The sequence below is a fragment of the Danio aesculapii genome, chromosome 3 (genome assembly GCF_903798145.1).
Source record: "Danio aesculapii chromosome 3, fDanAes4.1, whole genome shotgun sequence".
NCBI lineage: Eukaryota > Metazoa > Chordata > Actinopteri > Cypriniformes > Danionidae > Danio > Danio aesculapii.
Genome location: NC_079437.1, coordinates 29163638 through 29307816, shown reverse-complemented (window position 1 = coordinate 29307816; position 144179 = coordinate 29163638). Strand labels below are relative to the sequence as shown.

General features: G+C 35.5%; 4 protein-coding genes across 6 annotated transcripts; 3 read left to right on the top strand and 1 right to left on the bottom strand.

Annotated features, from left to right (window-relative positions):
• The first annotated feature begins 4793 nt into the window (after positions 1 to 4793).
• ccndx (cyclin Dx) lies at positions 4794 to 9485 on the top strand. The gene is made up of 4 exons (XM_056451174.1): positions 4794 to 5078; positions 7164 to 7379; positions 7551 to 7871; positions 9164 to 9485. The coding sequence occupies exons 1-4, from the start codon at positions 4866 to 4868 to the stop codon at positions 9305 to 9307; spliced, it is 894 nt and encodes a 297-aa protein (XP_056307149.1). The 5' UTR covers positions 4794 to 4865; the 3' UTR covers positions 9308 to 9485.
• A 965-nt stretch (positions 9486 to 10450) lies between these two features.
• On the top strand, positions 10451 to 21174 carry nucb1 (nucleobindin 1). 2 transcript variants are annotated; one of them, XM_056453586.1, is made up of 13 exons: positions 10451 to 10535; positions 10841 to 10964; positions 11045 to 11152; positions 12411 to 12543; positions 12637 to 12740; positions 14498 to 14683; positions 14764 to 14854; positions 14937 to 14995; positions 15479 to 15571; positions 17613 to 17702; positions 17791 to 17964; positions 19907 to 20033; positions 20126 to 21174. In XM_056453586.1, the coding sequence occupies exons 2-13, from the start codon at positions 10851 to 10853 to the stop codon at positions 20209 to 20211; spliced, it is 1365 nt and encodes a 454-aa protein (XP_056309561.1). In that variant the 5' UTR covers positions 10451 to 10535; positions 10841 to 10850; the 3' UTR covers positions 20212 to 21174. The 2 variants fall into 2 exon arrangements, with proteins under 2 accessions (XP_056309561.1, XP_056309560.1); XM_056453585.1 differs by having other exon boundaries at positions 20123 to 21174.
• Positions 21175 to 36918: 15744 nt separating this feature from the next.
• Positions 36919 to 119789, top strand: ppfia3 (PTPRF interacting protein alpha 3). Of its 2 annotated transcripts, XM_056453583.1 has the most exons (32): positions 36919 to 37081; positions 40535 to 41539; positions 55847 to 55948; positions 58801 to 58965; positions 61313 to 61387; positions 61475 to 61534; positions 61614 to 61742; positions 66349 to 66441; positions 67546 to 67598; positions 69965 to 70058; positions 75962 to 76096; positions 76186 to 76269; positions 78365 to 78496; positions 81373 to 81435; positions 81550 to 81629; positions 83123 to 83288; positions 85178 to 85371; positions 87486 to 87726; positions 87823 to 87956; positions 90091 to 90242; positions 91008 to 91101; positions 91179 to 91260; positions 92003 to 92203; positions 94908 to 94970; positions 98283 to 98309; positions 100412 to 100587; positions 100849 to 100946; positions 106360 to 106535; positions 109597 to 109665; positions 112502 to 112664; positions 115045 to 115103; positions 118956 to 119789. In XM_056453583.1, the coding sequence occupies exons 2-31, from the start codon at positions 41207 to 41209 to the stop codon at positions 115089 to 115091; spliced, it is 3681 nt and encodes a 1226-aa protein (XP_056309558.1). In that variant the 5' UTR covers positions 36919 to 37081; positions 40535 to 41206; the 3' UTR covers positions 115092 to 115103; positions 118956 to 119789. The 2 variants fall into 2 exon arrangements, with proteins under 2 accessions (XP_056309558.1, XP_056309559.1); XM_056453584.1 differs by lacking the exon at positions 61475 to 61534.
• A 608-nt stretch (positions 119790 to 120397) lies between these two features.
• On the bottom strand, positions 120398 to 140708 carry LOC130221215 (neurotrophin-3). The gene is made up of 2 exons (XM_056453582.1): positions 140172 to 140708; positions 120398 to 125179 (listed from the first exon to the last, which is right to left on the bottom strand). The coding sequence occupies exon 2, from the start codon at positions 125158 to 125160 to the stop codon at positions 123895 to 123897; it is 1266 nt and encodes a 421-aa protein (XP_056309557.1). The 5' UTR covers positions 125161 to 125179; positions 140172 to 140708; the 3' UTR covers positions 120398 to 123894.
• Positions 140709 to 144179: the final 3471 nt, after the last annotated feature.

Below are 144179 nucleotides of genomic sequence, written 5' to 3'. Positions count from 1 at the left end.
AAGAAGCAGGGTCTTCTCATAGGATAAGAAAACTCCGCTATGAGAAACCAACACATCATCACCTGACAGGCAGATCGGAGCTACATCACCGATTTTGATCCCACCCCAAAAATTATTTTAAACCCGGAGAATGAAATTAGCTGACAAAAGCTCAAGTTTTCCCCACAATTAAAGCTGACTGGTGCTAATGTTGTCTTAACTGATGCTCAACACACACACAAATCTGTGAAAATCTCAAAAAAAGTACTGGAGGGCTTCTTAACCTTTAACCTAATAATCCTAGACAGGCTATTAAATTAAAATTGAACTTATATTAGCTGAATACTACTAATATCTTTATGGCAAAGACAAAATAAATGAGTTGTTAAATCTGTTATGTTGAAAATATGTTGGAATGAAATGTAAATAAAAGATAAGAAATATTTATATATTTATTTTTGGTACATCATCTTTTGGGAGAAATCTGTGTCATATTCAATAAAAGAAATAAATGTAAAAATCATTAAAAAAATCTACTTTAAGTCAGAATTTGCCAGGGGTATGAATAATTTTAGGTTTGACTATGAAATGCAATATGATTTCACAAAATTGCTAAATTCCACAGGAGGGCTAATAATTTTGGCTTGTTAAAAGGAACTTTGTATGACCCTATTTTTTTATAAAACTTCAACTTGTACACCTGTAGACATGCTGACAAACCCAGTCGTGTGTTCTCCACTTAATCTTGCCCTGTTGTGACAGTAAGGGCCATCCAGGAGTCGAGTGTGAGCGTGTGAAGTGTGTGTGTGTGAAGTGTGTGTGTGTGAGTGAGTGGGAGCAGAAGGCCAGGCACTGGTGTCTGACAGTGATTTGTAAAGAGAGACAATACGCCTCATTGACCTGCCGGCTCCACTGTCTGTTGCACATACCTCACCCAGCCCTCCCATGAGTCCCAGCGCTCTTTAAACAGGACACCAGATTGCCATGGGCACAGGGAGGGGCTCGGTGCTGGACGGCCAGAATGGGACACTAGTTGCTTTGACAATGAGATTCCACAGAAGACACAGGAGGGGGTCGATTAGGTGGCACGTGAGTAAGTGTGACTTCAGAGCCACTTAAACAAAAGGGGCGCACTCTCCACGTCTGCACATCGGCCACAGTCTCTGTCCTGCACTGCTATATCATGTTTCAAAACTGCTTCTCCATCTGCTCTCAACCTCATGTCATTTCAGACCCGGAAAATCAGGTGTTCAGGTGGTCAGGTTCATCCTCATTACATATTCTAGACAAGACAAAATAACGTTTTTTTTTCTTTGACATGAAAAGAGCACTCGTTTTTCACTTACATCTATGGCTAAAACAGAATATTGTTTGTTTTTTAATCTCAGTCTATATGTTTTATTTGCTGTACTTTTCATAAATAAGTAACTAAATTGAACCTTTTAAGACCCTAGGGGTTTTGTGAATTGGTGAAAAGCCAAAAAATATTTAAATCACATGGTTTTGTGTATAATTTTGATTAAATCAACCACTTTTCTAAAAACCTTTTGACGTGTGTCTTTAACTGAGATTTGAGAACCATGAAAACATGCATGTGCTGTTAAATTATTAAAATATTGACAGAAAATCTCAGAGTATACAGTAAGGCCAGACGAATTTACTAAATGTTTTGGAATGTTTAATAAATGCTGAGTAAAAGCAAGTGCTTAACTTTTTAAATGTTGATCTTATTATTAAAATATTTTATTATATTAATTACATTTTGACAATAACCAAAAATACATTTTGTGGGTCAAAATTAGTTTTCTTTTTATGACAAAAATCATTAGAATATTAAGTAGATCTATTAAGATGTTTGGTCATTTTCCTATACTGTAAATATATAAAAACTGAAATTTTATGTAAAACATTCAACTTTTCTCAGTATTTTTATACTGTTCTTATTTATTCAGCTTTTAAGTGATTTATAAATCTCAATGTCAAATAACTGACACTTATGACTGTCTTATTTCTTATAAAACTTATGAATTATGTTTTTCCACAACTACAGTTTTATCAAAGGAAAAAAAGGTAATTTGCCATTTTATACAGTCTCAGGAATAAAGTTACAAGACCTGTCACTGGGTAACTTTTAAAAAGCTGTTGTTATTGTTGTAATTTTATTTGTATTGTTTGTAAAAGGTTCCACGTCGACCTAAAGCATAGGTCTTAAACTGGATTCCTGGAGGGCCGCAGCTCTGCACAGTTTTGCTCCAACCCTAATCAAACACAGCTGATCCAACTAATCAAGGTGTTCAAGATTACTAGGGATTATTAAGCAGGTGAGAGTTGGAGGTGGTTGAAGCTAAACTACGCAGAGCTGCGGCCCTCCAGGAGTTGAGTTTGAGACCATTGACCTAAAGAGTACATATTGGTACCTATAAAATTCAAGAGATAAATTTTTGTAGTTTCAGGTTCGAATTTTCACCTTTAAGGTATTCATATGGACCTTGTATTGACTTTTTTCTTCAATACGAAAGTGCGCTCACTGTTGCACTCATTTTAGATCTTCCGATTCAGCTCCCTATATGGGAGATATGACTGCGGTCAAACTACTTGCTCTACAAACAAATGTTTGCATGACTGTACAACCAAAGCAGAATCATATAATAAGAAAATGTCTGTTTGCAACAACAAGCAGCAAAGCAAGCTGTTTTTAACGTCTAATTATGAATGGAAGTGAATGAGATTAGAAGTCTCGAGCCAAAAAGATTCCAATGGTTGTGCCCGCTCGGACAGGAGGGGTCTGGATGCAGACCTGGTGCAGTGCAATCTGAGCTGCATCCAATGCTTTTTAATGAGCTCACCTAACCCCACCCCTAACCCTACCCCTCACAGTGACGTCACTCTCTCCATTGGGTGCATAGTGTCTGACATTGCATCGCTGAGTGATGCAATCTCAGCTTGCATCATAAAGGCTGCATCCAGATACTATTGGCTTGGACAGAGCTTAATGTGCTGCTGTTTAAGAAAAAACATACAATTACAAAAAACACCAGCAAATTAAGAAAAGATCTTCATCCGTTTGATAGCACATGAGCTGCAAATCCTCATAACACATACACATTAAAAAAACATGCTACATTTTCTCACAGTGCAAACAATTAATAATAAGCATTTTCTGACAGCACTTGCAAAATCATTGGAACACGAAATGTTTCAAGTGGACCCAAAAACGTGACGGACGCCGCAGTGAAGTTGCTTGAAAGGTGAGTTTATCGTTTGTTTATTTTAACATCCTGATTTTTGTCTTTAGTATTTCATAGTCTAAATAACCATAACTTAAATAGCCGGGTCCATCACGTTTTACAGTCCTCTTGAAACATTTCCATTGTAATCCATGCTATTTGAAGGTGTTGTGAGAAAATGCAGCACGTTTTTTAAAATGTGTTAGCATTGTGAGGATTTGCAGCACATGAGCTGTCAAACAAATTAAGATCTATTCTCAATTTGCAGCCGTTTCTTGTAAATGCATATGATTTCTTAAATTGCAGCACGTTATTCTCTCTCGACCACCATAATTGAAATTGTGTACCTTTTTTAAGGGTACCGCCCAGTGCAGCTTTCCTTTACTTATGAGAGTGTATATAAAATGATTAAAGAAAATGATCTTTTTCATAAATGTACTAAAAATGTGTTTAACTTATATTTCTTATAACCTGACTAAAAGGGTTAGATGCTAAGCTTTTAATTCATCATTTAAAAAAGAGGGTTAAATTATATATCTAATGAGGGATGTAATGAAATATTTGGAGAAAATCTGAATCTCCCTTAAAAAGAAAGAAGACAGATTCTATAAAATCTGGCAACCTTTCATGGATTATTTTAAAAACATTAATTCTACAAGAAATAGTTAAATTGAGGAGGATCAGACTAATTTAGATTAAAATAGGTGTTCTTTTAATTGTTATTATTATTATTTGTATTTATTTTATCATGATTTGTTTCCTTTTGTATGTTTTTTCTTATTGTATTAATCTGTTATCAATATACTTCTGTATGTATTGTTTGTATATTGCATGTTTTATTGTCAATTGTTGTGAAAATGTTTGTTGGACAAAATTTTTAAATCATTGTGTTTAAATGTCTAAAAAACAATAAAGTAAAAAAAAAAGAGGGTTGAATATCATTTAAGTATGCTGTCAACATCGTCTTATGAGACAAAATCACAGTTCTCAAGCGATACAGACATGTTTCAAATTCACACTTTCACCCATTGACTTCCATAGATTTTTTTTCTCACTGTGGATGTCAATGGCTTTTAGATAGCAAATATTTTTCAAAATATCTTCTACAACATTTAAAAAAACTCAAACGTTTCTGGAACCAGGTTGAGCAAATATTAGGCCTAAGTATTTTATTTTTTAATTTTTGCCGAACTATCACTTTAAAACCTCACTTGACACATAGAGGCATAAATACAGCATCTTTATCTGATACCCTTCACAGTCAACAAGCAGCCATATATTATTATTATTCATTCCCATTGTCAGAGCGCAGTGATGACCTCTTTCTCTCTGTTTTCTTGGCTCTCTGACGGTGACAAGCTGTTGTTGTGTCCCTCTGGGCATCTCCCTCTCTCTCTCTCTCTTTCTCTCTCTCCACCTGTTGATGCTATTGTTAATCCGTCAGCATTGTGGCCTTTTCTTTTTAAACTCCGCTCATTTTACACACCCCTCTTTTATTCTTCACTTTCTCACTTTATTGGCCACCAGTCACCCTTTCAGCCAGGGCACATATATAAGCCATAGCAAAGGGAGAAGAGGAAAGAACAACACAAGACGCACGCACAAGAGGACACATTGAAACTTGAGCACTTTAGGACAGACTTGAGTATTGGAGCAGTGATGTCTGTGTCTCTGTGGTGCGAGGAGGACTCGGGTCGGGACAGGACGCACCAGGCTTCAGTGCGAGCCCCCTGGGACCCCAGCGCTTCGGGACAGAGGGTCATTCAGAGGCTCTTGCAGTCAGAGGAGAGGTACCTGCCGTCCCCGCTCTACATCTCACTGGTCCAGAGAGAGCCGCAGCGCAGAGAGGAGCTGGCCAAGTGGACAATGGAGGTAGTGTTTAGATATCATAAACCAAAACCTGAAGCAATGCCAAAAACATGCTGGATACACTGAAAAACCTGTTCCACACAATCGATGTGTGTTAAGACAACATGAAGGAATTAAATTAACTTATTAGTTTTTTACACATTTAAGTGGATTGAACATAAAACAATTCTGTGTTACAAGTTGTTGCAACAAAAAAAATCAATAATTTTGTTTTTTCAGGTAGTTTGAACAAACAGCAAAGATCCTTTTTTGGGGGGGGGGGGGGCACAACTTAATTGTTTTATTTTCAATCAACTTTGAATTTGCAGAAAGTATTATTCATTCATTCATTTTCTTTTCAGCTTAGTCCCTTTTAGAAAGTATCAAGTTAACTTTATCAAGTTGGGACAACATGAAAGAATTGTGTGAAGCATTTTTTGTGTGTGTGTCAATATGTTTATGTAAAAAAAGTTGTTTATGTGTTGAATATACAGTGCTGTGTTTGAAGTATAGGGTCTGAATGTTTTTACAAAATGTGGTTTAGGGCAGGGTTACTGTTATTAATGTAGCTACACTGTTAAAATGCAGAGTTCTAACTGATTCATTGATGTTGTCCCAACATAAATTTAGTTAACTAGTATTGTATAACTAATATGATAAAGCTAAAATAATATTTGTTTTTTGAAACAACTAAATTTTGTCTGAATGGAAAAAAAAACATGTTAATTTAAACTCAGATATTAAAATTTATTTTATACAAAATTAGACATTAAAATAGTCAATTTTTTTGTTTAAAAAACAAAACAAAAAAACTCTACACATAATAAAACCAAGTTTCACAAACTTATGTAAAACGATTTTTAAAACAATTATGAAGTTTAAATTTCATAATTGTAAATAACAACACTGGTTCAGGGTTCACATATTGAAAAATTTTTTTTAAAGATGATTCCTTGGATTTACTCATTTTTTTTTACGTTAAGTGGTTGTAAACAATTTATTTGGGCTAAATTTAAACAAAAAAAATTAAGTTGAACATTTTTAAATTTAATTTGTTTGTTTAAATTCAACACAAATAAATTGTTTGCAACAGTTTTGCTTGCAACACTTTTTTCAGTGTAGGTTTATAGACACCTTGTAAAATTATTTTTATCATTGCAATATGAGAATTTATGAATCTTAGTTCAAACGAATCTCAACCATAACCAGTTTAGATTTTAATAATTTATCAGTAGATATTATTTAATGGAATTGAGGGAAACTAACAATAAAAAGCTGAAGTGACAAATAATAATGAACACATAGCAAAGAATCAAGGATAAGCAAATACTTGTAAGATTAACAAATACAACAAGGATTAACAGCATTTTAGCTAATCTTAGTTCACTATAAAACATTAATTATTTAAATTCAAAACTTGTTTTTTTTTTAAATGTTAATATATTTTTTTATTTTCAAATGTTATTTGTAAAATAATAATACTCATTGTTTACATTGGTTATTTAATTTTTAATGATTAACGAGATAAAAATAGCTAAAATTGATTTTTAATAGTTTCAAATGTTTTGTCTATATTCATTCATAAAATCATTAATGCATTAATTCAAACAATTAACAATTTAAATGTGTTCAAAACCAGGAACTTGGCTTTCATAATATGGATTTAAAAAGACATTTTCATATTTGGGTAATTTTCTGGCAACTTTAGGACTTAACTTAGTCCCTTTATTAGTCACCACAGCGGAATGAACCGCCAACATATCCAGCCCATGTTTTATGCAATGGATGCCGTTCCAGCCACAACACAGCATTGGGGAACACTTACACATTCTTACACACACACACACTTACATACACTACGGTCAATTTAGCTTATCCAATACACCTGTACCGCATATCTTTGGAACACGGGAGAACATGCAAACTCCACACAGAAATGCCAACTGACCCAGCCAGGGCTTGAACCAGCGACCTTCTTTCTGTGAGGCGATTGTGCTACCCAGTGCGCCACTGTGCTGCCTGACCACTTTATATCAGGGATATTAAGCATTTGGGAATGTTTTTGTATGTTTGTAAATGTTGCTGAAATGTTGCTCTGGTGTGTTTTAGGTGTGCTGTGAATGTGACTGTGACGAGTCTGTGTTTCCTCTGGCTGTCTCTCTGCTGGACCGCTACCTGTCAGCCACTCTATCTCTGCCCGTCTCTCCATCATGTCTTGCTGCTGCCTGTATCCTGCTGGCCTCTAAAGTGACAGAGAGCGACACAGTCAGTGCTGTTACTCTCTGTGCAGCAGCCGAGTACGACTTTCTGTCAGCAAATCTGAGGGTGAGGCCTTTACCCCTGAACAGCAAAGCTCACTAAATCAGGCTCAATATTATGGACAATGGTCTCCAAAAGGACAACAAATAATTAATAATAAAATAAATTATTAAAACTAAATTAATATTATAGTAAAATAAATAAATAAATCAAATTTGGTGCATCCTCCTCCTTTAGGAAATGGAGCGTGTGGTTCTGGCGACTCTGCGCTGGGATGTATTGGCGGTGACCCCGCAGGACTTCATCCCACTCTTCCTGCAGACTCTCGGCGAGCTCCGGGACGGGGACGGGCACACTGGGGACTTTTTGACGACTCTGCGACGCCACGGGGACACTCTGGTCGCCATGTGCGTGTGCGACTCGCGCTTTCTGGGGACTCCGCCGTCACTGGTGGCCGCGGCCGCACTCAACTCCGCCTTGCGGGGATTAAGAGCCCGGAGCGCGGGAGAGATGAGCCTCATGACCGCTGCACTCGCCACACTCTGCCAAACCGATTTGGTAAGCGCTGCTTCGTTTATGGAACACGGCGAGCCGTTTTACTTATCTATAAAACACAGCAGAATCTATTTTCATAGAAGCCAATTTAATAGTGCTTGTAGATAAAGCCCTATATTATTTTCCATAAATTGTAGGCTTAGAGATTAAAAGGGATAGTTCACCCCCCAAAAAACAAAAAACTGTCATTATTTACTCACCATTTACTTGTTCCAGACATGTTTAAGTTTCTTTCCTCTGTTGAACACAAGATAAGATATTTTAAAGAAAACTAAACCTGTAACCATTAGGCCTAACTTTCATAATGTTTGTTTCTCCTATGGAAGTCAGTGGTGCAGGTTTCCAGCATTCTTCAAAATATCTTCTTTTGTGTTTCGCAGAAATAAATTCACAAAGGTTTAAAACCACTTGAGAGTGAGTAAATAATGCATCAATATTTATTTTTGGGTAAACTATGCCTTTAAGTATATAGTGCTTGCTTATTCTTTTGGTAGAACTTTTTCAAAAGAAACTAGGCCTTGCCTATTCATGGCTACTAGTGCTTATTCTTAATTAAATATAGCATACAGTGTCTTTTACATAGGCCTATTATGTAGGTTACTAGGCTATTTATTTGTCTGATACTTGTACTTATTAGAAATTATACCAGTTATTGGATACTAGCTCTTCAACAGTAGCTACTAATTGTGACTAGTATTCTTCAATTAGTTACAAGTTTCAGTGCGGATGGGTCTTTATATCATAGTTACGAGTCATCAGCAAAATCAGTAGTGTCTAATGAATAACTAGTGTCTATTTAACAAGTACTAGTAAATACTTTTGTCAGTGTCAGTGTCAGCATCTTTTAAGTAACTAAATATTAGCCAAAGTAGTTCACACAAAACTGAAAAATTTCTCCTTCTACTTGTGTAAAACCTGATTGAGTTTCTTGCTTCTGTTGAACACAAAAAGGAGTTATTTTGAAAAATGTTGGAAACCCAAACCGGTTTCTAACTTCCTTTGTTCCTTCTTCAACTTCTACTTCTATCTAACTTTTTAATTATCTTCTTTTTAGTTCAACAGAAAAAAAAATCCTTGGAACCAATGGATAGTGAGTAAATAATGAGTACATTTTTATTTTGGGTGAACTATCCCTTTAATATATAGAAGAGGTATTAGTGGCATGAACACATCCCAGTAGGGTCTGTATAGATTGTTAAAACAGCTTGCCATAATAATCTAAGAGAGTATATCTACTTGTGAGTCTGAGAAAGTGAATGTTGTGAATGCTGAAATGTTGCTGATTCTGCCTACAGGCGCTGCTGCAGTGCTGCACTGAGCTGATAGACGGCGCTCTCAGAGAGAGACTGAGAACTGGAGCACAGGAGCAGAAAGATGGAGACATTGAAGAAGAAGAAAGAGCCAGCACTCCCATAGACCTGAGAGAAATAGACTTTTAAAACAGGGTTCATTCATCACTCATATATTTATTGCCTTTTATTAATCAGTGAAACTGATTTAAGCATATTTGTTTCGTAACTTCTGAAGTGATCTAATTTATAACACATTTTATTTATTTGTTTGTGGGTTACTATTTACTTGTGCCATATTTATTGCTTTTGTTGCCATAACTGTTATTGTGACTTTTTATGTAATTCAGGTTTATCCTTTTCACTTTATGTATTACATTTCTATGTGTTATAGTTTATTTATTTTCATGTTATTTATTGTGTGGTGCATTTTTATACTTAATTTATTTTGTTTGTCAGTGTTTCAGCCTGTCTGTAATCAAAGTGTTGGGTAAAAAACAAATGAAGATCTATTTTTTGATGTAATTAAAATAAAGTGTATATGTTTGCCACTATTGTGGGGCATGTGTCAGTGTCCATTAGTTATAGGACTATTTACTCATAAAAGAACAAATGAAAGAAGCAAAATGACTTCTTAATCAGTGTTTCTCAACCACGTTCCTGGAGGGCCACCAACGCTGCATGTTTTGGATGTCTCATTTTTCTGTCACACCCATTACAGGTCTTTCAGCCTCTGCTAAGTAGCTTCTGAATCAGGTGTGTTTGGTTAAGGAGACATGGTAAATGTGCAGAGCTGGTGGTCAAACATGGTTGAGAAACACTGTTCTAAATGAGTCAACATTAGAGGCATATTTAATAAATGAAAAATAAATTTAATTTGAATACCATTTATGATAATACTCAATATACAGTTGCTTATTGTGCAGAACTTGCATTAACATTTGTCTTTCAGTAAACAGATCTATGAAAATAGAAAGCAACATAATACTGGGAATATAAATAACATGATTGTGTAATTATTATCCTGGTGGACACGTATTTTACTTAGGTGCAGTTTAAACTGAATACTTAATGACAACTTCATTATATTTTCAAATTGTTCAAATTCAAAATGTTTTATATTACATTATATATTACTACTATTATTATATTATCACAAATTATTTTATTTACCTGCACGTATAGTACAATTATAAGAGATGCGTTTTTACTTTTAACGTTACTTGGTTACAAATATACATTTGCGGACGTGTACACTTTTAAATTGCGAAATCGTCGCGTTTGGATTGCGTCATAATCGACGGCCGCACTTGTTTTCGAGGCAGGAGCGCTGAGTAATCTGTAGTCACTCAACGCACCAACCGGATCTGACCCTGTGGTAAGAGAACTCGCAGTTTATTTGACTCGAAATGAAGAGATTCACACCAGATGACATTGTATATATTTGAGGCCGTTTTTTCACTTGAAGTTGAAGCTGTTGTGAAAGATGTTTGGATGTTTTCTCGAGCTGTCCTACAGACTTCCTTTCTTCGACTGCTTCCTCTTTAATTTCTCTTGTCCTAATCGATGTTTCTCATTAACCTGTCTACTTAAAGAGGCCGTTCTAAACATTTAATGTAAAGGTATACCTTCAGGGTGACACTGACGGCTGTCATATCAATGTCCATCTGCTTTTTTGTCAAGGTGTGTAAGGATGACAGGAGGTTTTAAAGCTCTGGTGCTTCTGTCTCTGTGTCTGCTGGTTTGGGCAGTGCCAATAGATCGCAACCCAGACCCTCCTCAGGAGGAGAAAGCAGAGGAGAATGGGGTAAGACGGGTCTCATATCGTGTTGTCAGAAAAGAGCATCTTGTGCTCTTAGCAATTTGTTTTGTTTCTGTGTGTCCCAGGACACTGGTCTGTACTATGATCGTTACCTCAGAGAGGTGATTGAGGTGCTAGAAACAGATCCTCACTTCAGAGAAAAACTGCAGACTGCCAACACAGAGGACATCAAGGTAAATCAAAACTCTGTCAGGCACAACATCATGGCTTCAAATGTATATATAAAATATTGTTTGTCTTTACCATAAAGAAAGAAATGTTTGCCTTATCATCATTCAAAACCAACGTACCATGACCTGAGAGACTAATCAGTTTTAGAAGAAAGGGTTTCCATGGGGTCTTAAAGTCTTAAAATGTCTTAAATTTCAAAAACAGCCTTAAAAAGTCTTAAATTCACAGAAATAATGTGTTGTAGTTCTTAAATAAATTTAAACGGGTCTTAATTTCCCTCTGTCCAAGTAAAGCTACCCAATCTGGCTGACATCCAATCACTTATAAGCCATATCAAAACATTTATTTTTAATATTTAAGTTTTTTTATTGCAAAGAGATACAATTCACAACAGCTGTTAGACATTTTCACAGCAAATTCTCCAAATTAAATTCCCTAATCAGTGAAAGAAAACTAAAGCAACACATCCCCTTATATGATCTTCCATTATTACACAAACTATTTACAGAAGTAACTGGGCCATTACAAAAAATCCTTAGTGATTAGCCCTGTGTAAGTCTAAAATATCATTCATAATGGTCTTAAAAGGGTCTTAAAAATCTTAAATTTTATTTGAAAAAAACCTGCAGAAACCCTGTAAAGGTTTTGTAGACTTCATTAGGGGTTCAAGAGCTTTAGCGCTGAAACCCTATTGTATCTGTTAGTTGGTTGTTTTGTAATGAATTGTTACCCAAGTTACAATTGTAAAAAGTAAAATAGTAAAAACTGTATAATCTGAAATAATTTGAAAACCATGGTCCTTGGTAATTTATTTGATATGAAGAAGGCATAAGAAATGAACACAAATAACTAAAATATGGCACACTTATGAAGCAAAACCATTTATCTATATATGTATTTCAATAAATAGGAATTTGTATTTGTACACACGCACGCACATATATTTAAATTATTTGAAAAATATAAAAAAGAAAACATTTCACAAACATAGTGAATGCAGTATTTGTATATTGTGTTGCTATGGTTTTAATATCATTTGAAATGTGTAGGTCATTAAATAATAAAAGACATTTATAAGAGCTTTATATTTTCACGCCTTTTCATTTGAGTTCAAGTTTGAAGTGTTAGTCATTACAAAGATGTTTAGTTAATGATTCAAGGACTCTTTGGGGCATTTACCAGTTCTATTGGTAAAATGTGCAGAATACAGAATAACCTTTTCTCCACTTCGTGCTCTAATAGAAAGATTCTGTGTTTCAGAATGGACGCCTCAGTAAGGAGTTGGATTTGGTGGGTCATCATGTGAGGACTCGGCTGGATGAGCTGAAGAGGCAGGAGGTCTCACGCCTCAGGATGCTGCTGAAGGCCAAACTGGACAGCACCAATGCCCAGAGTCAGTGTGTTACACTCAATTGTGCTGATGAATGAGGAAATTTTCGATGTGACTGTTTTGAATGTGAATGTGAATGTTTGATTGTGACTGCAGGTGTTCAGATGGATCACGCCTCCTTGTTAAAACAGTTTGAACATCTGGATCCTCATAATCAGAACACTTTTGAGGCCAAAGACCTGGAGCTGCTTATCGCCACGGTAAAATCTGTTCCTAGCATGCCAGAATGGTAAACTGGACAAGATGATATCTCAAAACTATAAATTGTTTGCATACATGTGGTTAACGTTAGTTAATGTATTTACTAACATGAACAAACAATGATCGATACATTTTATTACAGAATTTATCATCTTTGTTAATGTAAGCTAATGAAAATACAGTTGCTCATTGAATTTAACTAATGTTAACCAGCACAGCTTATAATTGTAAACACTTGTTTTTACAATTATAAATTTAAATTTTCTAATGCAAAATTAAGATTTTTGTTGATATAAATTGGTGATTTATAAATATTCCTGGTATCCATTTTATTCTGTCATATTATATATAGTTTTTTTTCAGCATGTGTTATACTTTTTTTAACTAGTATGCATAACAGACCCATTTGCCACAAAGTTTAAATGAAGTATTAGTCCTAAAAATAATATACAATAAAATGCAGGCAATAAAATAGAAAAGTATAACATAAAAACACATACATCATTTAAAAATAAACACAAATAAAAAGCCATATGAATGTGTTTAGTTTACATGTAAATACAGAATTGGATTAATTAAATGTATTAAAAAAAACAAAAATGCTAAAACAAAACAGACATGATCAGGTTGTTTATACAAGATGTAGAATTGGACACAAGACTAACATACTCATATTTATTAAAAGGGGAAGAAAAACCTATTTGTGACTTGTGTAAGAATATTTTGAAGATAAAACACATTCTAAAAGAATGTGTATTGTTTGATTATTAAGCCAATTCCATGCGTGTTCAATAAAAAAAGGTCAGGAGAGAGTTGTCTTCAATGTCAAAAATATTAGTAATTTATTAGATACAAATGAATAATTTGAGGACAGAGCTCTGGGTTACGTTACCCCAATGCAATACAAGAATTACATTCAGGAGGTTCACAACTCACTTAAATTTCCCTGACCCCAGCATATATACACAACTGATATTAACAGGTGCAGCTTCGGTGTAATGTCACTTATCAGTCATTCTGCAGTCCTTTGGCTATTGTACCTAAACAAACTTCCCCTTTCTGCAACCCTTCTCTGCACACCATAACTGAACAGTTAAGTGTATCTTTAATATATTTCACAACTACTACAAGCATCCAGCTCCTTGTGACATGTCTAGACTTCTTATTAGACTGCAGTCTGGAGCAAAGGCCCCGCACTATATTTATTCTTACTCTGCTATTTCCCTCTTGTCAGCAGTTCCTTATAAAAGTATGCAACACAGTAAGAAAGAAGAAGTATGCTTGGTTAATAAATGGTATCATACAAAAGAAAAAGATTGATTAATCTGTTGTTAGTTTAAACATTTTTCTAATAAAAAAATAAAGACTCAAAAGTAATAAAAATAAATTCCTTTTTCCCCACAGTATTTCTATGTAATATTTGAGAACCGTTTTTTATTCAGGAAATATCTAAGGAGAAATGTTTGAAAAGGTGTCTTCTGGAGGAATTTTAGAATATTTATCTTCAATCAAACTAAAAGGATGTATATAACTCTTTTCAGTGTTGTTGCAATTTGTATGTTTTGTTTTGTTTTGTTTTTGTACAATGAATGGTTGTTAAGAAACTGATACTATTGTATGTTATACATTGTATATTTAGTATAGTTTTGGCCATGAATATGCTGATATGGCATTAAAACATAAATAAATAAAACGCTAAATCACAAAATCTGTCCATTTTATAGTCACACACATTTGTTTTGTGCTCGTTTGTCAGGCCACTAAAGATCTTGAGAATTACGATGCGGAGCGCCATGAGGAGTTTAAGCGCTACGAGATGCTGAAGGAGCATGAAAGGAGGGAGTACCTGAAGAGTTTGGACCAGGAGAAGAGGGAGAAGGAGGAGAAGAGGATGGAGGAGCTGAAAGAAAAACACCGGCAACATCCTAAAGTTAACTCTCCGGTGAGTGACATGACAAGAAAGAGATGATTTATGGATTAAAATAATTGATTGAATCAAATTTCTTTTAATTCCTCTTTTAGGGTAGTGTGGATCAGTTGCGGGAGGTCTGGGAGGAGACGGATGGGCTGGATCCACAAGAGTTCAATCCCAAGACTTTTTTTAAATTACACGGTGAGTCTTTATTTAGTCTTCATTTAGTCCATAAACAGCCGTTTTATGGGTTAAATCAATTGTATTGCTTTTTCTCTTGTAGATACAAACAGTGACGGTGTGTTGGATGTGCAAGAGCTAGAGGCTCTCTTCACTAAAGAGGTCAATTTTTCACCTTTTGCATTTAATTGTCAGTATTGGAAGCTGTTATTATTGATTGAGCATTTAAAGAAAAAGTTCACCTAAAAATGAAAATTGTCATCAATTAATGACCCTCTGCTTATTAAAATCTACAGATATTATGAAGAAAGGTGGAAATCTGTAGCCATTGTCCTTCTTTTAGAATTTTGTTTATTACTTTTGATGTCAATGTCTACCAGTTTCCAACATTCTTCAAAATATAATATTATTTGTTAACAGTAAAAACAAAAAGTAATAAATATTTGAAGCCACTTGAGGGTGAGTAAATCAGTTTTTGGGTATCCTATTAAGACTTTACTGGACTCTTCAAAAGTTTGTATACCTGTATGTACAGTTTGATGGAGGATATAAAAAACTGCTCCTGGTTTGCAATGAACAGAATAATATATTTGAAAAGACTTGTCCTAAGGGTTCACCTTTTCTATAATTGTTTTAATATCTCAGCTGGAGAAGGTGTATGATCCCAAGAATGAAGAAGATGACATGGTGGAGATGGAGGAGGAGAGGCTGAGGATGCGAGAACATGTCATGCAAAACGTAAGCATTCACTTTCTTTCTTCAATCACTCTTATTGAGAATGTTTACATCTGGGTGAGAAATGAACAGGGGATTGACCGATGTCATGATTTAAAGCGAATTGTAAAAATGTTCATTTGTGCCATTTACATTTGCAAAAAAGCAAACTGCAGAATTCATTTGCAAAAACTGATAACCACTGCTTTATAATTCTTCAGAAATTTAGTTTTTCGCAGTTGTACTTTTCGGTGCACAATATAAAAACATCAAATGTGACATTATCTGCTTTTGCAAATAAACTTTTCATTTATAAATTTGTTTAACACAATGCTCCACCCGCTGTTATGTTTTTAAAAAATTTTCTCCCGGAAGAATGTTAGGCTATTTATCATGTATCTAAGTAAAAAATTATCTTTTTTTTTTATACTGCAATTTGAAGTGTGGTATCGTCTCCTCATGTGTGAAGTTGTTGTTCTTGTTATCATTATGTAATATGTTCATATCTATATTGATCATGCCATGAAAGAGCCCTAAGTTGCCAATGTGGCAATAAGCAAGCAAGCAAACAAACAAACATAAAAGGCAACACAGAAACGAGCACTGTAAATAAATCTTGCTCCTTTATTTATTTATTATTATTTTTTGCTTCCTGAATTAAACTTTTCTAGTCATCTCAAATTGCATCAATCAAACTAACAAAAATGATTAAGATAAACTTTAGCTAAATAAAGAATCAATTAATAATTGTATTAATAATAAATAATAGCTAGAAATGTCGAAACCTGATTGACTTCTATTGACCATTTCTAAGAACATCTATTGTCATGGCTTTGTCATATATATATATTTATTTATTTATTTATTTATTTATTTATTTTTTATTTTTACTTTGATATAATTAAATTGCCCATTTGAACATGTAAACGCTCCTTAAAATTTCTTCTAGAAAGCAAACATTGCCCCTTAAAGCAAAAGGTAACTAAAATACTCAAAAGCAGGTCATAAGAAAGATGAATTCTGTGTTGTGATTTTGAATTATTAGTTTAAATGTTATTTTATTTTGTCATTAAAATGAAAATGTGAATATTAAATGAGCCATTCAAATGTCATAGTAATGACTTTAATCTTAAAAAAGAAACCCTGCTTAGACAGACATTAAAATGGACTGTTTATTAAGCAAGCTGGTGCAAGAGTGTGTATGTAAACGCATTCAGCTTCTTTTTCTCTCTTGCTTTTTATCTGTCGTTCTCCTTCAGCTTTTTAACACTTTCACAATGTGTGGAGCAGCAGTGACTCCATCTGTTCTGTTCCTTCAGGGTGCTGGAGACCAACAAATACTCGTTCCTCTATCTAGTTTCATGTATTCACTTTACCAGTGCCTTGTTTTTTTATAAGTTCCTTTTAAAGGAACAGACTCATTTTACAAATAAAATAGAGTTATACAGTTGAGTTTTGCCATTTATTTTTAATCTAATCAGTCAAGGTCGGGCAGGAGCACTTTTAGCTTAGCTTAGCATAAATCATTCAATTGGATTAGACCATTAGCAACTCGCACACAAAAAATAAATAAAAATGAAAAAGATAATTTTGATCATTTTCACTCTTCTGTGGTTAAATCGCATACTTGGATGCAAAATAAATAGTTTTCATTTCCTATGCTGATATGGCTAGGAACTATACTCCCATTCTGGCGGAATAATCAAGTAGCTTTGCTGTCGTACTATGGCTGCAGCAGGTGCAATTATATTATGCAGCAAAATAGCCCCTAGCTAGGTAGTAGCTCTGCGTAATAACCTCAAAAGAGTCAAGTTTTAAATGGTAAAATTAAGATGAACTTCACATCAAGATGCTAATGGTCTAATGCGTTTCAATGACTTGCGCTAAGCTAAGCTAAAAGTGCACCCAGAGATCAGCTGAATGGATTAAAGAATGGTAAAACTCAATCGTTTAACTGTAGTAGACTTGTAAAATAAGCCTATTTCCAAAAAAAGTTCAATGTTCCTTTAAATAATTAACATATCTGCTAAAACTGACCCTTTTCCCCCTCTCTCTCACACTGTAGGTGGATGTCAATCATGATCGTCTGGTCAGCCTGGAAGAGTTTCTCAAATCCACAGAGAAAAGAGAGCTTAACAACCAAAAGGAATGGGAGGTCAGAGTCCGATTTAGATGCATGCTTTGCTTTTATTATATTGTGTTTTCAATATGACAGGCTTTTAATTCATTACTGGTTTATGTAGACGCTGGATGACACAAAGCCGGTGTACACAGAAGAAGAGCTGCAGCGCTTCGAGACAGAACTTCGGGATAAAGAGCTGGAGCTCGGCAGAAGAGCAGAGAAATTAAGACAGGAGCAGGAACTTCTGAAAGAGAGAAGCAAAGCTCTTGAAGCACAGAAACGAGAATATCAGCAGGTAAATGGTATCAAATGTAACAGAGTTGTTGCTCCACCTCCAGGGCACTTTGTTCTGTCATTTAACAGCGGTTTCAAATTGGTTTCAAAATTTTTTATTGTCTTAATTTTATAAAGAGAATGTTTAAAAGCATAATCATATTTGTAATTAGTCACATTTCTTATGTAACTGTTTATTACATAAAAATACAATTTATTAAATTATTTAGGGCAACATGTACAGTTGAAGTCAGAATTATTAGCTCCCCCTTTGAATTTATTATTTTTTTAAATAATTCCCAAATAATGTTTAACAGTGCAAGGAAATGTTCACAGTATGTCTGATAATATTTTTTCTTCTAGAGTAAGTCTTATTTATTTTATTTCAGCTAGGAAAAAAACTGTTTTTAATTTTTTAAAAAATAAATTATTTTTTATTTTAAGGTCAAAATTATTAGCCCCTTTAAGCTATATATTTTTTGATAGTCTACAGAACAAACCATCACTATACAATAACTTGCCTAGTTAACCTAATTAACCTAGTTAAGCCTTTAAATGTCACTTTAAGCTGTATAGAAGTGTCTGGAAAAATATCTAGTCAAATTTTATTTACTGTCATGGCAAAGATAAAATAAATGATTTATTAAAACTATTATGTTTGAAAATCTGTTGAAAATTTTTCTCTCCATTAAACAAAAAATGGGTGGGAGGGGGGATAGACAGGGGAGCTAATGATTCTGGGGGTTTAATAATTTTTACTTGTAAATAAAATGGACAATTTAAAATCTTAATTGTTTATTTGTTTTATTGGAGGGACATAAGCTGATAAAAAAACCCCTCTCCTTTTAGCCCTGCTGTACCGTATGGTCAAATTGAATTATTTTATTGAATTCATAACATTAGCGCTGCATTCATTGTGTTTTGGGACATGTCATGTTACGTCTACGACTTTGCACATTCAGTTTAAAGATGTTTTATCAAATATTTTACAGGTGTTTATTAAACAAAATGGTGAATTTAAATTCAGTATGTTTAATACTAATCTAAAAAACTTAAGTCCTTTCTATAATGTTTTAAAATCTTATTTATTTTAACCAGTTTACAACATCATTACATATTGTATTTTTTGGTATTTTTGTATGTTTTGCAGTTTTATATATACTTGTTGTTTCTTGATTAACAATTTCTTTGTAAAGAAATCCTTAAATGTTACAAATTATATTAAGTAATCATCTAAATATTTACATTTAAATGAGAGATATAACCAGTATTAATATAAAAAACATTGATAGACAGTTAAAGTCAGAATTATTAAACCCTCCTGAATATTTTCCCCCGATTTCTATTTAACAGAAAAACGTTTTAATAATAGATTTAATGATTAATTTCTAATAATTGATTTTTTTTTATCTTTGCCAAGATGACAGTACATAATATTTTAATAGGTATTTTTTTTAAGATACTAGTATTCAGCTTAAAGTGACACTTAAAGGCTTAACTAGGTTAATTGGGCAGGTTAGGGTAAGAAGGCAAATCGTTGTATAATGATGTTTTGTTCTATAGACAATTGAAAAATAAATGTAGCATTAAGGGTGCTAATAATACTGACCTTAAAATGTATTTTTAAAATAAAACAATGCTTTTATTCTAGCCAAAATAAAACAAATAAGACTTTCTCCAGAAGAAAAAATATTGTAGGAAAATACTGTGAAAAATTCATTGCACTGTTAAATATAATTTGGCATTAGCAGGGCTAATAACTACATGTCTAGTATATACAGTACATTGTCAGTTTAAATTCATTATTGAATTTGTGTGTTGTTTGGAGGGATAAGTGGGCAAAATCCTTATATTTCAGTTATACTGTCTGCTATACCACATGCTTTTTAATTAAATGTACAACATTAGTACTGCATGTTATTGTAGTTCCAAAAGTCTTAACATCTTGCTTTATTTCCAATCAGGCAGTGATGGAGATGTCACAAAAGCAAAAGGAGCAACAGGCACTAAACAAACAGCCTCCCTCGGGTCCTAACGGGGAGCTTAGGTTTCAACAGGGCATCCAGAAACTAGTAAATGAAGACAGTCAAGGTGAGAATAATAAAACTAAGCCTTTATAATGCAATTTTATATGTAAATATAACTCTGAGACTTTGGAGGCTAATGTTTTTGTCTTTCAGCAGTGAAAGTATCAGAACAACAGACTGGAGATGTTCAAAACAACCTTCCAGCTGAGCCACCACAGAATTTGCCTCAACACACCTCCTAACACACTTACACACACAAACCAGAACTTGCCTTTTAACACAGGGCAGATACAAACCTACTGAACCTTTCATAACATAACCAGATCAAAACAGTAAACGCTTCTCAAATACGTATTCGTAGTGTTTTCGGGCTTCAATCTCAAACAAAACTGCTCAAATACAGTGGCATCATTATAGATGATCATTAATATATTAGCATGTTCCCTTGTAAAGAATGGGAGATGAGTAGTGGATATGAGGTTTTCTACTGCTGCTGTGGTGGTGGTGGATGGGGTTTATTCTTTTAAATGTTGATCCTTTTGGCCTGGTTTACAGTTTACAGCCTGTACAGCTGGTTTTTGTTACCTTTCTAGACTCGTGGTTCTTTTCTGTGGTTTACAGCCTTAAACGCAAGACTTGATGGTGATGTGGATTCTGTAAACCAGACGTTTTCAGACGCAGCAATGTGCAATTCATTTTTTTAAAATGTAAAATACAAATTATGACAGCGTTTTATTTCTTTCATTTAATAAATATATTTAAAAAGTGTTCAATCCTGCAAGTTATAGCCAGAAAAAAGTAATAGTTCAGTCAAAAAAATAAATATTTTCATCAATTGTATGTCATTCCAAACCTGTATGACATTCATTTTACTTCAGAGCACAAAAAATGACTACATAAAACACACACACACACACACACGCACACACATGCACAATAAAATATGACAAGTAAATGTAATAAATGACATTAAAATTAAAACTGAAAATATAAAAATAGAGGAATAAATGTTCATAAATATTATAATAGGATACTAATGACATCGATTATTAAAAAGTATGACTAGTCAATAACTGTGTCTGGACTTCAATCGTGCAATTTTCTTTGTTACAGTCAGGATTTACTATGGTTTGGTGGTGTTTCACAAGAACAGAAACTCTGTTTGTTTGTTTGTTTGTTTGTTAATAAAATCTATAAAATCTCAATGATTTTATGACCATAGTTTATTTCTGTAATTTAGTAAAGGACATTAAAAATATATATACATAATACTGCTGTTTAATTTTAAATTGTGCAGTCAAAAAACTGCACTTTCAGAAATGTATAAAAAAATTTCTGGGATTTTGCGAGTCCAGTAGTTAAGATTAAAAAGAAAAATAAATATTTAACTAGAATGCTGTGTATTTTTACAGCAAAACTTTAGAAGTGATGCAAATAATGCTGTAAGTGTTAGGCTCAATTAGGCTGCACATATGTATGTATGTGAAATATAATCCAAAATATAATGTAATTGTAAATAATAAATATAGCTGCAAGCAGCAATTATCAGGGCAAAGCAGTCCAGTGGCCGCATTATAAACAAGCACAGCGACAAGCTACAGAGCAACTGGAAAATTCAACTGGCATCATGGTCAAAGCCAAATTTTGTGGAAATTGGGTTAACGATCTAGGGAGAGTTCAAATCAACAGGTTTTCGAACTAATTTAATTACACTACAAACTGAACTACACTGTTCCTATTTACTGTGACCTTTTATGTGAAGCTGCTTTGACACAATCTACATTGTATAAGCGCTATACAAATAAAAGGTGAATTGAATTGAATTGAATTAATTCAAGATGGTGGAGAGAAAGTCATGTCAATTAGGAAATAAATGAGAACAAATTTTTATAACTTTGCCTTTTAAAACAAGTCATGTTCTGATTATGTTTAACACGATTTTATATCAGAGGTGCCAAAAAATTAGGTCAATGGGTGACACAAAATGTTTAATTCTGCATCCATAAAATGACAGGGCCCATATGTTGCTAATTCCTCGTCTCCAAATGTCATTCTGATCTCTTGTGGTGACTGCGCCCGCCATTGTCCTTCCTTCTTCACTCATCTGCGTTGATTGTCATTCGCTCGCTCTTCTTGCCACATGCCACATACTTTCTGTAAATGACATTCCAGAACCGCCTGACACTCCCTGAACCCAGAGGCCTCCGCTCCGCCTGTCCTGCCACAGCTGTTACCTTTCACTCATACATCTGGATATATCAGTGCTGGACACGTCTTTCAACTCCTTAGAGATTCTTTACTTTTGCTTCAAGAGAAACATTTCATTAATCAACATCATGTTTTTTGGTCAGATTTGTATGACTTTCTTTCAACAATACATATAAGATGATGTGCAAACATTTCAGTTTTAAAGAAATAGTTCATCCCAAAATTTAAATTTCTATTTACTCTAAGCTTTTGTGAGTTTCTTTCTTATTTTCAAAACAAAGGAAGATTTAATGAAGAATAGTGAGGGAAACAGCCATTGACTTGCACCGTGTTTGTTCATCAGAATATCTTGTTTTGTGTTCAACAGAATAAAGAAATTGATAAAGGTTTAGAAGGTTTTGTGTGAGGAAAGTTACATTTTTGGATGAATTATCCGTTTCAGACACTAGTCAAATGGAGTTTTAATGCACTTTTTAATTATAATATTCTAATATATTTTGGACTTTTTAGTATAATGTAAAATAAAGTCCAGCATAGACTTTTAAAGGGGACCTATTAGGGGAGCGCAAGGCACAAAGTAACACAAGGTAAAATGTAACACTGAGTTTTGAGGTATTTTCTCAGGATTAACCATGGCATGCTTCTGAGGTTTTCACTACAGTGTTGGCAGATGTCTTCCTGCCAATTATTGAGAAAGTTCTGTGAAATTTGAATGAGAAATACAGGAGAAACCATTTTTGCAGCAGAAAATTATTTTTATTGTAGTCGATATTTTTTTATTTGAAAGAAAATCTGTGAAAGTATAAACGTGAAATATTGTTGTCATTACCGTCTTCTAGGATAAAAGATGGAACCATTTTGAAAGATTAATTTGTTTCAAAAACACTGATTTCTTTACTATTTAAAACAGCATCTTTGGATATTTTTTCTGCTGGAGAAACTGTTGTCCTAAAATATTGTAAATTAAAAAATCGTACACATACCTTAGGAACGGTATTACAGAAAATTTTGGCAGTTTTAAAACCTTGACTTTTCCAAACCACGGTATACCTTAAAAACGGTTATCGTCTCATGCCTAGTTGTAACAGGGTGATACAAAAAAGCCACACACTGTTGGACACCAATTAAACTAACAAAATAATTGTTGAATTTTGAAGGTAATGTTGGGAAATTTTATATATTCAAATGTTTTTTAAAAGAAAATATTTTTAATAAAAAAAAAAATCTTTTTTTTGCTAATAATACAAATAAATGCATTGTATAATAATGCAAATAAATCCAAATGTGTTTATTCAACAGATAAATAAATAAGTATGAGTTAAGTAAAACATACAATTCACATAAAAAAAAAAAACATCAAATTGAGTTAGGTACTGAGGGAATACACTATTTAAAGTAAACTGAATTTAAATTAATTGTGTGAAATCTGACTTTTTAAGTACACAACCAACCCTCTGTCTGTTACAACTTGCCCCGCAGTAAATAGTAACATTTTTACTCCTGACACTTTTGGCAATACTGCACAGAAACCAGTTTTCACTTGTAGGAGAGACTTGTGTGTTGTTGGTAAAAATATGGTTTGTGTAACCCCATTACTTTGTTCATTATTTGACCAAAACTAAAAAGTGTTACATTGTGCCCCGCGCTTCCCTGTTCTTACAAGATGTAAAATAAGTCTCTGATGTCCTTAGAGTGTGTTTGTGAAGTTTAAACTCAAAATACCACACAAATAATGTTTTAAAACTCTTTAAAAAACTGCCCCTTTTAGGCTTTGATCATAATTGTGCTATTTTGGTGACTGTGGCTTTAAATGCAAATGAAATTTTGCTCTGAACATTCTTTTCAAAAGAGGGCAGAGCTACAAATGCCTGTGTGTCAGCATAGTGGCAGATTTAAAGAGATCATCGCTAATGGGTTGAGCTTTCTTTCTCAGATGATGTATAAAAAAGGAACAATGTCAATCAAAGTGTTTCTGCAGACAGTTTTTGTGAAGTATGAAATGTATTTACTATTAAAACTAGTTATATTCACAGACGTTTACCACACAACCCCTTAAAAGCGTGATTTTTGCATAATAGGTCCACTTTAAGTCTTTATTATTACACTTTATGTAACGTTAATGTTCATTTTAAATATGTATTGTAATTGAAATCTACAGGCACAAATTGATTAAGGCTGTTTATTTTCTCCTGCACGAATATTGAATTCATGTTTTTTCTATAGCGATTTCTATATACAATGTAGATTGTGTCAAAGCAATTTAATATAGAAGTTCTACTAGATTGAAACTGTGTCAGTCCAGTTTTCAGAGTTAAAGTTCAGTTTAGTTCAGTTCAGTGTGGTTTAATTTTCACTGCTGAAAGTCCAAACACTGAAGAGCAAATCCATCGAATGCGCAGCTCCACAAATCCCAAACCAAGGAAGCCATTGACAAGGAACAAACTTCACCAATATCTTAACAAACAACAAAGTTTGATTCATTATTTATATAATAAAAGTTTTTAACAAAGGGATATACTCAAACTAAATTAGTCTGATTATGTACAACATTTTTATGCAAATATATGTATATATATATATATATATATATATATATATATATATATATATATATATATATATATATATATATATATAGTGATTATTTATTCATTAATTTTTCTTCGGCTTACTCCCTTTAATCATCAGAGGTCACCACAGTGGAATGAATTATCAACTTATCCAGCATATGTCAATTTAGTTTATTCAATTCACCTATAGTGCATGGCTTTGCACTGTAGGTGAAACCGGAGCACCCGGAGAAAATCCACGCGAACACGGGGAGAACATGCAAACTCCACCCAGCGACCTTATTGCTGTGAGGTGACAGTGCTTACTACTGAGCCACCCTGTCGCCATATATAATGATAATATATAATACCGCATAACAAATGTCACTATAAAAATACTATAATTAAATTCAACATAATAACTTTTAATTGTTTTATTATTTTAAACATAATTTACATAATTTTAAAAAGCATAACTATATAAACTATTCATAATGAAATAGTGAAAAGTAAAGTAGCATGCACTGAGAAAGTAAATGTAATCATTTATGCTTTTGTGTTCATTTCATTCATTCATTTTCTTTTCGGCTTGGTCCCTTTATTAATCTGGAGTCGCCACAGCGGAATGAACCACCAACTTATCCAGCACATGTTTTATGCGGCGGATGCCCTTCCAGCTGCAACCCATCACTGGGAAACATCCACAAACACACACACACACTACGGACAATTTAGCCTACCCAATTCACCTAGCCTATACCACGTCTTTGGACTTGTGGGAGAAACCGGAGCACGGGGAGAACATGCAAACTCCACACAGATATGCAAACTGACCCAGCCGAGGCTCGAACCAGCGACCTTCTTGCTGTGAGGCGATCGTGCTACCCACTGCGCCACCGCGTCGCCATGTTAACTTCAATCATGCGATAATTTATTCCATTATAATTGTTAAAAAAAAACAAGCATCAGGCCTGTGTTTTCAAACACACTAAATTCATTAGTCGTCTTTTGTGACCAAAGTCAGGTTTTGCTTTTGTCTGAATTTGTTCCACAAAGAAAGGGAAGTCGATGTTAACCAGCAAACAGAGGAATGAGTTATTTGTCGAGTGCTGAAGCCTGTAAAAGACAAGAGGAATCAAATAAAGAGCCAAGAAAGATGAGTCAGAGACTGTAGGAAGAGTCTGATGAAAGCAGTGTTTGCTTTGGATAGTGTGAAAGAGGGCTTCTGTTCCAGTCATTTGCATCAGTGAGTGGGCCGACTGCTGCTGAATCATCCACTTTTCATAATGCCTCTTTTTTCTTTTTCTTTTTTTTTGATATACCAGCCCTTATGAAGTCAGTAGGTATTTCACATGTCTCTGGAGCATTGACTGTCTGCTTTCCACATCCTGTTTCTCACATTTGCTTATGTTATGGACACATTGCAGTGATTTCTCAGCTTTTTTTCTCTTGCTCTCACCCATATATTTACATGAGCCGGAATTAAATCTACATGAAAGAAACATGGTTCTTTGAAGGTTGTGTACGCAGTGACAGCTGTATTTAGAACGTATCACCCTGAAGAACCATTTTATGCTATGTTGGAGTTAGCCATGGGCCGGTATAAGATTCTGACGGTATGAAACCTTGGATAAAAATATCACTGTTTGACAGTGTGATTACTACTCTAAAATATATTCTTTTAAATTGTGTGGGTAAAAAAAACTAATTTTCCTCCCATTGAACACAATATATTTTCTGTTAAGAAGCATTTAAAACATTTTGTTACAGTAAACAAATCAGGCTAAATAGTTCAAGTGAATCATTTCAACCTGCTGTCTTCATTAGTTTCAAAAACACTGATTTCTTTACAATTAAAACGGTATCTTTGGATATCTTTTCTGTTGGAGATACTGTTGTCAAAAGAAACATTTTTAAAAATCTTACATATATCATAAGAACGATATAACTAAATTCTGGTGGCTCTAAAACCTTGACTTTTCTAAACCGCGCTATACCTTGAAAACGGTTATCATCCCACGCCTAGTTGGAGTTAGGGTTTTTCCCGCCTTTTGTTTTTTAAATTTGCAACTGTCAAAATATGGATTCCAAGCATCCTCATTATTCATTTCCTGCAGCGCAACTATTTGTATTTAAAACAATATTAATGAAATCAAACTTATTAAAAATAACGTTCTCTAAATAGCTAATATCAGGATTCCAATATTGTTCAAATATTGTTCTCTATAAAACAAATAATGTTCTTTATCATACCATTAGGATTCCATAGCCCTTTCCCGTCTTTTAGTTGTTTAAATTTGTAACTGTCAAAATCTATTCAAAATCTCTTTGTTATTAATTTCCTGCAGCTCAGCCATTATTAAAATATGAACACAAATAAAATCTAATTTATAAAAAAAAAATAATGTTCACTATAGCTTTGTGATTTTATACTTCAAAATTCATTATTCTTTTAGGTATCTATGGGAAGAATTCTATTTAGCAGAAAAAAATATTGACTATTGTAATTGACTATGCTATTGTTACAAACTAAAGAACTCAAATCTACTATTTAGAACTTCTAAACCAAAGATGCCCAAACTATAGCCCGCAGGCCAAAGTTGGCCCATGGTAACCTTTGATTTGGCCCACCGTCCCATCTGAGAAGAGAGGGGAAAATGACAGGTATTTATTTCTATAGATTTAGCAGATATTGTAATTTCTGATTTCACTTAACATTTTTTTGCTTTTATTGTTAAGCTACAAAAAAGCTCACTGAAATTAAATGTTTCAATTAAATGTTGTAAATGAATCAGATTTTATGCAAAAACTCACTTGACAGATAGAGGACATCAACAACTTGACTAGTGCAGAGGTGCACAAAGTAGGGCCAGCGGGCCAAAGTTAGCCAATGGAAACCTTTGATTTAGCCCATCTGAACAGAGAGGGAGAATGATAGGGAGCTACAAAAAATGTAATGTTTCAATTAAATGTTGCAAATGTATCAGACTTTCAAAATGTATATACTGTCAGTTGACAGACAGAGGACAATGCACAAGACATCAGTGAGCAAATGAAGGCAAAGGCAGGAGCAGCTCGACTAGTCACTAGTGTATTCAGCATTGATCTCTATTGTGTTATAAATGGGATTGTTTATGTTAAAATGATACTGCATCTTTAATTAATATGTTTTAAAGCAAAGTTTTCTAGTTATTTTGAAATATTAGCAAATTAATTACCCATGGCAAATATTATGTAATACGGTTTGGCTCATTTAACTTCGACCCACAGCCCCTAAATCAAGCTTGGTTTTTGGTCCTTTATATGAAAACAACATTTGGGCACGCCTGGACTTGTGTATACAGCATTAAACTCCATAGTGTTATTAAATGAATGGTTTGTTTTTATTGTAATAAATTCACTATAAGATGTAAAAAGATATCATTCATTAGGTAATACGATACATTTTTTTCATTTTTTCTATTTATTTTTTAATATTATGAAATAAATTAGGAAATTACCCATAGCCATCTGCGTCAGTTGGCATTTCTGTGAGGTGTTTGCATGTTCTCCCTGTGATTGCGTGGGTTCCCTCCTGTCCAAAGTCCAAAGACATGCTCTATAGGTAAACTGTGTAAGCTTAAATTTTCTGAGGTCTATGTATGTGAATGAGAGTGTATGGGTGTTTCCTAGTGATGGGTTGCAGCTGGAAGGGCATCCACTGCGTAAAACATATGCTGGATAAGTTAGCGGTTCATTCCGCTGTGGCAACCCTAGATTCATAAAGGGACTAAGCCAAAAAGAAAATGAATGAATGAATGTTTTTAACAATAGCAGGGGTGTCTTTTTTGGTTACTTAAGATTACTTAAAAGATTTCTACACTAAAAATGATAATTCCCTCATTATTTACCCACCTTTAGATCTGTTTTGTCTTGTGTTTTAGAGAAGAATGCATGTCATGTTTGGAAAAGACAGTGAAAATTAACATTATTTCTCTTTAATGAACTAAGTATCTGTGCCGAGTATCATCAAAAGAAGGATAAATAAGAGATGTACAGTGGAAATGTTATATTCTCATTCATTCATTTTCTTTTCGAGTTAGTCCCTTTATTTATCAGGGGTCGCCACAGTGGAATGAACTGCCAACTAATCCAACATGTGGTTTACACAGCGGAAGCCCTTCTTGCCGCAACCCAACACTGGGAAACACTCATACACTCTTTCATTCACACCCACGCATACACTACGGCCAATTTAGTTTATTCAATTCACTTTTAGCACATGTATTTGGAGTGTGGGGGAAACCAGAGCACCCAGAGGAAACCCACGCCAACACAGACAGAACATGCAAACTCCACACAGAAATGCCAACTGATCCAGCTGGGGCCTGAACCAGCGACCTTCTTGCTGTGAGGCGACAGTGCTAACCACTGTGCCACCATGTCGCCCTAATATTATATTCTGTAAAATAATATCTAATTTCAAGGAATTTTGGTTGTGGTTTTTTCCATGTTTTAAAAAAATATTCATTGGATTGGTCCAAGTGGTTGCAAACAATTTATATGGGCTGAATTTGAGCAAACAAATTAAGTAGAACAAAGTTAAACATTGTTTAAATTTAGCCCAGATAAATTGTATGCAACCAGTTCCATTTAAAAAATTTTGTTAATCCAAATAATTGTTTTCAGTGAACATATTTGGAAGTGAAAAGTTTATCAGCAAAAATAGATAACTCAATTTTTTAAATAATTTACAGAAATTATGTTTTTCTTTTTTACATTGAGTATTGAAGAAAACAATTGCAAAAAAAAACTTGATATTTAAAAAATTCTAAAACACTGGTTATGTTTTTTTTTTTTTTTTGTAAATGAACTCTTTGAGTGTTCTCTAATTTCAAGTTCAGGGTACCTGCGGGGTCTTAAAAAGTCTTTAAAAATCAAAAGCTAAATTTTAGGCCTTAAAAATTCTTAAATCCACTGCAATATTGTGTTGTAAGTCTCAAATCTTTTTTGACCAGGTCTTAATTTTCCTTTGTTCATGTATAGATACCCAATCTGGCCATTAACACCCATACAATCACCAACAATCTCAATTAAACTTTTAACTTTTTATTGAAAAATTGGCTTTCAACTTTCCGTACAGTAACATTTGTTAAAAAGTTCTCCATTTACAACTGCTGAAGACACTTACCTAGCCTATATTGTTCATTATTATTATTATTATCATTATTATTATTATTATTATTATTATTGTGTTTTTAAATGTATTCATTTATAATAATTTTTGATAGGGCAAGTGAGAATCCTTTTCAACTGGGATATTTGAATAAAATTATTAGCATTTAGCCCTGTATAAGTCTAAAATTTCATTCATAATGGTCCTAAATGTCTTAAATTTCACTTGATGAGTGAAACCTGCAGAAACCCTACATTGTATGTTTTTCATACTGTACTTCATAACACAAGTGATTCATCAAAATGTTTATAAACTGCCCTTTTCCTCCACACATGCTAACTTTATATAGGACTGACCAGAAATAACCTCGGAATTAATAAAATTGTAGGTTGTTTGGATGTAGATGTGCTTCTGAAGGAAAACAGTGGCTAATCACACAACAGCTAATTTCTTATTGTACATCCAGGTATTTGATAAAGATACATATCTCTCTCATTCAGACTTGTTGTCTCCATATCTCCACATCCTATCCTTTCTCAGCCTGAGAGGTTTGAGAGACTATAAGCCTCAACTCAGCGTTTAACAGAGCGCCATTATTCAACACCACAGCACTTCTTGTGTTGGTATCTGGGCCATATTGCAGTAGCATTGATGGACAGGAGAGGGAGCTAAGAGCTCGTAAAACATCATCATCATCACTTCCCTCCTGATATGTGCCAAATATACAGTTTTCAATATATCATGATAAGCCCATATGAGCAATTTATGCTGTTTTCGTCATCATTATGCACAGTATTGCTCTCTGTGCGGTCAGACAGAGGTGATAATGCAGACAATGGATCTCAGTCTGAGGGGAAGACATTGGTCCTGATGTACTTTGTGATAATACTCAGGTGATGTTTGGGTCATCACTTTGCTATTGTGTGATAGAACCAACTGTCCTGCATTTAAACACACACAGAGAGAGAGAGAGAGAGAGAGAGAGAGAGAGAGAGAGAGAGAGAGAGAGAGAGAGAGAGAGAGAGAGAGAGAGAGAGAGAGAGAGAGAGAGAGAGACTGAATGTGCTGTGCTGAGTTCACCCAGATGACAGGTTCTACAGCGATTCTCATCTAGAATCATTTACAGGTCGTGGAATACAGATAGAATCTTACATACAAAATCAAAATACACTGTTTAAATGTATTTAAAAGTAATAATATTAAATATTCTTGATTGAAGATTTACATTTAATCTAAATAGTTACAATAGGTCTATATAAAATCACATAATTTTGTAGAAATTTCAGAATCACTGATGCCATTGAAAAACACTGTTAAAAAAATTTAAATTCCTAAGCAGTGTTTTGTTGTAATAATTACGACAGAATTTTTTTTAAAGATTCTGTGAGAACAGTTGCATTTCATTGAAGAATACTTTAAGAATCAAACCATGATTCAGTTAATACCTCTTAAAATAAGAAATATTTTAAATATACATTCTTAAAATGGTGGTGGAGTGGGGAAATCCCCCTCTCGTGATTGTGAAGCGCTTTGGGTTTATGGCCATACATGATAAATGTGCTATATAAATACACATAACTTACTTACTTAAAATCTAAGATTCTATTAGAAGTAAAAAAAAAAAGGTTCTTTGTTTCATATATACACTTTAATGTACATGGAGCCTTTTCATCTTCTAACAAAATTGGACAAACTGATCACATAAATGTTCTTTGGGGAACCAGAAATGTTTCTTTTGGAACCTTTATTTTTATTTTCTTATTTTTAGGGGAAAGGATTTTGGTCCCTCAAAAGAACCAAAAAAAGTTAATCATTTTTCAAGGAACTAATAGATGTTCTTTATTCTCATTGACGGTTTGAAGTAAAAATCGTACGTGGATTAGATGTTTCTATGGATGGTCCAAATGTTCTTTTGTGTTAGAAATAAAGGTTCTTTATTATCTCTGATGTTTCCATGAAACTTTACCATCCGTGGAACATCTGTGTTCTTTAGACATTCTTAATATAAACATTGTTTTCCATTCAATTATCATTGATGGCTGCATGATAACCTTTACTATCCATAGAACTTTTCCATTTCACAAAAGATTATTAAAGTTTAAAAAAAGTTGGATTATTCAAATGTTCTTCTCTCTTAAAATCTGAGGTTCTCATAAATTGTTTTTGCAGTTATGCTCTAAAAACACATTTTTGGGTTCCCTAAAAACAAAAGGTTGCTTATGGGGAACCCAAAAATGTTTCTTTTAAAGCATCACTGCAATAAAAATCTATTTAGAAAATATTTCCTATTTTCTATTTGAAATCTATTTTTGGAATTTTAAGAGTTTTACATTTAAGAAGTTCAATTCAGGGACCAAAATGTGAACCTTTTTTAAAGAGTTTTCATAAAAGAGGCAGCATGAAGTGGGTTGCACGATTGCCTCACAAATAGAAGGTCACTGGTTCGAGCCCCGGCTATATCAGTTGGCATTTCTGTGTGGAGTTTGCATGTTCTCCCTGTGTTCGCGTGGGTATCCCCCACAGTCCAAAGACATGCACTATATGTGAATTGAATAAGCTAAATTGGCTGTAGTGTGAATGTGAGTGTGTATGTGTGTTTCCCAGTAGTGGGTTGAGGCTGAAAGGACATCCATTGTGTAAAACATTTGCTGGATAAATTGGCGGTTCATCTCGCTGTGGCCACCCCAGATTAATAAAGGGACAAAGTCAAAAAGAAAATGAATGAATGAATGTGTTTTTATATAAGCATTATTTTTTAATAAATGGTTCCTTTCCCCACAGTGCACATATAGAGCAAGTTCTTCAGTATGAAAATTCAGTCATCATAACCTTGTACTGGCATATATAATATATTTGAGAGTTTGATCTCTTTTTTTTTAAAGGTCTACAACATAGTAATAACTGATTACAAAAAAATTATTTATTTTGTGTTCCACAGATGAAAAGAAAGTCTCACATGTTTGAACTGACATGACAGTGAGCAAACATGTCATTGCAATGACTAAATGTTCATTACTGGCTAAACCGTCCCTTTTAAAGAAAAGTTTACAACATCCGTTTTAATTGTAATGGTAATATTGCTTATAGGGTGTTGTTGTGACCAGCTGCTCATGCTGAACTTTTCCTGAACCCATGAGGACGAGGGCTGCTTATATCTCAACGTTTCTCCAGTGCCCTGTCTTTACCTCTTTCATAAGTGCTCAGTGGCTCGGAAAACTCTGATGCTGCAGCTCCACAAGACAACCATGTTGCCTTTGTTGCCATGGTGACTGGCCGTACATGGGTAGAGATGCTAGTACTACAAGCTATGCAAATACTGATCCTGCATTGTAATGCATACGTGTTATGTTTGAGATGTTGGCATCTTGGTGTGCTTTGAAAAAATGACAAATGAAGGCATATCTTCGTTTTGGGCTTCTCATAGTTGTGGTGGAAAAGAAAAGAAAACTTAATATATCGTATAGCTAATTAGATGTTGATTGATTTGATTTGGTGCAAAGATGACGTCCCACACTTCTGGTTCTGGTGCAGCACTTGCTCCAGCTGCTAGTTGTTCGACAGCACACAGCTGTGTCTTTAAAACCTCTCCTTGTGCACAACGATGATATCATCCTCTAAAAACACATTACGTCATCCCTTTCGGGACCCTTCTCATAGCTCCACCTTGTTCTGTTCCCTGTTTATTGGCCTTCATCGGTGCAGAAACCCTCCTCGCTGGACTTGTTATTGGCGGAGAAGTCACCGGTGTCTGTTTTTGGTTGGTTTGCCGCATTTGATGACTGTGGTCTCCGCCACTGGAGCTCAAGACCTGTCGCGGGTAATTTGGTTTTCCGCAAGCCTTTCCTCGACGTCATAAAGATAGCTTGTTATGATTCTTTCATGACTGGATGTAAAATATACGTAATTGGATAGCTTATTTGCGTCATATCTACAAATTAAGTGTTTTCTATATCATGTGAATAGTGAGTAAGTGAATGAAAGTTTGGTCGTTGCACACAGAGGCTATCTTTTTAAAGCTAACAGGATAGACAGACAGACAGACAGACAGACAGACAGACGATAGATAGATAGATAGATAGATAGATAGATAGATAGATAGATAGATAGATAGATAGATAGATAGATAGATAGATAGATAGATAGATAGATAGATGGATGGATGGATGGATGGATGGATGGATGGATGGATGGATGGATGGATGGATGGATGGATGGATGGATGACAGACAGACAGACAGACAGACAGACAGACAGACAGACAGACAGACAGACAGATAGATAGATAGATAGATAGATAGATAGATAGATAGCATTTTAAGATGTCTATTTTAAAGCTACAAGTTTCTTAAATTAATAATTGTTAGAGACCTGCAAAACCGTGACAACATCAAAACTCGCTTATTATCATTATTTAAATATTAATAAAAGCAACATGTCCAAAACAAGTAGGTATAGGTGTAGAAGTAGATTTAGCATCAGCATCTATGAACAATGTTATGTTGATGTTCAATAATGACATGAAATTATGTTGATATTTTGTTGATTTTAGGTTGTGTTGGAAAGTGACCAAAATCCAACGGTGAGCCAACATCTTAAACCAACGTCATATTGACGTCAAATACTGACATTTATTCATCAGGTATGGCAACCAAAATCCAACGTCTGATAGACATCATATTGGTAATGTCCACACAACATTAAACGTCAAAATGCAACATCTGTCTGACATTGGACATTAACATCAGACTCATGTTGGGTTCTGACGTCAACCCAATTTCCATTTTCAAGCAAAATGCAATGTCCCATGACGTGGGGGTACAACGTAAATCTGACGTCATGTTGACGTCCTGTGCCTGCTGGCATTAATGAAATAACATAGGCCTGCTTGGCCTTACAGGCCTACTTGTTGTGTCCAAAATGGCATACTTCCCCACTACTTAAAATGTAAAAAAAAAGTATGTACTGTATGTCCAAATTCATAGTATGCTATTAAAACAAAACCACCAAAGATCAGTCTAGAAGTAGGCCTATCCAGATGACCTACTACTTCAGCTAGGCCACTTGGGGAATTTATTAATTTAGGAGCGAAGAAAAGTATAGCTTGGTGGATATACTGGTTGTGTCTGAAAAGTCAGCTGACTTGTTTGGGATAGTGACTTTGGAGGGAACTTTTGTGCATGAAGGCACCTCACAAAGCTGATTTCAGACAGACTTCTGAATAACAATTTAATCATGTAGAGAAAATAGAGAAAGCTTTGGTGATAACTACGACAATATTTGCTCACTACAAAAGGCCTTCTATCTTCTCGCTAGAAATTATACCAAAAGTGGTGGAAAGTTGGTTAAAAAAATAAATTTACATACAAAATAACACACAGGCAGAACATTCAAATGCCATGTTTATTTTTTTCGTTCAACCTTCAGAAATCGAATGCACAGGATGGCATTTAAAGTAAAGTAAGGTAAAGAAAAGTAATGTTGAAGTGAAGTAAGTTCAGATTATAATGTATTTTGGACACATACTGCTCTGGCCATGTTGTTACTGTCACATGACATACAGCGTTAATTATATTGCTTAAGTTTACTACATAAATTCTCTACAAGGTTGAGAGTAAAGTGTCAACAGAATGCACAGAACCTAATTGGATGCAGTAGGCTAGGCCACCAAGGTGCTTTTTGCATACTTCCAGTGTTCTGGTGATTTGTCCTACCTTGTCAGATTGTCCTACCTCCCTTTCAAAAAGTAGGTAGCGCATTTTAGTCACGCAATATGCTACCCATCAGATTTTGCTTCCAGTGTAAATTTTAATGTGGAGTAGTGTTATATGAAGCTGTAGTATTGCCCTAACCTACCTAATCCCTAACCCCAACCACAGAACCATTTAAATACAGTGTTGTTAGTATAATCTGATGGGTAGGATAAAATGTCAGGACACTGGCACACTGGTTTTTGTATACTGTATAGGAAATAGTTATACATTGGACATGGTGATGGAATTTTGTTTACAAAACTAATTAACTAGTTAAAGTTCAAATGACAAATTCATTCAGCAGGAACATTATTCAAAATAATATTTTCTCAAATTATATAATGCATGCAATACTGTCCAGCCTCGGCTGGGTCAGTTGGTGTTTCTGTGTGAAGTTTGCATGTTCTCCCCTTGTTCACGTGGGGTTCCTCAGGGTGCTCCAGTTTCCCACACAGTCCAAAGACATGTGCTGTAGGTGAATTGGGTAGGCTAAAATTTTCCATTGTGTATGTGTGTGAATGAGTGTGTATGGATATTTTCCAGTGATGGGTTGCAGCTGGAAGGGCATCCGCTGTGTAAAACATATGCTGGATAAGTTGGCGGTTCATTCTGCTGTGGCGACCCCGGATTAATAAAGGGACTAAGCTGAAAAGAAAATGAATGAATGAATAAATAAATAAATAAATACTTTTCAAGTGTATACTTAGAAATCAAGTATGACGAAAAAATATTTGAATGCTAAATTGAGTGATTTGTGTTACAGTAAAATATTCAGATGGACAGAGATATTTAAAAAAATTAGTTTTAATTAAAACATCCAGACTAAACTACCTTTTAAAACCCAGCAAATGCCGCACTTCAGTGATGATGCAATGAGACGCTGAAAAATGATGTGATAATTGCTAACAAGTGCGGATGGTTTGTGAGGCGCAGTACCTAAAGCAGCCGATAGAGGGAGTGGATGTGGCGACACATGTGGACCGACTGCTCAAGTTTTCAGTGGTACCCAACGCTGACCGTTGGCAGTCTTCTCCAAGAATGCTACTGTCCTAAAATAACACGTATTTCCTATGTAGAAAAGAAAATACCATGCTGGGGCGTGTCATTTACAGGTATGATGACACGCGGGAACAGTAGCCCTAGCAACAGCTCGTGTTTGTGGTGAAGCAGGCGGGAGTGTTTCTTTAAGAGCCAGCACCTTTACATCGGGAGGGAGGGGGAGAGAGAGAGAGGGAGAGAGATAGAGAGAGAGAGACTGGGATTGCCAATGGTTAGGTGTAACGTTTGCTCGCTCGGTGCCGTCGTTACATGTGTGAGGAAGAGGGAAAGGGGGGAGGCTGATAACTGGGCGAATTCGGCACCCGAAAGCGCTGCGCTCCGATGGGGTCGACGGGGATGAAATGATGATGATGATGATGATGTCTAGCGTTTACTCTCGACGATGACAACGGTGAGCGGTGCATATTTCAGCATCGCATGTATTTTCTTATATATGTGCATGTTTGTGTGTGTGAGTGTGTGTGTGTGTGTGATATCGCCCAGCTGTGGAGATGAGGAGGGGGATGGAGGACTTGGGAGGAGGGGGGCGAGGCGAAAGGATGCGAGGAAGAGGATAAAATAGCAACATTTGGAGAAATGACACGATGCGTTGTTCATTCGACCAGTTCAAATGTAACCGTTTCTTTCGATGGCACGTCCAGTCGCGTATCTGCAGGAGAGAAACGGTACATATATATGGTGGTGGAGCGAGGAATACGTCAACACATATAGGCTACATCCAGGCGAATCGCGAACGGGTGCTTATTTTTATCGTTCCCGTCAAAACGTTCACGTTAGTAGGGGAATAAACAAGATCAGCGGCATCCAATCACGCACGGGTTCACTTTAAACGACACCCGTTTCTTCCTTCTTGCGTTTAGACAACGTCCATGGGCGCACAAAAAAGCGCTGCCCGGCTACATGGTCGTTACACACCATGAATTTCATTTCCGTGTATCATGCGCATCCATTAGCCTCATGACTAATAGGCTCTACAAAGCCGTATTTAGGGGAGCAAATAAGCGAATTAGCGATAAAAGCGGCGCGGTGTGGTGTTTGCAAACGGCTGCTGTCTATATTGAAGGGAATTTAGGTGTGTGTCGGAGAGAGAGAGAGAGGGAGGGAGGCAGAGAGACGGATGGACGGACAGACAGATAGGCAGACAAAACAAATGGAATTGGGTGTTGATTTGAATGCTCTGCATGACAGTCGCGGAAACGATGTTACATTGTGTTCATTCTCCTCGACGTCGTTAACATTCAAGACAGCGAGTATTTAGCACGATTTGTGGCCTGTGTGAGGAATCACTGCCTCTATTGATCCTTCCAAATTCCTCTGTGTCGACATTCACTGGAACAGGACGCTCTTTCATGCTCTTCCCAGATTTCTGTGAGGGGGAAACCCGATGGTTTCAATGTTATTTTTAGTTTGATGCTCCCCAATGTGTCTGCCACCATCTAGTGCTGACTCCTGTGTCGAAGAACCGGGTGATTTCACTCCTAACTACATGTCTCTCACTCAATGCATTTACATGCACAGGAATATTCTGATGTTAATCAGAATGATTGCCAATTTAGTTGTTATGTAAGGGTTGTGTGAACACATTTAATGTCAAAACAAGATTAATCCAGATTTTTGATTTCTAGAAATGTGAAGTAGTTTACTTGAACTCTTAAAGTAATGTTTTCAGTATCAGATTTTGCGAGTTCGTAGGTTTTTGAGATCTAAAAAGAACGATTTCACAAGTTTTGTGTGTGTTTTTATAGCAAATTGTCACAACTGAAACAAATAATGCCGTATGTTTTAAGAAAAGCTGTCACAAAATCATTTTAGGATGCAGATATTTTAACAAATGTCCCCGCAAAATCTTGGAGGGACTATTTTTTGTTGTTGTTTTTTTTTGCTATTTTGTCATATTTGGTTACACAAAGAACCTTTCAGTGAACTGTTCTTAAAAGAATCACTTAGTGAATCACATTTCTTAGTGACCTAAGCAACTTTTTTTCCAGTAATGGGATGTAAATATTCCATGGATATTACTGGTTCTTCATGGAAGCATCACAGTTGTTTTTGAGTGTTAATGGGATAGTTCACCTAAAACTGAAATTTCTGTCATCATTTACTCACCCTTCAGTTTTTCCAAATCTGATTAACTTTCTTTCTTCTTTTGAACATAATTAAGACACTTTAAAGAAAGCAATATAACCATTGCATTCATAATATTTGTTGTTTGTCTACTATGGAAGTCAGTGGTTACATGTTTTCAACTTTCTTCAAAATATCTACTTACTGTATGTGTTTAACAGAAGAAAGAAACTCATAAAGGTTTAAAGTCACTTGAGAGTGAGTGAGTAAATACTGAGCGCATTTTATTTTTAGGTGAACTACACATTTAAGTGGACATTATAATTGTAATGGAATTGTAGTGGAATTTTCATGTCATTTAGAATATTTACTGACTAAACCTTCATTTTTATTTGTCTACCACATGCAAGCTTTTGGGATTTTTAGATACAAGCTGCTCAAAAGAATGTTGAGACATTGGAGACATTGATTTTTCTTAATGAAGATGTTATTAAATGAAAAGAAACATCATGCCCTAAATTTATTAGAGTCTCATGACCTACATTTACAGCTTTGTGTTATTGTGATATGAATGATATTTCCTGAGCTTATAAATAAGGTATATGCAAAGCGTTTTTTCATATACCCATATACTTCCGGTGAGTGGTTAATGGGACTTTTTCAATTTAATACAGTTCCTTTTACAGCATCAATGTTATAATGTGATTAAAATATAATCAGTTAAATAGACTTCAGCATTCATTTAGTTGTTGAAGCTTAAACCGACATTTAAAGCTGTTTACTCGCACGCGCCTGTCAGGATCAGCAGGCTAGCGCAGAAACGCCATTGGAAATAATGGAGTAAAATAAATTTAAATACTTTAAAGACATGGCGTGGGAAAATGTAATTTAATGCAGTGCTTCTTGTACATTCTGAGACCCACTTTATAGCGTATATATCATTTAGGCAGTGAAGATCGTTGATTTTTAGAGAAAAACAGACCTTAAACGTGCCGATTTTGTAACCGCATAGAGTTCAAAGGAAGCATTTGACGCAGGTTACTGACAAATTAAAAGTCCTTCTGCATATACCCTATTTCATTTGAAAATTACTGTAATTCATCATACACAGTAAATAGCACAAACAAACAGAACGATTTGCATATCTTGTTTATTCAGAATTAACCGATTAAATATGTTAGAAATAAATATGTCAAAACTCTGAGGCACATTTAAATCTGTTTTCAGAAGAAAGGATTTACCAGAATATGGGCCTTAATCAGAAAGTTATGTGCATGTAAATGTTACAGCTGTCAAGATGGGCGTATTACATTTAAGCATTAGAGTTCTTTTTAATTTAGTGTTTATATTAGGATTTATAATCGCACTATGTTTGAAAGATTTAGCATTTAAAGATTATTTAAATGACAGCTGATGGTAACCCACCACCATGTCTTAGTCACAAATGTTGCATTTAATATCTGCATGAAAAGCATGTTTTTGCAGTTTTTCTGTCAACTCTTGCTGTCTGAATCCTTTTTGATTTTGTTTACTTCTTATTTTCTTGTCTTGTCTGTCCTATTTGTGTCATGTCATCCTCCAAAATGATCAATAAAGGCTTTATTGTAATAATAAAAAAGTCTTAATACTTTGAAACTAAGCATCAGATTTACATTTCAAGTCAAGTTAACTTGATTCAACTGTGATTTTACTGGATTTGATAGTCTATAACGCTTGATTTCTTCTCACCCAGCTTTGACCATATGTGGTAATGTCAACTCTCCTTTATTTCCCTCTCCAGCTCTCCTTTACTTGAAGTTCGAACCCATTGGGTAGAAGACTCTCCTCCATGCCCACCCTTCCTTTTACCCAATCCAATCCCTGCGACCCTGCGACTTTCCCCACCTACTTTCTCCTGCCACTCTTGTCCCACCTGAAACCACACCCTGCTGCTCCACCCAAACGCACCCAAGCCAAGGATTTTGAACAGCACATACTAAGAGCCAATCAGGAGCCTTGAAGCCATTCAGGAAATAGCAACACAACTCATGAATCTACCTGAGCACTGAGGGGGGAAAAAAATAACGAAAAAGGATAATGAACTCGCCAAGAAGACAACTGGAAGTACGTGTCCAGCTTTGAAGAAGAGCACAGCGATTAGGAGATTCCAGAGGGTGAAAACAAACTGATACTTACTGAGAGACAAGAAATAGAGGAAAACTAAACAACTGCATGCATAATATCCGCAATACTCTACACAACACAACATTACAGACTGTTACCTCACAACTGCACCACTCGAAAAACATATGAATGACAAGTTGTTTATCTGTTTGCCGTAGACTCTCAGGCACGCAAAAAAAACCACGGTCCCACACTGTGATCCTCGCAAATTCCTCTTTGCGGACTTGTAGGGCCAACGCACACACACACTAGCAGATAACACACACTCGCACCTGTTCACGGCCTCAAGATGATGTGCGAGGTGATGCCCACCATCTCTGAGGACGGGCGGGGTGGTGCTGGAGGTGGCCCGTCCTCTCCTGCTGGAGGTGGTGGGGGAATGGGGGGCGGTGCAGGGGGCATGGGTGGTGGCTATGGTGGCAGGGAGGCCCGCGGCGGAGATGAAGGAGGGAGCACTGGAAACCTGGAGTCTCTGATGGTGAACATGCTGACGGAGAGAGAGCGGCTGCTGGAGAGTCTCCGAGAGACCCAGGAGAGTCTCGGCACGGCACAGCTACGTCTGCGAGAGCTGGGTCACGAGAAGGACTCGCTACAGAGGCAACTCTCCATCGCACTGCCACAGGTACGCTTTGGGGATTCGGCATGCATGTGTGTTTAAAAAGCTTTTTAGAAATATTTGTGGGTATTTGTATGATGTGGACTTTGTGTTCATGTGCCATGGGAAGACTGCTGGTGATTATTACCACCTTGGCTATGGAGTATCGTGCTTTGAAAGAATATTCATGGTTCAATGAAGGTTACATGTGCTGTAAAAAACCAAAAAGTTAAGACAACTCAAATCATTTGAGGAAACCATTTGCATCAGACCATTTAAGTTCAAAAACTAATCCTAACGAGTACTGTGAACTTAATCTACTTGAGTAAACGAAGGATTTGAGCACAGTAAAACCCAATAAATGAAGAGAACTCAAACCAATTGAGTACTGTAAAACTCAATAAGTTAAGGCAACTCAAACCGTATGAGGAAACCGATTGCTACAAACCATTTGAGTTAAAAAGCTAATCTATAGGAGTACTGTGAACTTACTATATTTAAGGTGAAGTAATGAGGTATTCAGTTGAATCATTACTTTCAGCACTGAGTTCAAAACTCTTTTCAAATGAGTAGAATTAGCTTTCGGTCAACTTTGAGTTAACTGCACTCATTTCCTTTAATAAAGTTGACTGTTGGGTTTTACAGTGTGTTAGGTCAAATGATAGGGGAAGACATAGATCTGGATACAAATCCCCTTCTGGCAATTGTTGGGTTGGCAGTAGATGCTAACCTTTCAGTAATGGTCCGAAAAGCTTTAGCTTTTATAACTTTACTAGCAAGATGTCTCATCCTTTTAAAGTGGAAACACGCACTTTCTGCACCCTCTTTTGATGCATGGATAAAAGAAGTGTTTACTTGCATTAAATAGGAAAAAATTAACCACATTCTAGTTCCTTAAAGACTTTTGACAAAGTGTGGTGCCCTTTTTTAGATTATATGCTGGCTAACCATTTAATTCTTAAGCTGAGCATTAATATATGAATACATAATTTATTTATACAAAATTTATTATTCGTTTCTTTTACTTAATTATTTTTGCTTAGGATTTTCAATGGGAAGTTGTAGGCTGTTGAGGGAGGGAAGGAAGTGTTTATTTGGGGTAGTGTTAGCAACAACATGGAATGATAATTAGAAAATTAATGTTGCGATTGACATTCCATGTAGAAACCTAATAAAATAAATTTAGTTTGTGGGCAATTTTTTTCTTTTTTTTAAATAAAATGATTCTGTTCATCAAGGCAGCATTTATTAAATGTAAAAAAATGGTTAAATTGTTTAATATTTAATAAAATATTAAATAACGGCTTTCTTATTGTATGAACCTTATGAAATTTTTTACTTCAGTCATTATTGCTTTTGTTACTATTACCTCACATGATACTTGTTTTAAGATTATTTTATTGTTAAAAAGGGTGCCAAATACATGTAAGTATCTCATATACTCAAAACTCAAATAATTCTTTAGAATACATTCAGATGTACTTGCCACAGATGTTGCTCATTACTTCACTATCATCCTGGCGACCTCTTTGCCATAATGAATATAGTGCGAATAATAATCACTTAATAATCAATAATCTGCGTAAAGTTTTATTCAGTTTTACAACTTTGTTGCCCTGACTGTACAACAACTCACTTTAAAGTGATAGTTTCCACCAAAAATGAAAATGTACACATTATTTACTAGTGGCTCTAAACCTTTATGATTTTATCAGAAGTAAGCAACTCAAACAGGTTTGGAACAAGTAAAGAGTGAATAAATGATGAAAGAATTTTGGTTGAACTACCCCTTCAAGAAATGAGATGATCAAAAAGGCAATGACAATGAGCATTTTTGTGTGATTTCAACTTATTTTTTTAAGTTATTTGAGATTCATGAGGAGACTTGATGTCTTGTTAATGTAATGAAAGTTGAATTATATTAAAATATAATATTTAAGGCAGCAATTATTTTTTTACAGCTAATAAAAGTTTGAACAGGATGGTTGATACAAGTAATTTGTATTTGAAGTAAAAAGTGTTTCACATTTCAAATTTTCTTTAAATTGGCCCATTTCTTTTTCCATTGTAAGTTAGCTGGGTTTCCACCACTCTGCTTTAATGCACAGTTGGATGAAAAACGAGTGATGGAAATGGAAAATGTAGAAAAATGTAATGGTTTTAGACTTGTGCTTAAAAGGGTTAATGTGAATAATGGGTGATGGAAATGTGTTTTGCTAAGTACGTTTTGATATAACGAACATTACATCCATGTAACTAATCAGCTGCCTACATTATGCTTGCCTTGTTTACTGTTGGTTGCTTGGTTACCAATCCCACAATCAACCACTCTTAACAATGTGATGGAAACACACCTAATTCTAATTTGGGATTTTTCCCTTTTGCACAAACTTTGAATAGATTCATGTTAGGATTGTGACAGATGTTTTTGAGATTTGTTTTACTAGTAATCCCAAGTATGCGAAAAATGTTGTCAAATGAGCTTAATGAGGAGGTAATTTACAGTGGATAAGATAGATTTTAATCACACTTAAGTAGAAATAGAAACATTTTGAAATTAGTGCAACATGACTACACAAAGCAGGGAAAATGGTTTTTAAAACCAATAATGTACCATTTGGGGGGAACACAAAAATACACAACTTCAATCTGTAAGATTAACCACAGCCCTGAAATGTCAAAGGTTTTATCGGATGCAAGAAAATTCATCATTTTAGGTAATGCTTTCACAGAGTAGTATGCCTTGTTCATTTATTCACACATACCACCAATATTTAAACAGTACAAAGCTGGTTGAAAATTGTCAGACTTATCCTTCAACTTGTTTGTGGCATAGAATGTTCCTTTAAGGATGTCTTGCACTGAATAGTCTGTATGGGAAAACAGGTCATTGAGATGAAGCTCGTCTTCAGGAAGGATGAGCCAGAGAAGTGATGATGTCACATACAGACGCATGAAAATAATCCAGAAAGAGATGGTCAGAACTAAGCCTTGCTGCTTTGTATTTTTTCCCTTTGTCTGAAGTCAGCAGTCTACATTTATACCTGTCTGATTTGGCTTACATTCAAGCTAATCTGTATCTTTCAGGCTAGCTGTGGGCTGTTCTGGTCTCTTTTTTTTGCATTGGGTCTTGAACTGTTTTGTCTGTGATCTATTTCAAGGCATTCTACGTATCTTTTTGAGATGATCTGGTTATCAGCAATTCTGTGACCTGTTTTACATGTCGGAATGCTACTTTTGATTATTGAATAGTGTAATCCTTTGGCAGTGCTGTTTGATTTGAGAGATTTTGTCAAAGGATGAGTTTGAATACTTTAATGACATTATAGAAGCTTTACGTGAGCTTGGACTATGCATAAATAGATTCTGTGTTGCCATTGTATGGTCAGAAAAGTATTAAAATAAAATTAAATACATAATCTTGAATAGCAATTCACAAAAAACTCTACTTCACATTCACAAAAATGTCATGCTTTTATATTCACAAGCAGATCGTTGAATCTGCATTTGTAAAATCTTCATTATCATCTTGTAAGATTCCACTCTATCAGCCCAACGACGGAATGGTCAAAGGTTAAATTCGTGTCTTTTTAGTGCTTCTGAAAAGAGTTTTGTTATTTATTAGAATTTATTTATATTTGTTTTTAACTCCGAGTTCAATCTGACTCCAACTTTAAGTGACTGTCAAATTTAGACTGTATTTCTAATTAGGAATGGGTCACTTTTGTCGTTCATGAATCAATTTATAGTTTTGAAATTTTATTGGGTCTGATATTCTTAATTGTACGTTCATTAGGGACCAAAACGCCGCTTAGAGTTCCACGCCTCGGGATTGCGTTTCTTCTCACAGACATTACCTCAAAACTCTGAAGTTAGTCAGAGGATGTAGGGTTAACTAATACTTAAATAGTCTGGTTGCCTCCTGCTCACCCATACTAAACGAGTAGTTAATTTAGTCATTTCCATACAACTTGCTAATATGAATGATCAAATAAGCACAGATTCCACATAATCTACTGGATACAATGAATGTGGACTCTAGAATTAATCAAAAAGGTTAACATTTATTTTCCAGAGACAGGTGTATCATGTACAGATTCAAACAATAAAAGCCAATTCAGAAGTAAATGCACAACATCAATTACTCAAAGATAAATCTAAGAGTATAGATGGAAATCCAAATTATACATAGTGAGTTTGAGAGCTCTTCACTACAGGCCGGTCTGGATACAGACTTACGACAATGGCCAAGACATTTTGATCTTCTCTTTAAAAACCCTAGGAGAGCAATGAATGGTTGTATTGTTAAAGTTAACCAGTGACTTAAAGATTTGTCATCTGTAGGGATTTAACCAAAAATTATAGTATAAGATAGTATACAAAACCTTGTTACCAGTCACACCTGAGTATTTATCAATACCAGAGGAAAAGGAAAGTTCAGTAAAGAGGGCAAAAAGGTGTCAAAGTCTATCCTCGGCCCTTTTCTTCAGACTCTAGAGTTATTGTTGCTTTATTGCATGGCACATTTAAGTCTGAGTAAAATCCATCCCTATAATCTCAACTAAAAGGAAACATCTCTTCTCTGCAGTACGTGTTTTATGAAAGAGTTACTATGTAAAGCTTGGAGTTACACAGTGAAAACATTAAAAACCAACAAATATGATCAGGTTGGTCATTTAAATTGCTTATGACCTATTGTCATTCTTTCTACCTGTTTGCCATATCATACGTAGTTTTTCAATAAACATTTCTTGGGGTCCAAAAGTCAAAGAATGGGTAAAAATATGAAGCTGTCGATATTAAAATATACGAAAGAATAAGAGATTGTACTAAATTGTATTATATTTGAAATTTTAAAAATGTAGATTGAAGGATAGTTGAATAGTATAAAAAAATTTAACGTCAATTTACGAGTTCGCACTTACAGATGTTTGAAGAATAAAGAATATTTGGCATGCTGTCCAGGGAGAGGGCTCTGAGCTCGGAAAAGACACCCCAACTCATGTTATTCCCCTTGTCGGGAAAGGAAGAGAGGTTGGGTTCCACGTGTAGTGTCTAGCCTGGCCCCAGATCACTCTCCCTAGGTAGATAGTGTTTTAGAGGTGAGGTGTCATGGTGGTGGAGGGATGCTGAAGTCGTGAGATAATGTAGGTAGGACTAGTTTGGTATTTATGAGGGTTTGGTCTAATGCTGATTGGATAATAGAATGATTGTCAATGATGTGTTAGAATTGTTGAAACATCTGCGCATGCTCCTCCTGAAATTAGTTTATAAAAGATCACTTAGTATAAGGGCTGCATTGTAATCTTTTATGTTTTACGATCTACATTTTTTGGGGTGTAAACAATTGGGTCACATTACTATGCATCTACATGCCAACTAATTCTCAATAGATGATAAGTAGACTGTTAGGTTGGGGTTAAGGGTTATGGTTAGTGTAAGTTAACATGTACTTGCAAATTTTCTTATAGTCAGTTAAATGTCTGTTGAAGGAGCAGCATCAACAGACATTTAACAGTATTGGCAGACAGTTTACTAATACTCAAATGGACCATCAAAATATAGTGTTACCAATTATTGTTATGCCTTCTGATGTAGGCAAATTTTTTAAAACAAGCTGTATTGTTTGGTGCCTTTTCATCTTTGACCCATATAGTGACAACTACTTTAATTTGTAAGAAATCTACATTGTATGTTACCAGATTTAAGGAGTTGCTCCTAATATCCCAAACCCTCTAGACAGCCTAGTAGGGCTGAACAATATATTGATATCACAATGTGTGTATCCACAATAATTACATCACAGAATTTGATTATTTATTAGATTAAAAGATAAACATATCATTATATTTCATTTTCACGTTATTGTATAAAATAATTTCTACAGTGATGATGACCGTGTTATTTTACGTAATTTTTGTACTTGAATATTGTTATGCTGTGTTCACACCAGACGCGGCAAACACGAATAATCACGTTATTCGCGTGTAAATAGACGCGTGAACATTTTGAGTTTACTCACTTCATTCGCACGTCAAATTCACTTCTCAATAGATGTGGATTCGCATCATGGGCGGGGCTTTTGTCTGCCCGGTGACTCTAGCCTCTTGTTAAATGGCTAACATGGATTTTATTAAGAGAGTAGCTGTGCTTCATGCGCTTTATGAAGGCTGAAAAACAGCGTGTAGTTACGATATGCGCGTTAAGCGTCAAATGTGCAAAACACTTAACTCATGCCACTTCATGCGCGCAAATTGCGTCATCGCGCCACCTCATTCGCTCGAATCACATCGCAGGATGTCTATTCGCGTTTGCATTGACTTAACATGTAAATCACTTGCGCTTGACAGTTCATCCGCCGTCTGGTGTGAACGCAGCATCAGACTCCCCAGAAAACCATAAAGGACTGCTTATCTAACATTCATTTTTGCTCAAATTTTTTATCTAATTTAACGAAATCTTTTTAAATAGCACTATTTAAATCATCCAGTGAAATTATATTTATATCGCAACATTTATCGCAGAAAAACGAATATTACAATGTCACATTTTTACAATATCTTGCATCCCTACCGCCTATATAGAGATGAGCAAACTCAATCCAACCATAACCAAACACAACTGCCCAAAGCTTTTTCTAGTGATCTTGAAGGCGCTGATTAGCATGTTTGATTAGTGTTGGAGCAAAACTCTGCAGAACACCGGCCCTCAAGGACCAAGTTTGCCCATTCCTGATGTAGAAGATAAATACTTGTTGTCCTTCATTTAAAATGGGGATTTTTTAGGAAATGGTTGCATTGTTATACAAGTATTTTTCATTTCACTACAGCTTTACTTCTCTTCCATAAATGCACATTATACTCAAGAGACACAACATGATACTACTTGAGTCACGAAGTTGAACACAGCCGTGTTATGATTGACTGCACTGCTAAAAATACTTTTCTTCATCAGTACTTTCGTTTCGGAGAATGTATAAATATTATTACCTTACATTTCTCAACCCATTACCAAGCATCTTTCCGGTTTTCAGCAAAAATTGAAGACGTTGTTTCTTATTTTTGTTACGTTTGTGTTGGAATTTAGAATGAGAAGGTGTTTTGACATTTAAATTGTATCATAAAGTAAACATATATTGGTTTAACAATGTTTAGAAGACAAAAATACTAATTAAAGACATAATTTTTGCAGTCTGAAGAGAATGTGCTCATATAATTGTATTTGTGAATCAAAGCCTGTCAGAACAACCACATTTTCAAGTCGACCCACATTCGTGTGACAGTTTACAGATGCAGAATCAACAATAAATTATTAAACGGAAGAACACTAAGCAATTTGTCAACATATTTGCATATATTTATGAATTCGATTTTGTTCATGTGAATTAGGTATTGATGTATCGCTTTTGTATAGTATCCTATGTATGCTAATTAAAGATAAATGTCTGTGGCACTAGAAACATTCTGGAACTGACTACTAGCGACATGTGGCTTGAAATAATAGGTATCACGGAGACCCATTTTCTAAGAGAATGACTGGATATTTAGGAGGCCACAGAGAGGAGGAGAATCAATACCTGTCTCTCTTTCTCACTCACTCACACACGCATGCAAACACTGTGAAATGAGCACACGCATTCAGATACATTAAGTAGAGTTCAGGACATCAGCACTGGGCGTATATGGGAGGAAAGCGAAACAAGGAAGAGACAAAAGCTGGAAAAGAGGATGCGTAGCCATTGTTGGGGTCTTTTGTGTTCGTGGAAGCGTAGCAGGAACTTGAATGAGGAAGAGAAATAAGGCAGGACATTATCACGCAATTGTGTTTGGCATACTTGTGCCAAACATAATTCTAGTCCAATCTCAGCAAGGTACATTTCCAGAATGCCAAAGTCCTATGGGCCCACTGAGTTACCATCTGTGTACCACTATACCACTCCTAAGCTTAGCCCCCCACTCCTCCTTCTCCTCCTTTCCTCTCCTCCTCCTTGCTCCAGCTTCTTCTGTCCCCTATTTTTGCTTGTTGGCAGAAAGTGAGGCAGATATAGACTGGTTGGAGACATGACCTAGCAAACGCATGCTGGAAGAGAAATGTGATTGGCTGATTTGAGTGGTAAAGTCTAGATCGGATTTGCGGCCGGTCGGATATGCGATATGCACATTAATATAGCAGCATTTTTTATGACACTGTAAAAAAATAATTACTATTTTTACAGTACTGTGATGGTTGGGTTTAGGGTTGGTATGGGGGTAGGCGTTAAAAATAGATTTTATTGGGTAATTTAATAGATAACATGAATAATACTCTGTATAACGTTTTTTTTTCTGTTACTGTGATGGTTGGGTTTAGGGTTGGGGTAGGGGTAGGCGTTAATAAAATACAATAAATGGGAAATTTAATAAATGATAGAAATAATTCTCATTAATTTCAGGCCGCAAACGTATCCGATCTAGCAACAACCGATTTGAGTTCGTAAGGTACATGCGACGTGATTGGTGGAGAATTGGTAAAGGCCTTTTGATCGGGGTTTGATTTGCTTCTTCGCAGAGAAAATGCGATTACTTAGTAAACGTTGGTCTTTTGTTTATGTCTAAAGAGCTGCTGACTTGATTGAGCTATTGAGCTAGGATTTGATTCACTTTTAGCTTAAAGGAGTAGTTCACCCAAAACTGATAATGATCGTTTATTCATCCTCAAGCCTTACTCTGTGTTTATGATTCATTTCTGTCAGACGAACACAGTCGGAGTAGTTTTACAATGTTTCCTGGTTCTTCCATTCTGTATAATGGTGTTGAATAATGCCTTTTTTATGAAGTTTCCAAATGCACATGAATCCATCTTTGACCAAATGCGCGACTGACATTTACGATGTATGACACATGACGTAAAATGCAGTCATTGTAGATGTTCTGGCAATAGAAGCATCTTGTGGGAGCCACTTATCACTAAGGCTGGGCCGATTAATGATATTATATCGAATCGTGATAAAATTTATGTCAATAACAATGATAAGCTCTGGACTTTTTTAAACTCTATATTGATCTAAGAGCCAATCACACAGTAGAAATGTGCAACAATGGGAATCTAAAATTGCGTTGATATAAGAGATGCACCAAATTTTCCGCCACTGAAATTTATTGGCCGAAAATATGTTACTTTGTTGCACAATGTCAAATATGTTACTTTGACTTTGACTGAAATATGTTTTGCCATTTAATAAACCCTCTTATTTTTGTGGCTTCAGTCATTGTTGGGATACTCTTTCAAATCTGGAAGCAGCAACCTATATTGAAATGTATATCGTTATCATTCAGTTTGGAAAATAATTATCGAGATTGCATTTTTGCCATATCACCCAGCCCTACTTATCACACTATGTTTATCACAGAAAATTACAATGAACATGAAAACTAGTTATAGCTTGGTGTTACTATATAACATTGTATAGTACAGTTGAAATCAGAATTATTAGCCCCCCTTTGAATTTCTTTTTCTTTTTTAAATCTAGTCTACAGAACATACCATCATTATACAATAACTTGCCTAATTACCCTAACCTGCCTAGTTAACCTAGTTAAGCCTTTAAATGTCACTTTAAGCTGTATAGAAGTGTCTTGATGTGTCTCATGGCAAAGATAAAATAAACCAGTTACTAGAAATGAGTTATTAAAACTACTATGTTTAGAAATGTCCTCTCCGTTAAGTTAAAAAAAAAAATTTTGTTGGGACATCATGTAGAAATTGTGAGGAACCCATTGTTTTTTACTGTGTGCTCTGACACTGCTGTGTACATGTGTCTATCTGTCTTCCCCATAAGTCGTATTTGTCAGTTGCACAATATCAAATACACAGATGGTCAGCGAATAAATTATGGAGTAATTAAAAAAAAATCTATCTTAATATCCAAACCTGTTTGAGTTTCTTTGAGAATGTTGGAAACAAGTAGCCATTAGATTCTATTTGTTTTCCTTTCCATGGATGTCAGTGGCTACTGTTTTTTTTACAATTCTTCAACATTTTTCAAATTATCTTATTTTGTGACAACAGAAAAAAAGAGTCTCACCATGTGTGTGAGAGTATAGAGTGAGTAAATTTTCATTTTCAGATGAACTATATTAAAAGTTATTGATCTTCATATTCAGGCATGCTTTTTTCCACACATTATTTATCTTCCCAGCTTTGTAATAGCAGTGGATAGTGTCTAAGTTTTTGAAGCATGAAATAGCATATTTATACATCATAAAAGTAATACTGGGATGGTGAACGCCTCTTCAATGCTAAAATAAAATAATTCAATAAAATTCAATCAAATTCCATCTACTATTGTGTTCATCTGAATAACTTCTTAATAACTAAATAACTCTCATTGTGTTCATCTGAAAGAAAAAAGGCAAAAACATCTAGGATGACTTGAGAGAGCATAATTTATATTTCTCTCCCATTAATATACCAACTTACTTTTTACTTTGTAAATTTGTTTCTTACTACCTGACATGGGCACCTGGTATTTAAATGTGTCTTTTGTAAACATATTTGGATACTGTTGAGACCCTTCCCTTCTGTTTTGTCATGCTCTGCATCATTCTGTGAACACTTTCAATGTGATGAACAGATGTGGATGGTAACTACAATACTGATTGCAATCTGTGTGTTCATGTGCAGTAAAGTACGAATACCTTGTTCTAGCTTTTCTCACAGCAGGTCAATAGGCAGATGCATAGGTGGTCTTTTGTGGCATTTTGAACACATTTGACCACAAGACCTCTAGAGGTGGCTTATAGTAGACTAGATCAAAACATTTAAGACTGTTCATACCTGTATTCATTCAGCAGCTTTCCATCCAAACATGCCAATTGCACACGAATATAGCATTTGAGAAAAATCAGTTTCTATTCAAAATCATCACTTCCCCATAAACTAGTGCTAAATATTAATAAGAAAAATGGGATTTGCTGTGGTAGAAGAAGCCACTGTGTGAATTTTTATTTGTATAATAAATGACTTGCACCTCAGAAGACGAAGACGAAATTCAATGAGTGCACAGTGGCTTTTGGAGGTATGAGACTGCTCTTTGAGAGTGCAAAAACACTTCTGGGAAGTAATAAAACCACTTTGATGATGGACTTTGGCTAAGGGCTAAGGCTTAGGCAATTTTAGAATGGCCAAAACAGCATTTCGGATATTTTACAATGTGGTCTCTCCACTGGTTTGTCCATTATTGCTGTATACATGATTTTTTGATGCACATGTTGCACTTTATTCACTAAATGTGTTTCCATTGTAGTTTATGCTTAAAACCCCTCAGTTTTTAATGTTCATTTTTTAAATTTATGCACATTTGTTTGTTTCCATTAAGCATTTTATGCAATATTTTAAAATATGCATTACAAAAGGGGTTGATGGAAACAAAGCTACTGTCAGCCACTTCTGATTGACAAAAACAAATCTTAATATCAAGTATAAGGGGGCTAAAGTTTATCACAACTAGCTTTTTCAGTAACTGAAATAAATATTTAAATATAGATGCTGTCATCTAACATTCAAAAACAAAAACAAAACAATATAACAGCAACACACATCATCAAAGACTTGCTGTTTTCCCCTTTCAAAAACAGATTTTACTGAAATTGATATTATATTCCAGATTAATTAGTTGTACATTAAGAAAACCTACTGTTCTTTGATTTTGCTGTAGCATTTTTATAGTCACCAATCAATTTTTTTTTCCGTATGGTGATTTTGTCTACTTCAGACAAAGGAAACTGTCCTTTGTGATTCTTGAAGGTGCCCAATCACATACAGTATAGGCAGCTAGAAAAAGATGGTGTGGCTTTAGGCTCGCAGTGGCAGCCATGTGAGGCCATATGTCATCTTACACAACATGGTGCTATGAAGACCTTACACCCGAGAGTTGCTCATTGGAGTGTTCAGAATGTGGACTTTGTCATCTGTTCACACAAAAGCAATAAAAGTAATCCGATTCAGTCTCACAAGCACACGAGCAAGGATCGGTTGTACCAAACCAAACATTTGGGCCATTTATGATGCCAGCCTGTGTTACTTCAGTAACAAATCAACAGCCTCAGATGACTGATAAAATGACTCTAAGCTCAAACAGTCCAGTGTCAGTAATTCAGTTTTTTTTTTTAAATCAGCGCATTTAACACATTCAGTCGTGATTTGTGAAGAACTTTTGTGCCTGTTTTTTTTTTAATGGCTTTCCAAAAGTGCTGGGGACGGAATTGATTTTGGCAAAAAGTGGTAGAGACACAACCCAATCCGTCCCATTCACCAATTATAGCTTACACACATAATGTGGACTTTAATAAAAGTTCATAAACTGCAACAAAACATCCAGGGTACTCAAACAAATGGAACCCATCTTAAAAATATGTAATAATTTAGTATATGCATAACATTGTCTTCCTGATGGTCATTTTTATTATATACATAAATACCTTTTTTTTGATGATTATTAAGGTCTTAACACCAAGGGTGGGAGATTATATTAATTGGGTTTAATATATTTATAGATTAAAAGCTATTTAATAAAATAGTATTTAATAAACAGTTTTTAGGAGTGAATCTCAAAGCTAACTTGAAGATAATCCAAATAGGCTATGGGATATACTCTTGTATTTCTGCTGTAATTATAATTAAGCTGCTAGTTTGTAAATACTCTATATTAACTGACTTTAACAGGGTTTACATTAATTCAATTGTATTAATTTTTTTGGTTCTGTAATATTGATGATTCTGATTGAATGCTGAAGTAAAATAATAGCTATTGTTGGGAGAATAATATTTGTTTACATCTGGATTACATCCGAAGATAATTAAATCAATGAATAGCTCTGAAGTTTGCTGAAATCTGATAATTTGATTTTAGTGTGGTTCAAATGTTGTGTGGTTAATGCTGTATACTGTACAATGGTTGTGAATGTGTCTAGTTGACATCATCTGGCTGGTATCTGTTCTCAACAATGTGGCTCCACTGTGAAATGTTTTTTCAATCCATTGAATGTGTTGTACATGGAAAAAAAGACTTTAAATGAGATGAGGTGTGGGGTAGTGTTAATGGTTTGGTTTCTACTTCCTTTTATCCTGTAAAAACAATATGTTTCTCACTTATATTTTTAAGGTGAACCAATTTAACTTTCAAATATAAGATGAAACCGTATGAATTTTCTATATTAAGTTAAAGTAACAGAAAAATCATGACTTTTTATTATGTTTCTTTTTATAGTGTAATAGCTGGGCTGTTTCAACCCAAATTTGGGTAAAATATAGACAAAGCCAACCATTTGGTTTAATTTCTAAATCCAAAGACATGCGGTATAGGTGAATTGAATAAACTAAACTGGCCGTAGTGTATGAGTGTGCTTATGAATGAGGTTGTTTTCCAGTACTGGGTTGCGGCTAGAAGGGCGTCCGATGCGTAAAAAAAAAGCTGGAATAGTTGGCGGTTCATTCCGCTGTGGCGACCTCTGAAATAGAGACTAAGCCGAAGGAAAATAAATAAATAAATGAATGAATTTGACAACCATTAAATGTTGCCTGGGAAACACTAGTGTTCCATTTTGGAGGACTCTAAACTCTAAACACATATAACACAGAAGAATGTATAGTGTATAAGTGCATAGTGTATAGTGTGTCATTTGGGACACAACTATGCTCAAAGTATTTTAAATTAAATGATGTATAATTTTAAATCATCACATTGTAAGTCTTCTGTAAAAGATGATAAAAATGCATGATTGTCATTTTTATTGAAGAAAAAAACCTATCCATCTTTTAACCCATTGTATTTTTTAGTTGAAATTTATATTTATTTATAAATTTTAGTATTTCAGCTTCAACTTATATGATTCAATTATTATTATTTAATATTAACATTGGTTTCATTTCAGCTTCATTTAAATAATTAAAGGGTTTTAAGTTAGTAAAGGGTATTAACGAGTATGTACTCCTACAGCTGACATAATAGTATGAAGTCAGCCAATCAGATTACAGCTTGCCAGATCCAGAAAGTGCTTCTCAGTTGTGCATGCAGTGTGTCTCAGACGGTCAGTGGGTGATCAGTGGGCAGAGTGTCTATCTAGCTGCAGCCCAGACTACACGCTGGACACATCTATGTATACAGTATGCTCTATGTGTTAATTTCCACATTGTGTGTTTACATGTGGTTGAACTGATCTGTAAATACATGTCCCGCTGACCACAGCACTGGATACACACACTCTCTGGTTCATTTATGTTGATTGTTAGGAGCCTGTAAAGATCAGAACAGAGCTAATTTTCTCTTGTGTGTGTGTTTTGTGTGTGTGTGAGCAGGAGTTTGCGGTGTTGACCAAAGAGCTGAATGTATGTCGGGAGCAGCTGCTGGAGAGAGAAGAGGAGATTGCTGAGCTCAAGGCGGAGAGGAACAACACACGGGTCAGTAACTCCATAACCATAATCTGTGCGTGTGAAACAGACATCATAACCTCTTTATATCCCTTCCCTGTTTGTTTGTTTAGGGTGGCTCTTGTTGATTAAGTGGGACAAATGTCACATATCACATACAGTATACACTACCTGACAAAAGAATTGTAGTCGATGCCAGTTGTAAGACTGATAATAGAATAATAGATTTCTAGTTGATCATTTGGGAAAAAGTGACAGAAGGTAGATTTTTCTGATGAATCATCTGTTGAACTGCGTCCCAATGGGCCCACATGGACCCAAGATTCTCACCGAAATCATTCAAGTTTGGTGAAGGAAAAATCATGGTTTGGGGTTACATTCAGTATGGAGGCATGTGAGAGATCTGCAGAGTGGATGGCAACATCAACAGCCTGAGGTATCAAGACATTCGTGTTGCCCATTACATTACAAACCACAGGAGAGGGCAAATTCTTCAGCAGGATAGCGCTCCTTCTCATACTTCAATCTCCACATCAAAGTTCCTGAAAGCAAAGAAGGTCAAGCCGCTCCAAGATTGGCCAGCCCAGTCACCAGACATGAACATTATTGAGCATGTCTGGGGTAAGACGAAGCAGGAGGCATTGTAGATTAATCCAAAGAATCTTGATGAACTCTGGGAGTCCTGCAAGAACGCTATCTTTGCCATTCCAGATGACTTTATTAATATGTTATTTGAGTCATTGTAGAGATGTATGGCTGCAGTCCTCCAAGCTCATGGGAGTCATACACAATACTAATTATTTTTTCACTGCACCATGACTTTATATTCTATACTGAACATTATTTCTGTTAAGTGTCAGGATTTTTGTCTAAACAAAGTCAGACCTTACTGTCCTAATTAATTAATTTAAAATCAAGGCATGATCATATGTTCTTATGGTATAATAAGCCACTTCTGATACCAAATGATCAACTAGAAGTCAAGTTATTATTTGTTGTTCCTAAAACTTGGATAGGTGAGTAGACTTTTGTCAGGTAGGGTATAGCATATGTGTATATACAGTTTAAGTTAAATTGATTAGCCCTCCAGTGAAACATTTAATTCTTTTAAAATGATTTTCCAAGTGCTGGAATTTTTTTCAACACATTTTTAAACATAATAGTTTTAATGACTAATTTCCAGTAACTAATTACTTTTGTCTTTGCCATTATGACAGTATGTAATATTTAAGTAATTATTTTGCAAGGTATTAACTAGGTAGGCACTAGTATTCAGCTTAAAGTGCCATTTAAAGGCACAACTAGGTTAATTAGGTTTACTAGGTAATTACGTTAATTAGATAAGTTATCAGATAACAGTGGGTTATTTTGTAATCAGTCGGAAAAAAATATATATTACTTAAGGGGGCTAATAATGTTGACCTTAAAAATTGCCTTTCAAAATTGCTTTTAAAAATGTATTATTATAGGAAATATTGTGAAAATTTAAGTTAAGTTAAACTATCACTTGTGAAATAATAAAATTCACAGAAGGGCTGATAATTTTGCCTTCAGCTGTGTACTGTGTGTATATATATATATATATATATATATATATATATATATATATATATATATATATATATATATATATATATATATATATATATATATATATATATATATATATAAAACATGAAAATCAGTTGTGTATAATACCGCCTAATCCATGGTATTTATAAAAACAGAATGTCAGAAATACCAGAATGACCTTGAAGATTTTGAAGTGAACGTACAAATGAATTTTCAGTTATATTCACTGTCTTCAGTGACACGTGATATAGAAATGATTATGATATGCTGATTTGATATGCTAAATGTTGAGAACATTTGCACTACTTAATATACTGAATATTTACATATTTCCAAGACAAAATTTTCAGTTTACTGATAACACTTATAGTAATGTAAAGGTAAGCTGTTATAAAATAAAGAAATTAAACATTTTAGTGTGAACCATTGTTGTTGTTGTACTTGTTAAAGATCTTGTAAAATATTAATAAAAAAGTAATTTGTGGTATTTAACAATATTACTTTTTAACTGTATTTATCATTAAATAAATGCAGCATTTACGTCCTTAGAACTTTCAGAAACATCAAAAATCTGTCAGATTCAAGAATGTTAAACAGTAGTTCATGGGCCTGACCTGTTTTGGCTAAAAGTTATCCTTGGAACACAGCAAAAGCCACAATCCAGGGCCAGTTAGCAGTATAAGGGGAACCTCTAATGTTTATTTGCCTTTCTAGAAGGGAGAACAAATGAAGGACTGCAGATATACTAGCATTACCATTTTCAATATGAATGTTGATCACTTTTTTATACTAGATGGCTTGAAACGATCAGGATAGAAGACATAAAACTGCAACAACCTTCTGTCTTATCGGTCTTGAATGTTTTACTTTTAAAATCATTTCAGGGCTCCACAAAACATCTGCTGGTTTTAAAATGGGTCTAAAAACATACTTTTTAAGAAATTGTTTACGTTTTATTTTTGTGTTTATGTGTAAATTCTAGCTGGTAGCTGATTTTAATTTAGTCTGTTTTATATTTTTTATTTTACCATGTTCCTTTTGGAGCATGTTGAAATTTTCCTTAAAATGAAAAGTGCTTCATAAATAAAATATTTGTTTATTTATTTACAATTTTTTTTAACACATGTCAGAAATAAAGCTGACCAAAGTGCGTTGATGATGACCAGCTATCAGATTTGTGTATCATGCACCTAAACCATATATAACAAGTAACCCTAGGAAATGTTCACTCAGAATAAAATGGTTGCTAACTAGTCCTCAAGTCTCTTACATTTAAATGTTCCTCTTCTGTTTGTTTCTCATGTTGGTAGCTCCTGCTGGAGCATCTGGAGTGTCTGGTGTCCCGTCATGAGCGTTCTCTGAGGATGACTGTGGTGAAGAGACAGGCTCAGTCTCCTGCTGGAGTGTCCAGTGAGGTTGAGGTGCTCAAGGCCCTCAAGTCCCTCTTTGAACACCACAAAGCCCTGGATGAGAAGGTCAGCAGCCCTGTCCTGTCGCACTCTCATGTTGATCAAATGAGTCCAAATATGTGTATTTTTGCGATCACAGCTGCTTGCTTGGTTTCTGTTGTCACTGCCAGTTCTGCTCATAATGAAAACACACTGGCTCAAGTGCTCCAAAACTGACCAAAAGCTCCATGAAAATGTCACATGACTCATCCACTGTATTTAAAGTCTTCTAAAGCCGTACAGTAGCTTTGTGTGAGGGCAAAGAAGAAAATCTGTTAAGCCCTTATATATCCGGCTGCAAAATGAGTTAATTTTTTTTTAGGTGACCGTGAGGCAAAAAGCACAACCTATTAATTCTGTGTTAAGGCATAGCTATCAGTGAAGCAGGAGATTATGAGAATGAACACGTGTAACACTGAGATTGCTCAAATTAAGATGTTTTATCAGTTGTCGCTGTATTTCACATAACGGCTAATGTATCTCACAATTAAGTTGTAATTAAACATTAACAAGCCAGAGTTTACTTCTGAGTTTTTTCTTACAGTTGCAATTTTTCTTTCAATAGCATGTTCACTGACCATTTCCCATAGTACTAAGGTTATGGTACCAATTCCTTTAAATTGCGACTTTTATTTCTCACAATTGCAAGTTTTTAAGCTCTCAAATAAATTTTTTTCAGAATTGCGACATCAAAAAATGTGAAAATGATTATCGATTTGATGCAAATTGACTACCTTGATGTCAAAACGGTCAGTGTGAAGAATCAAATACAGAACAGTCTTGTAATCGATTTTTGACATGTTTTTGATGCCATTGTCAATTTTATGTCATTTAGACATCATTATAGTTAACATGTATTGTAGGGATACAAAATTTTTGTCATTTGAAATTGGATCAGATACATTTTTCTTATATTATAATACTTTTTGTGCCGTTATTTTATTGGTCAGAAGGGCATCAGTGTGTGGACGTCAAATAGACGTCAAGGTTTTGACATTAAATTGATTTAAATTTTCAACGTGTTTTTGACGTCACGTGAGATAGCTTCACAGTGGACACCTTGATGTTTATGACATCAAATGAATTTATATTTTTGACGTTTTGACATCAAAGTGTCCACTGGGAAGCTATCTCACAATAATGGCTGTATTTCTTAGACTTTATTTTCTTAATATTATAAAAACAGTTTGCAATTGCATGCTTATAAGTGTTGCAACGATCATACAGTTTGATTAATAATTCTTCAAGACACCCTGGAGTACTTTTTTTTAGATTTTAACTTTAATTACGACACCATTAGCACCTGTCACCTTTAATTGTGTGGAAAACTGGAAAATGTTGAGCTTTCGTCAGCTAATTTCATTTTCCAGGTTTAAAATGTAATCGGTGACGTAGCGCGAATCTGTGAAGTGATGATGCGTCAGTTTCTCATTATTATTCATAGCTGAGTTTTCTTATCCTATGAGAAGACCCTGCTTCTTAATTATTCATGACTGCATGTGCTTTCTGATGACCACAGATCTGCCAAGCTGTGAGACCGTGCATGACACATAGTATTTAGGCGTTCATGAAGTCTGTGTGTGTTTGTTTCCATGATCCACAGCGTTTTTGCATGTCTTTCTACGCAATGCTGTCAGGGCCGAAATGGCCAACCTGTTTGTATGCAGTAAGCATTTTTGTCGCTAGAGTGGTACAATAATTGGAGAATTGCAGACTTTATCTTTTATCAGTTGGGTTTGTTACCATTCAGACACATAGCTGCCGTGTTCGCACATAAAATCCTCCAGATTACCAGCAGGTTGAGTGGTTGGAATAGGCAAGGCAAGAGACCTGCTGTACTGCTATCTATGTTGTCTGCATTCAGACCCAGGGATTCAGGAGGAGAGAAGTCCTCCTCATTTATAGCGTAAATATAAACATGATTATCTTTATAATGATTTAACAAATTGTGGTTATATATTATATGAAATTATGAATAGCCTATTATAGATGTCACAGCATTAAATTACTGTTTATTTCTTTGCATTTTAACTTTGTAGACTATAAATTCATGGTCCCCTCACGTTTTGTATCAGATTTTTTTTTTTTTATCTTGAGCCAACTGACAAAAGCCCCTCTTTTTTTCCTGCTCTGCCAGCCACGTCCATCATGAAGCATAGGCTTGAACTAAAGGTAGACTTGAACTAAAAGAGGGGGGGTTTCATGACCCTTTAAAGTAATAATTGTGACTTTGAAAACTCAAAATTTCATGACAGAAACAATTCATATTGATAAACCCGATATCTAGACAATAACTTTATCTCTTCAAAGGGGGCATGTTTTTTAGTCAAGCTCTTCCTGTGGATTCATAGTCTATTGTATTTTTCCCCCTTAGGTTCGTGAGAGATTGCGTGTGGCTTTAGAGAGAGTTGCTGTTCTAGAAGAAGAGCTTGAATCATCTACGAATGAGGTGAACATCATATTTTTTTGTACCACATTTTTTTCTAAGCATGTGGCATGTCAGTCTTGCATGCTTAGATTTGTTCGTTATGCTCAGGTACTGTCTTTACGGGATCAGATTAAAAGGAGAGAGCGGGGTTTGGACAATGGAAAGGAGGTGAGTCACAACTATTTTGAATCTTGTTTCGAATGTTTTCACTGTTTTTTTCCCTCATGTCCCTCTGTTTTTCACACAGCGGCTCCCTAATGGCCCGTCCTCCATCTTGGATGATGGCGAGATTGACAGACAGAGAGAGGGAGAGATAGAGAGACAGAGAGCAGAGCTTTCACAGTTAAAAGAAAGACTGGCGCTCATGTGCAGACAGGTGAGTGTTGCACTGCTGCCTAAAGAGGACGCATCGTAAGGACTCATAGCTGCTGACAAGATTAGCTGATTCATAAAGAAACCAAATTTTATTCACATGGTTTCCCCAAGTCAATTTGAAGACTTTTTAAAGAGCTTTATAAGACAATTATGAATTAAATTTCAGATGTATACAGGGCTAAATGCAAAGGATCTTTAAGTAAGAAGTAAAAAGATTTTAAAAAACAAACAACTTATTTCTGAGTCACGTATTTTAAATGTGTCAAAACAAGCAAACCCTAGTTGTATTCGTACAAATTTCTTCTCAACATAAATGTTTCAAAAAAACAAGTGAATATTTCAATGAATTTAAGACTTTTTAAGGCCTGATATTTAGTTTTTGAAATGTAAGACATTTAAAGACTTTTTAACATCCCGCCTGATCCAAATTATACCTCGCACAAGTTGCAATGCCAAAATGTACTTTTGTAAAACTTGCCCCAACACACTGTCATTTAACTTTCTTTTAATATTACCAGGATTTTTACAAGCAAAATTTTGAAAAGATATTTTTTAAATGCACTTTTGTGAGAAAATATGAGTGAATGAACAAAATGATTATTTGGTAGATTACAGGCTGCAGAATTTCAGTATTTTGTAATTGTTTTGTCTGTTGATGCATCTTTGCTCTTTAGCATCAATAGAGCCATTTATTGACTTCAAAATATTTCCACTGGAGGGATATTTCAGAAAAAGATCGCAATGCAATTTGTGTGCAAGTCCATAAAAGCGATTAGTTGAAGTAAAAGAAAAAAGTAGCACACTGGTGCAAAAATAATTCCGTTCCAATTTATGACCACTAACCTGATTTCAACAAGCAGGACATGTCGCTGGATTAACATCTATGTTGATCCTGGAACAACATTCCAATCAGCCAATCACAATTGAGGAATACATTTACCATTATGTTAAGTTTAGGCTTATGATTAGGTATACAGTGCATCCGGAAAGTATTCATAGAGCTTCACTTTTTCCACATTTCACATGTCTTATTCCAAAATGAATTAAATTAATTATTTTCCTCAAAATTCTACTAACAATACCCCATAATGACAATGTGAAAAAAGAGTTTTTGAAATTGTTGCAAATTTATAAAAAAAAAAAAACCCTGAAAAATCACATGTACATAAGTATTCACAGCCTTTGCTCAATACTTGATGCACCTTTGGCAGCAATTACAGTCTTTTTGAATATGATGCCACAAGCTTGGCACACCTGTCTTTGGGAATTTGTGCCCATTCCTCTTTGCTGTATCTCTCAATCAGGTTAGATGGGAAGTGACGGTGTACTGCCATTTTCAGATCTCTCCAGAGATGTTCAATAGGATTTAGCTCTGGGCTCTGGCTGGGCCACTCAAGGACATTCACCGAGTTGTTGTGAAGCAACTCTATTGATATTTTGGCTGTGTACTTTGGGTCATTGTCCTGCTGGAAGATGAACCGTCGACCCAGTCTGAGGTCAAGAGCACTCTGAAGCAGGTTTTCATTCAGGATGTCTGTACATTGCTGCATTCATCTTTCCCTCTATCCTGTCTAGTCTTCCAGTTCCTGCTGCTGAAAAACATCCCCACAGCATGATGCTGCCACGTCATACAATCCTTCAGAAATCAGATTAATATGCTGATTTTCTGCTATATAAGCATTTCTCCTTATAAATAATTATCTGATGCATTATCAATGCTACAAAAAACATAAAAGCATCTGCAGACCCACACATTTAGACTATTATTAAATAGTGCAAAAACTGAGGTTTTGTTTGTTGGTACCAAATCAACACTCTCCAAAACTGACAGCTTTTATCTTTCTATTGACGACTGTTCCATTTATCCCTCTAAACAGGTCAAGAGTCTGGGTGTCATCCTTGATAGCACCCTATCATTTGATTCTCACATCAATAACATCACCTGGTCTGCTTACTTCCACCAACGCAACATAAACCAACTCCGCCCTTCTCTTACCCCCCATGCCACTGCTGTTCTTGTCCATAGCCTTGTCACATCTCGTTTAGATTACTGCAACTCCCTTCTCTTTAGTTTCACTCACAAATCCCTCCGTAAGCTTCAGTTGGTCCAGAACTCAGCTGCCTGTATCATCACCAGAACCTTCTTCTCATCACATCACTCCTGTCCTGCAGCAGCTTCACTGGTTACCAGTTCATTTTTGAATTGATTTTAAAATTTCACTGTTAACATTCAAAGCCATCCACAATCTCACCCCTCCATAGTTGTCTGCCGCTTATCCATGTTGCTGTTCCCTCTCGCACCCTGAGATCTTCTTCCTCCCTCCACTTGTCTGTTCCCTCTGCTCATCTATCGTCCATGGGCAATAGAGCATTCAGCCGCTCTGCTCCCCGGCTTTGGAACTCACTACCACCTGCCATCAGAAACATTGACTCCCTTAAATGATTCAAAACAAGACTCAAAATCCCCTTATTTAAGATGGCTTTTAATACTAAATTGTACATGCACTATTGTTGTGTATACTTTTATATTATTTCTCTTGCTGTTTCATTGCTCTTGTTTTATTGAAAGATGTCCTTGAGTTGCTAGAAAGGCGCCTTTAAATAAAATGTATTATTATTATTATTATTATTATTATTATTATTATTATTATTATTATTATTATTATTATTATTATTATTATTATTATTATTATTATTATATAATTAACACAAAGTTAAGCATTTATTTCATATATGTAGAAGTCTGGCTCTGTTTTGCTACTATAAAAATACATTTCTTACAAAAAACTAAAATATATGTACTATTACTATTACTTAAAAAAAACTTTTTTATTATTGATTTTTTAGGAACATAACCAGTGGGAACAAAACAAAGAATAAAAAAATAATAAAATAATAATAATAAAAAATAATAATACATATATACATAAATATACATACATACATATATACATATATAGGCAAATACATCCATTCCACACATGTATATCCATATACATACATATATAAAAATCTTAAATTAACCTCATAAATAAATAACAAAACAAATAAATAAAATAAGTATAAAATATAATAAAAGGTTGCCAAACATATTTTCATAATGATGCATAACCTCTAGAATTATGTAAATGTTCAATTATAAATATTTTTTCTGTGGTTGTGGAGAAAGCCAGCCATTTACTCCATTTCTTTTTGAAGATTTCTAATTGTAATCAAAGTGCATGTGTAATTTTTTCCATTTCCTCAACTTCTGCTAAATTTTTGAACCATCTATCTTTAGTTGGTGGGTCTTCTTTATACCATTTCCGGGTTATAGCTTTTTTACTTGTTGCCAAAATTATCTTAAATAGATATCTATCTTCCTTTTTAAGCTTAATAGGAGTATCTCCCAGATAAAGTACTTCAAATGATCTAGAAATATGAAGATCCAAAATATCATTGATGGTGGAGTGCACCATTTCCCAAAAACTGTTTATTCTTGAGCACTGCCAGAATATATATATGATGTGCCTCTTTTACCCCACAGTTCCTCCAACAAGGATGAGTAGTCTCCGATTGTAATGATTTAATTTTTGGTGTAATAAAAAATCTAATTCAGTTTTTCCAACAAAAACATTCATGAGCTTATTGAGGTGTGTGGGACAGCACATATTTTAACCATTGGTCTTGATTCAGAATAATGCCTACTTCATTTTCCCATTTTAATCTTAGTCTGTTGAGAGTCCTCTAGAACAGTGTTTCCCAACCCGGTTCCTGGAGGCACACCAACAGTACATATTTTGAATGTCTCCCTTATCTGACCCATTAACTTCAGGTTTTAGAGTCTCTTCTAATCTTCTGATGAGTTGATTCAGGTGTGTTTGATTAGGGAGAGCTTGAAAATGTGTACTGTTGGTGTGCCTTCAGGAACAGGGTTGGGAAACAGAATAACTGCTCTATATAATTTAGAAATTGTTTTAGTCATACTTTTCTTGTATGTCTGAATGAAAATCTGAACAAGCTGGTTGTTCCAGTCATCATCCTGTATTTCTTTTATATAATAGTCCCGCAACAGTAACATGTACTATTCTTATTACATTTCAGAACATTTAAACTCTTTTGACATATAAAAAAACATGAAGATGAAATGTGTCTTATGCAGAAGTCTTGCTTGTAGGGAGTTTCAAATCATTGACTGACAAGCTTCCATAATAATTAGGATGCTGCTTTAGTAGTCAGTCAGAACCAGAGCTTCTTAGTGTGTGCTGCACATATAATGTTCAGAGACATAGAAAGGAAATACGGGACAGACGGGTGGGAGAAGAAGACCTACAGTATGACACACTCTGAGCACTGACACATTTTCAACTGAGAAGCTTCCAGTTTGCCTGGCATTCCTATGGTTACCATAGAGATAGAGGATCAGAGGAGATGCTGAGGAAAAGACGGTGGCATATTCTGCTGCCCCCTGGTGGATGTGCGCAATATTGTCAAAGTAAAAAAAAACAAAGCATGAAACGACAGAGGGAGAACTCATCCAACTGGAACCCATCCAAGTTTCATTGGCTGGTTTGTGTGTTTGCATGTGTTCGTGCGCACATTCTAACGTCTGAGTCTTTTATACGCAGGTTGGAGAGATCGAGGAGCAGCTCACCACCGCCAGGAGGGAATTAGCTAAATCTGAGGAGGCCAATCAGAAGCTGCAGAGGGACGTGAAAGAGGTGGGTCAGAAGTTAACTTCTCATCGAGAGCACTTCGAAACAACATCCAGAGACCCATGTCATGCAAACATGGTCCCTCCTCCCTTCCCATCTAGAAGGGTTTCCTGCCACAGCGCAGTGATTAATTGCCAGTAAAGTGCTCTAGTTGTTGATGGGTGTGCCTGTCAGCCTGAGCCAAAATCAATCAAACTGCCAACAAAATAATCAGCTGTCTATCTGACATTCCTCATGGAAGAAGTCTAATTTTCTGGTTAATAGAAGCACACCATACACACTGGCTTGCCAACTTGGCAGCGGTGCTAATTTCATGTCCCCGACTTACGGAATTGCTGGTGGCTACCGTGTTGGCTTGGCTTTATTTTTAAGTTGGATGCCTTGAGCTGATATTTGTGGCTGCTGTATGTCATGAAGTACAGTCTTAAATGGATAGTTCACCCAAAAATGTATTAAATAAATAAATGAAAACTCACTATTTACTCACCCTCAAGTGATACCAAACCTTTATGATTTTTATTATTCTGTTGAACACATATATATATATATATATATATATATATATATATATATATATATATATATATATATATATATATATATATATATATATTGAAGAAAGCTAAAAACCTCTAACCATCAACTTTCATAGTGGGAAAAACAAACACAATGGAAATCAATGGTTACACATTTCTAGCATTTTTCAAAATTTCTGCTTTTGTGTCAACAGAAGAAAGCATCTCCTAAAGGTTTGAACAAGAGTAAATGATGACCATGATCATTTTTGAGTGAACTACCCCCTTTATACCTGAAAAATTAGGGTCCTTTTTTCTTTTGTTGTTGTTGTTTTCACAACATATATCTTTCATCACCTCATAAATCTTTTTGGTTTCGCAATAACTGTTCATAGTCAGCGGCATTTGAAGTAAACAGTTACTGCAGAACTGCTGTCTAGACAGATGCCCAACCCTAATAATGTAACTGAATGGTCTAATTGTGATGGTTTAATTTGTGTTTGTATTTCTTCTGTAAGTTAAATATATGCTGTTGTCTTTCATTCTTTTTGACACTTTTTGCTAAACTCAAATTTGTCCACACCCTCAACCACAGGCGCTGTGTCAAAGAGAGGACATGGAAGAAAGAATCACCACCTTAGAGCGCAGGTAATCTTTAGTGCTTAAAATATGATGGATTGACTAAATGTTATTGAATTAATTCCTTGATGCACAGCAAAAAAATAAATAAAATAAATCTGTGAGTTTGCCTTAGTAGATCATGATTGATTTTAGAGCCCTATTATATAAAATCTATTTCATTGTTTTCTTCCATTTTTTTCAGGACTCCATTATTGTAGTTAAAATAAATTTTACTAGTCAGACATAGTGTACAGTTGTCTAAAAATCATGAAACTTATTCAATTGAACAGAATTTGTTTAAGAAAAATGACATTTTTGGAACCCTATGAAAACCCTATGAACTCTATGAAAAAATGTTTTGTTTTTCTCAACTTATCAATAAACTAAAAATAGACAGGATATTTAATTTAATTTTTTTATTAATTTTTGTTCGGCTTAGTCCCTTATTTATCAGGGGTTGCCACAGCGGAATGAACCTCCAACTTATCCAGCATATGTTTTACACAGCAGATGCCCTTCCATCCACAACCCATTACTGTGAAACACCCATACACTCTCACATACACTCATACGCTCATACACACTCTGAGAAATAAAGGTACAGGAGCTGTCACTGGGGCGGTACCTTTTCGAAAGATACATATTTGTACCCAAAGAGTCCACAGTGGTACCTCAGAGGTGCATATTAGTGCCCAAATGTACCTAAAAAGTACCTTTGAGGTACCATTATGGACCCTTCAGGTACTTCAGGTGCCCCAGTGCAGCTCTTGTACCTTTATATCTCAGAGTGCACTATGGCCAATAAAGGTCATCCAATTCACTTAAACCACATGTCTTTGGACTGCGGGGGAAACAGGAACACCCAGAGGAAACCTACACCAACACGGGGAGAACATGCAAACTCCACACAGAAATCCCAACTGGCTCAGCTGAAACTCGAACCAGCAACCTTCTTGCTTTGAGGCCACAGTGCTAACCATTGAGCCACTGTGCCACCCCTTTTATTTTGTTTTATTTTCATCATTTCATTCATTCATTTTCTTTTCGGCTTTGTCCCTTTATTACTCAGGGATCACCACAGCAGAATGAACCACCAACTTATCCAGCACGTTTTTCTACGCAGCGCATGTCCTTCCAGCCGCAACCCATCTCTGTGAAACATCCACACACACTCATTCACACTCATACACTATGGACAATTTAGCCTACTCAATTCACCTGTACCACATGTCTTTGGACTGTGGGGGAAACCGGAGCACCCGGAGGAAACACAAGGGAACGCAGGGAGAACATGCAAACTCCACACAGAAACGCCAACTGACCTAGCTAAGGCTCAAACCAGCGACCTTCTTGCTGTGAGGTGACAGCTCTACCTACTGCGCCACTGCGTCGCCTTTATTTTATTTTATTTTATTTTATTTTATTTTATTTTATTTTATTTTATTTTATTTTATTTTATTTTATTTTATTTTATTTTCCACTGTGAGATTCTACTTGTGCATTATATGGCAATAGCGTATCTTACATAAAATGGAAGAAAAATACTGAAATGAATCTTAGATCAACACTGAAAATAAAGTCTGAGTGTTTATGTCCTCAAATAATAAGTGGCCTGGGTTGTCAAGACCACATGCGTCATACATGCTTTAGTATGCTTGTAAAGAAAACCAATTCAAGAGTTCACACTTAGCTAATGGTTAGTAGTGTAAAGGAGTTTTTGGCTTATACTTTTTAGTATTAGGATCCTCAATCCTCGAGGATTTGTGGTAAACGCCAAAAAATAGTATGAGTCAATTAAATGTTTATGCCAAAATTAATTAGAATATTATGTAAAGATCTTGTTCAATGAAGACATTCTGTACATTTCCTTCCATTAATATATCAATACTTAAGGTTTAGTGATATGCACTGCTAAAAACTTAATCTGGATGTCCTTAAAGGTCATTTTCCCAGCATTTAGACATTTTTGCACCCTCAGATCGCATATTATCAAATAGTTGTGTCTATCGTATCTAATCATATGTCAATGGAAAGCTTACTTACTTGGCTTTCAGATCATGTACAAATCTCAATTTAAAAAAGCATCCTTATAACTAGTTTTGTGGTCACATTGATTTTTACATTAATACTATATAAATATTATGCTATATTCTACTATATAAATAATAATATATACAATTTCTGAGAAGATGATGATTTGGGTAATGAAAAAAATGCTATTTGATGTGCAGAATTTGCATTTACATACAATTTAAATTGACAGTTTTAGACAGAAACATTTGTCATTATATGTTTCAACGTGGATGTGCTGGACCACACTTTGGAGAGGCACAGATGGAGCTGCAGTTTTGATGTACAGATCTTCAGCATGTATGTGTGTTTTTTGTGTGCAGGTACCTCAGTGCCCAGAGGGAGGCAACCTCTCTCCATGACATCAAAGACAAACTGGAGAACGAGCTCGCCAGCAAAGAGTCTTTATACAGACAGGTACAACAAAAGGGAAATCATGTACAGACACACATGAAAGGTGTAACTATTGAAGGAACATTTAGCAGCGTGTTCATCTACAGGAGTCTCTGGGGCTTATTGTCAGGAAATGGCACCATTTGTGCTCGAAGATTTGGATTTGTTGTTAGTTCATTTGAAGTGGTTTGAAGGCCTTTCGTGTTGAACTTTCGAGAAATCTTTTATATTTTAACACCCGAGGTTAAGGATTGGTGTTATAACTAGCACTTTCATTTCATTGTCAACAAATAGGCCAGTATTTATTTCTTATTAAACACAACATGAATGAGCGTGTATGGGTGTTTCCCAGTACTGGTTTGTGGCTGGAAGGGCATCCGCTGCGTAAAACATTTGCTGGATAAGTTGGCAATTCATTTCACTGTGGCGACCCCTGATAAAATAAAGGGACTAAGCCGAAAGTAAATGAATGAATGAATAAACACAACATGAGTTTTCTCACAACGTTATTCAATCTTGAAAAAGGAATCCTTTGACTTTTATTTCTATTGGAAAACAGCAGAGAACCAGTGCATTTTTAACCTTTAAAGGTTTATGTGAAGTTTATTTCAAAAGTTTGAGGTCAGTGTGTTGTTTTAGCATCAAAGCTGATTTTACTTGATCAAAATTACAGTGAAAACTAATATTGTGGACTATTATTCAATTTTTGGATTATGTAAGAGCGATTAATACTGATTTTTAGTTTAGAATATTTATGGGGACTTGAAACATTTCTTTTTATCCAACTGATAATAAGTGTATTAACTGTTTATTAACTGTTTATTAAAAACAGTTGTGCAACTGTGTTTAAATTTTTAGGATTCGCTGATGACTTACTTTTTTAAAAGAACAACATTTATTTAAAATAGTTTATTTTTAATAAAGTAAAACCTGTTAATGTCATTTGTAAACAATTTAATTCTTTCTTGCTGAATCAACATTTAAATGTTAATAAATAGAGTGGCGCAGTCGGTAGTGTTGTCGCCTCACAGCAAGAAGGTCGCTGGTTCGAGCCTTGGCTGGGTCAGTTGGCGTTTCTGTGTGGAGTTTGCATGTTTCCCCCACAGTCCAAAGACATGCAGTTCAGGTGAATTGGGTAGGCTAAATTGTCCATAGTGTATGAGTGAATGAGTGTGTATGATTGTTTCCCAGAGATGGGTTGCGGCTGGAAGGGCATCCGTTGCGTAAAACATGTGCTGGATAAGCTGGCGGTTCATTCCGCTGTGGAGACCCCGGATTAATAAAGTGACTGAGCTGAAAAGAAAATGAATAAATTTATAAAAAATAAAATTTACTGATCTCTGAAGGGAAATCTATATATTATTTAACCCTTATGTACTGTTGAGGATGTTTTTTCCCCTCTGGGGTGATTCTGTGTCTTAATTTGGCCATAACATTTTCTGAGTTTCAGCTTGCAGAATGATTTTTGGTAAAAAACCTTTTTATTATGATACTTTATTTTTGACTTCCATTATTACCACATTTGTTTTATTAAAAAGCCATGACATCATATAATCATGCATTTTTGATTGTTGGTGTTTGTGTGTCTATCTGTGTGAGAGTCACCTTTACGCACTTACCTTGATGTGTCTAAGAAAATCATATGCATTTCAGCTCTCAGAACTACATGGAGTAAAAAAAACAAAGACTGTGTATTTATGCAATATCAGATGTGGTTATAATGGAAGTCAATGAGGCAGAAATTTTAATTTTATCAAAGCCAATGTTGTTACTAATCGTTCACATGTCCAAGACTGTGATAAAAGGTAAAAAAAAAATCCAGTCCACAATTACTTTTTATGTTGAAAATACGTCATTTTGTGTGTTTTTTTCCAGCCAAATCAACAACATCATTTGTGAACTTGGCAATTAAAGAGTTAAAATCCTGTCATTTTCTAAACAATTTAGTAGTTTTGATCAGGACTGAGGTCGATTAACAGATTAATGCAAAATTAAATTGAAAAAAATAATAATCTGATGCATTTTTACAGCAGTTTAATTCAGTGATGTTTTCATCTCAAACAAAACAAAAGGGTAGTAAATTTAAACAGTGCACAAGGGTTAATTATATAACCCTTTAATGTGCGGTAATAAAAATGTATTTTGAAAACTATTTGATCTTTTTTTTGCATAGAATAAAAATTCCTTTGCCAAATATTTACATTAAATGACCCTTGCATTAACAAAATATTTGTATTACAAAGATATGTACTTATCAAGAAGATGTACTGCAGATTGAGACATTCCTGGCTGTGGAACATCATATCAGTGTTTAAAGTAGCTAAATTACTGTTTGCTTTTAAATCTAAGTGAATCATTTTTGGTTGAGGAGGTCTGTAATTGTGGTTTTAAGAATGTAGAATCTGTTTCCAGACTTTCTGATATGCCTGGACGTGTTGCTTTTACATAACACACTTTTTTTGTTTTGATGTTCATACTTCTGAATGATCACTAGTTATAGAAAATCTAAAAACTAATTTTAAGACGAGACACTGCAAGCAAAAGCACATTTTTTTCCATGCACCTGTCAGTCTAATTTAAAGAAATGCACTTCTAAATGTTCCCTCTGTTGCACTGTATTGATTTCTGTCTATATATTTCAATTACAATGCTCATTTTGAATGCACTAAATCTCCAGTTCAGCATTTTAATACCAAACCTCACAATTTCATTCCTCTCTACATTTTTACAGATGGATTTGTTCATACATAATTGACCTGACTGTGCACAAATTTTATTGACCAAATTTTAGTTTTGTCAGTTAATAGTATTTCTGAATAATTGAGTGAATTCTGAATATATTATGTCAAAACAATGAAATTCAAATGAGCATATATTTTATATAATATTTCATTTGCATACTTAAATGTAACATCTTAAAGTAGTTGTAATACAAGCATGTTTTCAATTCTTAATGTACACAATTGTGGATAAACAGGAAAAAGATAAGAAGTCATAGCAATATTTTAGTTGGGCATACATTTAAATATAGATAAATATTAATGTGCTTTTCCTCTGCATAGTGTGGCACAGTCTGGTTTAATATGGCTCACTTTTGTGAGCTTTGCCACTACATTAATTAGTTTTTTTTTAATTCCACCTCAGACAAAGTTTCAAGTTAGATTTACCATTAATAAAACATAATGTACTGTATACAGACTGTTAATCATAGATACGCAACAGGAAACACCAAACCCACTCTATTTAAATAGTCTGCAGCTGCTAACACTGTATTGTTGGCTTGTGCATCTAAAACATTTTTAGAAGACATCTGAAGTAGTAGCATCATGGTCAGTAGAAGAGATCCAGGCATTCTTCTTGACTGGTAGCTTGATGGGATGACCCAAAATGCACTGCAAATAAAAGATTTTATTTTGTGCAATAAGGTGCAAGACGTGTTTGGTGTGATTTGTTGCTATTTTCAGACCAGCGCAACTCTAATTTTCCCATTTTGCGTCACATTGTTTAAAAAGCAATTAAAAAGCCATTTGCATCACTTTGTGGACTCATGGGTGTGCTTGTCTAAAATAGAGGTGTGTCGTTGGCGCGCCTTTGGATTTTGAAGAACTGAAATAAACTGCACCATTGACCATCTAAAAGCAGGTATTAAGTCCAGCGCAGAGCACGTTAGTTATGTGGCTAAGTGGGTTCAAACGCTTACACATTGCTTAATACACACAGGATGTAGAGCAATACAAAAAATCGTTACAAATGAAAACAATTAAAGGATTAAAATAATACAAAAATTATTAATTTCTACATAAATATAAAAACCACTGCCTCCACGCCTTCTTCATGCCTCCATGCCTTTTTTCAGTTCATTCATGACAATTCGCATTTCTATAATGTTATTGTTATTATCAGTATTATTTATTATGTACATACTTATATTTGTTTTAATTGGGCATATTAATTGTGTTTAATCGTGTTTATTAATTGTGTAAAATTGTGTTTGGATATAACTCAATTTTTTGACCCCACTTCATTATTATTGTTCATTTATTCATTTGCTGGAAATTAGAACTGAATTTAGAAATAGTTTTGAAACAAATCTTTGTGCTTAACAAAGAAAATTAAATATGTAGGCTAATGGATGTCTTCAGTGGAGTGTGTACAACACAGTTTCATTATCCATGAAAGTAATGGAGTAAAGAGTAAAAGTAAAGAGAAAGAGAAAGTAAAGAGGCTGAATGGAGGAGGCTCATTCTTTATCCTCGCACTGCATGGTCTGTTTAACTGTTTTCTTGCTAATGAAGCGTTCAGTTCCGCTTACAAAGTCTACCATGTAAAGTTTAAATGTGCCACAGTGCGATGCACCTGACTCTTAAAGGGAATGTGAGACGAGAGTCTGATTGGTTTAATGCACGTTATGCTCAAAGCACACCCATAACTCATTAAGAGAATAAGCACATCCATGTTAGACCATGTGCCAGGGTGCAGAGCGTATTCTTCCGTAAGTGGACATGTCCTTAACGCTTTTGCAGCATGCGCTTTAAACTTTGTGCCTAGATCATTAAAATAGAGCCCTTTGTCTTGTTTCTAGTCCAAATATCTAAAAATGCACAAATCAAGAAGCATTTTCTCGACAAGTACACATTTTAGTTTTGTTTTCAGAAAATTAGTCAAAATAAATTTAAGTCAAAAGAGTCAAAAATCCAATTTATTTGAGTTTTTTCTTACAACCAGCAAAATAATATTCCTATCTGTTTAACTTTGACGTTATTATTTCAGAAATTAAAAAATGCTTTTACTTGTCAATAAAATGCTTTTTGATTAAAGAATTCTTTAATATTTGGACTAGAAGCAAGACAAAAACTAGTAGGAGAGTAGGTAAGAAAGTAAGAAAAGCATTTTTTTTTCGGTGTAAAAATCATGATGGCACGGTGGCTCAGTGGTTAGTACTGTCGCCTCACAGCGAGAAGATTGCTTGTTCGAGTCCTGGCTAGGTCAGTTGGCATTTCTGTGGGGAGTTTGCATGTTCTCCCTGTGTTCGTGTGGGATTCCTCGAAGTGCTCCGGTTTCCCCCAGTCCAAAGACTCGCGGTATAGGTAAATTGAATTAACTAAATTAGCAGTAGTATATGAGTGTGAATGAGTGTGTATGCATGTTTCCCAGTACTGGGTTGCACCTGGAAGAGCATCCGCTGTGTAAAACATAAGCTGGATAAGTTAGAAGTTCATTTAAGAATATAATAAAAAATAAATAAAGTGACTAGCTGAAGGAAAATGAATGAAATTAGTAATGTCACAACAAAAGAGGTGGAGTAACTGTAGTGATAATCCCACCCACTTTAACTGCAGTGGAAATGCAAACCAAGCCAAGTAAAACCAAACCGAAGTGAGACGAACTGTGCTGTACCATGCAGTGAAAAAGCGACTATAGGTTTACATGTAGTGTCTTTTTTTTACTTGATTACTTTTTTGCTCTTAGTTTTAATTCTTTATTTAGTAGCACTTCTTGTGAAGAAGTTCCACGTTTACAACAAAACAAAGCTTTTTTTTTCCCTAATGTGAATGTTTTCCATTTGGTGTTTTTATTACCCAGCAAACAATTTTGTGTTTAATGGATGTCTAATAGACGTCTAAATGTTGTCAGCTTGGCTAAAACAAGGCTATCAGTGAAAAAACTAATAGACATCTAAGATAGCCCAAAACTAGACTAGTCGTCAAATAGACAGATTAGACAGACTTTATATGTGTAGTCATTTATTTCTGCTAATTTTTGGCCTTTTCTTAGACGTCTATTTTACTGACAGCACAAATTTAGCCTTGTTTTAGCCAAGATGACTATGTTTAGACATCTATTAGACATCTATTAGACATCTTTTAAAAACAAAAAAAGCTTGCTGGCTGTTATCTCGTCCTCATTGTTCTGTCACTAAACCACAGAGTGAAGAGAAGAACCGGCAGCTTCAGGAGCGTCTGGATGATGCCAAACAGAAGCTCCAGCAGACCCTTCAGAGGGCAGAGACACTGCCCGAAATCGAGGCTCAGCTCGCCCAAAGGGTGGCGGCACTCAATAAGGTGTGTTCAGATCTGCTTGTCTGTTTTTTGCTTTTAGAACAGGTCAGAGCTATGTTAAAATACATTAAAACCTTGATCTGTTAATCTAGGCAGAGGAGCGGCATGGCAACTTTGAGGAGAGACTAAGACAGCTGGAGGCGCAACTTGAGGAGAAGAACCAGGAGCTGCAGAGGGTGAATCATCATCACTTTATGTTTTTTTATTTTTCGGTTGTGAGGTATATTCAATATACCTCTAGATGAGCTTAATGAAAAATGAAAACATAAATAAACCCATAATAATTCTTTCAATCATTTTTGTATCAAGTTCACGTGAATATTATTATTTTTTATTGTTTATTATTTCAATATAAATGTTCATTTGTGACCCTGGACCACAGAAACATTTAGATTTATATATCACTTGACATTTGAATAAATAACCTTTCGTTCCAAGCTTTCCAAGTGAAAATTATTCCAAATAAAGTGTTTAGCAATGCACATTACTAATCTAATTTAGTTTTAATAAACATTTTCATGGAGGATGATCTTTAATTAATATCTTTGTATGTGTCACGATCACCAGCGATCTAGCCTATGCAGACATATGTGCCACCACATAAACTAGAACTACCACAATGCCTTGCACCAATCTACACCCGCTACAGCTGACAATAATCTGGACATTTACTCATACACACAGCTGAAACTCATTCTCACTGATTACCAGGACTATAAACAGCATACCCACACACACTTCTTTGTTGTTGTTTACCTGTGACATTACAAAGCAGTCTCCTCGTTTACTCTTTTCGTGTTTGACCCTTGCCTTGTTTACGTTGTTTGCCGCATGTATCGACCTCTTTTCTGTGACTTTGTCTACGTTTGTAGTGGTGGGCAAAGCAAGGTTTCATAAACACTGAAACGATTGAAGCAAATGTCCATTTGACATCTCTACAGTGACACCTAGTGGGCATTTATTATGTATTACTCTGGAACAGCATCAGCAAAGAAACAGTTAAGCAAATTGAGTTATTAAACCTCACACTGTAGAGTTGTGGCTTCAAGTGATTTAGTGAAGCAGTGAGTTCCTGTCAGCATGCAGAGATAATGGGTTCGAATCCAGGGTGATGCAGCTATAGATGTTAGTTTTTAAATGCTCTGTTCTTGTAACATGTGTTGTTTTAACATTGGTCTGACATCCGAACAAACACTTTGTGAATAAATATGTCTTGTTTTGGTCATAAATATTAACATTATTAAAATACATCAAATCATAATTTCAGAGTTAGTACAAGTCGGGATTCGAATTCAGGCTGTTTGCAGCACAGTTACTCTGAGCACCAAACGGTCCACTAGGCTATGTAAGATAAAGCTTTTTTTCCGACCCTTTCAGTCAAACACAGATTCGCCAGGTCTCGAAACGTTTCTGAAATGTCCGATGCGTTGAATCGCTGTAGTCATGTGACCTGGTTCTTCGAAACACTATAGTCACATGACCTAGGTGTTTTGAATTACTTAAGTCACATGACCTGGGTGTTTTGGATCATGATTCTGTGCTGTGTTTCGAAACACTTGCAGTTCGAGATCTCGACATCGTGTCGAAACGTCAGTTTCACAACAGCCATCCTTACTCTTTGTCTGTGACCTCGACTATGCTTCTGGATTACCCTCATGCTCCTGTTTGTACATATTGACCATTTCCTGCCTGACAGTTCTCAATAAAGCTGTATGTGGATCTTCATCTTCGTTGTTTAGCATCCCCTTAAGTTATAGCATGTTTTTTGCCATAAAAGAAAATATATCATTTTGACTCACACAATGTTTTTTGCATTTGCCAAAAATATACTCGTGCCACATACGATTGGTTTTGTGCTCCAGGGTCACATATTTCACATATATATTTTAAAAATATATATGCTGTTTCTATTTTTGTTTATTTATTTATTTATTTATTTATTTATTTATTTATTTATTTATTTATTTATATATGCCTAAGTGATCAAATTTTATTTCAGTTCAATTTAATGTTTAAAATTGTCTTTTATTGTATTGTTATTTTATATAGTTTTAATCTTTATAATGATTTGTTTTGTATTTTATTTTTAGTTAAAGATTTAGTAAAATAAATAAATATATATATATATAAATATATATATATATATATATGTATGCTTATGTATGTATACTTATAAAAAAAACTCAAGTGCTTTGCTGATTAAAGCGGATCCACAAGTAAATTTATAAATGAACTCATTTCTCACTTCTCTGTCATTCAATTTTCCCTCAGGCGAGGCAGAGGGAGCGCATGAATGATGAACACAATAAGCGTCTCTCCGACACGGTGGACAAGCTTCTGTCCGAGTCCAATGAGAGACTTCAGCTGCACCTGAAGGAGAGAATGGCTGCCCTCGAGGAGAAGGTGTGATCCGCTTCCACCATTTCAGATTTGATTTCTTGAAAAAAAATTTAAAAAAACGCTGCATGCGTCGAGAGGAAGCTGAAAAATAGCCTTGACATGTCACCACGTCTTTGAAGTTTTCCTCTAACTCCAGATGTGGCTTCAGTTATGTGCGCGCCTAATAGAACCTCCAGGCTTCCTCCTTGTGTCCTCCTTCATTTTTTCAGCACAAAAGCAGGTGTTTCAGGCTCAGTGCATTTCTGCTCAGACAACCCATGATGAATGGCTGAAACGTAATTTACGCTTGATGGTAGAAACAGAAGATGTGTGACTGAAGACTAAAGAACGGTGTAGGAAAGCTGCTTATTTTACAAATTAACTAGTTAACTATAACAGCTGTAGGTAAAGAGATAGTTCACCTAAAAATTCAAATCAGCCCATGATTTTTCACCTTTAAGGCATCTTTTGTGTATACAAAAATACCTTTATACCTGTATACCTTTCTTCATTCAGTCAAACCCAATTGGAGTTATTTTAAAGCCCATCAATGACAACAAGTGGGTGTCTCTCTTCAAAAGCCTAAAACATAGACGTGTTGCTTCAAATTATACTTTTATTTGTCATATACAGAGTCAAAGCCAGCACACTGTAAAAAAAGTTGACTCAACTTAAAAAATGTAATGCTTCATTCACACTAGCAGAAACTTTGTAGCTGCCTGTCGCTCAGGGTGGCGACTTCCTACAAATGCAGGTCTGTGTAGGTATATACAGCACTAATACAACCGGCCTCGGAGCGAGCTGAAAGAGGATCACGTGAGTTTTACTGGTGCTCCTATTGGCTGTCGCTCAAGAAAGTCGCTCTTCATTTGCATAAAGTTGAAGATTCTCAACTTTGTTGCTTTTCTCGACACATTCACCTGGTCGCTAATGATCGATGTCTCTCGCGTAGACGGAGGTCGCCAGAAATTGGCGGATGTCACTCATTCTCCATTGAAATGAACCATCGCTTGACGCTTTGCTGCTATGCTGCTATGCTGCTGCGAGCCGCTCATAGTGTGAATGAGGCTTAAGACTACTACATTTTTACAGCATTTTTACATTTCTACAGCATTTTTACTACATATTACAGCAAGTTGCCTTACAATTTTGAGTTGAGTCAACTTTTTTTACTGTGGATACTATGCAGGGAAATGCTTACTATGCATGTAATGTAGAGCACTGAACTGCATTCTTAGTATGTCATCCACCAGAAGGCAGTCTCTCATAAATGTGTGTACACTGAAAAAAAATTATTCAAAGATGATTCCTTGGATTTACTTAATTTTTTTACGTTAAGTAGTTGTAAACAATTTATTTGGGCTGAATTTAAACAAACAAATTAAGTTGAACATTATTAAAGTTAATTTATTTGTTTAAATTCAACACAAATAAATAGTTTGCAACAGTTTTGCATCCAACACTTTTTTCAGTGTAGTGACAGTTAGTGGAAGTTATGCAAAACTGATTATAAAGTTTAAAATATAGATATTTATCTTACAAAAATACATTGCTTCACTATACGTGAGAACTATTGACTTCCCTGAGTTGCACGAGGCTCTTTTTATTATGGAGGGATGTGCTTTATTACACTTGTTTTGAGCTGTTAAAGACAAACACCCATTCATAAGGAACTTGAAAGATACAGGGCATTTTTAGAAATAACTCTGATTGGATTGGACTAAAGGAAAAAAGTCATATCTACATAGGATGCCTTGAGACTGAGTAAATCATGGGTTCATTTACATTTTTGGTGAACTAACTCACTGTTAAAAAAATACTGGGTTCCACACAATTCCTTCATGCTGTCCAACACAAATCGATTAAATTAACTTAATTGTTTTTACATATTTTAGTGGATTAAACTAAATAAATAAGTAATTTGAACAAGAAGCAAAAATCTTAACTATTTGGCTTTGAGGAAGTATAATTTATACTGTTTCTGGTTCATATTTTGGACAAAAGGCCTGTTTTGGTGTTCAAAACGTGAAGGTCTGGAGCTCATTTTCCTTAACATATGTTAATATATATTAAATTATATTTCCTTAACATATATTAAATGAATAGTTTATGAAAAAAATCCTTTCATCATTTACTCAACCTTCAAGCTGTTGTAAGCCTATATGATTTTGTTTTTGTAGGTTAAACTATATGTACAGATTCTTAACATTCTCTTTTGTGATCATTGGAAGAAATAATTTCATACAGATTTGGTTCCGCTTGAGGCTTTTTGAGTAAATGATGATTGAGTGTTTTGTGTGTGAAATATGCATTTGAAAGGACAAGATGCTCAGGCTTTCAAGTTTCGGAATGTAAAAAGTTCTTTAAAGGTCATGGAAAAAATATATATGCCATAATATTATCCCATAATGATTAATATAGTTCGAATTAAGTCCAAAATATTATTCAGAAAGTTGAAAGCCCCTTGAAATGGTCTTTCCATGTAAACTAGCTTTTATTTTTATGACCTAAAGTTAATATCCCTACAATATCAGCATGACGTGCGTGTTTTCATTTACACTAAGTGCCTCAAGCTAAATTCTTGAATTCTTTAAACACTAGAACAACCACAGTGTAAAAATTCTTTTCAATTTTTTAAAAAAGAATTTTCAATAAAACTTTCACTTTCACTCCCTCAGTCACCCCAGTAACAACCCTTGTTTGGATATAAAAAAACAGACTTAAAATATGTCATTAATACCTATGAGCCGCAAAGTTCACTATAAAATTCCTTTATTTTCATTCCGGTTATATTTTAGTGATCTATGTTTTGATCAAAATGAATAACCGAAGGTGATTCACTGGTGTTAAAAGGATGGTTCGGCCAAAAATGAAAAGTTACTGCATTTAATGTGTTACAGAACGCTCTCTCTGAGGAACTCGCTAACATGAAGAAGATCCAAGACGATCTCTTAGCGAACAAGGTACATTCCTCTCTAATCTGTTATGCTATTGTTTAAAAGGAAAAACAGGTTGTGTGCACTTGACCTGTGTCCAGATGGCTGCATTATTGAATACTAATGTCTTATTCCTCACAGGATCAACTAATTGCAGAGCTGGAGAGGCTTCAGCTAGAGCTGGACCAGCTGAGAGGAAGACCTGGATCCTCTTACTCACGGTAGCACACACACAAACACATTACACAGGGACATTTTACCTGCTGATGGTTTTAGTCATAACTAGGGCCAGACCGAATCTGCGGACATGTTTTGCTATTTCTGCTGAGAATTTTGTAAAAAAAAAATCAGCAAGAATGAATTGGGAGTATCGTAACTAAAAACTTAATATATGAAACAAAAAATAATACATTTTTAACTTTTATTTAATGTTAACAATGCAAATCCAATTAGATCCACTTATTTGGTAAACAAAGCAAGTCTCATATAATATATCCACTAAAATACAGAAAATATTACTTTACAAACTGTATTGTCAATGAATCAGATAAACATTTTATATTACTATCATTATATCACAATAATATTAGTTAAATGAATTTAAAAACTGAATTAATATAAATTTACACACATTTACTCAAGTAAATACATAGACTCAATGATGGGCTAAAAATACCTAAAAAATCCTTGTCGTACTTAATAAATTGCCATAAATGGTCTTTTAAGATGATTTATCAAGTAATTACAGATTCATTTGTTAATTGTCAACCAAATTCAAAATTGAAAACTAGCCACTCACTGTCATTTCAATGGCTGCAGCTTTCCAGCATTCTTCAAAATACCTACCTTTGTGTTCAACAAAAGAAGCATTCCATGTTTGATTTTAATATACATTATTGTATATTAATATACATTACAAATTTAAATTGATATAAACTTTTATAAATCTGTGTTTTTTTATTTTGATAAATGCTTAATTTATGCTTTTATTCAACAAAGATATCAAAGAAAAAACAGTAAAGACATATGCATATAACAGCAAAGACTTATATTACAAAGTAGTTTGGTTTTAAAAAACATTGAGCAGCACGGCTCTTTTCAGGATTAAAATAATTTAATTTAACACACACACACACACACACACACACACACACACACACACACACACACACACACAAACACACACACACACACACACACACACACACACACACACACACACACACACACACACACACACACACACACACACACACATATATATATATGTATATATATATATATATATATGATGTTGAAAATTTAGCTGTTTCCACAGGAATAAACTTTGTTTAAAAATATAATGTTATTCAAAATATACTATTCTTATATGGTTTAAGTAGAAAATGGTTAAGAATTGTAAAAACATAGTAAACATTTAATATAATATAGCTATTTTTAACAATTAAATAACTAGGGTTGGGTACCGAAACATAATACAAATCTTGCATTCATGCTAATAAACAAATGATCAAAAGAAATATATTAACGCAGTTCTACAAAAAAGATTGTAGAGCTCAGTCAGCCCACTAAACCTTTAAACGGTGCATTATTTCTGATTAACAGGGAATTTGTTTAGGAATATGGGGTAATTTCACCTCAGGAATCTTTTAGATTGTTAAAACAGACAAATTTTATGTTGCCTGTAACTGTGACTTTGACTGTTTTCCTTTAGATCTCTGCCAGGAAGTGCTCTAGAGCTGAGGTACTCTCAAGGAGGTGGGTCACTTCCTGCCGGCTCCACCACTCACCTAGATCATTATGGAAACACCGGCACAGGTGGTGTGGTCAGACGGGCTCATCGTGGACGCTGGAGTGGTGCCAGGGAGGATGCAAGCAAAGTAAGAACATTGTTGAACTAAATTTGGTTTGTTTGTTTAAATTTAGCCCATGTGGATTGTTTGCGGCCAGTTGCCTTTGGTAGGTCCAATGAATCATTTTTTTCAGTGGATTTTAACTGGATTATGCTCGGGTTTTTTTTGTTTTTTTTTACAGCAAACTAATTCAGATTCAGTACAGATTTCATTATATTTTTCAACTCTAAAAAAGTATATATTTTTTAATAAAATGAAATTGTACAGTTAAAAATAAAGAGTAAAAAAAATTATTTGACTTTAGCTTTGTGAAATTCAGATACAAAAAAACATCTTTACAAACAAAAATAGTAGACAGGCTGCATAAAAAAACTGCTAATTCACTCTCTGCCTTTAGGGTGTGCTTATATAATAGCAGCACAGATGACATTTGATCTTGGTTAGTGCTGTAAACAATTACAATAGGAAAATCTAAAAAGAAAATACCATCTGAACTAGGACTACACAATATATCGTTTCATCTTTTCACTTGATTAATTTCACTTTTATCTTTGCTCTCTTGTATTTATCTATGCTTGTAATTAGTTTATTATGTTTTATGCATGATTCCGTGCCCTACAAAATCATTGCAAACAATCTACATGAATAAATTCCTTCTAAATAGAGCTATTTAAGCCAATAGATTCTACAACTCTAATTGAAACCAATGTTTAGTTTCGTTATTTACTCTAGCTTTAGGTAGAGGTTTTCACAGATGAAATTGACATATATCCTACACTTTTATTATTTTTGACCTTTTGAAACTTAAAAGGCACCTATGATGAAAATCAACTTCTGTAAACTGTTTGGACAGAACTGTGTGTAGGTATAGTGTGTCCACTGACATGTTGGAGTGATATAAAAATAGGATCCAAATCCCAGTGATTTTGAGGCCCACCGCAACGTGACGTAGGAGTGCGGTTTTCCCCACCCACCGAATTGATAGACAGGCACCATGTTTCCATAATAACATGTCTACAGATGTCCACAGAACATTTTTGCAAAGAAACTGGGATTAAAATATCTGTTCAACTCTCTGTGATTTTTATGAATTTTACAAGTTTTAAATGTTTTAAAAAAAAGAGCATGTTTGAAATAAAGAGAGTAAAATCACTATGTCATTCTTAACTGCTATAATCACCACGGCTGCCTGGTGTCAGTAAACGTAATGTCTGTGTGTGTTCTGTAAATGGCATTTATGTGAGACTCATCAATTCAGAAAGGCTTGAATAAACTCCACCACAAATACATCAAATAAATTTATTCGGTACTTTTTACTAATGAACTGTATTTCAGCTTCATCCGAGTCTGTCTCTATCACTGACTGCTGTTTATCTGACGCAATGCATGATGAAAAGCAGACACGCACATGGGAGCGGGGGGCGGGGAGAAGCAGCTCCATTTGCAATTATAGCCACAAGCTACAAAAACAGCTGCATTATACTCAGACACCAAAATGAGTATATTCTGGAGGCTATAGTAAATAATCTGCTGGGTATTTTGAGCTGAAACTTTACAGACACATGATGGAGACACCAAACGCTGATCTTACATCTTGTAAAAGGGGTAAATAGGTGCCGCTTAAAACTCTAAGCGATTACCTAAGCACAAGCTATAATGAAAACTTCACAAACACAAAAGTTAGATTTGAACAATCTATTTATTCGCTGAGAAACATCACTAAATCATAGAAGCATGGATTGAACAAAGCTAAAAATTTGTTACATTGTAACCAAAAATTGGCCAATTGACAATTGAACATTTGAAGCAAAATCCAGCCAATTCTGATTCCTCTGATCTCTACATTTACTAAGAGATGAACAGAATGACTTAATATGATATTTGAAGAAGTGATGTCTTATGTTGGTCTGCTTCAGTATGGCGATTGGGAAAGCGGGCCGCTGCTGGGCTCTGGTTTCGAGGGTGGTGTGGAGGACAGGTGTTCTGATGATGAAGAGGACCGCGAGACGCTGTTCGGCTCGGAGCTGCTCTCACCGAGCGGCCAGACAGATGTGCAGACCCTCGCTATCATGTTGCAGGAGCAGCTGGAGGCCATCAACAAAGAAATAAAGTGAGTTCACTGCAGACTGAGAGACCTTGAGGACGACTTGGAAAAGCAAACTTTTATTTAATGTGGAAGACAGTTGAAATGGAGAGGGCCTTGAACGAGAGGTTAATGGGAAAGAGCAGGAGGAAAGCTCGCATGTCATGATTTTGCCAAGTACGATGCGATCTGGATTAACATCTATGTTGAACCTGGAAAATTGTTTTTGTTCGAAAATGTAATCCATACTTATTTCCTGCCCCTTAACCCAACCATAACTGTAAATTATTCCCCATATCAGAGATGAATAATACTAGGATAACAATCATGTAAAAGTGCATAAACATAACTGTAAGCCTAAACTTAACATAAACTATAAACATATCTCTTAATTCTGATTGGCTGATTGGAATGTTGTTCCAGAATCAACATAGATGTTGACCCAGGAACATGTCCTACATGGTGAAATCAGGTGGGCGGGAAAGCTCTGTATGGAGAGTAAATTGTAGGAGACCAGTTTCAAAACTAAGGAAATTTTGGGGGCTGGTAATATTTTTTTATGTTTTTTAAAAAAACATCCCTACCAAAATACAACATTAAGAAGTGTAATTTTGCAGGAAATGATTACATTTAAAATAACTATTTATTTTATAATAATTATTATTTATTTAGTTATTTATTTACATGATCTTGACTTAATTTACTTTAAGTATTAGTTTTTATATTTTTTATTTCAAATATAATTTTAATTTATAATATATTTAAATTTTTTCTATTTAAAAATTTTATATTTACATTTTTTTATTGTATAATTTATATTTTATATTAATATTTATTTATTTTATTAATATTTTAAGCAGTTCTTTATTTCTCGTATGTGGTTAAGAAATATTTCTTATTTTTTAAATATACTTGTGACAACTGTGATATTTCATAAATAGAAAATTCTTAATAGAATTAATTTGATAATTCTATAATTAATTTGAGTAAAAGTATGTAATGTCAATTTAGATCAGTTTAATCTGTTCTTGCATGAAAAAAATGTAATCATGAAAAATAAACAATCCCAAACAGTTTTTAGTAGAGTAGACTTGAGTTAGCACTAATCAGATTATAGTTTGTTGAAAAATTATTTAAATACCCAATAGGGCTGAACAAAATATTGTTTGATCATCAATATTGCAATGTGTGTATCTGCAATAGTCACATCACAGGATTCGATTATTTATTAAAAATAAAAGATAATGATATTATTAAATATATATATTTTTTAAATAATTTATTCAATGATGATCGTGTAATTTTACATATGATTGTTCAATTTCTCTACTTCAATACAGTTATACTAACCAGAAAACCATTAAGCACTGTTTATGTATTTATTTTGGATTGCAATTTATTGTAATTCATGCAGATGCACCACATACAAAAAGACTCGATCATCTCAGTCGGTCTAAATTAATAAAATCTTTCCAAATAAATCTTTCTAAATAATCATCCAGTGAAATTACATTGATATCACATTATATATCACAGCAAAACAAAATATCGCAATGTCAGATTTTTCCAATATCGTGCAACCCTAATACCCAGTCACCTTGCTTAAAGTTGAATTTAGTTCATTTAGTTTGTTTAAGTAATTTGTTTAATAATACACACACAAAAAACTTAAGAAAACTTAAAAAAATAAATAAATATATATATATATATATATATATATATATATATATATATATATATATATATATATATATATATATATAAATATAATTTCATAATATATAAACATTACAGCACTTTTCCCAACCTATTTTAGGATAAATTATAGCGTATGCTCCATTAGTAATATTCAAGAACTTTTGAATTTGTAGGCTTCTAAATGTTTTTCCATATGTTTGTTATATTCCCAGGCATTCAAAATGAACATTTATTCATTAATTTTCCTTTGGCTTAGTCCCTTATTCATCAGGGGTCACCAGAGTGGCTGGAAGAGCATCCGCTGGGTAAAACATATGCCAGAGTAGTTGGTGGTTCATTCCGTTGTGGCCGAAAAAAAATGAATCAATGTACATTCCATTTAGGTGTCCTTTAAAGAGGTTTCTTGATATCTTAGTCTCACGTTTCTTTCATCTTTTCTTCAGGCTGATTCAGGAAGAGAAGGAGAGCACAGAGCTTCGTGCTGAAGAAATCGAGAGCAGAGTCAGCAGTGTGGCTCTGGATGGGCCTCCCATTCCCCCAACCTCTCTAGGACGGGACAGCACAGGACGGGGCTTCATCCCCCCATCCCTCACATCCTCCACCCTGGCCTCACCCTCTCCGCCCAGCTCCGGGCACTCCACACCCCGCCTGCCCCATTCCCCCGCACGCGAGACAGACAGACAGGCAAGAGCGAGCGTCTGCTGGGTCAATACAAGCACTGCTGTTACACTCAAATATCATTATGTAAAAAGCTTATAGTGTTTACCTTCTGCTCCTCAGAACAACAAAGAGGACGACAGGTCTCTGGCCCTACTGGACTCCACCCCTCCTCCCACCCCTCGTGCACTACGATTGGACAGGATGACACACACTCACCCTGGTGCATTGCTGGATGACAGTCGCGAGTTTCGCAGGTGTGTTTATCAGCCCGGCCCATTATAAAATACTGGTCAAATGTTTGGCATCAGTACGATTTTTTTCAAATGTTGCCATGAAATTTAATTTAATTTAATAAATTTTTTAACTTCACTTTCACTTTTTGTAAATATAGTAGTGCATGTTATAAACGATGTATCTGTGCACTTCATTCTTTTAGTAAAAATTATTTTACCCTCATAAACTTTAATCAAATACAATAAGCCACCCTCCTTCTCAAAATGACTTTCTTCACTTCCTGGTCACATGGATTTACTTTAGACCAGAGATGCAATTGGGTGTCTTGTTTCTGCCCTGAATTCGTCCATTAGTCAATCTTCCTTCATTTTGTTAACAATGACTATCTTTCAGCAGTTCAATCAGTTCCCAAAGAATGAAATCATGCAATGCCCTACATTTATTTTTACATGTTAGAATTATTTCAAGTGAATCGAAGTGACAATAATGGGGAAAAAGGCACAATCTTAACTTTGGTTTTATGGCAACTTTAATGTTTTTAAAAGATGTCTATTCTGCTCACTAAGGCTGCATTTATTTGATTAAAAATACAGTAAAGTGGTCAAATATGTATGAATATTTCAATTTAAAATAACAGTTTTCTTATTGATTGTATTTTAAATTTGACATTTCAGTTTAAAGCTGAATTTTCAGTGTCACACAGTCTTTCAAGGTTCATAATAAAAGGCTGATTTTCTGTTCTGTTTTGATCAAATATATATATATATATATATATATATATATATATATATATATATATATATATATATATATATATATATATATATATATATATATATATATATATATATATTTCACTATTTTGAATCCATTATATTATATTTCATTATTTTTAATATTTTTTATTTTTTATTTTATTTACTATTTTAATTCCATTTTATTATATTTCATTATTTTTTATTTTTTTATTTTATTCACTATTTTACTTCAATTTAATTATATATATTTTTTTTTTCACTTTTTTGGTTCCATTATATTATATTTCATTATATCTCATTATTTTATTTTACTCACTATTTTGATTCCATTATATTATATTTTATGTTACATTATTTTATTTTATTCAATATTTGGCTTCCATTATATTATATTTCATTAAGTTTTATTATTCTTTTGATTTTTATGAACTCATACTAATGATCAAGGATCACAGTGATCAGTTTGAGGATGTTTTACTTTCTAGAAATCCTAAAATAAAAAAAATCTTTTATTTTAACCTTGTTAAATTATAAATAAATCTCTTTCTTGAACAATTAAAGTGTTCATTCCTAAATAAAAGTAAAGACACTTTTAAAAGTGCATTTGAATGGTTCTATATGACAGTTTCCACACAAATATGCAGCCCAAGAGTTTGCAAAACTGACAATAAAAATTACTTCTTGAACAGCAGATCATCATTTTAGAATGAATTTTGAAGAATCATGTAGGTATCGATGCTGAAAATTCACAGGAATAAATAAATTTTTTATTAACTATATTCAAAAAACAAGTGAAACAATGTACAATTATTTTAAACTGCAATAATATTTCACAATTTTGCAGATTTTAATATTTGACCAAATAAAATGGAGCTTTGGTGAATAGACTTATTTTTTGAAAAGGAAAGACTTTGACTGATTGTGTACATCCTTGCACAGGACTGATATTTTGAGCTTGCGCTGTACAAAACGTCTTTCCCTTTATTCATGCATTAATTTTCTTTTCGGCTCAGTCCCTTTATTAATATGGGGTCGCCACAGCAGAATGAACCACCAACATATCCGCTGTTTTACGCAGCGGATGCCTGTCCAGCTGCAACCCATCTCTGGGAAACATCCATACACACTATTTCACACTCATACACTACGAACAATTTAGCCTACCCAATTCACCTGTACCGCATGTCTTTGGACTGTGGGGGAAACCGGAGCACCCGGAGGAAACCCACGTGAACGCAGGGAGAACATGCAAACTCCACTCAGAAACGCCAACTTGAACCAGCGTTCTTAATGCTGTGAGGCGACAGCACTACCTACTGCAACACTGCGTCGCCCTTTCTCTTTATGCTTCAGTGTAAATATTTTTGCACAAGTGACATGTCTCTGTGGATTGCAGCCTCTCAGCTGATGGCAGCAGTTCAAACAGCAGCCAGGACTCCCTCCACAAGGCCAGTAAAAAGAAAAGCATCAAGTCTTCCATTGGCCGACTTTTTGGAAAGAAGGACAAGGTCCGAATGGGTCAGCCTGGACGTGAATCAACATCTCTGGGTGGGTCTAAATGAAATAACACTACATGAAAATCAAGTGATATTTAAAAATTATTCTGAAAAAGCCTTCACAAAGTTAGAAACATTTGTTAATGATACTGGATAAATGAAAGGGTTAAGTGACTTTTTTGTTAAGTAAAAAATTTCTTTTATAACCTTCATATATGTCAAAGTCGTTAAACAGGACTTGCTACATGCTGGTTGATTGCTTATCAATATAGCATTTTTTGATTATTGATATTAGCATAAATGACCATTTGATTATTCAGATTTGCGGATAAAGAAAATTGTATTAATTTCCTTTGTATTTTGAACTCTTAATATATTTTTGGAAGCATTATTTCTATAAATATAAAGTTCAGAAAAGCTAAATGTATATGAAATAGATATCATCAATGCATTTACTGATGTCTAAAACTTAAGAGCAGTGTAGTGTATTGTATATCTGAATCGAAGTGTAGTGTAAATCTGCAGAAAGTGCATTTTGGAACATATACAAACAGTTCAATAGTATCTAACTGAATGTTAAATAGTTTTTAAGTAGTAAAAGAAGTTGTATATACATTTGAATTCAATATTAATATTTAACAACAGTTAAGGAATATAATATTTAACTTACAGTTAAGGATGGAATTTTAATGAGGCATTGATTGTTTCTTTAGTATGCATTGTTTAGTAAGTGATCCCTTTAGTTTCAGGTAAACAGATTTCTGTAATAAAAGATTGAGTTGATTGTCATCACTCTTAACCTCTGTGTGTTACTCAGCCTCGACCCCTTCAGATGATCTGGGCACTGTGGATCCCCTCGGACTCACTAAGATGGCCGGTCCGGTAGACAAGGACAGGCGCAGCAAGAAGAAGTAAGTTCTACTCCTTCCTCCCTTCTTTCTCAGTATCTGAGTCTTTATGTTGAATGAGCACCTCTCTCTTTCTTTAGGCATGAGCTACTGGAGGAAGCATGTCGACAGGGTCTGCCCTTTGCATCCTGGGATGGACCTACTGTTGTGTCCTGGCTGGAAGTATGACTACATATCTGACCAGTCTAGCTTTAAATGTATCTTTTCATATAATTTAATTTAATTTAATTTAATATATTTTATTTTATTTTATTTTATTTTATTTTAATTTAATTTAATTTAATTTAATTTAATTTAATTTAATTTAATTTAATTTAATTTAATTTAATTTAATTTAATTTAATTCATTTTAATTTTATTTTGTTTTATTTTATTTTATTTTATTTTATTTTATTTTATTTTATTTTATTTTATTTTATTTTATTTTATTTATTAAAAATAATTTAATAAATTAAATTAACAATTTTTATTCCATTATATCAACTATATTATATTTTGTTATGGGTTTTATTTTATTCACAATTTTTATTCCTTTATATTATATTTTTGAATGTTTCATTATTTTATTTAACTTTATTTTATTCACTATTTTTATTCCATTATAATAGATTTTTATGTTTTATTATTTTTATGATTCTTTTGATTCTATTGCACTGTACAGCACTCTGGTGAGCACCTATTATTCCTAAAAAGTGCTCTATAAATGAACTTTGATAAGTTGCATTGAATCTAACTAATATTTTATTTAAATTTCCCACTGTCCATTAGTTAATGTTTATTTACTAACATTAACTATGAATAATCTTGTTAAGCATGGACCATTATTTTGGACCATTATTTTAAAGTGTTACCGACTTATTTTGTTAGTTTTGTTCTTTTCTAAACATCTCTCTCTGTCTGTCAGCTGTGGGTGGGCATGCCGGCGTGGTACGTGGCAGCATGTCGTGCAAATGTGAAGAGCGGAGCCATCATGGCAAACCTGTCCGACACAGAGATCCAGAGAGAGATCGGCATCAGTAACCCTCTGCACCGCCTCAAACTGAGACTGGCCATTCAAGAGATGGTGTCCCTGACCAGCCCCTCAGCCCCGGCCAGCACACGCTCCGTATGCTCTCATGCACTCACATATGCTTTAATACAATGCCAATTTTTTATCATTATACACTGGGGTCTAAATGTCTGAGACTACAAATGAAAATAGTTTTGTTTTTCAGTGTATTTAATTCCATACAGTATATTCATAACAAATAAGATTATCAGCAAAAACAGGCTGAATCTAAAGTTAAAAAGTTTGGGGTCTGGATTTTTATTCTTTTATGAAAAAGTCAGAAAAACAGTAGTTAAATAAATTATAACTAGTATAAAATAACTGTTTTCCATCATATATACACTCACCAACCACTTTATTAGGTACACCTTACTAGTATCTGGTTGGACCCCTTTTTGCTCAGAACTACCTTAATCCTTCATGGCATAGAGTCAGCAAGGTACTGGAAATATTCCTCAGAGATTTTGGTCCATATTGACATGATAGCATCACGCAGTTGCTGCAGATTTGTCGGCCCAACATACATGATGCGAATGCACCCAAAGGTGCTCTATTGGATTGAGATCTGATGAATGTGGAGGCCATTTGAGTACAGAGAACCTGCCATGTTCAAGAAACCAGTCTGAGATGATTCATGCCCTATGACATGGCACGTTATCCTGCTGAAATTAGCCATCAGAAGATGGGTACACTGTTGTCATAAAGGGATGGACATGGTCAGCAACAATACTCAGGTAGGCTGTGACGTTGACATGATGCTCAGTTGGTACTAATGGGCATAAAGTGTGCCAAGAAAATATCCCCCACACCATTACACCACCACCACCAGCCTGAATCGTTGATACAGAATGGATCCATGCTTTCATGTTGTTGAAGCCAAATTCTAACCCAAATGTCGCAGCAGAAATCGAGACTCATCAGACCAGGCAACGTTTATCCAATCTTCTATTGTCCAATTTTGGTGAGCCTGTACGAACTGTAGCCTCAGCTTCCTGTTCTTAGCTGACAGGAGTGGCACCCAGTGTGGTCTTCTGCTGCTGTAGCCCATCCGCCTCAAGTTTTGACATGTTGTGCGTTCAGAGATGCTCTTCTGCATACCTCGGTTGTAATGAGTGGTTATTTGAGTTACTGTTGCCTTTCTATCGGCTGGAACCAGTCTGGCCATTCCCCTCTGACCTCTGACATCAACAAGGAATTTGCGCCCCCACAGAACTGCCACTCACTGGATATTTTCTATTTTTCAGACCATTCTCTGTAAACCCTGGAGATGGTTATGCGTGAAAATCCCAGTAGATCAGCAGTTTCTGAAATACTCAGACCAGCCAGTCTGACACCAACAACCATGTCACGTTCAAAGTCACTTAAATCACCTTTCTTCCCCATTCTGACGCTCGGTTTGATCTGCAGCTGATCGTCTTGACCGTGTCTACATGCCTGAATGCATTGAGTTGCTGCCATGTGGTTGGCTGATTAGAAATTTGCATTTACGAGCAGTTGGACAGGTGTACCTAATAAAGTGGCCAGTGAGTGCATATCGTATTTGTGTATATTCTTGTGAAAGCTTGTTCCAGTAGCTTAGTCATTGCTCCACTATTCCGTGGCACCAAAATATGCCAATTTTAGTGGTCAGGAAATATTTTTTTATATGAATTTTATATTTTTTTTATATTGTGCTGCTAAATATTTGTGTGAAACCTTGATATTTTTTTTCAAGGTTACACTACCTAGTTACATTTTAATCATTCACAATGATTATATAAAATATTTATTGTTTTCAGTTTAATGGATTTTGAACATTAATTTCCTTCAGAAAGTTTTATCTTACTGACCCCAAACATGTGAACAGTAATGTAAATATCAGAATGTTCAAATCTATGTAAAGTTGTCTGGGATGATTTGAGAATCATATGATTACTTTGTTGTGCTTATTAAAATAGCATAAAAGTCCTGATTTACAGTGGAGTTGGCCACATACAAAAATTCAGGAGCGACAGATGCTTGAATATGTAATTATCATTCCATGTTTGTACAAAACAGGACTTGCACCTGAATTATGATGATTGACACTATAGCATTAGCGTAGCATAGCTTAGATTGGTAACCATAGCGACATTCTAGAGTCATGCCCTTTTCATATTGACTTTTTTTGACCAAAGTAATATTACAGATACCCATATCTCATTTTGGTTTGTGATTTCAGCGAATCCACTTTTGAATGAGGGTGCTTCATAGAGTGCCAACTTGAAATGTTGCCATGTCCTCTTATTTTAAGAAATGCTCATTATTCATTTTTGGGATTAAAGGATGCGGTTAATGGGGTTTATAATGTGATCTGGGCAGGTCCCGATCATGATATGATGGTATGTGGATTATTTACAACATAAACATTTTGTGGTTTGTTTGTGTTTTGTTGTGTTTTCTAGCAAGATCTAGCAACACTAATCAGCCCAGACATACATCATTCCTTATCATTTCTTGTCTTTCAGAAGAGGGACACGACTCTGATATATGTTTAAACATGCTATTAATAACTAGTTGTTTTGTAAATGTGGATTTTTCAGGGGGAGTTATATCATTTATTAAAATACTGAACGGAGTGTCTATTAAACAGGATTAAATATGTGACCTATGAAATATTTAGTGTGATCTTAGACATTTTCACCCCACTCAGGATTATTAGACATATTCTACTGAACAATAAACCTGATATCTGTTGTGTTCTGTGTGTGTTTGTGTTGTGTTATTTTCTTGTCCTACACAGTCCACCAGTAACGTGTGGATGACCCACGCTGAGATGGAGTCCCTGACTGCAGCAACCAAACCAGTTAGTAACCACCTTTTTGTTGTATTTTGTCAGTACTTGTTAACATTGCTTTGGTTTATACTGTTACTAGTCACTGCTACTGTTACTGTAAACTTCATTGTCACCTTTTGGGGTGATTTGGTTTGCAGCATGCTAGATTTACAACACATACAGTTGAAGTCAGAATTATTAACCCCCTTTGAATTTTTTTTTTTTAATATTTCCCAAATGATGTTTAACAGAGCAAGGAAATTTTCACAGTATATCTGATAATATTTTTTCTCCTGGAGAAAGTCTTGTTTGTTTTATTTCTAGAATAAAAGCAGTTTTTAATTTTTTACCATTTTAACCATTTTAAGGTCAAAATTATTAGCCCCCTTAAGCTATATATTTTTTTCGATAGTCTACAGAACAAACCTTCGTTATACAATAACTTGCCTAATTACCCTAACCTACCTAGTTAACCCAATTAACCAAGTTAAGCCTTTAAATGTCACTTTAAGCTGCATAAAAGTGTCTTGAAAAATATCCAGTAAAACATTATTTACTGTCATCATGGCAAAGATAAAATAAACCAGTTATTGGAAATGAGTTATTAAAACAGTTATGTTTAGAAATGTGTTGAAAAAAATCTACCCTCCGTTAAACAGAAATTGGGGAAAAAAATAAACAGGGGGGCTAATAATTCTGACTTCAACTGTATATCATACCACACACTTAAGACAAACCTTAAACAACATTAATAGTACTAAAAACATCAACTACCTCTTCCCATTAAAATTCAGCAAATCAATCTCACAACGGACAAATGAAAATTTAAATCTGTTGGTCCTTGCCAAAGGGACCCTATACCGAGATCCTGGGGGAAGGATTTGAAATGAATCAAAAAGAGGATTGGGTAAATCAGATGTAATCTGATGGGCTTTCTTGAACACCTGGATTTCATACAAATAGGATAACCCTGGCACTTTTACCCCTTATACTTTACTGCAGGTATTTAAAACCTTAGACAGTGAGTTCTTATGTTTTACTTTTAAAGATGCAAAGCAACAAATCAATGAAAAGGATCAAATGGATTCTATATAGGCCTTATAAAATGCCACCATCAGAGTCCTCTCAATATTAAACTTTACACATTTTCACAAAAAATAACATCTTTGTTGGCCTGTCCTACATAGTCTTTCAGTATTTACATTTTTTTTTTTATTATCAATAATAGTACCTAAGTACTTTCAACTAGTTCAATCTGGTGGTTATCATCCATAGTACCTAAAATTACTTCCTGCTTCTGCCGCAGGTCAATGCAAAACTTCTTTGTTTTCTCTGTGTTGAGATGTAGACCAGCCTCTCAACACCATTTTGTACAATACTTAACAACAGGTCCATGTTCCCCCTCCCCACAACCAACAAACTTACAACAACGGTGTCATCCGCAAACTTAAGAATGTACCAATTTTCAAAGGGACTACGACACTCATTTGTGTATAGGATGAATAGGATATAGGATGTGCCAGGATATATTGTAGGATGTACTAGTTGGCATCAAGCAGATGTGACAGATCTAATAATGTGTGCTGCAGACATCAAATATTAAAAAGCATTTAAAGGAATATTCCCCCATACATTTTAATTTCCCACTCAGCACCGTTTGCAGGAGTTGTGGATCAAAGGTGACAGTATTCAGTATTCAATATTCACGCTGTTAAAAATGCTTTTCTTACTTAGATATTTTTGTCTTGTTTCTAGTCTGAATATCAAAAAAAATTTAATCAAGTAGCATTTCCTAGACAAGCAGAACATAGTGTCTTGTTTTAAGAAATAATATGCCAAAATTAAATTAGTTTTTCTATAAAACAAGCAAAATAATCTGCCAATGGGGTAAGCAAAAGTCAAAAGGAAAAACAAGATTATTTTGCTTACCCCATTGCCAGATTATTTCACTTGTTTTATAGAAAAACTCACTTCATTTTGGCATATTGTTTCTTAAAACAAGACACTATGTTTTGGTTGTCTAGAAGATGCTTTTCAATTTTAGAAATTTTAGATAGTTGGGCTAGAAACTAAGTAAAATCTAAGTAGGAAAGCATTCATTTTGCAGTGCAGAAGACACGTGTATTAATTTAGTATTTCCGATACACCATCGGTCTCAAACTCAATTCCTGGAGGGCCGCAGCTCTGCACAGTTTTGCTCCAACTCTAATCAAACAGGGTGTTCAAGACTGCTAGACTACTAGTAGACTAGACTATTATTAAGCAGGCAGGATTTGGTGGTGGTTAGAGCTAAAACCCAGCAAACTGTTTTGTGTTTATTAGATATCTAATAGACATCTAAACATAGACAGCTTGGCTAAAACAAGGCAGAATAGTCAAATAGACAGATTAGACAGACTTTATACAGGTATGTGTAGTCATTCATATCTGTTTATTTGATGACTAGTCTAGTTTGGGCCTAATCTTAGACGTCTATTAGATTTTCACTGACAGCCCAAATTTAGACTTGTTTTAGTCAAGACGACTATGTTTAGACGTCTATTAGACATCTATTAGACATCTTTAAAAAACAAAAAATGCTTGCTGGGAATCTGCAGAGCTGTGGCCCTCCAGGAATCGAGTTTGAGACTGCTGCTGTACTGTATGTTTACTTGACTTTCAAAGTGCCAATAGGCATTGACTTGGATTTTATGAATGAGAAAGCACAATTAGCAAATAAAAACAATCTTTTATAAAACACTGAGGAAAAAAGTAACCTGTATCTTAATGGAGAGGAAATTAACAACAAATCATAAATTTGGGGTGAGCTATCTCTTTTAGAATTTCCATTAAAAAAACCTTGTCCCACAAACGCCTGTTGTTGTTTTCGTGTAATACTGTGTTCATTTTGTTATGTACTAATTAGGACATATTTTTGTTGTTGTTTTTTTTTTTGAGTAAATTTAATATGGCTACAAAAAGAGCCCATTCTCGTGGGATGGTAAAGCGCTCTGCCCCCTAGTGGACAGTATGCAAGGCATCATGAGGAGAGAGTGGAGTGCTCATGTGTTGATGCGTCTCTCTCTTTCTCTCTCCCCCTCTGTGTGTCCGGCTAGGCTGTAGCGTTGAACATCCTCAACTTTCCCTCTTTTTTCTGTTTCAGTGTGAACTGCTTCCAACTAATGACCCGGTCACTAACAAACTGTTCCTCCCTTTGTACCTCTTCTTCCTGCTTTTCTTCCTCTTCGCTCTCTTCTTTCCTCTTCCTGTCCATCGGTGTGTCTTTCCTGCCGTCCCTCTGCTGCGCTCCTTATCTCCTCTTCCTCACCTCTCTGCTATCATGCTGTCACCTCCACGCACAAGGAGCTGAAAGAGATTAGCTGGGATCAGGTGAGTAACGTCAATATGTCCATTAAACACTTGCACTTTTGGAGCTGATGGATCAGATAGTTCTGATTCAATTATGTTCAATTAGTCTCTATATCAAGTGTGTGTGTGTGTGTGTGTGTTGCAATCACATAGTATCACAAAACTGATGGTTTCTTTTTTTACCGCCTGTTGGGCTTGTGATGAATAATTGTACATTTCTGATGCACTGAAATGTCAGATTTTAAATTCCTAATTGTTAATATCTTAAATTTTTATTTAATAAATAAAAAGCTCAGCATAAATAAGTACACCCCATTTTGAAAATGAATATTTTTTATCAATTTCTTAGTGAATATAGGTAATATATTTTGGTGCATTTGATTTATTAAACAGTTATATTATTCGTAACAGAATATTTTAGTCACCAAATAGGTTTAGTAATAGAAAGATAATACATTTAAATTCAAGCAAAATATTGCAAAAACAATTACAAACTACTAAATTTAAACTACATATTATATATGCTTCTCTTGATTTTTCCTCCTTTTAAAGTTTTTATTTAATATTATTCTATAACATATAAATTTGGCTACTAGTTCTTGGATGGTTATCGTAAATTATTTTGTTAGATTAGCTCCAGATTTGGTTTCAGTACTGATTAAAGTAATGTATATACACAAATGTAATATTGTATAGCATCCTATAGAAAATATTCATTATTTACATGTAAAAAACTGCAATGACATGTAAAAAAAACTACATAAATGTTTAAAATAAAATGGAGTTTTACATTTTGCTTAAAATACTTTTATATAATTTTTCTTTTTTAAACATTTTGCATTAAATATTGAGAAAATAACGTATCAATCTTTAATATGTAATTTTGTAATCAATACATTTATATTTGTTTGATTTTATTATTATTAAACACACACTTCATGATTATGATGCTGATCACTTCATGATTATATAGACAGTAGTATCATTTTATATTTTTGGTTTTCATTTTAGTTTTAATTTTTTATTATTTTATATATATTTTTAGTTAGATTTTTGCCTTTTTTTCATTTTCATTAGCTTTTTTAATATTACTATTGTATCTTTGTCTAAACTAGTTTAATACTTATGTTTAAACTTTTTCAGTTTTCAAATTAAAATTTGTCTATGAAGATTTATTCTAATATTCACAATTTTTTTTAGCTTTAGTTCAATTTTTAATCATTTTAGTTAGTTAGTTTTAATAAACAGCAATGTTTACTTTAGGCGTTAAAAACATGTAAAAAGTCAACAACTATGACATATAGTTCTGATCCAGTTTCATAATTTGTATCAAAATCAATCCGACACCACAAAAAATATCTTCACAATTTTTTTTTGTTATTGAATCAAATTAACTTTCCTAGTCATCTCAACTTACATCAATCAAACAAAATATTGTTAATGTCCCCATGAACCAGAAGCTGCGACCGTTACTTTCATTATATTGTGACACAGTTCCTAGAGAAACGGAATTTTAAATGAGCAAATGAGAAACAGTGGACGTGCCTTGTTTTTTCTACCATGAGCTGATTGGATGTAGTAAAGTAGGTATTTCATTCAGAAAGATGGGGAAAAGGGTTTGGGGAGTGTTATTACGAACTAACAGACACCTCCTGCTCACCATTTCTGTTTGTTGTCAAAACTCTCAGTTGAAGGGGTGTGGTTAAGTATGTTAGCCACGCTCAATTCCTAATATATATGTAATCTGACAAATTAACTGAAAAATAAAACAACAGGAAGTGCATTTTCAGATTTCAGATTAGAAGGGGAAACAATTTTTTTTTCTTAATGACATGCACAGATGAATTGTTTTACCACAAGCAAGCACTAGCAATGTGAGCTAACAAAATCATATGGTTAGTTTTGATTTCTTGGGGACTTGTATAACTTAAAAATGTAGCTGAAACCTGTTTAACTTATTAAAATAAGTAAAGCAACATAAAATTATTTGATGTCTTGACTATTTGTCAGAAAATGTTTTACAGTAAAGCCCTGAATTTAGATTTTTGCATGCATAAGTTCCACATTACAGTGTAAAGTTGAAAAAGTGTGTCTGTAGTGATTTCGACTTTCCTCCATGTTAGATCCTGGCCTATGGAGACATGAACCATGAGTGGGTGGGCAATGATTGGCTGCCCAGTCTGGGTTTGCCCCAGTACAGAAGCTACTTCATGGAGTCTCTTGTGGATGCCCGCATGTTGGACCATCTGACCAAGAAAGAGCTGCGTGGTCAGCTGAAAATGGTGGACAGCTTCCACAGGTAATGTCTGTTTTTCTCTCCCCATCAGTTAAATGCCGCCACATGCTTCATTATTCCCTTTCTTCATCAGTCTTAATCTCACGCTCACCTGATGCCCATCAGTTATTCTCAGGGTGCAGGTGTGTGTCTTTGGGCCTTTGCTAATCTCCAGTGTGCCTGGGGTCAGTTTTTGTAACACTTTTTTTTCGGGGTGGAGGTCTCTAATGAATTTAGATAGCCCTGTGACCTCTTTCTTTATCTGTGTGCTCTTTTGACCCGCAGGGTGAGCATGCATTATGGCATCATGTGCCTGAAGCGCCTCAATTATGACCGCAAGGAGCTGGAGAGGAGGAGAGATGAGAGCCAGCACCAGAATAAAGGTTTTTAGCTTACTTTTCTTACTTGATTTTTTGTTTGTTAACAAATATGCCTAACTGTTAGTAGTACTAAGGTACAGAGTCCTTTTAGGGGATTTGTCTGAGGTGCATATCAGGCCTGTAGCCAGTCTGGTGAAAGCGGTGGTTCTTTTTCTCAAAAAGTGGACCTTATTGCAGTTATACGCCTCATTTTCTATTTAATTATTAGGTTTAAATGCTGAATTTAGATGACATCTTAAACACTATTTTTAGCTGAATTAGCTTGTCGGATGGTCATCATAACCACACTTTTTGATGTTCCAAAAACATTTCCTACCTATTTAGAATAAAGAAATATGACATTTTCATAAAATACAAATTTATTACATCATATATCATTAGGAAGAAGTTTTAAAATAAATAGTTTTAAAATCAATACAGTTGTGAAAGATGACTTTGCTTATGTCAGACATTTTCTTGCACAGCTGGATGTTGGACTCATGAAAAATATTTGTTTGGATTGGCCAAAACTGATTACCTGAAGACACCAGGGTTCTGCTTGGTCTTAAAACCTTTTTCGATGGGTTATTTTTACAATTTATGATGGTATACAGTAGCAATCAAAATAGGACAAATGAGCTCATGTAGAGGACAAACTCTGGATTTTAGCCGTAGTGTGTGAGAGTCTATGGGTGTTTCCCTGTACTGGGATGCAGCTGGAAGAGTATCTGCTGCGTAAAACATATGCTGGACAAGTTGGCAGTTCATTCCGCTGTGGTGAATCCTGATGAATAAACTCAGCAAGCATTGTTTGTTTTAAAAAGATGTCTAATAGATGTCTAATAGACGTCTAAACATAGTCATCTTGGCTAAAACAAGGCCAAGTTTGGGCTGTCAATGAAAATCTAATAAGCGTCCAAGAATAGGCCAAAACTAGACTAGTCGTCAAATAAACAGAAATGAATGACTACACATATAAAGTCTGTCTATTTGACGACTAGTCTAGTTTTGGGTTATTCTTAGATGTCTATTAGATTTTCACTGACCGCCCAAGTTTAGCCTTGTTTTAGCCAAGCTGTCTACGTATAGATGTCTATTAGACATCTATATGTGTAGACATTCATTTCTGTTTATTTGACGACTAGTCTAGTTTTGGCCTATTCTTGGACGTCTATTAGATTTTCATTGACAGCCCAAACTTAGCCTTGTTTTAGCCAAGATGACTATGTTTAGACGTCTATTAGACATCTATTAGACATCTTTTAAAAACAAACAATGCTTGCTGAGTTTATACATCAGGATTCGCCACAGTGGAATGAACTGCTAACTTGTCCAGCATATGTTTAGATGTCTATTAGACATCTATTAAAGACTAAATTGTTTGCTGGGAAGAAACTAAGCCGAAGGAAAATGAATAAATGAATGAATGAATGAAAGTAATATTTCTTATTATTAATATTATTATTATTTTAATCATTATAATCAGATAAATGCAGCTTTGTTTAAGAGACTTAAGTAAACAACACAAACATTTAAAACGTATTGCTTTTTTTATTCTTTCCTAAATGATGCGGTGATTGAGCAGCTACATTTTGCATCCTGGGTAAACCGATCCACCAGCTAGACCAGCACTAAACCAACATAAACCAGACCATGTTGCTTTAAGCTGGCCTAGCAGGAATTTCAGGATATTTTTCTCAAGTCCTCTTTGGGTTTTATCATGTTAATCTTTTGGCTTTGCATCATCAATCAAATCATAGAGCAGAACAGTCTGATAAACACAACGCACAAAAGGGAAAAGGCAACAACAGTCACCCGTGGAATGTACAGTTCATCAAAACATCGGACAGTGAATGAGAAAATGGCAGAGAGAGAGGAAGGGTGTTTACACAGAGTGCGCTTGTTAGTAATAACATACATTATCAGCAGTGACGTCTGGAAAGCGTTGAGCGGCTCAGCCTTCCATTATGAGCAGCATTCAGTGGCACAATAGACATTTCACATTTTGAAGAGCAGCTGATCAAAGCACAATGCACAGATCGCACTATTAATCTGCCAGTTGTTTTAAAGGTGCAGTCGCCGCCTCATTCACTACCTTGATTAGAAACAGATGCCTTCGCTGATCTACAAGTTATTCATCGCATAGCAACACAGATGCCTTCATGCCATTTGAGACTATATTAAGCTCGAGTGAATGGCTTTTGCATGCACACATCTCTCCATGCAATACTTATACATGTAAAGGGAATTTTAGAAAGCACTGATCCTTTTATAAAGCTGTTAAATGGGGTTTTAAGACAGTAAAAAAAAATCATTTTTCATATATATGTTATTATATTGTGAGTTAAGGTGCATCTTAGAAACAATTGATTTTAGTATTTTTCATAATTAGAAATAAATAACTTAAGACTTTTTATTTGCCATTTATGTATTTTTTTTATGAATGCATCCCCAAATACAAAGCATGAAAATGCTCTAAAACAATCAATAACCTGCTATTTTTGATATTTTTGTTCTTTCTAACTAAAGATATAAGAATAAACGGTGGCTACCAAGTGTAATGTGAAGTGACACTGACAACAGGGGAGCGGATCCAAACAGGTGTTTTTAAGAATGGTCAGGCAATGGTCACAATCAGGAGCAAGCAGATGTATGAAGGTAAATCCAAAGTCATGGTCATAAAACAGGCAGACATCATAAAAAAACAAGGTGAGGGTCAAAAACACGTCAAGGCAAGGAAAACGCGTCGTAATGTTCACACACAGTATAACAAGACTGAGGGTGTCAAAGTGAGCTATATATATATATATATATATATATATATATATATATATATATATATATATATATATATATATATATATATATATATATATATATATATATATATATGAGTGTAATCAGTCCATGAGCATTTTCACTTGTGTGAGTCTAATCAATGGAAACTGGAACAGGTGCGAGATTGTGGTGCATGACTGGATCTTGTAGTCCATATACCGGTGGATTTGTAGTTCTATGCAATCTGTGAGTTTACCAGCGATCTGTAAGGATCAGTCTTTTCCTCCACATTAGACTCGGTGTTAGCTTTGGTCATGTTTATATACTGTTATTGCAATATTCATGTTTTGAATCATGTCTGTTCATGGTTTGATAGATTTTTTTTAATTACTTTTACTTTTTGCATTTTTTGGGATCTTAACATCCTAAAAACAACACTACATTAAATGAAACGAAACTTAGCTTTCCATATATTTTGTTTCAATAAACCAGCAAAACTGCATTCATGTCACTATTTAACATGAAAGCACAAGTGTGTAAAGAGCCTACTTCTATTTGCCCCAAGGAAAAATAGCAAGTTTACAGTTTAACAAATGAACCCAAACCTCTGTTACTAATTGGATAACAATACTTTATAACTAGTAAAGGAGGAATGTTGAGTTGCTTTGTTGCAATAGCTAATTATGTTATGTGGAGTATTATTAATGAGAGAGAGAGAGAGAGAGAGAGAGAGAGAGAGAAATTGACTGAGCAAGTCTGTTTACCTGTTTCTGCATTCATTTTCTTGTCTCAACTCTGGTCAGTGCACTGGTTTATTAAAAGTGCAAATAAAGACCTTTTACTAAAATATTTAAAATATATTACATAAATACATTTTATCACTATAGACAGATGGATGGATAGATGGATGTATAGATTTACATGCTAAATTTCTATTGAGATATTCAAATTAAGCTTTTATATTTTATGAAGTAATTTCCCTAAAAATACCATGTTTTTGCAAATACAGCCTGCAAATTTGAAAAGTTACCAGACTGCTCGTGAAGGTCCACACCTCACTTTCATTTTCACTTTCACAAGCAGGAGGGAAAGGGTTTTTCATGCACTGAAAATGTTGTTTTGAAAGGCATATCTGATGTAAAGTTGTTTTTACTCTCAGGCAGTTATGTTTTGGTTAGCAAGAAGTTGCTAGGCAACTGAGGCACACATATTCAAAGTTACAGGGAACAGTAGCAGAGTCTGACCGCTATGGTAATTAAAGGCAGAAATACTCATAGCTCTTTTTTCTGGGAAGAGGTCTGAATAACACTGTTGCGAGCCGGGCGGGTTAATAATTGTACTGTGGTGTTAGTAACTGTACTATGGAGCTGGTTTCGGGTGGCCTCTGTGATCAGTTACTATACCAAAGTTACAGACTGTACTAAAAAGGGAGGGGTCCGGGAGGGGTGAAATTATGGGAGTTTTCTGGGAAAAATAACAAAACGGGATGGTGGTGGGAGATGGGTCTGAAATACGGGAGACTCAGGTATGTGTGGATGTATGAATTATATTTTGTAAATGTTTTGTAAAAGGCTTTTTGTGTGTTAATGGTTTTTAAATGCTCTTCAGACAGCTCTTCAGCATATATATATATATATATATATATATATATATATATATATATATATATATATATATATATATATATATATACACATACATACATACATACAGACACACACACACACACACACACACATATATATATATATATATATATATATATATATATATTCATTTTCTTTTTGGCTTAGTTCCTTTATTAATCTGTGGGTCACCACAGTGGAATGAACTGCCAACTTATCCAGCATACGTTTTATGCAGCGGATGCCCTTCCAGCTGCAACCCATCACTGGGAAACATCCACACACACTCATTTACACACGTACACTACAGACAATTTAGCTTACCCAATTCACCTAAACCACATGTGTTTGGACTTGTGGGGGAAACTGGAGCACCTGGAGGGGGAGAACATGCAAACTCCACACGCCAACTGACCCAGCCGAGGCTAGAACCAGCAACCTTCTTGCTGTGAGGCGAACGTGCTACCCACTGCGCTGTGCAGCCCATATAGATATAAGTAATTTATCATTTATATAAGTATATATGAGCAACGGTTATTTTTAGTAACTTAATTTAACAAATAGTTAACAACACTGCCTAAACCAGACCATTAGTTCATGACACACTAACGTCTATTGCTCTTCTGTCAGCAGACTGAAGGCTACAGAATATGTCATTACCTGAAGCTGTGTGGGCTGTTTTATATTTACCACACAGTATTAACACTGTAAATGATTCAAGAAGAACAGTTTGACTGTTTGCCATGATTGCATTCCTTCCTTTCAACTTGGGTCTGGAGAAGCTGAGTCAACAAAACCAATTCAAAGCCTTCGGAATCCTCTGGAAATACAAAGCAGAGACAAGGGCTGAAAACAAAAACATATGTGTTCAAATGTGCACTGGGTATAATACTATAAGTTCATCTATGAGATCAGGAGCTACTGACGCATAAGATGAAATCCAGAGTCATCACTCAAGATACTGTGATGCCGCTGAGTGGTGAACTGCCTCCTGGAAGTCTGTTCACTGTCCGGTGTTTGTGTTTCTGTTGTAGATGTGATGGTGTGGTCGAACGAGCGTGTGATGTGCTGGGTCCAGTCCATCGGCTTAAAGGAGTATGCAGATAACCTGACTGAGAGCGGTGTTCATGGAGCCCTGTTGGCCCTGGATGACACCTTCGATTACACTGACCTCGCCCTGCTCCTGCAGATCCCCAATCAAAACACACAGGTACAGAGACAAGACTGCGCACAAACACTCATTTATGACTTACACCCTTTCAGACATAACTTGTATATTTCTAAAACATTTATCTTAAAGCAGTGGCTCGCATCCCCCCCCCACCCCCCCCCCCCCCCCCCAACACTGCATGTTTTGCATGTCTCCTTAGTCAAACACATAATTCAACTCATTAGCAGAGACTCTAGGGCAGCATCCGAAATCACCTAATTCTTGAGTAGGTGCTACATTTGAATTTGAATTTCTGTTCTTTCCATACAGTATGAACGTGAGTAGTATGAATGGAGCTTTATTATCTTTAGCATCATCACGTGACCTACCAACATCAGTTGTGTCGCTTCACTCCCAGTCACAAATTCTCTCCTGTGACATCATGAGATGGCATAGCATCCATTGGATGTTCACTTCAGAATCTTGCCAGAAGTAGTAGGTCATCGTGGTTTTCTCACATATTGTTTTTTGAATACTATAAATTTGGACATACTACTCTGCTCGCATACTGTCTTTCTACATATTATGTAGTATGAAAGTATGAAATTTTGATCACAGCCGAGGACCTGAAATGGTTGTGTAAGACAAAGGAGACGTGCAAAATGTTCTGTCCAAGGGGTGCTTTAGGAACATTGTTGAGAACCACTGCCTTAAAGTGATAGTTCACCCAAGAATTTGCTGTTTATTTACTCACCCACAGGCTGTCCAAAATGTTTTTTTGTTTGTTTTTTGCCATGATGAGTTTTGTCTATATTATTTATTTATTTTGTAAGATGCTAATATTCCCCTTAAAGTGCAATTTACTTAACTAGGTTAACTAGGCAAGTTAAGTTAATAGGGAAAGTCATTGGACAACATTGGTTATTGATTATTGAAAAAAAGAGTTTTTAAGGGGGCTAAAATATTGACCTTACATTTACATTTAGTCATTTAGCAGACGCTTTTATCCAAAGCGACTTACAAATGAGGACAGGGAAGCAATTTACACAACTATAAGAGCAGCAGTGAACAAGTGCTATAGACAAGTTTCAGGTGTGTAAAGTCGAAGAAGCAAAGCATTAGTAATGTAAGTTTTTTTTTTTTGAGAGAGTACAGTTAGTGGTATAGCCAGAGAGGCAGTTGCAGATTAGGAAGGAAAGTGGAGACTAAGTAGTTGAGTTTTTAGTCGTTTCTCGAAGACAGCAAGTGACTCTGCTGTTCTGATGCAGTTAGGGAGTTCATTCCACCAACTGGGCAGATTGAATGCAAGAGTTCGGGAAATTTTAGAATTTTTTTAATAAAAAAAAAACGATACCTGACAATACTTGGAGGACTGTGTATAAAAATACAAGTATACATATTTCATAGTAAAGTTTCAAACTGCTCATTGATTAATTGACCATATTAATATTAGTATCATTAGCTTTGCTTGCTTCAAGTTGTCCTGACTGTGTCATATAGCCTATTACACTCTTTCACGTTAATTTTTTTTTGATTTTGGGAGGAGTCAATTTTAACATACTGTATGTGATTTCAACAACTAGATGCAATTAGACATCCAGTTCTGTATGGAATGCAACACAGACCACCTTTTGAAGAGGTTTGAGCAAATCTCAAATGCGTTTCAGAGGCATTTACACCTGTCCTCTAAGTTTCACAATGGAATAGCTATTATGAAACCAAACAAACTTTTATTTCACCCCGCCATCTGCTGGGTTCACACATGTGCTTATCACCATTTCATCATTTCTACAGCCCAAAACAGAACTGCTTCCTCAGCTTAGTCAATATTGGAGTGGGATTGGGTTAGGACTAGGTTAGAAAATCAATTAGATCATAAGTGCTGCTAGTAGTGAGTTTTGATTGCGTAACTCGTAGATGTTTCTGGCTCCAGCCCCAAACTATTCAGCCTTTCCTTCAGTTCCCAGAATTCATTCACAAAACTGGACGTCACTATAGACTAGATCAGTTTCAGACACAGTGCACAGACCAATTGTTTTGCTTCATAAAAACCTAGACATTTGTTGCATTCTCTGCACTGTAAAAAATAAAATTAAAAGTTGAGTTAACTTACAGTTTTAAAGCAACCGGCTGCAAAGAAATTTAGAGTTTATTAAGCCTCAGTGGTTGAAGTTATGCCCAATTATTCCGTAAAGTATACTTGACTTAAACCAGCTTTTTCAGTCAGCTTTAAAAAAGTATTTGGCACAACTTCAACCACTGAAGCTTTATAAACTCAATTTCTTTGCAGCCGGTTGCTTTAAGATTTTAAGTTATATAGTTATACATAATATTTGACTTGTTTTGTAAGATACTAGTATTACGCAGTGCAATTTACTTAATTAGGTCAATTAGGTTAACCAGGCAAGTTCGGTAACTTATTCCTTAATTAGGAAATCAATGGACAACAGTGGTTTGTTCTGTAGATAATTCTAAAAGAGGGCTAATAATATTGACCTTAACATGTTTTTAGTAAAAGTAATGATAATTCTAGACCAGCGGTGTCAGGGCAGCCCTACACTATTTAGTTCCAAGCCTGCTTCAACACACTTAAGCCAATGCACTTTTCGCTGCATAGACTTCTATTCATACGTAAGCGAATGTAGCAGATCGGAAACGCAAGGTTATACAAAGTTGTGCATGTCACTGCATTGGGAAAAAATGGATTTTAAGTAAACTCAACATTTAATTTTTTACAGTGTAATGCTTTTTTTTTTTTTGGTCTCACATAGTGATACTATTAAATACTTTATTTTAAAGTTGTGTTTTGTGCTATCCCAAACTTACTAATTAACCACATTCAACAAACTTAAGTGATTGCAAAGCTAATGGTACTAATATCAATATGCTCAAAAAACAACAATTTAACATCAAACATTTAAAACACCAAGATAGAACATTTGTTGACGCTTCAAAAAAGGACACAAATAAACATTCACAGTGATTTTGTATTGATGTAGACAGACTGCATGAATAAAACTCAAAACAATAAGAGCTTCATAGCTGAAAGCTTTGTAAGTACACATTATTCCCGACCAGTCTTCATTGGTTAACATGTAAGCTTTGTTTATTCCACATGTAGGCACGACAACTTCTGGAGAAGGAATACAACTCCCTCATCTCAATGGGAACAGAGAGGAGGCCAGACGAGGTGAGCATCGTGGGATGTTTACCTCCCACCACCCAAATACACACGAAGTCAAGTGACACTGTTCTCACAGGAGCTGTTTGTGCTTTCCGGTTCTTTGGTTTTGAATTACTGAATTCATTTCTTAATTGTTTTATTTATTTATTTTTGCCTTTTGTCTTGCGCTTAGTTGGGGTCAATAGAGCTGCCCTACATTGAATTACATCCTTCAACATTCACACTGAACTAAACTGTTTCATCTGTGAACTAACTAGAACAAAACCGCCATTCTGTGTCAAGTCAACAATGTGTTTCTACACTTTTGCTGGTTGTTTAGACTTCTTATTTAAAATGAGTTGAAACAACACAATTCTTCAATTCTTATGTTTTTGGAACAACTTAATTGTTTGGTTCAATTCACTCAAATTTGTAAAAAAGATTGCGTTAACTTAAGTGATTTTTTTGGGGGGAAAATTTGTGGGAAACAGCATTTTTATAGTATAAAGCATGTTTGCGAGAAAAAGAATTGCGCCAAAGTGCTTTACAAGAAAAACACAATACGTGAAACCAGCAAAAGAAGCATGGATCGTATAAGAAAAGAAAGATAAAGATAAATATTTAAACTAACCTTAATCAAAAGCAGAGTTGGGTGTAACACGTTCCACCTTAACGCGTTTTTGGGAATGCAGTAATGTAACGAATTACATTTCAAATTTGTGTAATTTGATTACAGTTACTAAAGTCAATGAAACTGCGTTACATATGCATCTTTTAGATAACATTTTCCGCCGCAACATCAGTTAATAAGCATGCGCTTCTAAATTCCTGAGTGCGAAATGCAGTCTATGTCCAGTCTCTAATGAACTTTCGACTGCTTTTAAGTCGACCAGAAACTTGTTTAAACACTTGATTAGAAAGCTTTCTACGATAATACTCGTTGCCAAGAGGACACGGGTGTCCAAAAATACAGCGGCCCAACTCAACCTAAATGAGATGTCAATGGTTACAGATATCCAGTTTTCTTCTAAATGTCTTCTTTTGTATGTTTGTGTGACAAACAGATTTGAAAGAAGTGAAGGATGAGAGAATGTTAAGTTTTGGTTGAATTCTAAATATGTCAAGCTACTGTGATCAACCCTTTGTAATGTTTTTCAGTGAATAGTACACTACTGAAAGAGCTGCAGTTTATTCTGTATTTTTTTAAATAATTATATTTTGTTTTAAAAGTAACTTCAAAGTAAAGTGATTAGTAATCTGATTACTTTTTTTGTGAAGTAATCAGTAATGTAATCAGATTACAATTTTCAAGTAGTAGTCAGTAATTTGTAATCTATTACTTTTTAAAGTAACTTACCCAACACTGATCAAAATCCAGTAAAGCAAATACGGTTTAAGAGCAGTTTTAGTATAATTTTAAGAAAAACTATTTAGTTTCTGGCAAACTTCTGAAGTTTGGAAGCTGCATTTGAAAAAGCTCGTTCACTCTTAGTTTTAGAACGCGGGACAGTAAGAGGAAGCTGATTACTAAGTGATCCCTGAGAGGTAAAGCGAATCAGAAGGTCACATATATTTTGGTGCAAGTTCAGATAAAGTCTTTTACACAACTTTTAAAAAAATCTGAACTGTAAAGGAAGCCAATGTAAATATGCTAAAATTGAGAATCCATTTTGGACAATTTGAAGGCAAGAAACTGCCATTTGAGGCAGGCCACAGTAAAAAGAATTACAGTAATCTAGGAGTGATGTTAGAAAAGCATGGTCTCCAGATCTTTGTGGGGCAGAAACTGTGATTGATTTCAGGTGGAAGAAACTACCTTTTACCACTGAGCTAATTTGTTTCTCAAAATTGAGAAACAAATCAAATGTAACCCTATCTGTCAACACTGGGATGTAAGAATACGCCCGCTAACCCACCCACAACAAATCCCTAAACTCCTAAATCTGTTCATTCAGAGAATTTTAATTGTAAATAAACATATTTGAAACCTTTTTAAATTATAACATCAAATGATAGAATCGATATCATACATAATTACTGAAAATAAAATCAAAGGTTTAGCCTATTAAATCAATGCCTATATAGAAATTAAATCAAGTATACGGTATATTAAATCTCAGTCACTGTATAATTTAAATACTGATCAAAGTTACTGTAGTTGTTTACTGAAAAGCAGAAAATCAATCTCTCATTTTGATCCACTTTTTTGTTTGATAACAGAAGTGTGGCTTTAAGACTGCACAGATCTATAATGAGAGCATTCGATTACTTTTATAACTGTTTATGCTCATTAAATAGAAGATGCCGTAATAATATGTAGACTTATATACCTTGTGTATTTGTTTAAACACACCCAAATCCCAAAGCGTCCACTTTCGTTTCTCTTCAAATCGTGTGTACAGAAGCCATTTTGGGAACAGTGTGGACGGACAGCTGTAATGAAAAGAAAGGGAATGTGGCCGTTTTTATATTCATTTCAAAATGTTTTCAAGCCAAATAGAGTGAAAGCATAATTCTCTTGAACAGCTCTTGCAATTACATCACTTTTGAGATAGGTTACTTCCACTTTTCATAGAAAGATAAAAAAATACGGGAGAAATATGAGAAAATACTTTAAACTATTTTTAAGTATGATGGCAGGATAGAATGGTAAAATGTGGGAGAATCCTGGCAAAGAGGGTTGACAGGCCAAGATTGAAAATGACTTAAAATCAGCGTCATGCCTGATTTTCAGTTATTGAATGTTTTTTTTTTTGTTGTTGTTTGTAAATTGCTTTGACCAATTTTGATTGTATGAAGCACTGTGGAAATCAAAAAGGACCTGACTTGAAGCGCTGATGTTTTGTGTCTTCTGGTCTTCCAGGATGGCACTAAGACGTTCACCCGCTCTCCATCATGGAGGAAGATGTTTCGGGAGAAGGACCTGAGGGGTGTGACGTCTGACTCCTCCGAGACCCTGCCTGCTAACTTCCGTGCCTCAGCCATCTCTACCCCCTCGGTCACGCTGAGGAAGGTCCAGAGCGATGGTGAGCTGAACATCCTCCATCCCCACTGCAATCATGGGATTTTAATTCAGATAGAAATAGTGGGAGAGAAAGGGGGAAATTACGCAGACCAAGTGTCAATATTTGAGAATTATTTCAATAAAAACTAATTACTTATTACTAAACTAATAGCTAAAAATTATTATTTATTTATTAATATAAAAAGCAATTGCTCAATATAACTAACATGCTATTTAACTCTAAAATTGTATTTAATTAGAATTATTTATATTAGTAGAAGTAGTAGTATTAGTATTACTATTAATATACTTTATGCCCTGAAGTCCGTTCTTTGTATCTCATTTACTGTAAATGATCTAAGTTGATTAGGAAAGATCGCTACATGAACTTGTGATTGTTGTGAAGGACAGATTCTATCGATCTTTGTAATCATGATCAGCAATGCAATGTGATTAACTGATGGCACACCAGTGTAAGCACATTATCTGATTCATATTCAATTATCCATGCTAACAAAGTTACATAAAATTAATAGTAAACAGTTTAAGTATGATAGTAAATAACTTTACACATTTGTTGATGGCTGCAGGTTTTACACATGGGTATTTAGCAATTTATTTAGTTTTACTTTGAGCTGATTTTCTTTAGGATCATATTTAAGTTTTTTAATTCTGTGACGTAAGGCACAACTGACTTTGAAATTAAATTTGCATCAAAAAAGCATTTTGATAATGCAAAGGTGTCTGCAACGTTTGTGAACATTCATATTACTGGCATATTAGCTATCAAACTAAAAAAAACAAAGGATATTGACCTAAAAAAAAGATAGAAACTGTATTTAAGCTCGGACGGTATCTTTTAAAAATCTGCGTTTGTATCAAAAAAGGCCATATTGGTATCTTAAAATTGGCCTATAGGCCACAAAGTCACTAATAAATGTTCTCTTTGAACCCCTTGGGGAGGATCATCCCCGTGACAGCATTTCTACCTTTATTTCTACCTTTATGATGTTTTCTTTTTGGATTTTTTTACTTCTGAATTTTTTGTATTTATATATTTTTACTATTTCACTATTTTCTCCAAATTAGTGTCTTTGCTTGAATTGACACAATCTAATGTAATCTGTTCATATTAGGGATGTCCCGATCAGTTTTTTTTTGCCCTCGAGTCCGAGTCATTTGATTTTGAGTATCTACCGAAACCTGATCCGATACTTCTATAATACATAAAAAGAATAAAGAAGAGTGAAGAAACAGACCCAGGATGTTCCTTATTTTTTATTCAATTTTTTATTTCAATTTTTTTATTCAAAATAACTCTGTTTGTTGTGTTAAATGTAGCCTCTTCCTTTCCACCTCTTGCAAATAAGTTTACATATCTCACAGTTTGCTATGGCAATGTTGTCATCATCAACTTTATAATACCTCTAGACCGCAGACATACTCGCATTTTCCGCTTCAAGCTGCCTCCGTCTTCTACTTTCTACATTTAAGTGTCTCTGCAACATAGTGATGTCATGCCACACGTGTTGCTGTTTCTGTGTGAAGCCAAGAAAGAGCTCTAACTCTGTATATATATATATAATATTCGAGTCCTGATCGGGAGGTGACGTCTAATTCCAATCGAGTCTGAAAGTGCGTGATCACGATTTCCTATCACGTGATCAGATCTGGACATACTTAGTTTATATGAAATAACTAGACCTGTTGTTATGACAACAACTCTCAGATGAGTTTTGAAGAATGAAACTATCCTGGGTCGTGTCAGAACATCAATAACCAAATCCAGCTAATCGAGCAATCTACGTACATAGAACAAACCCCAGGTCACAGAAACTTTCTTGCTTTCTACAAGCCTTGGCGATCTTTTCTCTTTTTTTAAATGGCATTAAACATGAGAACATTTATTTTGTGAATGCACAAACCCAACTACAGATATTGTAGTGCTGATCAACATTGTTAATCTATGTATTTTAAAGATTATATCTATATATCATATTTATGATATCTTCATACATAATAGACAAGTGATCAGTAAGCAGTCATTGCAGTACACCACTCAACAGCAGTCATACTGTATATGGACCATAATGTGTAAAAAGTCAAGTAAACATTTTTTTTCCACATTAAATGCAACTTCAGTTGATTTAAAAAGCTGTTATAAAAAGGGAAAATCCATAGTCATTTATTTCCAGTAATCTTTGCTTTAATAAATAATTTGATAGAGACCCAAAGACTTTGTGGAAATCCCCGCAATCAGGTCTGAAATAACTTTATGACAGAGTTAATGCTTAGATAAACTGTTAGACATTGTTTCCTTATGAGAAGGCGATGCAGCAGGAAAAGCTGTGTAAATCTGTCCACAAATATATTTCACAACAAAATCCTGTCTGTGTCTTCAGCATCTCCAAGGGCAGAGTCTGGTTCAGTGAGGACCTACTCCTGTTGAGGGACTGCAGAGGTGAGAGGATATATAGTTTTACATTCACATTAAACTACATTTTTATACAACATTTTTATATATTTGTGTATAAGTATATATAAGTTTGGGTCTGTTTTTTTTTCATGTTTTTTTAAAGAAAATTATTCTGTTCATCAAGGCGGCATTTATTAAATGTAAAAAAAAATGTTAAATATTTATCAAAATTTTAAATAACGGCTTTCTTATTGTATGAAGTTTCAAATGAAACTATTACTGTACCCTATCTAGACTTTACCCTGAATCATGGTGAAACATGTCACTCCTATTTGAATCAGAGATATTTAAAATTTAAAAGTAAACACTTTACATGCATTTAACAAGCAATGTGTGTATAAAACACTTGTAATGTAATTTGATGCAGAATCTAAAATTGGATGTCCTATTTTGAAATAAGTCACATGCATGTAGCCCACCAGACTTACTCTGTCTAGGCCTTGAAAATATTTCCAAACATAACGAAACTAAAGAGAAAAGTATTTAATGAAGGCTTTTAATGGGCATGTGTGGACAGGGCCCAAAGCTTTGTGGTACACCACTGTCAATGATTACCTTTTGTACACACGTAAATCACCAAAATTTCACTCATTTACGAGTACATTGAAAGTGCTTTTAGCATTCCTCACGGAGCATTCTCCATATTTTGCATGCTCTTTGTGTTGTTAAAACTTGTTTTGGAACGGACGTTGCTTTCATGTTTTCATTGAAGATTTATCGTGTGCTTTTGATTTGTGTGCGAATCATCATCGAGCCCACACAGAAACTCTGTGGGAATATTCACAAACACATCTCATCAGCTACTCTTAAAATAAATTTAAAGGGCACCTATGATGAAAATCATGTTTTGTAAGCTGTTTGGACACATCTGTGTGATGGTATAGTGTGTCCACACTCATATTGGAGTGATAGAAACACAATAAGTCTCTTTTGTTAAATTTCCAGATGTTAAAATAGAATCCAAATGCCTCCCATTTTGAGGCCAAACGTAACGTGACGTAAGAGTGCAATTTTCCCCGCCCAGCGAATTGATTGACAGCGGAGTATTATATTTCTCCGTAGTAACACATATAATCATATCAACAAGACAGGATGTGCACAAAGTAACTGCTATTAAAAGATCTAGGGTCTGTTCTTCGTAGCTAGCTAGATGATTTGGCAGATCCTGGATCTTTTAATCTTGATAACTGATCTCTGGCTAATTTGGTTCTTCAAACAAGTTTGCGAACCAGATTAAAATGTCTGGATGAACTGATCTGAGATCGCTGCGTGTGTTGTGAAGGACTGATCTATCGATCGACGAAAACATGATCAGCAATGCAATGATTGGCTGACGGCACAGCAGCGTATTGACATTGTCTGATTAATATTCAGTTATACATGTGAGCTAAATTACATCAAATTCATAGTAAACAGTTTATTAAATATGACACGCAATAACTTTACACATTGTTGTGGTCTGCATGCTTAGGCCCTTTCATGTGTCAAGAGCAATTTATTTAGTTTTACAGTTAGAGCGGATTTTCTTTATTATAGTAGCCAGTTTTTTAAACGGTGTAAAGAATAACTGGATGTTTACAAAAGCATTTTGATATTGGTAAAGGTGTCTGCAACTTTTGTGAAGCATCAAATCACCATCATATTAACTGTCAAACATGTTTATGACTGCATAAATGTATTATTGCATTTTAAAAAGTCACATTTTGCATGTCTATTATCACACACAAAGTGTACTAAAGCGATCAAACAAGTTCATATCAATAAGTTCTCTTTGCACCACCAGGTGGCAGTCTTTGTACTTTCATTTCGGAGTGCAGATTGCACAATTTTTATTAATATATATATATATATATATATAAAAAAAAAATATATATATATATATTTTTTTTTTTTTTTTTTTTAAAGTTAGTTAAAAAATATTTACTATTTTCCCAAGTGTATATAACTACTACTGTAAGAAAATATCAGAATTCGGTACATACTTTCAGTATTATCTTTGCTTGAACTGACCCAATCTAATCCTGTTTATATGAAATAAGCCTGCTCCCAACCAGGTTTGAGCTACCAGAACTGTTGCTATGACAACAAGTCTCGGATCAGTTTTGAAGAACGAAACGATCCTGGGTCGTGTCAAATCATCAATAACCAAATCCAGCTAACTGAGTAATCTACGTACGAAGAACAGACCCCTGTTCAGCTCTCTGTGATCATAAATCATCATCAAATGTGATCAAGAATAAGTTTTACAAGTTTAAAATGTTTTTAAAACAGTGCATATTTGTAACGAATTACAGCGATTTTACCGTCTTTATCACCACAGCCACATGTCACTACAACTATAAATAAAGACGCTTCAATCCCGGGTTGTGGATGTTAAATCAGGTTTATTTTGTACATTAATATAACAGGTATCCATACAGCAGTGGATATTAGCGTGTATCCTGTAGGGCTTTGCGATTTGGGGGGGAAATGTCTAATTGCGATTTTATTTATTTATTTATTTAATTTTTTTACAGATATTGCGATTTTGATTTGAGATTTAATTTTGTAGTCAAGCTTTAGCTCAATATTCTGTATCAGCTTCTTACTGGTAAAATGCAGTGAGTGTTCGTTAAAATAAGTAACTGAAAAGATATTAACTAACTCCAACTTCTATTCAACTTTGTTTATAAATATTCAGAAATAAATTTTTCTCTACAGCAAACAGTAGTAAGTTATGGCGTTAGTTATCTCCTGGTGCCTTCGTGATATTTTTCATATTGTGTAACAGCTGCAAACAACTCTGAAATTGTACTTAGCGGTTGGTAGCTACTAGATTGCTGGTTTTTGTATTTCCTCGTGCTGCGACAGCTCTTACAAATGACCTGGTTTTATTCAATGTCTGTGACTTTGAAACCAAAATATCCCCATATTACCGACATGCTGCTTTTCTTTGATATTAATTCATCTATTAATGCTCCTGAACTGGCAGACGCCATTATGCCACTTGTCTGCGCTTTCCTGTTTGTTTGTTTCATTGTGGGCTTTCTGCATAGTTCAGTTGCGCAATTCTGATTGGGCAGTACAAAAGTGTGCTCACTCAATTGGATAGTAAGCAACCCAGGCTCATTCTGAGAACGTAGTCCCGTGAACGTTTCTGGAGACCGCGAAATACGTAGCCGGGGGTACGTACGGCTGCATTTAATTTTTTTAAGCGAACGGTGCGGGGCGGTGTGACGCCGTTCCTACATACATATATATTTCATATCGCAGCCTCTCAAATTGCGATTTGATTCCGATTAAGCGTGCAAAACAGTGCAAAGTTAAATGTGCGTGCTGTGTGTGTATGTGAACTTTGTAACGACATTGTGTGTGACTCTTCGTTCTCATCGACTCATTAACTCCACAACAAATCCATCAAATAATCATTGGGAAAGTTCTTACTGTAGTATTTCTCACAAACGTTACGTGAGATCTGCTTCCTTCATGTCCGTCACTGTGCTGTTTATCTGATGCAGCCGGAGATTAAGGCTCACTCTGACAGGCACGTGGGAACGGTGGGCGGGGGAACTAGCATTAAAGGCACAGGCCACAAAAACAGCTATATGGCTGTTTAGAGCAGAAACTCCAGTATTCTGAAAGCTATAATAAATAATCTGATGGGTGTTTTGAGCTGTCTTGAATCTTGAAAAAGGGGTCAAATTGGTGCACTTTAAAATGCACAATTCCTCTCAAAAATTATATATAATAATAATAAAAATGTTATTCCATCTGGGACGGACCACTGATAACTGATGCCTTGGCTTGACTTTGTGTATCGTGACGGCGTTGTTTTGTAATTCTCTCTCTCGCACACAGGAGGCATCGTCATCGGAAAGCTGGAACCGGCTTTATATTTCATTCACGGGGAGGAAGGGGGGATAAGCAGAACAAAAAAAGCAATGAATATATACATTTATAAATATAACTCTACTGGTGTGACCATTCTGCAATAACAGAAGAGGGATGGAGAAAGAGCAAAAAAATAAATAAAAATTAAATGACAAAAAGACATGAAGAATGTATGACACACATACGAGAGAGAGAGAGTGGTAGGAGAAACGGGATGATTGGAGGCATCGGATGACTGTTTAATCTTTCTTTCTGTCGTTCTCTCTTCTCACTTCCTGTGTCTGTGCTGATGGGACATCCGTAGATGAACTCTCTTGTCTTTCCGTCCTTCGTTTCTATGGCCCTTGATTCCTCAAGAACGGCTGCAAGTCGCTCTCTCTTGAGTCTAATAGCAACGGATGTTTGTGGCAACTCAACCTGGACTTCAGGGATGTTTACATGCGCTAGGGTTCAGAGGAAGTGTACTTAAAAGACGACTTCGCTGGATGTTTCTCGATCACGAGAGCGAGCACAAGCTGAGAAAAGAGCGCAGGGAGAGAAAGAGTGAGGCCACAAAGGGCACAATTCTTGCTCAAGTACTACTAGGTGTTTTTTTTTTGTTCGGTTTTCAAACCTTTTAGAGTAAAGACGAAAGGTCCGAAAAGAGAGGGAGAGAGAGGGAAGCTGGTGGGTGAGACTGACTGATAGATGCTTGCGGACAAAGCAAGTGACCAGCAGAAATGAGTCCTGACGGACAGAATCATTCTAACAACGCAAGCCATAAAAGACGACAAGACGTGGACGGAGGTGGAGAAACGGGGGGACGGGATGGGAGGGAGGGAGGGATCCGCGTGTAAACCAGTGAGAGAAATCGTTTAGCTTCTGTGTTGCGATGCATGTCAAAACAACCAAGACGACAACGAACTAAAACGTTCGGGGAATAAGACAAATATGAAGTTAAAAATGAGAAAAATTACGTGTACATTAAACATATGAGGTTAAGAGCTTGGGGAACAATTTGTAAAATTGTGTGTACTTTGATTTTGATTTTTTATTTTTATGATAACTATATTTATTTTCTTTATGTATGTATTGAATAACTGTATGTACATGTTCATTTAATAATTCTGACTGTAATTTAATTTGATCTAGTTTAAAGCGTAAATATGAGATATTCAAAACATGGTCATTAAAATATGCTACTTGTATGTGTACATTTTGACAAAACGAAATTGTGTTATGATTTCAAAACAAACCATTGCTGTTTGACGAGGATGACAGTGATTCGAATTGAAAATGATGTCTGCAAAATAAAACAATAATGACGATAATGATGAAAATCTAAATAAAATAAAGTGTTACTAATGGTACCGCAGAGTGATTTCGACGTTTGTGCATGCGAGGTGACATTTTACGACAGAAAATGGGTGTACTTGCTGGGTTTTTTATTACAAAAGAAACTACAAACATATATTGCGTTTTGTATTTCGCTAAAGCCCCTCCTGCTTTTTCATCTACATTGTAAAAAAAACGTCCGTATACAAAAGTGTCTACCGTACAAAGATTACATAATACTTTGTTACAATGTGAAAAATGACATCAAACCCTGTGAACTGACATCGGCAGCTTTCTTAATACAGTAATCAGGGGATTGGACTACAGATTCTTTCATCCGATATTATTTTCTGACTGCTGTACATTGGTGAACTGTCAGTCCAATTCAGCGAGGCACTTACGAGTTAAGCTGCGGTCACACTAGAGTTTGAGCATGCGAAATTCTGTCGTACGGCGCTGCGAAAAGGGGCGGGATTAAACAAGATGATTAGACGTCAAAAAAAAGTGAGCAATTGATCCATGTTTTAAATTTCTGTCCAGAGAGGTCATGTTTTAATCTTCGATTCATCTCACGCAATCATGTGATGCGATTTCGCAGGTCAGAGTTCACCAAGCTTGAACTTTCCGAAAAACTGTGAAACTTGCCGCATGACCTTGCGTGTTTGGTCTGATGCATTCGTGTGCGTATGAATGGAAGTCAATGGAGAGAAAAGTGCAGTGTGACCGCAGCTTTATCCGTAATCCCCACCAAAGGCAAATCCTCAATCGTTTAAGGTTGTTATAAATACACATATATCTGCATGAAGTATAGGTTTCACATATTGTACATTTATGAAGAAATATATTAATATCAAGTACTTACGCTTACATACTAATTCAAAAGTAATAACTTATTGTCTGTATACTAAAGATACAATAAAAACAAATGTAACACAATATACGAAAAGTATGGGGGGAAAATGGGTCTCTGTAATGAGGTTTTCTTGTTTCCGTGAGTTTACACACTGGCCTAGTGAGATGTGGATCATCATAACCTCACTTACAATCGCTTCAAACCTCATATCACTTGAAGTAAAGGCACAAAGACTTGAATGTTGCTGCGACTTGGAGGAACACTTTTGTGCAATATAATGGAATAGTCCCACCTGCATTTCAAGAGCTAACCAGCAAGCATTTTTTTGTTTTTAAAAGATGTCTAATAGACATCTAAACATAGTCGCCTCAGCTAAAACAAGGCTAAATTCAGTGAAAATCTAATAGATGTCTATGAATAGGCCAACTCTAGACTAGTCATCAAATAAACAGAAATGAATGACTACACATATAAAGTCTGTCTAATCTGTCTATTTGATGACTAGTCTAGTTTTGGGCTATTCTTAGATGTCTATTAGATGTTCACTGACAACCCAAGTTTAGCCTTGTTTTAGCCAAGCTAACTATGTTTAGATGTCTATTAGACGTCTATTAAACACAAAATTGTTTGCTGGGAACCTCACGCTTGGGACAGTGCATAGCCATTTGCGTGACCAACCTGAACCAAAGGCACCATGTGTTTTATCTCAAAAAATAGTTCATATCAGATTTTATAGCTGATTTGAAATATTGTTCAATTCTGAGTTTGCATAACGTTTGTGAATTCACTGTTCAAAAAGTTGGTCTTGCATGCCCAAAATAGCTGCCCAGAGGCACTGCATTATACCAATGTCTACTTAAAGGGGTCCTATTATGCTTTTTAAATGTTGGTCAGTGTGTAGCATGTATACTTGGGAATATAAAAAACATCTTCAAAATTACAAGTCTCAAAAGTCTATTCTACTCCAAAGGGAGATATTTAGTTTTATAAATATAAAGAACTACAATGAACAGCTCATTTAGACTACAAGCTTTGTTTTCCAGAGTTTATGATAACACAAAAAAGCTCAAATTCCACCTATGGAAATTCGAATGGTTGGTGGGGAGGGGCAAAACAACAATAGCGTTGTAATATGTCTTGCTATATCCGAGCATGCAAATGTTCTGCTCAATCCTCTTGACCAGTATTCTTGGCTCCAATTGATTACTTTGTGAAAAATCTGATTTTCCAATTCTCAAATATGTGTAAGGACGTGTATTTAGTTTTTAAATGACATTTTATCCTCATTAATAATGATTATATTAGTTTATGATGAGTAACACTATGTTAATCTGCGGTGGAGAGATTAGAGCTGCTGGATTTACAACATGTCAATTCGTCATCTTATAAAATAGTGCCTGGTTTAACTGATAGTATAATTTTGGTTTAACTATAGTACATGTCTGGTTTAACTGATAGATAGTAGAGTTCACATTCTAGTTTCCTAAAGAGTGTCTGTTGAGTACTCAATGACTGTTGAGTAACTGTACATACAGTATATGGATTCAAATGTCTGCAACCCAAAGCAAACCTTATATCATTGAAAACACTGGTAAGTTCTGATCTTTGTCTGACCCGGAACTAATTAAGCCATTTGTGCTGGGTAGAAAGGTATTGTAATATAGTAAAAAATAATGTGTTTTTAACCCACCAAGCATAAGACCCCATTCTAGCATACTGCCAAAATAGAGCACAATAGGACCCCTACAATAGGGATTTGAAAAAATAAATGCATTTTAATAGTCTTGCTGTGTGTTGATACGTGATTGTTACAATTGTTAATCTGCCAGGGCATCTGTACGAATTTGATGTATGTGATTGACTCTAAACTCCTTGAGCTTGTCCACTTTCAACCACTTCACACTTACAGTGATGCCATACGGTTGCCTAAAGATCCTTTTAGGGCAAATTTAGTCAACTTTTTTTTTTTCATATTGTAAAGCCCAATCTTCCTTCACCAGTCTAACTGACTGTTATTTTACTGATTCTAACTCAAAACCGCATTTTTCTGTAGAGTTTTGTGGATAACCTCTCCATTTCATTTCATTTAAAAATATGCACATTATATTTTGGACATCAGAAAAAGGCAAGTGGTTAAAAATGGACAAAAGAGTCAGCAGGTCAACAGGAATGCGTCTACCTTATCTTCTCGTTATCAACAAAATGCATCCAAAACCAAACATAAACAGGGCCAAAAACCCTGGTAAATTAAGAGAAAACTTCAAGCATCTTTTTTTGAGGGGGTATTCAGTAATGCAGGGGTGTCTTATTCTGCTTATTTAAGGCCACTTTTCTGCACATTTTACTTCCAACACTATTGCTTTGAAGGTCCCAGTCTAAGGCTGGAGCTAAACTCTACTGAACAGTGCCCCTCTGGGAACAAATCCAGACACTCCTGATGGAATGCAGTAAAATTCAGACATTTTTAAGAGTGACTTAAGTAATGAAAAACTTTCTGGTGCCACAGTATCCTTTTGTGTTCCAAATCACTACAGGTTCTGAGGGCAACTTGAAGGTAAAAAGGTTTTCATTTTCATGATTATCCCTCACTAGGGTACAGCAATAAGGCTTTGTCAAGTGATATGTAGTAACATCTGGAAAGGAAATATCCCCCACACAGTGAACCAGAATAGACGCAGTCCCTTAAACACTCTTAAACATTCACATAACCTGTCAATCCTTCCTTCAAGAAAGTCCATACTAACTGAACCTTCTGCCTTCTTGCTCTCCTCCCTTTTCGAGCGTCCTATCAGTGTTGTACTTTCCTCTGCTGAGCAGCACACAAACGCAGGAGGAGTTGATACGGATCCACCTCCACCCTACCTTCATGTTGACATCCAAGGTGAGGGCACGTACATATGACTGTTTGGTTTCGCACCTGCTCAACCAGTGTTTTTTATCCACCCCCAAGCAGCCTGCCCCCTCCACCCCTTGCCCACTGCCGTTTCCTGACACGCGGCACCTTGTTTCGTAGAAGTACTGCTTCAGTGGCTTTGCCTGGGTCGGGATGTTACCCATAATAGTGACATTATTTCCACGATGGTCCACTGAGGTTTTCTTGTCAGTCACCCACCCGCTTTCGGCCTCACACACAGAGCGCTCACGGCCTTGTGTGTATTGGTCGACCTGTCGCTTGCGGCGGGCTCTAGGAATGTGGCCAGCAGAATCAGAAACACCCAAGAGTAAGTTCCTGTATGCCTCTTTGTCACCTCCATGACTAGGTGTCGTAGAATCCATTGTGTGGCTTTCCCCGTCCTCTACCTCATCACTGGCCAACAAGCCCAACTCCAGCATTAAGAGCAGAGGTGGATGTTTGGGTGGGGAAAGACCCGAGGAGAAGAGCACTCGAGGATGGGCGTCCAGCAAAACCAGCTGATCTTCTTCGATCCGAAAGCCTGGATCCATTTCAAACTCTTTCCCTTGTGGTTGAACTTCGTCCTGGTGGTCCTGCACAGGTGCCTTAAGACCTTCAAGAGGTTTATTTCTTGCATTCGTGTCATCTTTAAGAAAAGTCTCAACACTACTTTCTTCGTGTAACTGTCTACGGTCAAGCTGCCCAAAATTGGCCTTTTCGACCAAGTTCTTTTGTGATTTGTATTTCCTATGATCATGCGTCCTGGATACATCTTCTCTGGTAGTCCTATCTCCTCCACCTGTGTAGTCCTGCTTTGTGTTATTGAAAAGGTTGTGCTGTGTTAAAAGATTCTCTTGGCTTGCTCTACCCTTGGATATACGGCCGTCCTCTGTTCTGTGAGGAGCTACATCAGGTGTGCTGTAGTTGTTGTCAGAAACAGCACCATGAAGGTGGTTGTCCACTGATGAGTTGGTCTCAGCTTTCGGGACACTGGTGCTGTTGCTGTCGTTTCTGCCAGGCTCTATCGTCGCGGCAACAAGCCTGGGCACAGGACTTTGAGGGAAAGGCAGGGCCGAGGCGATCACCATGGCAACCAGGGGAAGCCAGTGCATCACTCCCAAGACGTGTCAACTATGAATAGGTAAGAAAGCAAGAATTAAAAAGTGCATTTTTACAAATATTTACTTTACAATGTAAGGGGTAACATATACATTTTAAGGATGTGTTCATACTTCTAGTTCAGTTCTCTTGGTTAATTTGGTCCAAACCAAACATAAGAGGTATATTTTATGATAGAACTTATCGAACATTGAAAATAATGCTGATTGTTTGTACATGCAATGCTATTTTTTTAGTTGAGAACAGGTTTTTACCCATATTGAAGTGTACAGGGCAATGTTGCTTCTATTATAGGAAAGAAAAAGGGCTTGAGGATTCTTTCCTTTTTTAGCCAACTTTAGATCAGATTTTTGATTTGCTTAGATATATTTGGTAAGTGTTCCTAGTCTAACTGCATCAGAGATTGTTTGGACTGAGATCCACCCTATCTCAGTCTGCTTGTTTGATGTGCACCAGGTTTGGATATCAACGTTCACAGCTACACAAAAACAGTAATGTCACAAGAATTTGCTTCAACTGAACCAATCTGCCAAGTGTGAACACACTCTATGACAATCCCGAATCTCCCGGTGGATCTTATCTCTTTGTAGTTGTTAAATGTAATCTATAATTCATCTTATGTAGACCTATATCTAATGACTCTATAATGCCCCATTCACACGGGGCGTCCATTTACGTTGAATGGGTGGCGTCAAACGCTGACAAGCTGAATTGTGTATACGTTGGCACCACTTCAGCAGCGTTGCTCGCTGCAGAAGTTGGGAATTTCTCAACTTTTCAAGCGCCAACGGAAGTGTCAGCCAATCAGATTGCTTTATGCAAATACCCCAGCTCAGACCGTAGCCCACTGCAGACTAATTTCATTGGCTGACACTGCTATGATAATCGCGTTTTAAAACAAAAACTTATTAGTGTAAACAGGGCCTAAAATAGCAACATATTTTTACTATATTCTTACAAATAGTCAAGTGTAACTCATTAAATTTAGGAAAATAATTCCATGAAAAGGACTTGGTTAATCCATCAGTTGTTGAATCTGGATCTTTGATGTTTAAGTACACATACTTATGGGCAGGTCCAATTTATGTTTTGTTTCACCAGATGATTCACTAGGGGAAAAAATTATATCATGCCAACTCCATAATGGGAAATCAAGTTTTATCATGCTATAAAGTTAAACTGTTGGGTAAAAAGTTGCACTGTGAGATATACTGAGCTAAAATTCACAATTACTGTTGTGTATGTCTATAGAGCACTTTGGGGTGGCAGCAGGATTCAAATGAACCACCTCAATACCGGCTTAATGAAAAGAAGTCAGAATAAAGCTATAACTGTTAAACAGAGCTTTACTGCTCTGGCGTACGCTGGTGGAAAAACGATGCAGATCTGCAGACAGCAGATTCATGTCTTTGTGTTTAAGAGCGAGCAGAGCCACAAACATGCTTCACAATAGCCTGCTCTGGTTGGTCAGCACAGATATGAAATCATCGGCTAGTCAACGTCTGGCAAAGCTCAATTTAAAATAAAGCCACTAACAGTGTTGGTCTAGTGCTGGCCTAGTTTCACACGAGACCACAAACAACTCTGGTATGTGTGGAAAAGGTTGTAAATTTCACAGCTTATGAGCATGGCTGAGGCAAACAAAAAGATGCCACTTTACTGCATGAGCCAAAGAATAAATTCTACTGCTCTGGGCTTCAAAAACTCATTCGAAAATCATGGTTTAGTCTTTGTGTATATACAGTTGAAGTCAGAATTATTAGCCCCCCTTTGAATTTTTTTCTTTTTTTAAATATTCCCCAAGTGAAGTTTCATTTTAAACTAATTTCGAGAGGAGCATGTGCTCATGATTGACCCAGCTGGTCCACATTAGCTAATCACGATCCTCCAATCAAAGGATCCCAAGTCACTATATATATATATATATATATATATATATATATATATATATATATATATATATATATATATATATATATATATATATATATATATATATATATATATATATATCCTCATTTCCTCTCTACAACTATTTCCTCTGGAAGAAACCCCCCTCCTCCCCTTCTTCCACCTTTATCCAGAATGGGCGGCACGGTGGCCCAGTGACTAGCATTGTTGCCTCACAGCAAGAATACCAATGGCGTTGGGTCTTCATTGGGCCATCTGGTATTTCTGTGCGAAGTTTGGATGTTCCCCCCGTGTCCTCGTGGGTAATTATAGATAAAATAAGCCTAAATCTTTTTTCTAAATGTCTTACTCTCAGGAAGTTCACCTTGGCCTCAGCAGCGGGGGAGTTTCAGATCGACCTGAGCTCAATCTCCCCTCGCCCTGTGAAAGGAGGGAGCCCTGGGCTCGAGGATCCCTTGAGCTCAGGGCTCTCTCCCGGGACAGCATGCCAAACAAGCTATGTAGAAATCGTGAGCTAAGTGTGAACTCTTGAAATGATGTTTTAACAGAGCAAGGAAATTTTCACAGTATGTCTGATAATATTTTTTCTTCTGGAGAAAGTCTTATTTGTTTTATTTCGGCTAGAATAAACGCAGCTTTAAATTTTTTTTAATTTTAAGGTCAAAATTATTAGCCCCTTTTAAGCTATATATATTTTTTTTTCCATGTCTACAGAACAAACCATCATTATACAATAACTTGTCTAATTATTTCATAAATGTCACTTTGAGCTGTATAGAAGTGTCTTGACAAATATCTGTCAAATATTATGTAATGTCTGTCATCATGGCAAAGATAAAATAAATCAGTTATTAGAAATGAGTTAAAACTATTATGTTTAGAAATGTGTTGAAAAAAAATCTGCTCTCTGTTAAACAGAAATTGGGGATAAAATAAACAGGGGGGCTAATAATTCTGACTTAAACTGTACGTTTGACCCGATGATCCCATATTCGCACATATCTGTAACACAATTCTCAGCAGTGATGAGAATACCTTTGAGATTTGGGTTATTTATCGACAGGAAAGGCAAAGTTCAGTAGTCTTCTATAAGACAAGCTCCTGGCCTCGAGGCGGTGATTTATGTGTTTATTTAGTGGGGGTTAGAGTAAAACTACACTGATGGATGATAATCTCTCTTCCTTTTACTTTCAGCACTCACTTCTGGAAACACATTCTGTCAACCACCAGGTGGAAGCAAAACCACCACATGTAAAATGATCAGATGATGTTGCTGCTTGTGCCATCTATCTGTCTATAAATCAGGGCTGCATTTCAGTGATAAAAAAAACCTACAGCAAACCAGTTATATTGTGAAATACTCTGCTACAGTTAGAACTGTTTTCTTTTTAAAACAAAATTTATTCCAGTGACACAAAGCTGGATTTTCAGCTGTATTATACATATTTCTATCATTTTTATGTAATAAGTTTAGGTGTTATGGTGGCTCAGTGATTAGCACTGTCATCTTACAGCAAGAAGGTCGCTGCTTTGAGTCCCGGCTCAACAAGTTGGCATTTCTGAGTGGCTTTTGTATGTTCTCCCCGGGTTTGCATGGGTTTCCTCCGGGTACTCCAGTTTCCCCCACAAAGACATGCACTATAGGTAAATTGGATGAACTAAACTGGCATGCACGTGAGAGTGTATGGGTGTTTGCCAGTACTGGGTTGCAGCTGGAAGGGTCTCCGCTGTGTAAAACATGTGCTGGAATAGTTGGTGGTTCATTCCACTGTGGTGACCCTTGATACATAAGGGATTAAGCCGAAGGAATATGAATAAGTTTATAACATCATTAAAAAACATTGAACTCATATTTGTGACATTAAATCTTGCCTTACTGTAAATTTGAGATAGTTTAATGCATAAAGTGAAATACAGCTTTCTTGTAATTAGTGCAAATATGAATTATAAGTTGTTTATGCCAAATCAAAAAAGTAAATTGTAGAGATGCTCCGATCAGGATTTTTGGAGCTGATCGAGTACCGATTCCTTGTTATGGTGATCGGCCAACACAGAGTACCGATTCTAATGCTTCAAGCTTTATAATGCATTAAGAACATTTTCCCTCTTAAGTATGATACTAAAGTTGAGATCTCGACTTACCTAAGAGAATAAATTAAGGATGTTACATATAATCCCTTAAACATTCATTTATTAATTTTCTTTTCAGCTTAGTCCCTTTATTAATCCGGGGTTGCCACAGCGGAATGAACTGCCAACTTATCCAGCTCATGTTTTACACAGCGGATGCTCTTCCAGCTGCAACCCATCACTGGGGAACACCCATACACTCTCATTCACACACGTACACTACGGACCATTTTAGCTTACCGAATTCACCTGTACTGCATGTCTTTGGACTTGTTGGGGAAACTGGAGCACACAGAGGAAACCCACACGAGCGCGGGGAGAACATGCAAACTCCACACAGAAATGCCAATAAACGCAGCCGCGGCTTGAACCTGTGACGTTCTTGCTGTGAAGCGACAGCACTACCTATTGTGCCACCGTGTCTCCATCCCTTAAACACATCTCTTATAACCATTCAGGTGTGAACATATTATGGCCAGAAGCAGCTTTACAGAAAATAATATAACATAAAAATTGTAATAATCGCTCTGCTCATGTCGCAGCAGCTCAAAAAATGGTAAATACAATGGTTGAACTTGCAACAGAGACCATAACTCACGCAAGTCACACCAATAGAATGTATAAACAGAGGTCACTGTATATATTTTAGCTATTGTGATGCGAGCGCATCGATCAATCACATCTCCACAAATCATTTACCTTCTCACATTGTGGCTGTTGTAGGCTATGTATAATATACTGGTGCACAAGTGCGTCTTCCTCTGCTTGTAAACTCCTAAACAATGCCCTGCGATGAATGGCGAGTACCAATAGAGTCATTAAATGTGATTATCTGCCGATACCGATCTTCAGCTGATCAATAAGAGCATCCCTAGTAAACTGTTAGGAACATGCTTTTTACATTTCAGTGCAAATAGCGATTCTATTGACACAATGTAAACAGTGCTGTATTTTCTTTGCCAAATGTGTAGTTAGATGCTATATATACTTAGTGAAAATAGCAAGTCTACATTATAAAACACGGGCACGATGATACCCCATAATAAATAGGATTTTTTTAATCAAATGGATGCCACCTAAGTGGCACAATAAAGTCCTCCCAACATCCAACTCAAACCAATGTTACTGCCACATGCTTTAAGCCCAACGCCACTGCTGCCATTGTTTGTATTTCTGGGTGTCCTATTAAGCATAGGAGTCAGTGTTAACCCTTGTGTGCTGTTGAGGATGTTTTCATCCTCTCTGGGCTGATTTTGAGTCTTGATTTGATTTCAGCAAATGGAATGATTTTAGGTGACAAACCTTATTTGGACACATATTTTGGGATGACACTTTGAAAATGTAAAAAAATTCAACAATGCTGGGCAAATTTACTTACTGCAAGAGCGATTTTTATATCGAAGTTGATATTTATCTGCACCATGTTGGTGTTTCATAACATCTAATTTTTACAAGGTGGGTCGTTAGCCCAACACTCAACCCACAACCTGGAGGACCGAGCAAGTTTACTATCCTTTCTTATGTTCGTGACTGTTTTTGCCCCATTGACCTCCATTATAATTACATTTTTGTTTGCAAAAACATGACACCATATTATGATGCATTCTTGATTGTTGGTGGGTTTTTTCTGTTGGGAAGAGGTTTCATTTCATTTTCATCTGATTTTCCGGGGCCGGGTCACAGGAGCAGCAGTCTTAGGAGAGATCTCCAGACTTCCCTCTCCCCAGACACTTCCTCCAGCTCCTCCGGGGGGATCCCGAGGTGTTCCTAGGCCTCTATAATGGTGCACCCTGCCACCCTGCAAAGGAAACTAATTTCGGCTGCTTGTATCCGAGATCTTGTCCTTTCTGTCATAACCCAAAGCTCATGACCACAGGTGAGAGTAGGAACGTAGATTGACCAGTAAATCGAGAGCGTTGCCTTGCAACTCAGACACAACGAACCGATACATTGACCGCATTACTGCTGCTGCTGCACCAATCCGCCTGTCAATATTGTGTGTGTGTGTGTGAGACCTTTGTGCACTTATCTTGATACGTCTGAGACAATCAAAATAAGCAGCTCAGCTCTCAGAACATAATAAACATAGAAAGTGCATGTATACACACACACACATACACACACTATTATCTGCTGTTTTACTCCATGTATAAGCCAGAAACTTTTGTGCACAGGCCTATCAAAAGGGTTAATGTTGCCAACTGATGATCAACTGTGAAAATTACACATTTTACCTCCTGCCAACAGGTAAAACCACCAACAATCAAGAATGCATGATTATATGCTGTCACGGCTTTGCAATCCAAAAATGTCATAATAATGGAAGTCAATGGGGCAAAAAAAGCCACAAACATAACGAAAGGGTAGTCAATTTGAACAGTACCCAAGGGTTAATACCCTCTGTCGGCTATTTACAACAATATGTACAAAGTACACCAAAATAAATAAACAAACATCAAAAATATCTGTGCTAGAGTCTATCATCTTCTTACTGATGTTACAGTGAGGGACGTGTCCAATGTTACGGGCAGGTGTAAATCACTCACCAATCCTGTTATTGTCGTGCTGAGAGATGAGGGAGGGAGAGGCAGTTTAAGAGAGAAAGAGGGTTGAAAAAAAGAAGAATGCTCAGTATGTCAGTGATGCAGCTGAGAAGATTCCTCCTGGGTTTCCCCAGGCGGGACACTTGAGAAAAAAAAAATGAAGCGGGACGGGGGTGAGTGAAACCAGCAATCGCAGAGTGGAGTCACTGATGGTTTGGGGAAAGATAATCATTAGGCTCATAAGGAGAGAGTGGGTGGACAGGAAGGCTGTTGCGAAGTGCAAAATCACCACTTGTGACGCTCATAATAACAGCACTCCACCCCGGACGCTGTTTTCTAATAACACTCAAGCCAAACCAACACGCTCGCACACAATGCGCAACCGAGCCTGCGGACACACGCACAGAAAGAAAGAATGCCACCACGTTCACATGTATGCATGCCGGGACACGGAGAAATACATGTATGAGTGCTTACTTCCTGTTTACGTTGAACGTGTAAACAGGTGTGCGTTATGCCAAAGAGATTTGATTTTCTTCTAAATGCAAATTAGCTTTGATGAATTCTGCAGGTGGAGATTTATAGTCTTTTGTGCATGCAAACAATGACGGAAACATACTTTGTACATCTGACAACACTTTGTACCTTTTTAACAATCGTCGTAAAAAATGTACGTTATTTTACAACAACAAAAATGCTATTATACAGGATATTAATGTACGCACTTCACAATCATGAGGGGGGGCTCTCCACATAACCACCAGTGTGCAGCATCCACTTGGATGATGTTACGACAGCAACAGGACAACGTCCCCAGTGCACTTACCACACACCAGCTATTAGGGGAGTAGAGAGACAGTGATGGAGCCAATTCTGTGGATGGGGATGATTGGGAGGCCATGATGGGCAAGGGCGGATGGAGGGAATTTGGCCAGGACACCGGGGTTACACCCCTACTCTTTATGAGAAGTGCCATGGGATTTTTAATGACCACAGGGAGTCATGACCTCTGTTTAATGTCTCATCTGAAAGACAGCGCTCACTGACAGTTTAGTGTCCCCTTCACTTTACTGGGGTATTAGGACTCCCCTGTTGGCCTCACTAACACCACTTTCAGCAAGCTAGTTTTCCCATGTGGTCTCCCATCCAGGTACTGACCAGGCTCAGCTCTGCTTTGCTTCAGTGAGTAACCTCTTGGGCTGCAGGGTGATGTATATTTTATATTAAATAAAGCATCAATGTGTTGTGAGATTAACTGAGTCCCAGTTGTGTAAATGGATGGATGGATATTATTTTTCAGTGTTTTGATTGAGTTGAGATAATATGAAAGAAATATAAAAGTCTAAGTTTAAAAACTTTAATTTAATTGTTAGAAACGCATGTTTTTGGTTTTGTGTGGTTTTGAAAAACATCTATTTTCAACAACCGTTTAAATTGAATAACTTGGCATGTGTCATTATTAGGCATGGGACTATTTTAAAGGTATAGCACGGTTTGGAAAAGTCAAGGTTTTAAAACCGCCCAAATTTTCTGCTATACCATTCATACAATATATGTAAGATTGATTTTTATTTTTTTTTTACATTATTAGGACAGCAGTATCTCCAGCAGAAAATGAACCAATTTATTATATTTATATATTCAAAGATGCTGTTTTAAATTGTAAATAAGTCTGTGTTTTTGAAACAAATGAAACAAATTATTTAGTGTGACTGTTCACATGTTTAATATTTCCAAATATTTTACATTTGTCTCCAAATAAAATATATTGTGTTTAAAGGGGAAAATGTTTTTTTGTTTTTTACTCAGACATTTAAAAAGAATATATTTTAGAGCAGTAATCCCAATACAGAGAAAACCGTGATATTTTTATCAAAGGTTATCATACTGTCAGAATCTGCCCATGCCTAGTCATTAATATATATATATATATATATATGTATATATGTATTATATATATATCGACACGGTGGCTTAGTATTTAGCACTAGAGCTGGACATTTTAACATCGATATCGCAATGTGATAATTCGTAGTAGTCACATTATACACGATGTCGAGTCTGGATTATTATTTATCATTTCGCTAGTGTTTTTTGAGGCCTGTGATCATGTTAGAGTTTGAAAGCATTCAGGCCTAAGTAATTGTACAATTTGTAACTTTGACAAATTATTAACAATTCATTTTATTGAATCGTTTAAAAAAATGAAGACTGTGCTTTAACATTTTATATTTGTTTAAAGTTAGTTTGACTCCTTAGAAAACAATAAAAGCTGTTTATTTAATTGGTATGTTTTTCACTACTGAATTTATCTATGCTTGTTTCTAATATTTTATGCATATACACTCTCTTACAGAATCGCCCCAATCAATCTAAAATTATAAATTCTTTCCAAATACTTATTCAACACATCTAGTGAAATTGTATTTATATATATATATCGCAAAATTTTAAAAAATTGCAATGTTAGATTTTTCCAACATCGTGCAGCCCTAGTAAACACTGTCACCTCACAGCAAAAGGTCGCTGGTTTGAGTCCAAGCTGGGTTAGTTGGCATTTCTATGTGGAGTTTGTATGTTCTCCCCATGTTCGAGTGGGTTTCCTCCGATTGTTCCAGTTATTAGGGACTAAGCCAAAGGGAAAAAACAATGAATAATGATTCATAAATAATTGCATCCTAATTTATCAAAGTAAAACATTTATAAATAATTAGTTTATTTATATTTATATTTGAATTTGTTTTTAGAATTCATGCCACATTCAATTTTTCAGCCTGCACTATAGAACGTAAGCTTTAAATTTGTAAATGAGGTGTGTTCCAGTATGTTTGTTTGTATTTAAAACAAATACTATTTTAGTACTACTTCAGTTTTTAGTACTACTTTAGTTATCATTTACTAGGAAATTCTGTATGAAAGTGTCAAAATAATACAATTAATATATATTTATAAACTTGTTGACCTTAACACATGGTTACAGCTATTTTCAACAAAAAAAAAAATCATTCCAAAAATGCATGCCAACCCATTTTCTTTATGTCCCCACAAAATTACCACAACAAATTGACTAATAGCTAAAAACATGCTCCGAATAGTTTTGTCTATTGAAGTTTTACTGCTGAAAAATGATAGATCAGAAAAATCTTTTGACTAAACCAAAAATGACTTAGATGTTACAAGCATAAATCAAAGAATTTGTTGTGGTATGTGTGTGTGTGTGTGTGCACCTAAGCGAAAAGGGTGTAGCGCATGAGTACGTGTGTGATTTGAGAGGAAGCCATGCCCATTAATGCATACAGTATGTTTGTTTTGGAACGGGAACACAAGCAGTAGGCAGGCACACACACGTGCAGGAGGCATATCTGTAGACACTGGCTGACATGCAAAAGCACTTCATCAGCGCACTCCATTTGCAGCAATGACATGCTTCACAAACTCTGCCATCCAGGCTCCTGAACTTTCTCTCCTCACCTTCCACGCAGCTCAAAAATGAGCCTCCAGCCTGACATAAAAAACCCAAGCACAATGAACCCGCATGTTTAACCTGATCTTATAGCCTCTACCTCAAAAACCTGTGCGCACACATCCTCGCATATCTTTGATCTGAACCCACTACTCCCACCACCATGACAAGCGTAATCTGCCATCTTCTAGACAAAAGCCACCTTACACAAACACTTTAGGCTCTCCCACTTGGTTCTATTCTCAGGTTCACGCCGCTGAAAACTTGAAGCCTGCTTTATAAATAACCTCCTTCTTCAATTCTTAACTGGAAATCGGCCGGAAGATCTACTACCACTTCACGCTGTCACAATGACAAGCCTGTCAAATCGGTTATTGCAGATGTATGGCCTTTATTATTTATCCTCTCCAATCTGAACAAAAGCATGAGTCATTATAGACATTCTACAATCCCCCTGTTCAGACTTGACGTGTCTGACGATTTTGGAATTTTCCCATCGTCCCACTCACCCTATACACTCGGCCATAAGCATCCAACGCAGCACACTGGCTCTCAAATGAAGACACAAAGATTTGGACAGAAAACACCACATAAAGGCTTGTAATGGTGGTAAATGTGTTATATTGTGACACTTTTTTTTTATGTCTTGGATTTTTAGTCATAATTTTTATTACTTGTATTTTTTCATTTCTGTTTAGTGACTTTTCATAAAATATAAATATATATGTATTTTTTTCATAACTCATAACTTTTTAACAGAGTAAATATGACCAATTATTAAAACTGTCTAATAGGGATGTGCCAATCAGGTTTTTTGACCTTGAGTCCGAGTCATTTAATTTTGAGTATCGATACCGAAACCCGATCCGATACTTCTATAATACATTAAAAAAGAATAAAGAAGAGCGAAGAAACAGATCCAGGATGTTCCTTATTTCTCATTTAGTTCACCTTTTTTTAACATTCAACATCTCTGTTAACAAACAGAGCACTTCTGTAGCTTGAACAATCAAGTAACAAATAACATCAGTTCTACACTTGTAGACTGTAGTGCAACAGTAAATATATTTAAAAAATCTAATATAAAAACAAATAGCACCTCAGCTGAAAATACCCGGCAGGCAATCCCAAATTTACATATCTTAATTTGCTATGGCAATGTTGTCATCTTCAACTTTATAATACCTCCAGACTGCAGACATACTCGCGCTTTCCACTTCAAGCTGCCTCCGTTTTCTACTTTGCCAGCATTTAACCAATAGCCTCTCTGCAACAAAGTGATGTCCTGCCACATGTGTAGCTGTTTCTGTGTGAAGTCAAGAAAGAGGTCTAACTCTGTGCCCCGCATAACTATAGATGTTTTCAAAAATAATGAGAAAGTACACATGTATACATATATATTCGAGTTCTGATCGGGAGGTAACGTCTGATTCCGATCAAGTCTGAAACTGCGTGATCGGGCCCAATTTCCAATCAAGTGATTGGATCTTAATACTGTCTAATAAAAGCATTCAGATTCCAGAGTTTTTTTCTTTGCTTCTTTCATCAAATGTCTGACTAGATTTGCACATCATCATTCATCAATCTGTCCTGTCTAACATCAAATAGTAAAGAGGATTTGTCAGCGTTAAAGTGCAACATTGATCCAACAGTGCCATATTCGAATCCTGGCTCATGGACCTTTTCCGATACTGTCCCCCTCTCTTTCTCTCTCTCTCACTTTACTGTCCTCTCATAAAAGGCAAAATGCCAAAGAAGTAAATCTTTAAAATGGTAAAGAGGATTTGGGGTTTTCACCTTTAATGGACAGGACGGTGGAGATTATAGACAGGAAAGTGAGGGGAGCAGAGAGAGGGGAAAGATTGGCACAGGACCTCGAGCTGGGAATAAAACTCGGGTTACTGTGAGCACTTCGGTGCTTTGCGTTGACACACTAACCACTAGGCTATTGACACTGACATTTTTTAACTAAAGAATGTGGCAGGGCGACACAGGTGCTCAGTGGTTAGCACTGTTGCCTCACAACAAGAAGGTCGCTGGTTTAAGTTCTGGCTGGGCCAGATAGGTTTTCTGTGTGTAGTTTATATTTTCTCCTTGTGTTTGATTGGGTTTTTTCTAGGTGCTCTTCTTTCCCCCACAGTCCAAAGACATGCGGTATAGGAGAATTGGATAAACTATTGGCTGTAGTGTATGAGTGTGTGAATGAGTGTGTATGGGTGTTTCGCAGCACTGGGGATTCATGAGTTAATGTGCTCATGTTGTTGGGTTGCAGTTGAAAGGGCATCTGCATAAAACACAAATGCCAGAGTAAGTGTCAGTTCATTCCGCTGTGGTGACCCCTGATGATTCAGGGACTAAAGGAAAGTGAGTGAGTGGGGAAGGATAGGGCAATACCACAAACTATAACATGTATTTAAATATGGAACGTTTAATTTGAAGTGTTTTTGGTAAGTTTAGACAACAACAAAAATGTTTTTCAACAACAGAAAGTTGTTGTCCTTATTGTTTTAAAAAAATTTAACTTACAGAGCAAATCGAATTGGAAAAAAAAAATTCTGTTCACAAGTATTGCTGAAAACAACAAAAATGATATGTTATGCATTCCAGGCCAGTAGTTAGAATGCATAAACCCCATTCACCTCTGCAGATACACAGTGCGTTCAAATTGTATATATATATATATATATATATATATATATATATATATATATATATATATATATATATATATATAACCTTCCAAAGCACACCTCAGAGTGAAAACAATCATGACATCAAAGTGTATAAAACTGGCCACTTTCAAGGGCACTTTGGGATGAAGGATTTCGAAGAGCACAACTGATGAACACTTCAGGCCCCTACAGAGTTGAATGGTGTCACACAGGTTTATACCTTGAATTAGGGCAGAGGGACGAGCTCTTCCCAATGGAATGCAGTGGTAGTCATGGATCCCACTACTGTTGATTTGACATATTTATCTCTAAACTGAACATCTATAAACATCTACATCTATAAACTGAACATGAACGTTATATGTTGTCACTGTTTTCTGCATTGTAGTTTACACTGAGAAGCTAAATGGGGCAATTTTTAAAAAGAAAAAATATAAATGTTACATACAGTATAAACGTCATTATGAATTATCATCATTATGAATGACAATTAGCCTAAAACTATGAAAAATCTCTCTTTAAATTAATTTAAAAGCGAGTACAAAAAAGGATGTAGCAAAAATTTTCTCTGGGTAGGGGGAAAAAAAAACATTTCTTGTCTGGCAGGGGATATTATTTCAAGACAAACATAACTGACCCTCCTCTTTCTCATTAAATCATTTTCGTCTCTTAATCATGTACAAAAACATCAGATGTTTCTGGTCAGAGGCGCTCCGCTGCTGTTGAGAAGCCAGCAGCTTAAACATCTGAAAATGGATACCACACACTGGGTGACAAATTTGTACACTATGAGAGGATCTCCATCCACCTTTTCCCTCTGAGAAAAACCTTTGTTTACTTTAGTTCTTGACTGAATAATAGGAAGAAAGGTTCACGTTTGACTGAATACCTGTAGGTTAATTTTCCTGTATTGTGTGTCAAAAGACTTACCCCCACACAGTGATGTGTTACAGGGGTGAGAAAACAGTTACATAAACATTCATTATACAGTAATCAAAGGTTGTGAGCTTCTGTTTGTGTTTCTGATTTTATAGGCTAGCTGGGCAGGTGACTGATGTGCATGTGTTAATTATTATTCTAAATGGCTGCTCCAAGCTAAAACTCCTTTACTGTGTAAACGCTTACACATCATTACCCTCTTATAGGTATGTGTTTTTCACACTTCCTCCATAACCTCTTAAATAGTATATTCTTAAACGATATGGATTATTGAATCTACCATTCCTTCAGATGACAATATTATATTCTTCGACGATATGGATTGTTGAATCTACCATTCATTCGGATGACAGGGTCATGCTAAAAGACAAACAAAACACACCTACTACTGTGTATTTGTAACAGCGGGTTGGACTGACTTCAGAGACCTCCTTCTGAGGTGTGCAGGTAAACAAAAGTGAACAGTAATTGCTGACCGCGGAAAGTAAACACCTGGTCAACATCTGAAACTGTCAGTCGACGCAAGTTTCAGCGAGTCCGCGTTCGGGACAGCATTATTTTGACTAAAGTTACAGCACACATCCATTTTGTCGAGTCGCTAGCGGCTAGTTTTGAAAACATATGCGATCACATTTGATCTTTAGCCAAAAAAGTTTTCTATTCAACTCTTTTGAAGATCAAGGGACCTAAGTCCAGCCTGTTTCCAAGAGTCGATTCGATTCTAAAACGATTCATCATGTTTAATGACTGATCTTGATATGCTCCTGTGCAAATACATGATTTATTTATTTATTAATTTAGCATATGTGTTTGTTTATTTTTTTATTCATTTGTGTATTTATTTAACCAGGAAAGTCCAGTTGTTGTATAGTGTCTCATCTACCAGGCAACTGCTCACTTTTAGTATGGATGTATAACGTTGTGTCTGTAAAAGCCATGATTCAGCTGACGTTAACTAAAACAAAGTAATTTACCTTATGTTAGGCTAATTTGAAATACACAATACTGAAATCAATGTACATTACCAGACTGGACAGCATGTAATAAAATTCTATCAAAAGTCCAACTCTCAGTTCTGTACTCGGACAGAATTCAGTCCACTTATTGAACGAATCATAGGTGAACCATATAAAGATTCGATTCACATTCCGATTCAGTTCGCTAATTCCGACGCTTGACAACCTGTCAACGAGTCCGATCCTCACTTTAAATTAACTGTTACGATAAAAACGCCATCTGTCATTACACCACTTTAGATTGTTATCAGCATCGGAAGCGTGTGAATATGTGTCTGTAATACACCTGTATTACACCGAGGTATTTCGGCTAAAACACGGAACACCTACCGTTTAGGTGAGTTTCGGGCCACACGTAACTTCGGCAAACACCACATTGATTCAACAGTCAGTCAGTCTCACTCAAAAATCAACGAAATTTCCACAACAGCTCCCGCTTCACATGGTTCAAACTGCAGAGTACCCTCAGATCATCTCCGAAGTCCAGTTTCAGGAGGTCCACGTCGAGTTGTATTTCCACGGTTATCTGTTAAACAAGCGCCTAATAATCTCAAGTCAGTCCTCGCGCGCGACTTTCTGGAAGATTGACATGCAAGTGGTGAACAACCAGAGCAATAATACACCTCTGACACAGCGTGTATGAGCCTGAACTTCACTTTTCCAGCAGCCAGACACCAAACCGCCGAGCTGTAAACGAGAGACGCTTAATACGAAAGAAAAGTTTGAAATTGTTCGTTTAGTGGATGCAGAAATTCCCGCGGCGAGGTCTGAGTGCTGAAGTCGTGTGGTAAGGTATCTTCATGAAAGGCGGTGAGGGGGACAACACAGCCAGTGGGAGTGAAAGAGGGCTGGTTTAGAAGAAGAGGAATGGACAGAGTGAAAGAAGACATTATGGTGAAGGAAAAAAAGGACGAGGACCATCTGCTGGCGGTGGGTGTACAGAGTTCTCACAATGAAAAACACAAAAAATAGTGGAAATGTTTTAAATTTAATGGATGGACTGCCTTGGGAGGTGATTTGTTGTCAGTTAACTGAGTTTAAGTTCAAACTAATCACCCTCAAACAAGTGCACCATACACCCAATGACCTTTTAGTTGTTGATAACTGCAAGGAAACATTAAAGGGAAGGTTCATCCCAAAATAAATATTTGCTGTTTATTTATTCACCTTCAGGGTATCCAAGATGTTGGCACAGACAAGTTTGTGTCTTTAAACATCAAATGCAACAAGAAGCTTGTGCTCCAGACTGTCTTGAAGACGCAGACCGACTGCTAAAGCTGTTTATTAAAGGTAATGTCATGTTCAGTTTTATGCACAGACTAATTGTTTCACATCTCAAGACCTCAGTGTATCATCAAGCAGGCACAGGTGTTAATTTTGTTTTGCTTGTATGTGTGCTTTTTTTTTTTTCATTCTCAAAGTGTTGGTAGCCATTTACTTTATTTTGATATATCCCGGTTCAAGAAATTTAATGTTCTGCTAAAGAGAAAAGTCACCCACTGTACATCATGGATGATATGATATAAGGGTGAATAAATGAACAACAACAAGAAAACAAATCATTTTGTATGAACCGCTCCTTTATATTTAAACCAATCACACCAAACAAGTGTGTCATATACAGGGACATTCTAAAACGCTTAACATGAAAAAGCTTAACGTGGCTTAATGTACCTAACCATCATCCAGAGAAACCCAAATTTCTGTCAAACTGTACTTGTAATTAACAGTAGGCTTGTGCCGGTATCCGGTAATGCGATAAATCACGGTAATGAATATGCACGATATTGTTATCGCGGGCACTTCAAAATACCGTGAAAAAGAATAGATCCGAATTTATATTCTTAGAACGCGCCTTAGCTTATTTTCCATCAACCGCTTGAAGAAACACTGCGTATATGCTGCGCAGAACTGATGCGCACTCTGATGTAAACAATCCCCACATGTAGAAGCACTGTGTGCACGCAGTGCGCGCCGCCGCACTATAATCCTCACACGAAGAAGAAGCATGGCGGAAGGAGGAACGCTGCCGACAATTTATCCCCCTTCAGCTTATTTTCTATCAACCGCTTGAAGAAACACTGCGTATATGCTGCGCAGAACTGATGCGCACTCTGATGTAAACAATCCCCGCATGGAGAAGCACTGTGTGCACGCAGTGCGCGCCACCGCTCTCTAATCCTCACACGAAGAAGAAGCATGGCGGAAGGAGGAACGCTGCCGACAATTTATCCCCCTTCAAAAAGGGTAAAGTCAGAGGTTTGGAAATATTTTGGGTTCCAAAAAAATGCAGAGGGATTGCTGATCGAAGACGGTTTCCCTTTGCACATTCACTTTGATATAATTGCTTAAGTTTACTTTTATATTGTGTATTTTTTTATTTATATTTATTTGTATTTAAATGTTTGAGATACTTTTAGTTAATTAAAAAGTTATTAAAGTTACTAAGTTGACGAAACTGAAGTTTTTTGTGTTTTTTTACCTGTTTCTCTAGTAAAATTACAATATCGTGATAATACCGTATACCGTGATAAAAGCTCAATCAATTAATCGCAGCATGAAAATGTGATACCGGCACATGCCTAATTAACAGTTACTACTGTAAAAAGAACGAGTCCCAATTCCATAGATAAAGTGAAAAACATCACGTTAAGCGTTTTCTCCTCGTTATAACTCCATTATAAGGAAAAAGCTTAATGTGGCTTAATGTACCTTAACAACAAATAGGGGAAATCAAATTTATATCCAATTTTACGCATGACAAACACTTTCTGATGAATGAGCTCTGTTTTTAGTGAGTGAAAACTTTCACGTTATGTGTTTTAAGTCCATTATAAAAAAAAGGCTTAACATGGCTTAACGTACTTCAACAAGTGGGGCACACCAAAAATCTATGAAATTTTGCATGTAATTAACACTAACTACTAGCAAAAGATCAAGCCCTGATTCTGTGGATGAAGTGAACAATGTCACGTTAAGCATTTCATCCCCACTGAAGTCCGTTATAAGAGCTTAATGTGGTTTAACTTAACAACATTCAGAGATAATCAAAATATACTATATAACACTTTCTGCTTTTATTTTAGTGTATCAAGTGAACAATATCACTTTAAGCATTCTCCCTATAGAAATCCATTATAAGGAAACAGCTTAATGTGGCTAAACGTAGCTTAACACTGACCAGGAAAACCCACATTTCTGTCAAACTTTACTTGTGTTAAAAGAATTGGTAAAAGAGCGGGCTCTAATTCCACAGGTAAAGTGAACAATATCACGTTAAGCATTTTCTCCCCCATAGAAGTCCATAATAAGGAAAGGCTTAGCGTAACTTTACAACAACCGAGGGGAACCAAATGTCAAAAAGGCTGTTCATAAAATTAAATATTATTTATAATAGATTAACCCTTGCTGTCAAAAATATGTGCTTGTGCATGTCATTGACATCCCCACAACAACATAGGGGAAAACGCTTAACACAATGGACCCTTTTTACAAGCCTGCTATAGCGTGTTTTACGGTCATCATAATTTTAAATCCTTGAAAGTTTTTAATATTCAGATTGTTTTAAAAACGTATGAACATTTAAATGCATTTATGTATGTAGTATATCATCTTTGCTTCAAATGACAAAAAATCAATTACAGCTTGTGCATGGTGTTTCTAATGCAGCGTCTATGGGACAGGACAGTAAATTTGACGTTATTCTCTCCTCTGGCTGCCGTTATCAGTCTCGTACAATTTTTTTTCCCTGAAAGTCTTTTTTAACATCATTGTTGAGTTTTTCATTTATTATTTGAGCAAATGGGTATGTAAAAAAATATTTGTTGTATTCTCCGAGAAGCCTGGAAATGTGAAAAGGGTCTATATTGTTCATTTTAGTTGTGGAAACGGAACTCATTCTTTTGCTAGTAGTTAGTGCTAATCCCAAGTAAGATTGGATATAAATTCAAATTTCCCCGCTTGTTGTTAAGGTACATTACGCCACGTTAAGCTTTTTCCTTATAATAGATTTCAGTGGGGAGAAATCGCTTAATGTGATGTTTTTTCACATACTAACAGTAGTCACTGTTAATTACAAGTACAGTTTGACAGAAATTTGGGTTTCTCTGGTTGATGTTTAGGTACATTAAGCCACATTAAGCATTTTCACGTTAAGCATTTTAGAATGTCCCTCATATACCTTATAACCTTTTAGCTGTTTGTAACTGCAATGAAACATTACAACGGCAGAATTTTCATTTATGGTGGTCTGAACTGCTTGGAGTTTGTGACTAGCTCTCAAATTAGGGGGCAATTTGTTTCTGCAATTTCCTCCTGAAGATTTTTTTTTCAGAATCT

Bases quoted from the DNA above. Each gene is read 5' to 3' on its own strand.
- ccndx (XM_056451174.1), top strand. From the start codon at position 4,866: ATGTCTGTGTCTCTGTGGTGCGAGGAGGACTCGGGTCGGGACAGGACG. The intron at 7,380-7,550 runs GTGAGGCCTTTA...CTCCTCCTTTAG, and splicing joins TTCTGTCAGCAAATCTGAGG to GAAATGGAGCGTGTGGTTCT. The intron at 7,872-9,163 runs GTAAGCGCTGCT...TTCTGCCTACAG, and splicing joins CACTCTGCCAAACCGATTTG to GCGCTGCTGCAGTGCTGCAC.
- nucb1 (XM_056453585.1), top strand. From the start codon at position 10,851: ATGACAGGAGGTTTTAAAGCTCTGGTGCTTCTGTCTCTGTGTCTGCTG. The intron at 14,855-14,936 runs GTGAGTCTTTAT...TTTCTCTTGTAG, and splicing joins GACTTTTTTTAAATTACACG to ATACAAACAGTGACGGTGTG. The intron at 20,034-20,122 runs GTGAGAATAATA...TTTGTCTTTCAG, and splicing joins AGTAAATGAAGACAGTCAAG to CAGTGAAAGTATCAGAACAA.
- ppfia3 (XM_056453583.1), top strand. From the start codon at position 41,207: ATGATGTGCGAGGTGATGCCCACCATCTCTGAGGACGGGCGGGGTGGT. The intron at 61,388-61,474 runs GTGAACATCATA...CGTTATGCTCAG, and splicing joins TTGAATCATCTACGAATGAG to GTACTGTCTTTACGGGATCA. The intron at 87,727-87,822 runs GCAAGAGCGAGC...TCTGCTCCTCAG, and splicing joins CACGCGAGACAGACAGACAG to AACAACAAAGAGGACGACAG.
- LOC130221215 (XM_056453582.1), bottom strand. From the start codon at position 125,160: ATGCACTGGCTTCCCCTGGTTGCCATGGTGATCGCCTCGGCCCTGCCT.